At 43.5% G+C, this 144,179-nt stretch overlaps 6 protein-coding genes across 10 annotated transcripts in view; 2 read left to right on the forward strand and 4 right to left on the reverse strand.

Annotated features, from left to right (window-relative positions):
• The window catches only part of LOC109908562 (transmembrane protein 200A-like), a 19,824-nt gene extending 4,783 nt beyond the window's left edge, over positions 1-15,041 (reverse strand). The window contains exons 1-2 of one of the 2 annotated variants that reach the window (XM_031795061.1): positions 14,906-15,041; positions 14,576-14,696 (exon numbers count right to left, since the gene is read on the reverse strand). The gene's annotated coding sequence lies outside the window, so the exon portion shown is untranslated. The remainder of the gene's footprint in view (positions 1-14,575; positions 14,697-14,905) is intronic. The other variant, XM_031795062.1, reaches the window with a different exon arrangement.
• A 1,267-nt stretch (positions 15,042-16,308) lies between these two features.
• Positions 16,309-29,154, reverse strand: LOC109907141 (serine/arginine-rich splicing factor 4-like). The gene is made up of 6 exons (XM_031795063.1): positions 28,916-29,154; positions 21,929-22,137; positions 19,396-19,508; positions 18,328-18,539; positions 17,698-17,769; positions 16,309-17,278 (listed from the first exon to the last, which is right to left on the reverse strand). The coding sequence occupies exons 1-6, from the start codon at positions 29,020-29,022 to the stop codon at positions 16,768-16,770; spliced, it is 1,224 nt and encodes a 407-aa protein (XP_031650923.1). The 5' UTR covers positions 29,023-29,154; the 3' UTR covers positions 16,309-16,767.
• On the forward strand, positions 28,094-41,688 carry xkr8.3 (XK related 8, tandem duplicate 3). Of its 3 annotated transcripts, none has more exons than XM_020504921.2 (3): positions 28,094-28,472; positions 34,822-35,009; positions 38,611-41,688. In XM_020504921.2, exons 2-3 carry the CDS (start codon positions 34,913-34,915, stop codon positions 39,357-39,359), a joined length of 846 nt encoding a protein of 281 aa, XP_020360510.1. In that variant the 5' UTR covers positions 28,094-28,472; positions 34,822-34,912; the 3' UTR covers positions 39,360-41,688. The 3 variants fall into 3 exon arrangements, with proteins under 3 accessions (XP_020360510.1, XP_020360511.1, XP_020360509.1); XM_020504922.2 differs by lacking the exon at positions 28,094-28,472 and adding an exon at positions 29,058-29,157; XM_020504920.2 differs by lacking the exon at positions 28,094-28,472 and adding an exon at positions 32,789-33,491.
• A 6,066-nt stretch (positions 41,689-47,754) lies between these two features.
• LOC109907142 (XK-related protein 8) lies at positions 47,755-58,989 on the forward strand. Its single transcript, XM_020504925.2, has 3 exons — positions 47,755-48,206; positions 52,783-52,973; positions 54,858-58,989. Exons 1-3 carry the CDS (start codon positions 47,887-47,889, stop codon positions 55,586-55,588), a joined length of 1,242 nt encoding a protein of 413 aa, XP_020360514.1. The 5' UTR covers positions 47,755-47,886; the 3' UTR covers positions 55,589-58,989.
• Positions 56,959-89,426, reverse strand: LOC109908416 (eyes absent homolog 3-like). Its single transcript, XM_031794953.1, has 17 exons — positions 89,127-89,426; positions 82,821-82,918; positions 80,987-81,036; positions 77,709-77,803; positions 76,548-76,617; positions 75,351-75,547; positions 74,196-74,383; positions 72,840-73,182; positions 71,752-71,921; positions 71,469-71,552; positions 70,001-70,090; positions 69,473-69,531; positions 68,511-68,662; positions 65,920-66,034; positions 65,493-65,614; positions 64,875-64,975; positions 56,959-62,819 (listed from the first exon to the last, which is right to left on the reverse strand). Exons 2-17 carry the CDS (start codon positions 82,878-82,880, stop codon positions 62,739-62,741), a joined length of 1,977 nt encoding a protein of 658 aa, XP_031650813.1. The 5' UTR covers positions 82,881-82,918; positions 89,127-89,426; the 3' UTR covers positions 56,959-62,738.
• A 386-nt stretch (positions 89,427-89,812) lies between these two features.
• LOC109907143 (serine/threonine-protein kinase Sgk1-like) lies at positions 89,813-103,760 on the reverse strand. 2 transcript variants are annotated; one of them, XM_020504926.2, is made up of 10 exons: positions 103,534-103,760; positions 101,306-101,381; positions 99,319-99,462; positions 97,060-97,132; positions 96,621-96,806; positions 96,216-96,460; positions 93,604-93,823; positions 93,116-93,271; positions 92,670-92,759; positions 89,813-92,442 (listed from the first exon to the last, which is right to left on the reverse strand). In XM_020504926.2, exons 1-10 carry the CDS (start codon positions 103,601-103,603, stop codon positions 92,281-92,283), a joined length of 1,422 nt encoding a protein of 473 aa, XP_020360515.1. In that variant the 5' UTR covers positions 103,604-103,760; the 3' UTR covers positions 89,813-92,280. The 2 variants fall into 2 exon arrangements, with proteins under 2 accessions (XP_020360515.1, XP_020360516.1); XM_020504927.2 differs by lacking the exon at positions 99,319-99,462 and having other exon boundaries at positions 103,534-103,759.
• Between the last annotated feature and the right edge of the window lie 40,419 nt (positions 103,761-144,179).

Genomic DNA, 144,179 nt, shown 5'->3' on the forward strand with positions numbered 1-144,179 from the left:
GTCACTACAGACCTTAGTGGAGCTGCGGTCTAAGGTACTGCATCGCAGAGCTAGAGGAGTCACTACAGACCTTAGTTGGGCAGCGGTCTAAGGTACTGCATCGCAGAGCTAGAGGAGTCACTACAGACCTTAGTGGAGCAGTGGTCTAAGGTACTGCATCGCAGAGCTAGAGGAGTCACTACAGACCTTAGTGGAGCTGCGGTCTAAGGTACTGCATCGCAGAGCTAGAGGAGTCACTACAGACCTTAGTGGAGCTGTGGTCTAAGGTACTGCATCGCAGAGCTAGAGGAGTCACTACAGACCTTAGTGGAGCAGTGGTCTAAGGTACTGCATCGCAGAGCTAGAGGAGTCACTACAGACCTTAGTGGAGCTGCGGTCTAAGGTACTGCATCACAGAGCTAGAGGAGTCACTACAGACCTTAGTGGAGCTGTGGTCTAAGGTACTGCATCACAGAGCTAGAGGAGTCACTACAGACCTTAGTGGAGCAGTGGTCTAAGGTACTGCATCGCAGAGCTAGAGGAGTCACTACAGACCTTAGTGGGGCAGTGGTCTAAGGTAATGCATCACAGAGCTAGAGGAGTCACTACAGACCTTAGTGGGGCAGCGGTCTAAGGTACTGCATCGCAGAGCTAGAGGAGTCACTACAGACCTTAGTGGAGCTGCGGTCTAAGGTACTGCATCGCAGAGCTAGAGGAGTCACTACAGACCTTAGTGGAGCAGTGGTCTAAGGTACTGCATCGCAGAGCTAGAGGAGTCACTACAGACCTTAGTGGAGCAGTGGTCTAAGGTACTGCATCGCAGAGCTAGAGGAGTCACTACAGACCTTAGTGGGGCAGTGGTCTAAGGTACTGCATCACTGAGCTAGAGGAGTCACTACAGACCTTAGTGGGGCAGCGGTCTAAGGTACTGCATCGCAGAGCTAGAGGAGTCACTACAGACCTTAGTGGAGCTGCGGTCTAAGGTACTGCATCGCAGAGCTAGAGGAGTCACTACAGACCTTAGTGGAGCAGTGGTCTAAGGTACTGCATCGCAGAGCTAGAGGAGTCACTACAGACCTTAGTGGAGCAGTGGTCTAAGGTACTGCATCGCAGAGCTAGAGGAGTCACTACAGACCTTAGTGGGGCAGCGGTCTAAGGTACTGCATCGCAGAGCTAGAGGAGTCACTACAGACCTTAGTGGGGCAGTGGTCTAAGGTACTGCATCACAGAGCTAGAGGAGTCACTACAGACCTTAGTGGAGCAGTGGTCTAAGGTACTGCATCGCAGAGCTAGAGGAGTCACTACAGACCTTAGTGGGGCAGTGGTCTAAGGTACTGCATCACAGAGCTAGGAGTCACTACAGACCTTAGTGGAGCAGCGGTCTAAGGTACTGCATCGCAGAGCTAGAGGAGTCACTACAGACCTTAGTGGAGCAGTGGTCTAAGGTACTGCATCACAGAGCTAGAGGAGTCACTACAGACCTTAGTGGAGCAGTGGTCTAAGGTACTGCATCGCAGAGCTAGAGGAGTCACTACAGACCTTAGTGGGGCAGCGGTCTAAGGTACTGCATCGCAGAGCTAGAGGAGTCACTACAGACCTTAGTGGAGCTGCGGTCTAAGGTACTGCATCGCAGAGCTAGAGGAGTCACTACAGACCTTAGTGGGGCAGTGGTCTAAGGTACTGCATCGCAGAGCTAGAGGAGTCACTACAGACCTTAGTGGAGCAGTGGTCTAAGGTACTGCATCACAGAGCTAGAGGAGTCACTACAGACCTTAGTGGGGCAGCGGTCTAAGGTACTGCATCGCAGAGCTAGAGGAGTCACTACAGACCTTAGTGGAGCAGTGGTCTAAGGTACTGCATCACAGAGTTAGAGGAGTCACTACAGACCTTAGTGGGGCAGCGGTCTAAGGTACTGCATCGCAGAGCTAGAGGAGTCACTACAGACCTTAGTGGAGCAGTGGTCTAAGGTACTGCATCGCAGAGCTAGAGGAGTCACTACAGACCTTAGTGGAGCAGCGGTCTAAGGTACTGCATCGCAGAGCTAGAGGAGTCACTACAGACCTTAGTGGAGCTGCGGTCTAAGGTACTGCATCGCAGAGCTAGAGGAGTCACTACAGACCTTAGTGGGGCAGTGGTCTAAGGTACTGCATCGCAGAGCTAGAGGAGTCACTACAGACCTTAGTGGGGCAGCGGTCTAAGGTACTGCATCGCAGAGCTAGAGGAGTCACTACAGACCTTAGTGGAGCTGCGGTCTAAGGTACTGCATCGCAGAGCTAGAGGAGTCACTACAGACCTTAGTGGGGCAGCGGTCTAAGGTACTGCATCGCAGAGCTAGAGGAGTCACTACAGACCTTAGTGGGGCAGCGGTCTAAGGTACTGCATCGCAGAGCTAGAGGAGTCACTACAGACCTTAGTGGGGTAGCGGTCTAAGGTACTGCATCGCAGAGCTAGAGGAGTCACTACAGACCTTAGTGGGGCAGCGGTCTAAGGTACTGCATCACAGAGCTAGAGGAGTCACTACAGACCTTAGTGGAGCTGCGGTCTAAGGTACTGCATCGCAGAGCTAGAGGAGTCACTACAGACCTGGGTTCGATCCCGGGCTGTATGACAACCAGATGTGATTGGTAGTGCCATAGGGCGGCGCACAAGTGGCCCAGCGTTGTCCGGGTTAGGGGAGGGTTTGGCCCAGCGTTGTCCGGGTTAGGGGAGGGTTTGGCCGGGGGGGCTTTACTTGGCTCTTCGTGCTCTAGCGACTCCTTGTGGCGAGCCAGGCGCCTATAGGCTGACCTCAGTCCGTCGGTTGAACAGTGTTTCCTCCGACACATTGATGCGGCTGGCTTCCAGGTTAAGCGGGCGGGTGTTAAGAAGCATGATTTGGCAGATCATGTTTCGGAGAACGCATGACTCGACCTTCGCCTCCCGAGCCCATTGGGGAGTTGCAGCGATGAGACCAGATCGAAATTGTGGAGAAAAAAGGAGGTAAAATACCAACAAAAATAAGAAAAACGTTAATTCCTTTGTCACATAATCAACATGTCCTGTTAATTTAACAAAAAAATCTTCTGCATCCCAAATCTTACCGTATTCCATACAGTGTGTTTCTTTTGACCAGAGCCCTGTACAGTGAATAGAGAACAATAGTAAGGGCTCTTATTCTAGGCACCAACTCCTTATTGTAGGCACCAACTCCTTATTGTAGGCACCAACTCCTTATTGTAGGCACCAACTCCTTATTGTAGGCACCAACTCCTTTTTGTAGGCACCAACTCCTTTTTGTAGGCACCAACTCCTTTTTGTAGGCACCAACTCCTTTTTGTAGGCACCAACTCCTTTTTGTTGGCACCAACTCCTTTTTGTTGGCACCAACTCCTTTTTGTTGGCACCAACTCCTTCATGGTTCATTGGACAAAGCCTATGGGAAATGAAAATAGAGTCTTTGTGGGGGGTTTGGGATAAACGCCGAAAATGAGATCTTATACGTTTTGTTTTATGAGATCATCTTCATCAGCTAACGTCACTTTTTGAGGCATTTTTGTCATAAAAAAAACAACACAAAAAGACTTCATTGTCCATAAAAGTCATGTTATGTGACTGATATGGTCTCATAGAACAAAACGTATAAGATTTCCTAAGCCCGTGTTAAGCCCTCAGACCTTATTTTCTAAGTTTATCCCAAAAACCCCATTCCTTTTCCCCATAGGAATGGCTAAACAAACCAGAGGTAACTCCTTTCCATTTATTTTTTTAGGACCGCAAGCAAACGAGCTTTATAGGATATCGTTTGGACTCAGCCTCACTGTGGCCAGATAACACAGAGAAAAACAGCAACGATGGACTGAAATGGTGGAACTGGCACATGGTGAAGACATGTCTTTTCCACTGTTAGGTAAATATTCATACACAGAGACAGACGGGGGCCACGGGGCCACATCCTTTGGCTTGAGTTCATCAAAGCACTTTAGATATGGTTTAGAATGAATGATGAATCCCGGCACAACTTCATAGGCTCCGTACTGGTCTCCCAAAGGACTTCTTTAGTCATAAACTATATGTAAATGAAGAGGCAGAGTCTGGTAGCAGCAGTTGTGATGTGTGTGTGTGTGTGTAGCATGAATGTGTATGTGTGTGTGTAGCATGAATGTGTATGTGTGTGTGTAGCATGAATGTGTATGTGTGTAGCATGAATGTGTATGTGTGTGTGTAGCATGAATGTGTATGTGTGTGTGCAGCATGAATGTGTATGTGTGTGTGTCTGTGTATTTCCAGTTCAAGTGTTCAGCAGTCTGAAGGCTTGTAGATAGAAACTGTCTCTGAGCCTGTTGGTATGAGACATCATGCTCCGATACTGTCTGTCTGACGGTAATGGAGAGAACAGCTCGTGGCTGGGATGTGTGGGGTCCTTGATGATGCTGCGTGCTTTCCTCAGGCATCGTTATGATTAGATGTCCTGGGTGGGTGGGAGCACGGTCCCAGTGATGTCCTGGGTGGGTGGGAGCACGGTCCCAGTGATGTCCTGGGTGGGTGGGAGCACGGTCCCAGTGATGTCCTGGGTGGGTGGGAGCACGGTCCCAGTGATGTCCTGGGTGGGTGGGAGCACGGTCCCAGTGATGTCCTGGGTGGGTGGGAGCACGGTCCCAGTGATGTCCTGGGTGGGTGGGAGCACGGTCCCAGTGATGTCCTGGGTGGGTGGGAGCACGGTCCCAGTGATGTCCTGGGTGGGTGGGAGCACGGTCCCAGTGATGTCCTGGGTGGGTGGGAGCACGGTCCCAGTGATGTCCTGGGTGGGTGGGAGCACGGTCCCAGTGATGTCCTGGGTGGGTGGGAGCACGGTCCCAGTGATGTCCTGGGTGGGTGGGAGCACGGTCCCAGTGATGTCCTGGGTGGGTGGGAGCACGGTCCCAGTGATGTCCTGGGTGGGTGGGAGCACGGTCCCAGTGATGTCCTGGGCCATCTTCACCACCCACTGGAGGGCCTTGCGGTCGTGGAATGAATAATTCCCGTACCAGGCCGTGATGCAACCTGTCAGGAGACTCTCAATGGCGCAGTGGTAGTATTTGGAGAGGACCGGGGTGACATGCTGAATTTCTTCAGCCGCCTTAGGAAGTAGAGACGGTGTTGCGCCCTGTTGACAAGAGTGGTGGTATTGTCGGTACATGACAAGTCTTCTGTGATGTGGACACCGAGGAACTTAAAACTTGTGACTCTTTCTACTGCAGTCCCATTGATATGGAGTCTCAGAGCGAGGGTACTGGAGTCTCAGAGCGAGGGTACGGGGGTCTCAGAGCGAGGGTACGGGGGTCTCAGAGCGAGGGTACGGGAGTCTTCAGAGCGAGGGTAGTCCCTACTGTGGCATGTAATTTACAACACTACTTTGAATCCCATCCTCATTTAGTTTGGCTTATTTGACCTCAGTGGAGACGCAGGGCTGGTTTTGACAGCCACTACATCCTAAATGGCACTCTAATGCACTATAAATGGAATAGGGTGCAATTTGGGACACAACAAAACAGCAATTCAGTTCAGTCAGAGATGTGGATCAGAATTCAGTTTTCAATTATCAATTTAGGCCCTGTGCACACTCAGATTGTACAACTGATGCACAATACATTAAGGCCCTGTACACACTCAGGATGTGCAACACATTTGACACAATCATTGTGATGCAACAGAGAGTTTGGTATGAACCAAGATGTCTACAAAATCATTGTTTCCACAATGTTTGTGTAGGGCCTAATATTTTTTTGTGTAGAAAAACAACCATTGTGTAAAATGAGTTGAACTTGTGTCCAGACCAGAGAGTTACAGGTTCAAATGTCATCTGGGTGATCTGGATAGTTAAAGATGCACTATGCAGAAATCACTCCACCATTTCCTGGTTGTTAAAATTCTAATAGTTCACCTAATTTTAGTTTATGTGACAAAACAAGCAAGTATAGTTTAGAGCACCATTGTACCATCTAAAACTCTGTGAAATATATTTTCCATAAGCAAAAATATAGTATTTTCAGCTGTTTGAAGCTGGTGTACAAAACCCAAAGTAAAAGACGCAAAAACAAAACATTAGGACGGGAATTATAGAAATAGAGCACATAGAATTGCTCTACCGCTTCTTAGACGTGCGTTCAATGAGAACGACAGATCTATAACTAACATTTCTATGCGAGCTTGGTCTGGTTGCCCAAAAGTGTACATATAGCAGCTTTAAAATCATGTACGGCTGCTAATTCCACTCTCACTGAGAATAGTTCCCTGGCTACCTGGAGCAAGAACATTCCCTCTAGTTGCCTGGCTACCTGGAGCAAGAACATTCCCTCTAGTTCCCTGGCTACCTGGAGCAAGAACATTCCCTCTAGTTGCCTGGCTACCTGGAGCAAGAACATTCCCTCTAGTTGCCTGGCTACCTGGAGCAAGAACATTCCCTCTAGTTGCCTGGCTACCTGGAGCAAAAACATTCCCTCTAGTTGCCTGGCTACCTGGAGCAAAAACATTCCCTCTAGTTGCCTGGCTACCTGGAGCAAGAACATTCCCTCTAGTTGCCTGACTACCTGGAGCAAGAACATTCCCTCTAGTTCCCTGGCTACCTGGAGCAAGAACATTCCCTCTAGTTGCCTGGCTACCTGGAGCAAGAACATTCCCTCTAGTTCCCTGGCTACCTGGAGCAAGAACATTCCCTCTAGTTGCCTGGCTACCTGGAGCAAGAACATTCACTCTAGTTGCCTGGCTACCTGGAGCAAGAACATTCCCTCTAGTTCCCTGGCTACCTGGAGCAAGAACATTCCCTCTAGTTGCCTGGCTACCTGGAGCAAGAACATTCCCTCTAGTTGCCTGGCTACCTGGAGCAAGAACATTCACTCTAGTTGCCTGGCTACCTGGAGCAAGAACATTCACTCTAGTTGCCTGGCTACCTGGAGCAAGAACATTCCCTCTAGTTGCCTGGCTACCTGGAGCAAAAACATTCACTCTAGTTGCCTGGCTACCTGGAGCAAAAACATTCCCTCTAGTTGCCTGGCTACCTGGAGCAAGAACATTCACTCTAGTTGCCTGGCTACCTGGAGCAAGAACATTCCCTCTAGTTGCCTGGCTACCTGGAGCAAGAACATTCCCTCTAGTTGCCTGGCTACCTGGAGCAAAAACATTCCCTCTAGTTGCCTGGCTACCTGGAGCAAGAACATTCCCTCTAGTTGCCTGGCTACCTGGAGCAAGAACATTCCCTCTAGTTGCCTGGCTACCTGGAGCAAAAACATTCCCTCTAGTTGCCTGGCTACCTGGAGCAAGAACATTCCCTCTAGTTGCCTGGCTACCTGGAGCAAGAACATTCCCTCTAGTTGCCTGGCTACCTGGAGCAAAAACATTCCCTCTAGTTGCCTGGCTACCTGGAGCAAGAACATTCCCTCTAGTTGCCTGGCTACCTGGAGCAAGAACATTCCCTCTAGTTGCCTGGCTACCTGGAGCAAAAACATTCCCTCTAGTTGCCTGGCTACCTGGAGCAAAAACATTCCCTCTAGTTGCCTGGCTACCTGGAGCAAGAACATTCCCTCTAGTTGCCTGGCTACCTGGAGCAAAAACATTCCCTCTAGTTGCCTGGCTACCTGGAGCAAGAACATTCCCTCTAGTTCCCTGGCTACCTGGAGCAAGAACATTCCCTCTAGTTCCCTGGCTACCTGGAGCAAGAACATTCCCTCTAGTTGCCTGGCTACCTGGAGCAAAAACATTCCCTCTAGTTGCCTGGCTACCTGGAGCAAGAACATTCCCTCTAGTTCCCTGGCTACCTGGAGCAAGAACATTCCCTCTAGTTCCCTGGCTACCTGGAGCAAAAACATTCCCTCTAGTTCCCTGGCTACCTGGAGCAAGAACATTCCCTCTAGTTCCCTGGCTACCTGGAGCAAAAACATTCACTCTAGTTGCCTGGCTACCTGGAGCAAGAACATTCCCTCTAGTTGCCTGGCTACCTGGAGCAAAAACATTCCCTCTAGTTCCCTGGCTACCTGGAGCAAGAACATTCCCTCTAGTTCCCTGGCTACCTGGAGCAAAAACATTCACTCTAGTTGCCTGGCTACCTGGAGCAAGAACATTCCCTCTAGTTGCCTGGCTACCTGGAGCAAAAACATTCCCTCTAGTTCCCTGGCTACCTGGAGCAAAAACATTCCCTCTAGTTGCCTGGCTACCTGGAGCAAGAACATTCCCTCTAGTTGCCTGGCTACCTGGAGCAAAAACATTCCCTCTAGTTCCCTGGCTACCTGGAGCAAGAACATTCCCTCTAGTTGCCTGGCTACCTGGAGCAAGAACATTCCCTCTAGTTGCCTGGCTACCTGGAGCAAAAACATTCCCTCTAGTTGCCTGGCTACCTGGAGCAAGAACATTCCCTCTAGTTGCCTGGCTACCTGGAGCAAAAACATTCCCTCTAGTTGCCTGGCTACCTGGAGCAAAAACATTCCCTCTTGTTGCCTGGCTGCCTGGAGCAAAAACATTCCCTCTAGTTGCCTGGCTACCTGGAGCAAGAACATTCCCTCTAGTTGCCTGGCTACCTGGAGCAAAAACATTCCCTCTAGTTGCCTGGCTACCTGGAGCAAAAACATTCCCTCTTGTTGCCTGGCTGCCTGGAGCAAAAACATTCCCTCTAGTTGCCTGGCTACCTGGAGCAAGAACATTCCCTCTAGTTGCCTGGCTACCTGGAGCAAGAACATTCCCTCTTGTTGCCTGGCTACCTGGAGCAAAAACATTCACTCTAGTTGCCTGGCTACCTGGAGCAAGAACATTCCCTCTTGTTGCCTGGCTACCTGGAGCAAGAACATTCCCTCTAGTTACCTGGCTACCTGGAGCAAGAACATTCCCTCTAGTTGCCTGGCTACCTGGAGCAAAAACATTCACTCTAGTTGCCTGGCTACCTGGAGCAAAAACATTCCCTCTAGTTGCCTGGCTACCTGGAGCAAGAACATTCCCTCTAGTTGCCTGGCTACCTGGAGCAAAAACATTCCCTCTTGTTGCCTGGCTACCTGGAGCAAAAACATTCACTCTAGTTGCCTGGCTACCTGGAGCAAAAACATTCACTCTAGTTGCCTGGCTACCTGGAGCAAAAACATTCACTCTAGTTGCATGGCTACCTGGAGCAAAAACATTCCCTCTAGTTGCCTGGCTACCTGGAGCAAAAACATTCACTCTAGTTGCATGGCTACCTGGAGCAAGAACATTCCCTCTAGTTGCCTGGCTACCTGGAGCAAAAACATTCCCTCTAGTTGCCTGGCTACCTGGAGCAAAAACATTCACTCTAGTTGCCTGGCTACCTGGAGCAAAAACATTCACTCTAGTTGCATGGCTACCTGGAGCAAGAACATTCCCTCTAGTTGCATGGCTACCTGGAGCAAAAACATTCACTCTAGTTGCATGGCTACCTGGAGCAAAAACATTCCCTCTAGTTGCCTGGCTACCTGGAGCAAAAACATTCCCTCTAGTTGCCTGGCTACCTGGAGCAAAAACATTCACTCTAGTTGCCTGGCTACCTGGAGCAAAAACATTCACTCTAGTTGCATGGCTACCTGGAGCAAGAACATTCCCTCTAGTTGCCTGGCTACCTGGAGCAAAAACATTCCCTCTAGTTGCCTGGCTACCTGGAGCAAGAACATTCCCTCTAGTTCCCTGGCTACCTGGAGCAAGAACATTCCCTCTAGTTCCCTGGCTACCTGGAGCAAAAACATTCCCTCTAGTTCCCTGGCTACCTGGAGCAAGAACATTCCCTCTAGTTCCCTGGCTACCTGGAGCAAAAACATTCACTCTAGTTGCCTGGCTACCTGGAGCAAGAACATTCCCTCTAGTTGCCTGGCTACCTGGAGCAAAAACATTCCCTCTAGTTCCCTGGCTACCTGGAGCAAGAACATTCCCTCTAGTTCCCTGGCTACCTGGAGCAAAAACATTCACTCTAGTTGCCTGGCTACCTGGAGCAAGAACATTCCCTCTAGTTGCCTGGCTACCTGGAGCAAAAACATTCCCTCTAGTTCCCTGGCTACCTGGAGCAAAAACATTCCCTCTAGTTGCCTGGCTACCTGGAGCAAGAACATTCCCTCTAGTTGCCTGGCTACCTGGAGCAAAAACATTCCCTCTAGTTCCCTGGCTACCTGGAGCAAGAACATTCCCTCTAGTTGCCTGGCTACCTGGAGCAAGAACATTCCCTCTAGTTGCCTGGCTACCTGGAGCAAAAACATTCCCTCTAGTTGCCTGGCTACCTGGAGCAAGAACATTCCCTCTAGTTGCCTGGCTACCTGGAGCAAAAACATTCCCTCTAGTTGCCTGGCTACCTGGAGCAAAAACATTCCCTCTTGTTGCCTGGCTGCCTGGAGCAAAAACATTCCCTCTAGTTGCCTGGCTACCTGGAGCAAGAACATTCCCTCTAGTTGCCTGGCTACCTGGAGCAAAAACATTCCCTCTAGTTGCCTGGCTACCTGGAGCAAAAACATTCCCTCTTGTTGCCTGGCTACCTGGAGCAAAAACATTCCCTCTAGTTGCCTGGCTACCTGGAGCAAAAACATTCACTCTAGTTGCCTGGCTACCTGGAGCAAAAACATTCACTCTAGTTGCATGGCTACCTGGAGCAAGAACATTCCCTCTAGTTGCATGGCTACCTGGAGCAAAAACATTCACTCTAGTTGCATGGCTACCTGGAGCAAAAACATTCCCTCTAGTTGCCTGGCTACCTGGAGCAAAAACATTCCCTCTAGTTGCCTGGCTACCTGGAGCAAAAACATTCACTCTAGTTGCCTGGCTACCTGGAGCAAAAACATTCACTCTAGTTGCATGGCTACCTGGAGCAAGAACATTCCCTCTAGTTGCCTGGCTACCTGGAGCAAAACATTCCCTCTAGTTGCCTGGCTACCTGGAGCAAGAACATTCCCTCTAGTTCCCTGGCTACCTGGAGCAAGAACATTCCCTCTAGTTCCCTGGCTACCTGGAGCAAAAACATTCCCTCTAGTTCCCTGGCTACCTGGAGCAAGAACATTCCCTCTAGTTCCCTGGCTACCTGGAGCAAAAACATTCACTCTAGTTGCCTGGCTACCTGGAGCAAGAACATTCCCTCTAGTTGCCTGGCTACCTGGAGCAAAAACATTCCCTCTAGTTCCCTGGCTACCTGGAGCAAGAACATTCCCTCTAGTTCCCTGGCTACCTGGAGCAAAAACATTCACTCTAGTTGCCTGGCTACCTGGAGCAAGAACATTCCCTCTAGTTGCCTGGCTACCTGGAGCAAAAACATTCCCTCTAGTTCCCTGGCTACCTGGAGCAAAAACATTCCCTCTAGTTGCCTGGCTACCTGGAGCAAGAACATTCCCTCTAGTTGCCTGGCTACCTGGAGCAAAAACATTCCCTCTAGTTCCCTGGCTACCTGGAGCAAGAACATTCCCTCTAGTTGCCTGGCTACCTGGAGCAAGAACATTCCCTCTAGTTGCCTGGCTACCTGGAGCAAAAACATTCCCTCTAGTTGCCTGGCTACCTGGAGCAAGAACATTCCCTCTAGTTGCCTGGCTACCTGGAGCAAAAACATTCCCTCTAGTTGCCTGGCTACCTGGAGCAAAAACATTCCCTCTTGTTGCCTGGCTGCCTGGAGCAAAAACATTCCCTCTAGTTGCCTGGCTACCTGGAGCAAGAACATTCCCTCTAGTTGCCTGGCTACCTGGAGCAAAAACATTCCCTCTAGTTGCCTGGCTACCTGGAGCAAAAACATTCCCTCTTGTTGCCTGGCTGCCTGGAGCAAAAACATTCCCTCTAGTTGCCTGGCTACCTGGAGAAAGAACATTCCCTCTAGTTCCCTGGCTACCTGGAGCAAGAACATTCCCTCTAGTTCCCTGGCTACCTGGAGCAAGGACATTCCCTCTAGTTGCCTGGCTACCTGGAGCAAGAACATTCCCTCTTGTTGCCTGGCTACCTGGAGCAAGAACATTCCCTCTAGTTGCCTGGCTACCTGGAGCAAGAACATTCCCTCTAGTTGCCTGGCTACCTGGAGCAAAAACATTCACTCTAGTTGCCTGGCTACCTGGAGCAAGAACATTCCCTCTTGTTGCCTGGCTACCTGGAGCAAAAACATTCACTCTAGTTGCCTGGCTACCTGGAGCAAGAACATTCCCTCTTGTTGCCTGGCTACCTGGAGCAAGAACATTCCCTCTAGTTGCCTGGCTACCTGAAGCAAGAACATTCCCTCTAGTTGCCTGGCTACCTGGAGCAAAAACATTCACTCTAGTTGCCTGGCTACCTGGAGCAAAAACATTCCCTCTAGTTGCCTGGCTACCTGGAGCAAGAACATTCCCTCTAGTTGCCTGGCTACCTGGAGCAAAAACATTCCCTCTTGTTGCCTGGCTACCTGGAGCAAAAACATTCACTCTAGTTGCCTGGCTACCTGGAGCAAAAACATTCCCTCTAGTTGCCTGGCTACCTGGAGCAAAAACATTCACTCTAGTTGCCTGGCTACCTGGAGCAAAAACATTCACTCTAGTTGCATGGCTACCTGGAGCAAAAACATTCCCTCTAGTTGCCTGGCTACCTGGAGCAAAAACATTCACTCTAGTTGCATGGCTACCTGGAGCAAGAACATTCCCTCTAGTTGCCTGGCTACCTGGAGCAAAAACATTCCCTCTAGTTGCCTGGCTACCTGGAGCAAAAACATTCACTCTAGTTGCCTGGCTACCTGGAGCAAAAACATTCACTCTAGTTGCATGGCTACCTGGAGCAAGAACATTCCCTCTAGTTGCATGGCTACCTGGAGCAAAAACATTCCCTCTAGTTGCATGGCTACCTGGAGCAAAAACATTCCCTCTAGTTGCCTGGCTACCTGGAGCAAAAACATTCCCTCTAGTTGCCTGGCTACCTGGAGCAAAAACATTCACTCTAGTTGCATGGCTACCTGGAGCAAGAACATTCCCTCTAGTTGCCTGGCTACCTGGAGCAAAAACATTCCCTCTAGTTGCCTGGCTACCTGGAGCAAAAACATTCACTCTAGTTGCATGGCTACCTGGAGCAAGAACATTCCCTCTAGTTGCCTGGCTACCTGGAGCAAAAACATTCCCTCTAGTTGCCTGGCTACCTGGAGCAAAAACATTCCCTCTTGTTGCCTGGCTGCCTGGAGCAAAAACATTCCCTCTAGTTGCCTGGCTACCTGGAGCAAGAACATTCCCTCTAGTTGCCTGGCTACCTGGAGCAAGAACATTCCCTCTTGTTGCCTGGCTACCTGGAGCAAAAACATTCCCTCTAGTTGCCTGGCTACCTGGAGCAAAAACATTCCCTCTAGTTGCCTGGCTACCTGGAGCAAGAACATTCCCTCTAGTTGCCTGGCTACCTGGAGCAAAAACATTCCCTCTAGTTGCCTGGCTGCCTGGAGCAAGAACATTCCCTCTAGTTGCCTGGCTACCTGGAGCAAAAACATTCCCTCTAGTTGCCTGGCTGCCTGGAGCAAGAACATTCCCTCTAGTTGCCTGGCTACCTGGAGCAAAAACATTCCCTCTGCTCATATGGCCACTGATCATAAATGAGTGAGGCAAACCAGACCTCACCTTTCATTTGCTAGCTGTTTTTTCCACTCTCACTTTTAATGAGTCAGGAACAAGCAGTACTACATGACAGTGGAATAAACGTAATATTTTGTTTAAATTATATAAGAGATGTATTAAGTTATATAATTATCAGGTAAAGTGACTTTGGTCCCAAGACAGCCTCTTATAGCAGGGAGAGAATAAGAACGTACCTTTGACGGTCCACTCTTAAAATGTAAGTCACGTGACCGTTTCTGCGTTTTTACTGTTTCTCTTAATTCCCCTCTTGGTAATCGACAAAACACTCAGGGCAATATTCTTCTACTGAATCCTGTTCCTAGGCATGTATGACGCACGGTAAATAATTATTTTGATGATTGCCAAGCTCATTGACTATGCAAAAGAGGTCCACATACTATTTAGGAGTAGGTCCATGCGTCGTGCTTGCAATATCTTTCCGTTATTATATTATTTTTTTATCTGCACTGATTAGCTGACAAATATTGCGTGCAAAACGCTATTATGCGCACTCCAACTGAACTATATAATACTCGACTACTTTATCAATTAACTGTATAATAAATTGAGTACAATATACCTTGAAGACCCATATTGGGATCATGTTACAGATATCCAACCCCCCTTGCAAATGACGGTTTTATATCGGTCGCGTCATAGCTTGCTACGGGGAAAAAAACGATGGAGCGCTGCTACATTCCTTTAGTCCATTGCCCAGTCTCATTGTGCACTGGTCAGGGTTTGCGGGGAAAAATGTAATCTTGTTTTTATTTCCTCTAAATTACAGATCAAATCTCCCAAATATCATTCAGCTGAAATAGGCTAATAGGTGAGGGGAAACCAGACAGGGACAGCTTCACTGATTGTCTTGAACTTCAGTAGGTGCACGGTGTCAAAATATAATATTTTCCTTCTGACCTACCAGAAAAGTCTACATTTAACGTGAATTGTCTGAAGTTGGCGCTCTCCTCCAAAGATTCCGCAACACTGTAACAATCATCTTTCCACAACCAGTTGAGTGATGATAGCCTACTTTTGAATGTTTATACCGGGGAAAGTTATAGCCTACTTGCCTTTGACGCAGAATTCTTCGGTTATATTCATTGTCCCCCGACACATATCGATACAGTATCGTTTGGTTTGTTCTGTCATGTAGCCTTAGGATCTTGTCCGTGAAGAAGCAATTTAATTTGCCTATAATTTAAACCAAAACGGAAGGATCAAGGATGAGTGTGGTTCTGCTGCTCGCCGTCTCCTATAAACTCTATCTCTTATTCAATACGTTTTCTAGATATCCTTGTCGTTCGTTACTGGGGAGAAAAAAAATGAATTTTCAAAAGCATTAGCCAAAAATGACGCTACATGTGGCCGCCCTCCTCACAAGACAGACCGAACATTCCCACCTCTACTTTTCTTTGACGCTTCCATTCCTTCTCCAGCCGTGATGCTATGCGCACTGCACTTCCGTGGAAATGGAGCAGTGGAGCAGGCTGCTCTTGAAGGATTATTCCATATGCGCACTGTTGACTGACTGACCGACGATCTTAATCGTAGCCAACCATTAGAAGTGGTCTCAAAAATATTTAAATATGGAAGGCTAAACTCATTTATAATTGGTGGTCAAGTTGTTGTGCCTGGTAATTCGATCAGATAAATATGCCAATTTAGTATGGCCCTACAACTTTTTGTAATGAACTTTAATTGCTGCAATTGATGTGATAACTGAAACCAAAACATTGGAAGGGAATACATTTTATTCCCGTGGTTACTCATTGCTAATTACCATTGCTAGTGAGGGCATTTCTGTTAGCATGAATACAGGACTGTCAAATTACTACTGCCATCTTGTGGCTAAGCAGGGGCACATACCCCAAACCTTTATGGTCCACCATAGAGCCCCACCGTGGATATGTCATAATACCCATAAAACCTAGAGGTCAAACAGGGAAATGGTTCCAATCGTTTTCCCACCATTCCATAGAGGATTTTAGAAACACTTAAAATAAGGGCTGTGTTTCATGTAGGCTTACCCTGGCGTGATGTATTGATAACCATTTAAATCTCTCTCGGAGAAGGTGACTTTAATATATTAGTCTTTATTTACTCCGATTCAAAAATGCTAATTAGCATCAAAGTAGACCATGCAAAACTACAAATCCCTGCACATCAGTTCTGACAAATTTGCTAACAGGTATTTTGTCAATTTTAAACTTGTCACACACAGAATTGTCCACTTAAAGAAATTGAGCCTATTTATTCATTACTACATTTTAGATAGTTAATCCAGAGATTCTTACCTTTGACTTGAGTCGGCAGTGGCATCCAGATCTTGGCATTTATAATTTATTAATGATAGTCACATTAGCATTTCATTTTTTGGGGGGGGGGGGGGGGGGTGTAAATACAGGCAAATATGTTGAAGTCACCTCGTCCTAGAGAGATTTACAGTTATAAAAACCGCCACGCCAAGTTAAGCCTACATGAAACACAGCCCTTATTTAAAGTGTTTCTAAAATCCCCCATGGGAACAATGAATGGTGGAAAAACAGTTGGAACCATTTCCCTTAATGACCGCTAGGTGTTATGGTATTATGACTCCAACTGTGGTACTCTATAAACAGACATTCTTGTTGCCCCTATAGTGGTGTAGTTTCTCTGGTACCACGGTGTCATGTGCTGAGTGGAGGAACACGTACTCTGTCCTGGAGCAGAGGTTGCTTCCAACAGTACTAATCTCAGTATCCAGAACTGCACCAAGACATGTTCATGCAACCCAACTTATTTTAGAAACCAAAAGTCAACTCCATTTGAGATCAGGATTTTTATTTTATTTTTTAAAAGTGGTAAAAAGGATTTTCCACAAAATGAGAAGATACAACCGAACAAAACAACCCCCATCCTTGCACAACATTGACAGCTCGGTATGCTTAAGTATGTCATTAAGGTTAACACACTTACGACAGCACTTGTAACTTACAAAAAAATCTATCCAAGCAAATACCCTCCAACTTAGGTCGCACATTTTCATATTTTTTTTACAAACACCTCAATTAAGAGACAACACTACTGGGAAAAAGATGTAGAATGACCGACAAGCACTGTATATTTAAAATAATTGGGGAAGACACCTTGAGCGTGAGTGTCTGGGTTTTTCACACAACCATTTATCAAAAATACTAAAAGAAAAGTGACCAAAAAAGAAAGTGGGGGGGACAAGAAGAAACAGAGGGGGAAAACGATGGATGGGAGCTGTTGGTATCCTAGCTCAGGACTGTGAACGAGAACGGGAGCGAGAACGAGATGCGGAGCGAGATTTGGAGCGAGACTCTGAGCGGGAGACTGAGGGGGAACGGGAGCGGGCTTTGGCCGGGGAGGGAGATGGAGATTTGGACTTTGACTTGGATTTAGGTTTGGATTCAGTGGGCGTATGGGAGCGAGAGCGGGGAGCCCCCTTCTCGGCTGCAGCTGCCTCGTTGTCGCTCTTGGCCGGCTCACGGCTCTTGGAGCCTGACTTCCTGGAGCGATCCTTGGCTGCTGATCTAGAGCGAGAGCGGGAACGAGACCTGGACTCATCCTTCCTGCTCTTCTTCCCTTCTTTCTTGCTGCTCTTTTTGCTCTTACTGCGGCTCTTACTGCGGCTCTTACTGCGGCTCTTACTGCGACCCACATCCTTGGCCTTGTGTGCACCGTTGGTGCGCTCCTCCTCTCTGCGGCCCTTGGTCTTGTCCTTGTCCTTCTTGCTGTGGGAGCGACTACGTGAGCGGGAGGCAGCACCCCTGGGGAACAGGAAGGAGCAGACAGACAACCAGTCAACTAAAATGGAATTGAACTACGGCCATGTAAAAATGGCCAACACCCCTAGCAATAGCTGGTCATGACATCTGCTAGGACATCTGGGTAGCAAGACAAAAAAGGGGGAGCAAAGTCCACATTGGAGTCAAGAGCTCTGGGTAAGTGGACATTTACTACACAGTGATTTGAGATATGGGTGATGTCCCTCAGAAAATGACTAAGTACAGTCGCTGTAGAAGAGGGCAGAAGTAGAGAGTAATAAATGGCACCCTATTCCCTATATAGTGCACTAATTTTAACCTAAGCCCCAGTCAAAAGTAGTGCACTGCATAGGGAATATGGTTCTATTTGGGACACATTAAAGAGGCCATGAGTTAAACGTTGCCTGCGCTCTGGGACTCACCTGGAGCGGGAGCGACTGCTGCTGTCACTGCGGCTGCGGCTCTTACGGGACCTGCGGCTCCTGGAGCGGGACCTGGAGACAGAGGGAGGTGAACAGAAGTTAAAAAAGGTAAGCCATGTGCATGAAAGATGCTTGAGGGGTTAGGGTGAAGTGCAGTCAAATGGAAGTGTGAACCTTAAAATTGTGAACTGATGGGAAAAGCAGTGCATTGAGGGGGAGGGAACGCAACTGAAATAACTAGTCCTTTGTTTTAATGCATGCATTTTGCTCAGTCGCTGATTAAAGATGGTCCATTGAATAACTACTCGTTATGATGTGCAGCTCGGTCTCATATACAGTGGAAATCCCATCCTCTTCTAGAAGGCCTACTCCGTGTTGGACACGACCAATTAGGCTTTGTTTACACAGGCAGCCAATTCTGATATTTTGCCCAATTATGGGTAACAGATCCGATTGGTCAAACGACTAATTAGTGGCAATTTTTTTTAAAACAGAATTGTGAATTCAGCCTTAGCTTTAGTCCTTGCATCAAAAATAACTATGAGACTTGTAAATGATAATACTGATTTAGCTACCTGGAGCGGCTGCGAGAGTAAGAGCGCTTGTAAACAATAATACTGATTTAGCTACCTGGAGCGGCTGCGAGAGTAAGAGCGCTTGCTGCGCTTGGCCCCGGGGCGGTCCTCAATCAGCCGGATCTTCCTGCCGTTCACCTCTGTGCCGTCCAGCTTCTCCAGGGCTCTCTTCATGTCAGAGTACAGCCTGAACTCGATCACTCCCTCGTTCCTGCGTCCTTTATTGGTGTCAGCATACGTCACCTCACCCGCCTGCCTCATGTAGTCCTGGTGAAGGAAGGGAAAGGGTTGGGATTTGGCCAGCAAACCACAAAGATATTAATGAATTAATAAATATAGGTCATTTTATATTTATATATTTATATATATATTTATATTTATTTTATATACATTATATACACGTTTCATGTTAAATATGTATTTTGTGAACGTCTAGATATTTCTGATTTATGCGGCGACATCTAAAGTTACTTCAAGCATGACAATTATGGGCATTTAATTCAATGACGAAGGTGCACAAAGATGGCGGATTTCAGCTATGACGTCATTGTTTAAGCACTACCCACAGAGTAAAAAAAATAAGTCTCACGACATGGTAAAACGTCTACAATCAACTGTCGTTTCGTGTTTTCCAAATTGCCACCATCTTGGGTTCATGTATACCATGACAATGAACATACAAAAACAAGCGTCACGGAGAGCAGTGCGATAGGGAGAACACAGTAAACTAGGCATGTGTGGTAAGTGCATGGGGACCTCCATCTTTATACACCTCCGCTATTGTAAAACCATTGGGTCTTATGACTAAATGTACATGTAATAAGGCTTAGGCATGTTTCTCTCCAAAACATGACCATAGGATGCAGAAATCATAATGAAGAAGAGAGTTATTTAAAAAAAGAAACCTTTATTTAACCAGGCAAGTCAGTTAAGAACAAATTCTTATTTTCAATGACGGCCTAGGAACAGTGGGTTAACTGCCTGTTCAGGGGCAGAACGACAGATTTGTACCTTGTCAGCTCGGGGGTTTGAACTTGCAACCTTCCGGTTACTAGTCCAACGCTCTAATCACTAGGCTACCATTCCGCCCCCAACATTCCTGAATAACCCGTCGCCACCATACCTTCAGGTCCTGCCAGCTGCAGCGACTGGACAGGTTCTCAACGATCAGCCGATAGTCTGTCCTTGCTGGGGGGCCATATCTGTCTCTGCCACCACGCCCATACCCGCCCCCGCCTTCAAAAGTAACAAGGATAGAGCAACAGCAATTAGGGCAAGGGGGGGCACACCGAGAGGACAGCCTCAACACTAATCTCCAAGCTACATTATGTAAACAATGGCCACATAAACAAATCTGGGAGAAATTTTAATAGATTACAGATGGGGGGAAAGTAATGACAAAAACAAGCTAACCAAAAAAAAAGGAAATCAAATCCTGTGTGTAGGCTACATTAATGAACCTAGAAACCTGCACATTTCCATCAGGAACACTGACATAACCTATTCCTCATCTAAACTACTAAATCATTAACTGATGAGTCACGCTTGGGTAGAACTGAATACAAAACTCTACATAAAAACTTTAAAAAATGAAAAGCTACGATAAAAATAAAAACAACGACATAAAACCTGACTGAAAACAGTACTTACGATGACACTAATGTTTACGTTAACTAGCACATCTAAATATATAGACATTTCACATTTGTTTCAGGCACCTATAAAGAGCTCAACCCACATCTGTTCCTAACCCAATGGCATCCTCACCACCCGGCCTGGGACTAATGGGACAAGCGGTCTTCATTCACATTGGCTCCCTTTTTTGGTCTGCCCAGGGGCCCAGAATGGTCAAACCACACTCTTGGTTGGAAAGGGGACACCATGGCCAGGCCAGCAATAGGGGCAGGCAGTCAGCAAAGGACTCTTTTAATTAAAACATTGGAGGTTCTTTGTTAAATATTTACCTTTATTATTCAACATTCATTTAATTAAAACAAAATAAAAAAATAATCCTGAATAAAACAAGCAGATTACACGATTCTCAAATTACTCAAACAAATGAGCTAGTTCATTTATTCTAGTCAAAAAAAAAAAAATCACAGAATTTATCAGCAAATGTTCTAAAATGGTAGTGAATCTCAAGCTAGATTCCCCCTGACAATTTGAATGAATACGACTGCATTTGTTTCCCCTGTGATAGTTTCAAAATCAAGCACGCTGTTTCCCAAGATAACGGCATGTCATTTGGTGGTTGTGGTTCATGTAATTTTAATTCCAATCATCAACTCAAATATAAAAAATCTGTTCTCTACACCCATTATTCAAACAATTACTGTTAAGTACCATAAAAGGGTTTAATTCAGTAGTACGAGCTCGTCCGTGATGTGACACCGTCTGCAATACAATACTGGTGTTGTCTTTAAAAAAAAAAAAAAAAGAGAATGAGCCCTCCCGCGTGGCGCAGTGGTTAAGGGTGCTGTACTGCAGCGCCAGCTGTGCCACCAGAGACTCTGGGTTCGCGCCCAGGCTCTGTCGTAACCGGACACGACCGGGAGGTCCGTGGGGCGACGCACATTTGGCATAGCGTCACCCAGGTTAGGGAGGGTTTGGCCGGTAGGGAAATCCTTGTCTCATCGCTTACCAGCGACTCGGGCCGGGCGCAGTGGCGGGCGGGCCGGACGCAGTGCGTGCTAAGCAAAGTCGCCATGTTTCCTCCGACACATTGGTGCGGCTGGCTTCCAGGTTGGATGCGCGCTGTGTTAAGAAGCAGTGTGGCTTGGTTGGGTTGTGTATCGGAGGACGCATGACTTTCAACCTTCGTCTCTCCCGAGCCCGTACGGGAGTTGTAGCGATGCCACGGAATTGGGGAGAAATAGGATACTTTGAGTTTGTCAATGCCGCCCTTTTATCTAATTCCCCATCTCATGGATACCATTTTTCATGCCCGTGTCCAGCAAGCCAATGCTAACTAGTGTTAGCGCAATGCCTGGAAGTCTATGGTATCTGTGAGCGACGTGTACGCTAATTGATCCTAGGAGTGACCTAATAGGCCGGATTTAGAACAGAACCCTTGGCAGCCACTCATCCCAGAAACTACAACAAATAAGTTAAATATGTCCTCTTAAAAAGTCACAGAAAAACAACTTGAGGTGCAACTAATAAAATCATAAAAAGGGGATGGAATCAGTGCAGTGGGAGCATGGAGTGAACAGAGCCTACTGTAACCATGGATACCAATATGGTACAATTTCTACAAGTTACCATCTCTACTATCCCCAAGAAAGCAACAAGCATTTGAACAGAGGGTACTCCGATTAAACATAAAACCACCTGGTAAATTATGGTTAAAAAAAAGAAATCTGACATATCGTCACAGGAGCATTAACAAATAGTTGAAACACAAAGTAGTTGTTTTATTAACTAAGATATGTGGTCGTCTTACCCAACGACATTAAGTTGAATGCACTGACTAAGTCACTCTATGATAAGAGCGTCTGCGAATTTACCAAAATGTAACGAAACACAATTATATGAACTACAACCACCAAGGACAAACTTGAGATGTGCAGTGGTCTCCTATCCTACATGCACTGCCATGTTGGCCTCCTCAATCACATTTCAAATCATGTTAAAACACCGCTGCATTGTAAACTTACTTCTTCCACCACCTCCTCCTCCTCCTCCCCCTCCTCCTCCTCCGCCGCCTCCTCCTCCTCCTCCTCCTCCTCCTGAGCCGTAGCTGCCGTCCCGCCGCGGCCCCTTTGTGTGTTCCACAATAACCCTCTCCCCACACAGGTCTTTCCCATTCAGGTCATACACAGCATCATCTGCATCGCGGGGGTCATCAAATTCAACAAACCCATACCTTTACACAGAGGAGACAAAGCATGTTAGGCCAGAGACATGGTACAGATTTGGGATCCAATTATTTGACTAAATCTACTGCCAGACTCAAATGTATATGATACTTTTCATAAATCACAAAGTAACATTTGAATCGGTCCCACTCAGACACATTGATTTGATAAAAACAGAACATTTCCCCCAATTCCAACGTTCCGCCTGCAACTAGCGATGGGCGTTGAGAAGACTGGCAAGTTCCAAGTTGAGAATTAATCAGGGGTGAAGTGTAAAAAGTAGATTATATTTCTTCCCAGTACATGAGCTTTTTGCAAAATATTATTAAAATCATAGAATCCCATATAGAATCCCTATTCATTTTAACTTTTAAAAATGCATTACCTTTTATTAAGGTGGCATAAACTAGAGCTGACCCATTTAGTCGACAGGCTGTTGGTTGACCGAGATTTCTTTAGTCGAGCAGACAAATTCTCTCTCTTCTCTTTATCAAACTCTCATGGTGTACAAGACACCCGTCTGATTCACACTGAGTGGACTGATCCATTGTGGAGGCCGTGGGGGTGGCACAGTCCATCAGTCTAAGACATGTGCGCCTGAAATTGTATATGGTTATATTACATAAGAACAAAATGGTGCAACACTAATAAAAATAATTTATATCAAATGCACTTTCTCCCTCGATGAATAGTGGTCTCGCTCCACGGTTCTGAAACACTTCAGTGCACCTGTTGAATTGGCGCCTTTTCCTAGACCATATTCCTATGTGCATAATAGCAAAGTTAACCAAGATATTGGTGTTGAGAACAATACAGTGGAGGTAGCAGCAGAATGAGATGAGAAAACAGCCCTTGCCTTATTGTCTAAAGAAAAGTGAGAAGAGGGGAAACAAACTTAAGTGTATGAATCAATAGCCTAACTGTTAAAATGTGCCTGGCTTTATAAATCACTATACCTACAGAAAAAAGAAAGATCCTGCTTATGTGTGTTTGTTTAAAAGCCTACTGATTCCGTGAGCACTAAGCCTCACGCAACGACACGGCAAGTAAACAATTTCACAAATTCAACACTTCTTTGTGTTGGAACAGCCTCTGCGGTATTATTGATTTAGTGTTCTTTAACGCGGTTCCAAATTGCCCGGAAAATTCTATAATAATGCTACATTTTCTTGATCTCCTTCTTGCCATTATTATGATCATACGTAACAAACTGAAACGATTTGGCATGGGTCCTGAGATCCTCAAAAAAAGGTTCTACAGCTGCAACGTCGAGAGCATGGTTGCATCACTGCCTGGTACGGCAACTGCTCGGCCTCTGACCGCAAGGCACTAGAGGGTAGTGCGTACGGCCCAGTACCTCACTGGGGCAAAGCTGCCTGCCATCCAGGACCTCTACACCAGGCGGTGTCAGAGGAAGGCTCCCCCAAAAAGTTGTCAAAGACTCCAGCCACCCCAGTCTAAGACTGTTCTCTCTACTACCGCATGGCAAGCGGTACCAGAGTGCCAAGTCTAGGAGACAAAAAGGCTCCTCAACAGTTTTTTACCTTCAAGACATAAGACTCCTGAACAGGTAATCAAATGGCTACCCGGACTATTTGCATTGTGCATATTAGTTTGTAAATAAAGCGAGCCTTGAATAATTAGCTTATACAATAAATAAAAACGGTTCCATTTTAGAAATTGCATCCACGAATTAATGTTACTGTTAAGGTCTTTGCTGTAATAAACGCTTCAGAAAAATAAATTTTAAAAAGTGTTACAGACTCTGGTACATTTATACTTTAGTGTTGTTTATACAGCACCTGTTTGGCACAATATGTACGCAGAGCTGGCTCCTTACCTTCTTTTCCCCTTTACCTCCTGAGCAACCAGTAAACATACCCGTTTCAAGTTTGTAACGTCCTCTGCATCCATTTTGCTGTCACGTGTGTTACGGTGTTCAAAGTTTGTTTAAAACCAATTTATTGACGTGATTATGATGCTATAGGTCAGGGCCTATTCAGACGGGATTAGTTTTACAATGGGAGGTTGGGTAATGTAATTATGTGCACAAAACATAGGTAATTTTAGTCCCGTCCGAAAACTGCCACGTCAGTAATTTTTATATGGCAGGAGTGTAATAATCCCAGCCAGAATAACCTACAGTTTTTTTGGGGGCAAAATCCAATACTATCCCCGTGACAGTCAACATCCCTGTGTTTTAAGAGAAATGTCTGAGTATGACCGGTGTTGATCAAGGTTTTCGCAAGAAAACAATAACGGATTTGATAAATTGACACAAGTGCTGCGAATAAGCTATACACACACACACACACACACACGGAAGTCAGAAGTCTAAATACAGTTATGATAGAGTCAGTAAAACTCATTTTTCAACCACTCCATAAATTTCTTGGTAAACTATAGTTTTGGCAAGTCGGTTAGGACATCTACTTTGTGCATGACAAGTAATTTTCCCAACAATTGTTTACAGACAGATTATTTCACTGTATCACAATTCCAGTGGGCCAAGAAGTTTAATAAAACTAAGTTGACTGTGCCTTTAAACATCTTGGAAAATTCCAGAAAATGATGTCATGGCTTTAGAAGCTTCCAAATGACTCAAAGTATCTTAATTAGCCTATTGAAAGTGTAACTGTGGATGTATTTCAAGGCCTAACTTCAACACCAGTGCCTCTACTTGACATGGGAGAGAAACGTATACACACAATATATATATATATATATATATATATATATATATATATATATATATATACACACACACACACACACATTTAATTTTAGGGGGGAGTTCTGAAAAAATAAATAAAAATGAATCCCGTCTAAACTGTTCTCTGGAATAATGGACATTCTGGATTAATCAATACACAACCGTTCAAAAGTTTGGGGTCACTTTTAGAAATTCCCTTGTTTTCCATGAAAACATACATGAAGAGTATAGAAAATATAGTCAAAACGTTGACAATGTTATATATATTTTTTAATATGTGTTCAAACTTTGCTTTCGTCAAATAATCAATTTGCAGCAATTACAGGCTTGCAGACCTTTGGCATTCTAGTTGTCAATTTGTTGAGGTAAATCAAGAGATTTCACCCCATGCTTCCTGAAGCACCTCCCACAAGTTGGATTGGCTTTGATGGGCTTTTCTTACGTACCATACGGTCAAGCTCCTCCCACAACAGCTCAGTAGGGTTGAGATCCAGTGACTGTACTGGCCACTCCACTCCCTAAATAGTTCTTGCATAGTTTGGAGCATTGTCCTGTTGTAGGAAGATATTGGCTCCAATGAAGTGCCGTCCACAGGGTATGGCATGGCGTTGCAAAATGGAGTGAGCCTTCCTTGTTCAAGATCCCTTTTTACAAATCTCCCACTTTACCACCAACAAAGCACCCCCAGACCATCACAATGCCTCCATCATGTTTGACAGATGGTGTCAAGCACTCTTTCAGCATCTTTTCTGCCTCATACGAATATTCTTCTTTGTGATCCGAACACATCAAACTTAGATTTGTCTGTCCATAACACTTTTTTCCAATCTTCCTCTGTCCAGTGTCTGTTCTTTTAAGCCCATCTTAATATTTCTTTGGCCAGTCTTAGATATATTTTTTTCTTTGCAACTCTGCCTAGAAGGCCAGCATCCCGGAATCACCTCTTCACTGTTGACGTAGAGACTGATGTTTTGCGGGTACTATTTAATGAAGCTGCCAGTTGAGGACTTGTGAGGCGTCTGTTTCTCAAACTAGACACTAATGAACTTGTCCTCTTGCTCAGTTGTGCACCAGGGCCTCCCAATCCTTTTTCTATTCTGGTTAGGGCCAGTTTGCGCTGTTTGGTGAAGGGAGTAGTACACAGCGTTTTACGAGATCTTCAGTTTTTTTTGGCAATTTCTCGCATGGAATAGCCTTCATTTCTCAGAACAAGAATAGATTGACGAGTTTCAGAAGAAAGTTCTTTGTATCTGGTCATTTTGAACCTGTAATCGAACCCACAAATGCTGATGCTCCAGATACTCAACTAGTCTAAAGGCGGACAGTTTTATTGCTTCTTTAAAATCACCACAACAGTTTTCAACTGTGCTAACATAATTGCAAAAGGGTTTTCTAATGATCAATTAGCCTTCTAAATTATAAACTTCAATTAGCTAACACAAAGTGCCATTGGAACACAGGAGTGATAGTTGCTGATAAATGTCGATATTCCATTAAAAACAGCCGTTTCCAGCTACAATAGTAATTTACAACATTAACCATGTCTACACTGCATTTCTGATCAATTTGATGTTATTTTAATGGGGGATTCTTTTTTTTTTATATAAAAAAAAGGGGGTTTTCTTTCAAAAACAAGGAAATTTCGAAGTGACCCCAAACTTTTGAATAGTAGTGTAGATAACCAATGTAGTCTAGTAATACTAGTACCATGCGAATAGGTCTCAACTCTTGCTCGATTCACGTGACACATGTTTGTAATGCAATGTCACGTGAAGAGAGCAAGGGTTAAAAGGAATAGAGAATGTTTTTCCTAAACAAAGGAGGGATTTCGGAAACATTACTTTTCAGTCAGATAAGGCTATAATTATGTTGCAGCTTCAGCAACATGGACAAAGAGATACACACTGATTTTCTGTGGTCGCTGCAGCAGGGAGTCCAATTGCAGCGAGCTTTACACCACTCCAGCCGACGCTTGGCATTGCGTATGGTTATTTTAGGATTGTGTGCGGCTGGATACCCATTTCATGAAACTCCCGACGAACAGTTATTGCGCTGACATTGCTTCCAGATGCAATTTGGAACTCGGTAGTGAGTGTTCCAACCGAGGACAGACGATTTTTTACGCCCTTTAGCACTCAGCGATCCCGTTCTGTGAGCTTGTGTGGCCTACCACTTTGCGGGTGAGGCATTGTTGCTCCTAGACATTTCCACTTGACAATAACAGCAGTTGACCAACCGGTGAAGCTCTAACAGGGCAGAAATTTGACGAACTGACTTGTTGGAAAGGCGGCATCCTATGCCGGTTCCATGTTGAAAGTCACTGAGCTCTCCAGTAAGGCTATTCTACTGGCAATGGTATGTTATGGAGATTGCATGGCGTTTTTTTTTCTCCCTCCACCCGTCGGCAATGGGTGTGGCTAAAAAAAAAAAAAACATCGATCTACAAATTTGATGTTGTGTCCACAAACACTATGCATACAAAAGTATCTGCCGTGGCAAATTATTACTGTTATCATCGAACCACACCGGGTGTGGCTGTTATCGTCGAACCACACCGTATTTTGGAGGGTATTTCCACATGTTTAATTCCATTTGTACATTTTCCATGCAACTGACATGTGGCAATGATGTTTTAATTACTGTGATAAGCTAACATTTTACCAGTAGGTCATATCCCCAGTATTTATTTTGCCGGTATGGGCTTACTTTCCCCTCTGTAGTAATCAGCATGAAACGGTTAGTTGAAAAATTGCGGCCGTTGCTAAGGTGTACCGGCTGTATGGAAGCACGAACTTATCACCGTCACAATATATGGCTATGCTGCTGCTATAGTTGTGATACTTTGCGGTCCTGCCTATGTGTACTAGGGTTGAAGGGTGGGAACCCGGTTACTGAGATTTACCACCCAAAACCACTCCCTTTTCCCAGTATAAATAACGGTGAAATAATATAACTAGACTAGACAGTTAAGAACAAATTCTTATTTACAATGACGGCCTACCCTGGCCAAACCCGGACGACACTGGGCCAATGGTGCACCGCCCTATGGGACTCCCAATCACAGCCAGATGTGATACATTTCATTTAACAGTTGAAAGTGAGGAAGGAAGCAACCATAGAGAAAGAGAGTAGAGAAAGAGGTAGGCTATAAGCGGCAGCCTACTAATTACACCAATAGGCCCTATTATATTTAACTAGGTATGTCAGTTAACAAATTCTTATTTACAATGACGACCTACCCCGGCCAAACACAAACGATGCTGGGCCAATTGTGCGCATCCCTAGGAGACTCACAATCACGGCCGGATGTGATTCAGCCTGGATTCGTACCAGGGACTGCAGTGCCTTAGACCGCTGCGCCACTCGGGGGCCCGAGTCTGCAATCAATGCAGGGTGCTACCTAAATTCCATCTGCAAGCATGGTGCAGTTTTGAGTACAGTTAACGTTAGACTGACTAGCCATGTCGAAATAGTGAGCATTTTGTTTTTATAAACCCATGTAATATTAGTAACTGGCTTTGCAAATGGGGTCTCATCTGATCCACCAGACACCAAATATCACCATTATGTTGGCTGTACAGCAAACTAAGTTACAGAAGAGAGAAAGTGTACACGTTGCCAGCTATGGGGGTAAGTTAACTAGCGTAACGTCGTTAGCAGATAGCTAGCATGCCAAACGTATTTCAAGGTGCCTGCTAACGTTACCTAATTAAGATTTTGGCTATAAAACATGTAACTACCTTTTATTATTTTAAATAGGAAGCGTCTAGTACTCAAAACAATTAGACACTAACGTTAGCTAGGTGCTAACGACAGCTAACGTTAACTAAAACTCGTTAACCGAAATTGGTTAACAAACTTTGGTTGTCTAGCAAATATCTTATCAATTACAACCCATACAAATAAATAATACGTCAATCGGGTTGGCCAAACTCAATGTACGAGAATTGTCAATAAACGGCGCTTCAACAGGCCTAGCAACTAGGCCACGAACTCAACGCGGTAAGCTAGCGGTTAGTTAGCGGTTAGCTAGCACAGAACAACGACACGGAGAGCGGCGTTCATTTTGTTACCCGTTTTTCAGGTCAACTTCAAGTATCTTCCCATAGCCTTTGAAGAACTTCTCCACGTCCTTTTCCCTTGCTCGATAGCTCAATCTTCCGATGTAAACTCTCGACATTTCCCCTGTGCTGATTTTGTGTAACAGTCACAGGAACAAAGACACAGTTGCGCGGTAGTGGGAAAAGGCACATATATTATACACGCTTTTCTGAACACTGTAGGATCAAGCGCAGAAGTGGGCGTACCATCAATAGTAGGTCCAAGGATCTTTATACTGCTGTTTAAATGTAGCAAGTTTGCAATTACAATTGGTTATGTCTTGTGTGCGCCCTGTTAGTTCATTCACTTTCCAATGTTCAGTCCATATATATAACAACATTCCATTTTTATTTATTTATTTTTAGGCCAGATTGATTGCCATTGGGTCTTTTGTATGTCAATGGTGTCAACATGAATCCCAGTTTAATTCCAGAATGACCTTAACATGTAAATGCGATAACTGTGTGAAGGTGAAGTTGACTTGTCTACCTAGTAGTGTCAATGATTATTATTATAGATGATTATACAGTGGCTTGCGCAAGTATTCATCCTCTTGGCAGTTTTCCTATTTTGTTGGGGGGGGGGGGTTGTATCATTTCATTTACAAAACATGCCTACCACTTTGAAGATGCTAAATATTTTTGGTGAAACAAACAAGAAATAAGACCAAAAAAAATCTACTTGAGCGTGCAAAACTATTCACCCCCCCCAACGTCAATACTTTGTAGAGCCACCTTTTGCAGCAATTGCAGCTGTAAGTCTCTTGGGGTATGTCTCTATAAACTTGGCACACCTAGCCACTGGGATTTTTGCCCATTCTTCAAGGCAAAACTGCTCCAGCTCCTTCAAGTTGGTTGGGTTCCGCTGGTGAACAGCAATCTTTAAGTCACCCCACATATTCTCAATTGGATTCAGTTCTGGGCTATGACTAGGCCTGTAGAAAAGGCCCATGGAGTTGGTGGAATAATCCTTGAATTCATTGCCACTTACTCAGCTGGGCCAGGGGCGCTTTAATTAGGTCAGGTGGAAATGTCAGACAGATCTCAACTCCATAAAAGGAGGAAATTGCCATCGCCTGATCTCACTGCTTTCTCTTCCTTAACTCCGTCTGATCCAGAAGCTCTGTGCGTCCATGAATCCACGTAAATCCACCGACTCTGTTACCTTTCATCTGAACTATCTGTGGTGATCGGGGGAGTGGGCCATCAGTTATTGCTTATAGTTATTACCGCGGAGCGCGGCTTGGAGCGCACGCTTCAAACATATTGTGTAATGTGATTTGTCAATGATCACGGATCCTCATAGGCCAATTATGCAATCGATATGGTTAATATGTAATGAAATGAATTATATGTACACATGAAGACAATGAAAGGGTGAAATGAGAAACGTCATTGTTTGCTAACTGATCGACTTTGATACCAAACTAATGGGGATTATAGATTGAATAACCATTCACTGTTGTTTTTTTCCCATGATTTATGATAAATAGTTACGAGCCTAAATGACTCATGGATGATTACTATAGACTTCTTAATGAACTGGATTGTTGACTTCCCTAATTATGTTAATCATGAATGATTGTTATGATATGATCTTTGTGATTATGAATTTGATTAGATACATGTTATTTGTTTCCTTTGTGATGTTGCACAGACTACTCAGTAAATCTACCACTTTATGGTTAAAGGAATTCTTGCCTCAGTCTCATCCATTCCTCTGTCACCTGACACGTGACCACCTGTTCACCTTCACTGTCAGTCATCCTACCTGTCCAGCTACCCACACAGATTCTACTAATCTTTCAAGGCCATCCCAAGACATTTAAATATTTCCCCCTTAAACCACTCAATTGTTGCTTTAGCAGTATGCTTAGGGTCATTGTCCTGCTGGAAGGCGAACCTCCGTCCCAGTCTCAAATATCTGGAAGACTGAATTTCCCTGTATTTAGTGCCATCCATCATTCCTTCAATTTTGACCAGTTCCCCTGTCCCTGCAGATGAAAAACATCCCCACAGCATGATGCTGCCACCCATGCTTCACTGTGGTGTTCTCAGGATGATGAGAGGTGTTGTGTTTGCACCAGACATAAAGTTTTCCTTGATGGCCAAAAAGCAAAATTTTAGTCTCATCTGACCAGAGGACCTTCTTCCATATGTTTGGGGAGTCTCCCACATGCCTTTTGGCGAACACCAAACGTGGTTGCTTATTTTTTTCTTTAAGCAATGGCTTTTATCTGGCCTCTCTTCCATGAAGCCCAGCTCTGTGGAGTGTAAGGCTTAATGTGGTTCTATGGACAGATACTCCAATCTCTGCTGTGGAGCTTTGCAGCTCCTTCAGAGTTATCTTTGGTCTCTTTGTTTGCCTCTCTGATTAATGCCCTCCTTGCCTGGTCCGTGAGTTTTGGTGGGCGGCCCTCTCTTGGCAGGTTTGTTGTGGTGCCATATTCTTTCCATTTTTTTTTTTTAAATAATGGATTTAATGGTGCTCTGTGGGATGTTCAAAGTTTCTGATATTTTTTTTTATAACCCAACCCTGATCTGTACTTCTCCACAACTTTGTCCCTGATTGGTTTGGAGAGCTCCTTGGTTTTCGTGGTGCCACTTTGTCCCTGATTGGTTTGGAGAGCTCCTTGGTTTTCGTGGTGCCACTTTGTCCCTGATTGGTTTGGAGAGCTCCTTGGTTTTCGTGGTGCCACTTTGTCCCTGATTGGTTTGGAGAGCTCCTTGGTTTTCGTGGTGCCACTTTGTCCCTGATTGGTTTGGAGAGCTCCTTGGTTTTCGTGGTGCCACTTTGTCCCTGATTGGTTTGGAGAGCTCCTTGGTTTTCGTGGTGCCACTTTGTCCCTGATTGGTTTGGAGAGCTCCTTGGTTTTCGTGGTGCCACTTTGTCCCTGATTGGTTTGGAGAGCTCCTTGGTTTTCGTGGTGCCACTTTGTCCCTGATTGGTTTGGAGAGCTCCTTGGTTTTCGTGGTGCCACTTTGTCCCTGATTGGTTTGGAGAGCTCCTTGGTTTTCGTGGTGCCACTTTGTCCCTGATTGGTTTGGAGAGCTCCTTGGTTTTCGTGGTGCCACTTTGTCCCTGATTGGTTTGGAGAGCTCCTTGGTTTTCGTGGTGCCACTTTGTCCCTGATTGGTTTGGAGAGCTCCTTGGTTTTCGTGGTGCCACTTTGTCCCTGATTGGTTTGGAGAGCTCCTTGGTTTTCGTGGTGCCACTTTGCTTGGTGGTGTTTTACATGTATTTTAATAGTCCAATTTGGACTATTTTGTCCATTACATGAAATCCAAATAAAAATCCATTTAAATTACAGATTGTAATGCAACAAAATAGTAAAAACGCCAAGGGGGATGAATACTTTTGCAAGGCACTGTATATGTTTGCTTAATGCATAGTTGTTCACACATGTGTATTTGTTCATAGCACATGGGAATAATCTGATATGGGATGGTCAATGCAAAGATAGTTTTCTTTCATTTGTACCCCTATAAAGTCATCCATCTTCTCTGGCCACCAGATTAGACTACAATCACCATTGTTGTCTAATCGGGTTGCACAGGCACTCCAGATGATTCCTACATGTTGTTGTGGGAGGGGCTTCTATACATTTGGATGCTGATCGTTGTGTGGGACACACGACACTGGCGTCAATTCAAACTGGGCTGCGTTCAGTACGAAGAAACGTACTGCAACATTCAATTCAACGGAAACGGTGCTGTTCAGAACGAACATTTCAAAAACGGGGAATGGCTGAATTGTGGGTTGGGGAACACTGTCAGCATGGCCGCTGCCCTTAAAATACGTCACGCTTTGCTTCAAGCCACACCCACCAACCGGAGCAAACGTACCTCCAAGTCTGTTCAAGAACTTTGAACCTTTTGGGGAAACTTGTCGTTCAGTATAAACCGTTAAGCTACGTAGCAAACGTTCAATCCAACTGAACTCACCTCTTGAGATCAACTTTACAATGGAGATGTGATCGTTAGCTACAATGCCTGTCCTCGCTTCATTGTTGCATTCAAATGTAACTACAAGTTGTGTTCCATGTTTACTTTTCCTAACGGATGCATTGGACAACATGCGGGAGCTGTCATTATTCTTTAGACTTGTAAAATTCGACAGCTCATGATAGCGGATAGCTTTCGCTAAAGATGGTACAACAAATGCATGAAGCAAGACAAGCTAACGGGAAAACTTTAGAGAGCGGCGGGACAGGGGGTATTTAGCTATGGATAGCCCAATGTTTTCGAAGTACTCATGGCTCGATTTTCTTTTTTCGGTAGTCGGTGTGTGTACCTTCTTGTTTGACGTGGGATCCGACATTTGGGTCGCTACGGAGTTCTACTCGCGTGGGGATTTCTTCTGGTTCGGGGTGTTGATCGGCCTTATGGTCCTGTCTTCGGTAGTGGTCCAGATGTTTAGCTGGTTCTGGTTCAAATACGACCGCGAACTGGAGGGCTTCGATGAGCAAACTGCCAAGAATGTCCTCTTTGGAGGCTGCGTCAAACTTTCATTCCTGCTACATGTACTTCAGCTCGGATTCTTTTGCAGGTACTGTAGATAGCTTTTTAGTTTGACACTTGATCGCATGCACGTCATTCTCACGTGGACCATCTTTGTTAACTACACCTTGTTTATCACAGTGTACTAGACACAGTCGTCTAAAAATACAATCTACATTGATTGAGAAATACATAGTAATTTATTTGTTCTATGGCTACAGTGTAGTGCATAATTTTTTCGTGCTCCATGAAACTATGCATTGTATAATCTTTTTATTATTTGGTCAAATAATAATTTGGTCATATTATTATAATAATAATAATAATAATAATAATAATAATATATAATTTACTCAGAAGTTTAAAAAAAATGGAGCCTATGAAATTGATTTCCTAAAATGTATAATTTCCTTAGTCTCGTTAATACTGAGAGGCTAGCTGAGCAGCTCATGTACAGCTAATAACATTAGACTTATGTAGAAAACATCAAGTTACCCAACTCACAGGTGTGTCAGCGAGAAGAGCCAGTCATTTGGGATGGACATACAATGTAATAAGTGCACAGTAACACACATGATAGTTCATCGGGAATTCAAACTATTTGGGCGAAGTACAGGAATGATCCTACAGCTCACGATGCACATATTTGTATACTTTTCTCATTGTGGTGTGAATACTGAAGCTCACAGAGCAGCTCATGCACCACTAATAACATTTGACTTGTGTAGAAACCAATCAAGTTACCACTCCGGTGTGTCAGGTATGTAACCATACCCAGTAGGCTCTGTCTTGACAACCTCACTCCCCACCTACACAGATGTTAAGTTGTTGTTTTGAATGACATAAATAGGCCTATGTCTGCGTCCTGTTCTCTGACAATGATCGGTGTCTTCTGGATTATTGCCGCTTAGTAACACACAAGATGGCAATTCAAACAATTTAAGTGGTATAAGGACCCTACAGCTCATGATGGTGCTTTGTTTCGTCAACTTACTCCCCACCTATGTAACAGTATAACTTTAAACCGTCCCCTCGCCCATACCCGGGCTCGAACAAGGGACCCTCTGCACACATCAACAACAGTCACCCACGAAGCATCGTTACCTATCGCTCCACAAAAGCCGCAGTCCTTGCAGAGCAAGGGGAACCACTACTTCAAGGTCTCAGAGCAAGTGACGTCACCGATTGAAACGCTATTTAGCGCGCACCACCGCTAACTAAACTAGCCGTTTCACATCCGTTACACCTACACAGAAGATAAGTTAGCTAAGTGGAAGACATTTTTTAGAATGATGCCCATGTGTGTCTGTTCTATTGTCCCTGACAGGTGTTTCTGTTGGTTATTGCTGCTCATACTAACAGACAGTGTTTGTTCACAGACACATCTCAGCCATATGGCAGGGCTTCCGTGTGTGGTGGCGACAGGAGCAGGGCTCGGGGTACGCCGTGTACCTGACCCACGACCTGAGCATGCTGCGCCTCATCGAGACCTTCTGTGAGAGCGCCCCGCAGCTCACCCTCATGACCCACATCATGCTGCACACCAACAAGGCCAGGACGGTACAGTGTGAGTCACCTCTACACACACCTCTACACACACCAACAAGGCCAGGACAGTACAGTGTGAGTCACCTCTACACACACCTCTACACACACCAACAAGGCCAGGACGGTACAGTGTGAGTCGCTGTCACCACTACACAGTACACACACCTTTACACCTGGGGTTCGTTCCAATTGGCACCCTTCACTTTAATAAAAACCTTAAAGGGTTCTTCGGCTGTCCCCATAGGAGAAACCTTGGAGGTAGAACCCTTTTGGGTAACATGTAGAACCCCTTCTACAGATAGTTCTACATGGAACCCAAAAGGATTCTCCTATGGAGACAACCAAAGAACCCTTTTTTCTAAGAGTGTATTCCATTATTGTGCACTACATTTGAGCAGGGACCATAGAGCTCTGGTGGAAAGTAGTGGACTAAATAGGGAAGAGTGCCATTAGGGAGACATCCCTGTTATTCTGGACACCAGACTGCAGTAGAAATCACCACTGATGCTGTAGGTCAGGGGTCCCCAGTTACATTCAGAGGATGGTTGAGGGTCAGAAAATAGTTGTAATTCATTTGTGCACAGCATATTGACGACAAGAAGCCTAAACAGATAGGGAAATACAATCGGACGGAATGTCATAATCACATACTATGCCTCTCTATGTATATGTGTGGGAATACTTGGGAACATATTTCCTAAATTAAAATAATTTTAGATAATCACCCCCCCCCAAAAAATAAATAAATAAATAAATAAATAATAATAATAATAACATATTTGCTCAGAATGTTTTTTGCGGAGGGGATGGGGATTCGGCAAATAAAATCACCCGTGAGCCGAATTAGGCCCGCAGGTCACCTTTTGGCAAACACTGCTGTAGGCTATTGAGAATAGAGGTCGACCGGTTAATCGGAATGGCCGATTAATTAGGGCTGATTTCAAGTTTTCATAACAATCGGAAATCGGTATTTTTGGACACTGATTTGGCAGATTTAAATATTTTATTTACACCTTTATTTAATCTTTATTTAACTAGGCAAGTCCGCGCGCACCGCCACATTCTTATTTTCAATGACGGCCTAGGAACGGTGGGTTAACTGCCTGGTTCAGGGGCAGAACGACAGATTTTCACCTTGTCAGCTCGGGGGATTCAATCTTCCAACCTTACAGTTAACTAGTCCAACGCTCTAACCACCTGATTACATTGCACTCCACGAGGAGCCTGCCTGTTACGCGAATGCAGTAAGCCAAGGTAAGTTGCTAGCTAGCATTAAACTTATCTTATAAAAAACAATCAATCATAATCACTAGTTAACTACACATGGTTGATGATATTCCTAGTTTATCTAGCGTGTCCTGCGTTGCATATAATCGATGCGGTGCGTATTGTTGCTCCAATGTGTACCTAACCATAAACATCAATGCCTTTCTTAAAATCAATACACAGAAGTATATATTTTTAACCCTGCATATTTAGCTAAAATAAATCCAGGTTAGCAGGCAATATTAACCAGGTGAAATTGTGTCACTTCTCTTGCGTTCATTGCACGCAGAGTCAGTGTATATGCAACAGTTTGGGCCGCCTAATTTGCCAGCATTTTACGTAATTATGACATAACATTGAAGGTTGTGCAATGTAACAGGAATATTTAGACTTATGGATGCCACCCGTTAGATAAAATACGGAACGGTTCCGTATTTCACTGAAAGAATAAACGTCTTGTTTTCAAGATGATAGCCTTATTTACTTTGAAGATCTATTAAAATAGTGATTTTTGTCAGGCAACAGATGAGATGAGATGACTTGGAATGAAATAATAGTCATCAAATTAAGCAAATATTGTATTAAAGTAAAGTTTATTTAATTTGTTTCATTTAACCTTTATTTAACTAGGCAAGTCAGTTAAGAACAAATTCTTATTTACAATGACGGCCTAGGAACAGTGGGTTAACTGACTTGTTCAGGGGCAGAAGGACAGATTTTTACCTTGTCACCAAAAGGCCTCCTGCGGAGACAAAGTATTGTGATTAACTGTAATGCTCCGGGTGTCGTGGGTGTGGAGTCAAACGCAGGAGACAGAGAGAGTACAATGCTGTGCTCTTTAATTGCAACAACGCACCACAGGGTGCTCACAGTAATAACGGCCCCAAACACGGGGGACGAAAATAGTACAACCGAAAAATGCACCACCAGGAACAAACACGTTCCTCTACTACAGAGCCGAAGGTTACAATGATTAATCCCGCACAACAAACAGGCGGGCCGGCTGTCTAATAAAGACAAACTAATCATACACAAACAGGTGCTACCAATAAACATACAAGGAGGGGGAGGAAAGACCATCAGTGGCAGTGGCCGGTGACGACGACCGCCGAGCGCCACCCGACCGGGAAGGGAAACCACCCTCGGTCGGACTCGTGACATTAACTGATGGTTGATAAGCGATAAGTACGAACGGGCAGTGGGACTTATTTTGATTTATTTTATTTATTTCATGAGGTAGGTAGATAGATGGGCTGTTTACAGATGGGCTATGCACAGGTGCAGTGATATGTGAGCTGCTCTGACAGCTGGTGCTTAAAGCTAGTGAGGGAGATATGGGTCTCCAGCTTCAGAGATTTTTGCAGTTCGTTCCAGTCATTGGCAGCAGAGAACTGGAAGGAAAGACGACCAAAGGAGAAATTCGCTTTGGGGGTGACCAGTGAGATATACCTGCTGGAGCACGTGCTACGAGTGGGTGCTGCTATGGTGACCAGTGAGCTGAGATAAGGTGGGACTTTACCTAGCAGAGACTTGTAGATAACCTGTAGCCAGTGGGTTTGGCGACGAGTATGAAGCGAGGGCCAACCAACGAGAGCGTACAGGTCGCAATGGTGGGTAGTGTATGGGGCTTTGGTGACAAAACAGATGGCACTGTGATAGATTGCATCCAGTTTGTTGAGTAGAGTGTTAGAGCCAATTTTATAGATGGCATCACCGAAGTCGAGGATCGGTAGGATGGTCAGTTTTACGAGGGTATGTTTGGCAGCATGAATGAAGGATGCTTTGTTGCTATATAGGAAGCCAATTCTAGATTTCATTTTGGATTGGAGATGCTTAATGTGAGTCTGGAAGGAGAGTTTACAGTCTAACCAGACACCTAGGTATTTGTAGTTGTCCACGTATTCTAAGTCAGAGCCATCCAGAGTAGTGATGTTGGACAGGCGAGCAGGTGCGGGCAGTGATCAGTTGAATTGCATGCATTTAGTTTTACTTGCGTTTAAGAGCAGTTGGAGGCCACCGCAGGAGAGTGGTATGGCATTGAAGCTCGTCTGGAGGTTAGTTAACACAGTGTCCAAAGAGGGGCCAGAAGTATACAGACTGGTGTCGTCTGCGTAGAGGTGTATCAGAGAATCACCAATTGTTTTATTCTGTGTTAGTGTTCAACCCACATAATGCATAGTGCATTTAAAAAAAATCTAAACCAAAATCGCATAGCCATGATTATTTTTGAATATTCAAATCAGTACCAAACCGAACTCGAAAAGCATCGCCCAGCACTACTATGTGCTCAACTGTCTTTGGCCTATAAACTTCCTCTTTGTCATTTCTCTGATAGTTTTACATCTCTTTTGTAGGTGTGAGTGTTGTGGCGTCAACTACTTCCATAGCCTGGATGGTGGTGGATTATCACCGCTCCCTGCGTTCCTTCCTCCCAGACAAGGCCAAGCAGGGCTGGGGCTCCGCCTTGGTCTACTTCCTGTGGAACCTGCTCCTCATCGCGCCGCGCGTGGCAGCAGTCGCCCTCTTCGCCACAATTCAGCCCTCCTACCTGGCTGCCCACTTCCTGCTTATCTGGCCAGTGCTGGTGTTCTGGGTGTGGCGGCAGGAGACAGACTTCATGGACAGCGCCGGCGGAGAATGGCTCTACCGGGCCACCGTAGGTCTCATCTGGTACTTCAGCTGGTTCAACGTGGCGGAGGGAGGGACCAGAAGGAGGAGCATCATCTATCACTCCTTCATGGCTACGGACGGAGGGATTCTGCTTGTCACATGGTGGTTCTACAGAGACCCGGTCCTGACACAGTCCTACGCCCCCATCCTGCTGGCCACTCTGCCCCTCACCTACCTGATGGGAGTCCTGTTTAAAACACTCTACTACTACTGTTTCCACCCCACGCTGTGGATGCCCTCCGTCAGGGAGGCAGGGCTAGAAGAGGAGCTGCCTGATGGTCAGGAGATGGTGTTCAGATCCATCGCCCTACAAACTGGTACTCCCCGGTTCCGTAACAAGAGGATGGCAAGCCATGCCACTCACTTCTACTCCGAGGAGGAGGCCAGGAAGCCCAGTAAGATAAACAGGCGCGAGGCCAACGCTGTTGTCTGACTGGATGTGCTTGAACGAGACTCTTATTTACATGCAATGATGGAGTGATGGAATGTCTGGTGTCTCTTTCTACACCATCCTGTTTTTCCATGCTGCATTTTTGTATAAATAAGGTGCTGCACAACTTATTGTAAATCATATTCTGTGAAACAGTGATAAGGTCACTGAAGTTTTGTCCCAAATGGCACCATATTCCCTATATAGTGCACTACTTGTGGCCAGGACCCATAGGGATATGGTCAAAAGTAGTGTACGATGTAGAGACTAGGGTGCCATTTGGGATACAAGTCTGAGCAGGTTCCATTGATCAATATTGGAGTTGTCATGAAACGGCTATTGGGTTATTCAACGAAATGAGTCCTTTTTGGGTTCTGTAACTTAGTGGGAGAAAAACACTGTTTCATTTCACCTAATTGGTAACATTCTGTCACAAAGAGCACATGTTCAACTTAATAAAAAACGTATTTTCCCATCTCAAGAGGTTAAATAACATTTAAAAAACTATATCAAGTGGCAAATAAAGTAACCGGATTGATGACTTTATATTAAATCAGCGATAGTTCCCCTTGTGACCGGGGGAATAGAAGCTTGTGTGCAAACAGGGAGAGGCAATTGAATGCAAGCTTCACAAAACCATAGAAATTGTAAAACATTTCTAGCCTGTCTATCCATGGGTAACAGGGTTGACGTCTTATCCTCGAACCGCTCAGTTTTCCACCACAAAACACCAGAAAATGGCCAAAACAAGTAGATTCAGCTCACCTGCTCTTACACTATTAATGTTGAATGTAAAAAATACAAAATAAAACATGTTTTCATCATATTAAAACGAGAGTTCAGATCAAATAACAGTATTGACCTTAAAATGAGGGAAAGAAAAGTAAAAAATCTTCCTAGATGTCACAAAACGCTTTTGTACTTTCGCAAGTCTTCATTTAGAATTAAAGCTCAGAGTTGATAGAATTTTCTATTTGGTCAATATTAAAGGGATACTTTGGGATTTTGGCAATGAGGCCCTTTATCTACTCCCCCCACACTTAGATGTGGATACCATTTTTTTATGTCTCCATGTCCAGTATGAAGGAAGTTAGATGTAGTGTCGCCAGCCAATGCTAACTAGCGTTTGTGCAATGAATGGAAGTCTATGGGTATCTTAAGTTAGCATTTGCACTAGAGCTAGTTAGCAACTTCCTTTAAACTGCACACAGAGACATCAAAATGGTATCCCACGAGTTCATCCGACTCTGGGGAAGGCGATAAAGGGCCTCATTGCCAAAATCTTGAAGTATCCCTTTAAAGGACACTTAATTTAATATAACAGGCTTGTAAAATTCAATATTGGTGCACAGTTTCTACTTAAAATCTCAAAATACCTAATTGCGTGTGAAACAACCCTGCTACCGTTCATGATGCCAAAGGTAATTAGAAGAATAACTAATAGTACATTTGTATCCGTTATTATCATTGTGTGAAAAGTTCGTATTTTTATTTGGGAAATTGTTTACCCATCTACAGGGTTCTGAAAGTTATTTGACATTGTTGTTTGCTATTTTTGAATGTACGATGAACTATCACGTTCCTCGCTTTCCTGTTACAAACTGTTGTGTTATTTTTGAAGTCTTTGTATCTCTGCCGACAGTGCATCCACTAATGTCTGTGACGGTCACTCGTCCACCAGCTTCATTCGTCTTTTTTTCTATACACAGCATCAAATCTATGTAGGCCACACTGTATGTACACATGGATGGAACGTCAGTACAGTTTGATTAGAGTCCCAAATGACACCCTATTCCTGCACTACTTTTGACATTATGTTGTGGACAATGTTGTGGATGTTCCGGCTCCCGAGTGGCGCAGCGGTCTAAAGGCACTGCATCTCAGTGCTAGAGGCGTCACTACAGACCCTGGTTCGATTCCAGGCTGTATCACAACCCGGCCGTGATTGGGAATCCCATAGGGCGGCAAACAATTGGCCCAGCGTCGTCCGGGGTTAGGGTTTGGCCCAATGAAGGCCGTCATTGTAAATAAGAATTTGTTCTTAACTGACATGCCTAGTTAAATAAATAAAAATTATAGCCATACCTGTGGCCTTGTGAAGTTATGTTCCTAGAATGTTAAGATTTCTGTGTGAAACATTATTGGATACTGCAGAATGGAACCAAATATTCCATATTTGAACTGTCATCTCATTTGTTCTGCACATGATTGTTATTACACAGTGTGTTGTGGGAACCTATTCCCCTGAAGGTCAACAATTCAGCCTTTCTCTTATCTCATCATTTAAAGGGCATGTAATGCTGGTCTATTAAAATCAGAAGACCATCACAAAGTTATGTAGTTTCATGACTTATCTTTTGTGTTGTTTATGTCTGTGGTTTCAATGTTATTTTCTTAGAAGTTCCCCAAGTGCTCTTCTGGGGCTTCACCTATTGACATCGTCAATACATGAGTATAATATAATCTCCTATGAGTAATGCTCACACATATCTGTCTTCAAACAGGATGTAAGTTGAAGGGTACTAGATAGTATTGCATTGTTGTACTTTAACTTTTTATACCTGAGGACCCATAGTGATGTCAGTAATGTTATCTACCTGAGGACCCATAGTGATGTCAGTAATGTTATCTACCTGAGGACCCGTAGTGATGTCAGTCACGTTATCTACCTGAGGACCCGTAGTGATGTCAGTAATGTTATCTACCTGAGGACCCGTAGTGATGTCAGTCACGTTATCTACCTGAGGACCCGTAGTGATGTCAGTCACGTTATCTACCTGAGGACCCGTAGTGATGTCAGTCACGTTATCTACCTGAGGACCCGTAGTGATGTCAGTAACGTTATCTACCTGAGGACCCGTAGTGATGTCAGTAATGTTATCTACCTGAGGACCCGTAGTGACTTCAGTAACTTTATCTACCTGAGGACCCATAGTGACTTCAGTAACTTTATCTACCTGAGGACCCATAGTGACTTCAGTAACTTTATCTACCTGAGGACCCATAGTGACTTCAGTAACTTTATCTACCTGAGGACCCATAGTGACTTCAGTAACTTTATCTACCTGAGGACCCGTAGTGATGTCAGTAACGTTATCTACCTGAGGACCCGTAGTGATGTCAGTAACGTTATCTACCTGAGGACCCGTAGTGACTTCAGTAACTTTATCTACCTGAGGACCCATAGCGATCAAATTGTATTTATCACACCCAGTGAAATACTTACTTTACAAGCCCTTAGCCAACAATGTATTTATCACACCCAGTGAAATACTTACTTTACAAGCCCTTAGCCAACAATGTATTTATCACACCCAGTGAAATACTTACTTTACAAGCCCTTAGCCAACAATGTATTTATCACACCCAGTGAAATACTTACTTTACAAGCCCTTAGCCAACAATGTATTTATCACACCCAGTGAAATACTTACTTTACAAGCCCTTAGCCAACAATGTATTTATCACACCCAGTGAAATACTTACTTTACAAGCCCTTAGCCAACAATGTATTTATCACACCCAGTGAAATACTTACTTTACAAGCCCTTAGCCAACAATGTATTTATCACACCCAGTGAAATACTTACTTTACAAGCCCTTAGCCAACAATGTATTTATCACACCCAGTGAAATACTTACTTTACAAGCCCTTAGCCAACAATGTATTTATCACACCCAGTGAAATACTTACTTTACAAGCCCTTAGCCAACAATGTATTTATCACACCCAGTGAAATACTTACTTTACAAGCCCTTAGCCAACAATGTATTTATCACACCCAGTGAAATACTTACTTTACAAGCCCTTAGCCAACAATGTATTTATCACACCCAGTGAAATACTTACTTTACAAGCCCTTAGCCAACAATGTATTTATCACACCCAGTGAAATACTTACTTTACAAGCCCTTAGCCAACAATGTATTTATCACACCCAGTGAAATACTTACTTTACAAGCCCTTAGCCAACAATGTATTTATCACACCCAGTGAAATACTTACTTTACAAGCCCTTAGCCAACAATGTATTTATCACACCCAGTGAAATACTTACTTTACAAGCCCTTAGCCAACAATGTATTTATCACACCCAGTGAAATACTTACTTTACAAGCCCTTAGCCAACAATGCAGCTTTAAGAAAAATACATATTTTTTATTTGTTTAACACTTTGTTGGTTACTACATGACTCCATATGTGTTATTTCATTGTTTTGATGTCTTCACTGTTATTCTACAAAAATAAATACATAAAACACTTGAATGAGTAGGTATTCTAAAACATTTGACCGGTAGTGTGTGTGTGTGTCTGTGTGTGTGTGTGTCTGTGTGTGTGTGTATTTCCTTCCTTTATAATTTTCTCGAGTTTTGCATATTTGTGATTCGTACTGTTATCAGATCTTCAACCAAAACCTTTTATTTGAAAAAGGGAACTTGAATGAACAAATAACACAACAATGACATACTTATTTCCTTTATTTCATAAACTACGTTATGCAACACCCACAATGCCCCTGTGTGAAAAGTAATTGCCCCCTTACAAATCAGTAACTGGTTGTGCCACCTTTAGCTGCTTCGACTCAGTGACATTTATGGTTTTTCAAGCATGAACTGCTCATTTCAAGTCCTGCCACAACATCTCAATTGGGATTAGGTCTGGATTTTGACTAGGCCATTACAAAACTTCATATGTGTTGCTTTTTAACCATTTTCATGTAGACTTGATTGTGTGTTTTGGATCATTGTCTTGCTGCGTGACCCAGCTGCACTTCAGCTTCCTCTCCCTGACTGATGACCTGACATTCTCCCGTAGAATTCTCTGATACAGAGCAGAAATTATGGTTCCTTCTATTGAGGCATGTTGTCCAGGTCCTGAGGCAGCAAAGCATCCCCAAACCATCACACTACCACCACCATGCTTGACCGTTGGTATAAGGTTCTTACTGTGGAATGCAGTGTTTGGTTTTAGCATAATGTGTCCCATGTCACGCCAAAAAAGTTACACTTTCGAATCATCTGTCCATAGAACATTCTTTCAAGAGTCTTGATGATCATCCAGGTGCTTTTTGGAAAACTTGAGTACATTTTTTGGATGACATTTGTCCCATTAAAGCCCAATTTTACTCCAATGCTTCCCAAAGTTGTATCACGTTGGCTGGATGTCCTTTGGATGGTGGACCATTCTTGAGACACACGGGAAACTGTTGAGCGTGAAAAACCCAGCAGTGTTGCAGTTCGTGACACAAACCGGTGCGCCTGGAAACTACTACCCTACCCTGTTCAAAGGCACTTAAATCTGTTGTATTGTCTTATTCACGCTCTGAATGGCACACATACACAATCCATGTCCACATTGTCTCAAGGCTTAAAAAAATCTTATTTAACCCGTCTCCTCCCCTTCATCTACACTGATTTAAGTGGATTTAACAAGTGACATCAGTAAGGGATCATGGCTTTCACATGATTTCACCTGGTCAGTTTATGTCATGGAAAGAGCAGGTGTACTTAATGTTTTGTATACTCAGTTTAAAATGGTGTGTGTAGACATTGACAGTTTATGACTAGAAAAGGTGTGGACAGCAGTATAGAATCATATAGAATGAGCCATGACTAGAATACTGTATAATGTATACTACACATACAAAGTGTGTAAAACAGTATGTTAAAATTATTTTACTATCTCATCAAATCAAATCAAATCAAATTTTCTTTGTCACATACACATGGTTAGCAGATGTTAATGCGAGTGTAGCGAAATGCTTGTGCTTCTAGTTCCGACAATGCAGTAATAACGAACAAGTAATCTAACTAACAATTCCAAAAAAACTACTGTCTTATACACAGTGTAAGGGGATAAGGAATATGTACATAAGGATATATGAATGAGTGATGGTACAAAGCAGCATAGGCAAGATACAGTAGATGATATCGAGTACAGTATAACATATGAGATGAGTATGTAAACAAAGTGGCATAGTTAAAGTGGCTAGTGATACATGTATTACATAAGGATGCAGTCGATGATATAGAGTACAGTATATACATATGCATATGAGATGAATAATGTAGGGTAAGTAACATTATATAAGGTAGCATTGTTTAAAGTGGCTAGTGATATATTTACATAATTTCCCATCAATTCCCATTATTAAAGTGGCTGGAGTTGAGTCAGTGTCATTGACAGTGTGTTGGCAGCAGCCACTCAATGTTAGTGGTGGCTGTTTAACAGTCTGATGGCCTTGAGATAGAAGCTGTTTTTCAGTCTCTCGGTCCCAGCTTTGATGCACCTGTACTGACCTCGCCTTCTGGATGACAGCGGGGTGAACAGGCAGTGGCTCGGGTGGTTGATGTCCTTGATGATCTTTATGGCCTTCCTGTAGCATCGGGTGGTGTAGGTGTCCTGGAGGGCAGGTAGTTTGCCCCCGGTGATGCGTTGTGCAGACCTCACTACCCTCTGGATAGCCTTACGGTTGAGGGCGGTGCAGTTGCCATACCAGGCGGTGATACACCCCGCCAGGATGCTCTCGATTGTGCATCTGTAGAAGTTTGTGAGTGCTTTTGGTGACAAGCCGAATTTCTTCAGCCTCCTGAGGTTGAAGAGGCGCTGCTGTGCCTTCTTCACGATGCTGTCTGTGTGAGTGGACCAATTCAGTTTGTCTGTGATGTGTATGCCAAGGAACTTAAAACTTGCTACCCTCTCCACTACTGTTCCATCGATGTGGATAGAGGGGTGTTCCCTCTGCTGTTTCCTGAAGTCCACAATCATCTCCTTAGTTTTGTTGACGTTGAGTGTGAGGTTATTTTCCTGACACCACACTCCGAGGGCCCTCACCTCCTCCCTGTAGGCCGTCTCGTCGTTGTTGGTAATCAAGCCTACCACTGTTGTGTCGTCCGCAAACTTGATGATTGAGTTGGAGGCGTGCGTGGCCACGCAGTCGTGGGTAAACAGGGAGTACAGGAGAGGGCTCAGAACGCACCCTTGTGGGGCCCCAGTGTTGAGGATCAGAGGGGTGGAGATGTTGTTGCCTACCCTCACCACCTGGGGGTGGCCCGTCAGGAAGTCCAGTACCCAGTTGCACAGGGCGGGGTCGAGACCCAGGGTCTCGAGCTTGATGACGAGCTTGGAGGGTACTATGGTGTTGAATGCCGAGCTGTAGTCGATGAACAGCATTCTCACATAGGTATTCCTCTTGTCCAGATGGGTTAGGGCAGTGTGCAGTGTGGTTGAGATTGCATCGTCTGTGGACCTATTTGGGCGGTAAGCAAATTGGAGTGGGTCTAGGGTGTCAGGTAGGGTGGAGGTGATATGGTCCTTGACTAGTCTCTCAAAGCACTTCATGATGACGGATGTGAGTGCTACGGGGCGGTAGTCGTTTAGCTCAGTTACCTTAGCTTTCTTGGGAACAGGAACAATGGTGGCCCTCTTGAAGCATGTGGGAACAGCAGACTGGTATAGGGATTGATTGAATATGTCCGTAAACACACCGGCCAGCTGGTCTGCGCATGCTCTGAGAGCGCGGCTGGGGATGCCGTCTGGGCCTGCAGCCTTGCGAGGGTTAACACGTTTAAATGTCTTACTCACCTCGGCTGCAGTGAAGGAGAGACCGCATGTTTTCGTTGCAGGCCGTGTCAGTGGCACATTATTGTCCTCAAAGCGGGCAAAAAAGTTATTTAGTCTGCCTGGGAGCAAGACATCCTGGTCCGTGACTGGGCTGGATTTCTTCCTGTAGTCCGTGATTGACTGTAGACCCTGCCACATGCCTCTTGTGTCTGAGCCGTTGAATTGAGATTCTACTTTGTCTCTGTACTGGCGCTTAGCTTGTTTGATAGCCTTGCGGAGGGAATAGCTGCACTGTTTGTATTCGGTCATGTTACCAGACACCTTGCCCTGATTAAAAGCAGTGGTTCGCGCTTTCAGTTTCACACGAATGCTGCCATCAATCCACGGTTTCTGGTTAGGGAATGTTTTAATCGTTGCTATGGGAACGACATCTTCAACGCACGTTCTAATGAACTCGCACACCGAATCAGCGTATTCGTCAATGTTGTTATCTGACGCAATACGAAACATCTCCCAGTCCACGTGATGGAAGCAGTCTTGGAGTGTGGAGTCAGCTTGGTCGGACCAGCGTTGGACAGACCTCAGCGTGGGAGCCTCTTGTTTTAGTTTCTGTCTGTAGGCAGGAATCAACAAAATGGAGTCGTGGTCAGCTTTTCCGAAAGGGGGGCGGGGCAGGGCCTTATATGCGTCGCGGAAGTTAGAGTAACAATGTTGCCCTCAACTTGAAATACTCTGTTATATGCAAAATTTCTCTTGTCCCTCCCCCAAAAGCATTTGGGAGGTGGGAGGAATGAAAACCTGCTGTACTTCTGCCGTTTGCTTACTTTCAGTTTCACAGTGCAAGCCTTCCTCCAGAGTGAGGAGACGTCAGAAGTAATGCATTCTTTCTCTTTCTCTCTCTTTCATTGGGTTGATAAGTACTAGAGCCAACGCAAACCTGTGAATTTTCAGTTTTACACATCCACCATGGAGGAGGACGCGGGACAATCTATCCCATTCAAGTACCCCGCCTCTGACTTCTTGTTGACTGTCGGAGGTATGTTGTTTTTTCTCCTGGATGTGGTACTAGACGTGTGGGCGGTGGTGACTTTCTATCAACAAGAGGCCTACGTGTTCATGGGACTGCTGATGTTTCTACTACTAGGCTCCTCAGCCCTGGTCCAGGCTTTCAGCTGGCTGTGGTACCACTATGACAAGGACAGCACTGAGACCAGGACAGAGAGCCTTGTGAAGAGCCTTCACTCACTCAAGATCCTTCATGTGTTCCAGATGGGAGTCTACCTCAGGTTCAGTTAAACTTTTGTTGACTTAACTTGTTGAACTGGGAAAAGAAACAGCCACGGACTGTGTTGATATCCTAAGGAACTTGTATCACCAGTGGTGGAAAAGATACCCAATTGTCATACTTGAGTAAAAGTAAAGATTCCTATACTAATACTACTTGAGTAAAAGTATTTGGTTTTTATAGATACTTAAGTATCAAAAGTAAATGTAATTGATAAAATATACTTAAATATCAAAAGTAAAAGTATAAGGGCCATTCTGAATCGGTGTCTTTTCTGTCCCCAGGACATTACGTGCATGAATATGAATGAAAAGTGTCTGTATAATACATTATATTATCAAGCAAAGTGTCTGGCACTTTGTCCTAATTGCAATTTAAAGATACATCATGTAAAACGCTAAATAGCGTTTCAATCGGTGACGTCACTTGCTCTGAGACCTTGAAGTAGTAGTTCCCCTTGCAGAGGCTTTTGTGGAGCGATGGCTAACGATGCTTCGAGGATGACTGTTGTTGATGTGTGCCTGGTTCGCGCCCGGGTATGGGCGAGGGGATATATATATAATTAATATACGCCTACTGTATGATAGCTAGCTGGAACTTCTGAAGAATATATATTTTTTTTCTTCTACAATTTCCAAAAGATAACCAAACAAAATATTTACTTTTTATGATACGTGTTTGTGCAGTCATGTGCATTAGTAGTACAATGTCTAACTTATTTGCATTCGTTTCTACTTACACTTATATTTTGACTTCTCCATTAATGTTGTTTTCGAGTTTTCACCTACTTTTCTTAGTGGACCTACAATCGTCGTTTTTTGAATTGTGGGGAGTTTCAGACCTCGGAGTGAACATAATTGTACACTCTCAAAGCAGAATAAAAACGAGGGCTGAGGGGCTTACGTTGCAAGCTTCCCTTGTTTGGCTAATAATTTGGACCGCCCTCCAAGATTGGCAACAGGGATTCCCCCAAGGGCATAAAGTGAGGGAAAGTGGACGAGGGTGTCTTTTAAGTGTTTGAACCGCAAACCAAAAGTAAGTTATCACTCTTTTCTGTATGACTGAGAATGTCAATCTTATTTCTTGGATGTTATTCTAGTTTTTTTATATAGATTTGATAAACCACTTGAAGGTGCTATTAGCGTTGATGGCATGTGGCTACATTTAATGTATTTGCAAATGATATGCTAAAAAAAACTCAGTCCTGTTACTCATATGAAGGGTAACAGGTGTGAATAAGAATAACAGGAGTGAGAAGTTTGAATGAAATAGCCATTTTTAAATGTGTATGTAACCGGTTCTGTACCGGTACCTTTCTGCGTTATGTTCTGGTAAGGTGTAGGTGGAAGATGAGGCTCTGGACACAATTCAGCCGGTTGTCTCTCTTTTAATGACTGCATGGAATGGATACAAATACAAGGCAAACGTTACTGCTGCCGCCTGGACTCCATACAAGTATATGTGCCTCTCCTCATAACGCGCTGAGCAAACTCAGTAGTAAAAACATCAACAATAAAATCCATTGTACATGTTCATATTTTCAAAAGACTCATTTCGTTTCTATAAATGTTGTACACTAATAATTTGCTAATAACTGCTAAATATTTCTTAAGAGTGTACTATTGTATCGGAGGCATAGTAATGAAGCAACAACGCCGTTTTTGACATGCCTGGGCAAGTAGCAAAATCAACGACCGCTAACTTGGCACATCAAATACAAAATCGTCACATTTCACAACATACCTGCATGGAATGGATACAAACACAAGGCATACATTATTGCTGCCGTCTGGCCTCCATACAAGTATATTTGCCTGATTAAAGACAGTGCAGAAAATAATTTAGAAAACTCACTATGTCTCACTGTAAATGCAGAGGGTATTTTACTCAGTTATAAGGAATTCTTATCACTTTACAAGGTCCTAAAGATTTTGCAGTTGTTTCAGATGCCATTCCCTCAGGTGTTGCTTTATTATTCAGGAACGTGTCAAGACCCCCAGAGCCTACCTTCCGTTGACCCTGTTGACTCATCAGTAGGAAAGATTTGTTTATCTTTTGGTCCATCCAACAACAGAGCGATACGAACCTTGTTTCAGCAGGATGTTGTATCTATCTATACCTTATGTCATGCCTTATTGGAATGGATTTATTGATAATATCTGTTGGGAAAAAGTTTGGATATTGCCACACACATACCTACTTGTTAACAAAATTAAGGAATTAAGAAAATGTAGAAAATAAATACAATAAAATAATTCACTCTTGAAAGTAATGTAATACATATTTAAAATAACCTTAATAATAAATATGAGGGATTTTTGGTGAAATACATAAAGTATATTTTAACACTGTTACATGTATATACATCGATTCATTATAATACTATTCTCTTCATTTTAAGTTTTGCAGTTGGAATTACTGGGGTTTTCAGTTGACCTTTTTGGATGACATGGGACCCACTATGCCTGGCTTGCATAGTAGTGACGGGCGGTGTGTGGCTACCACAGAATTCTGCAGCGATACAACATCCCATCTGGTTTGCACTTAGTGGGACTATCATTTGCTTTTCAACCGGATAATGACCCAAAACACAACTCCAGGCTGTGTAAGGGTTATTTGACCAAGAAGGGGAGTGGTGGAATGCTGCATCAGATGACCTGGCCTCCACAGGCCTCCTCAACCCAGTTGAGATAGTTTGGGATGAGTTGGACCGCAGCCAACAAGTGTTCAGCATATGTGGGAACTCCTTCAAGACTGTTGGAAAAGCATTCCTCATGACGATGGTTGAGAGAATGCCAAGTGTACAGAGATGTCATCAAGGCAAAGGGTGGCTACTCTGAAGAATCTAAAATATATTTTGATTTGTTTAAAAAAAAATGTTGGTTACTACATGATTCCATATGTGTTACTTCACTACAATGTCTTCACTATTATTCACTACAATGTCTTCACTATTATTCACTACAATGTAGAAAATAGTCAAAAATAAAGAATAACCCTTGAGTAGGTGCATCCAAACTTTTGACTGCTACTCTATGTGTACATTTATTTTGCCACGCTGCACATGCAACGCTAGCAGTGTGATCAGAAGTAAAATAACAACCCAATGTTTATATCCCAGGACAAATTAGCTAGCAACAGCAAGCTAGATAGCTAATTTGCCATAAATATTTAATGCTTTTTGACCTGTCCCCAAATTAATATAGTTGGTTCAGAGTTCGTTTTGATCATGTCAGGTGTGGGTGGACAAAATCAGCAAGCACGCGAGTGGTCTGGTCAGCATGTTAGGCACTGCATCGCAGTGCTAGAGGTGTCACTACAGATCCGGGTTGTGTCGCAGCCGGCCTCGACCGGGAGACCCATGAGGCGGCGCATTATTGGCCCAGCGTCGTCCTGGTTAGGGGAGGGTTTGGGATGGCCTTGTCCCATCTCGCTGTGGCGGGCCTGGCGCAATGCACGCTGACACGTTCGCCAGTTGGACGGTGTTTCTTCCGACACATTGGTGCGGCTGGCTTCCGGGTTATGCGGTCAGTGTGTCAAGAAGCAATGCAGCTTGGCAGGGTCGTGTTTTTGAGGACGCATGGCTCTCGAGCTTTGCCTCTCCTGAGTCCGTACGGGAGTTGCAGCGATGGGACAAGACTGTAACTACCAATTGGATATCACAAAAAAGGGCTAAAAAATAAATAATTTACAATTGAAGCATTTGTGTTTATTGAATCTCCTAGATCAGAGTCAGTAGAGATGACCAGGGATGGGAAAGGGGGATACCTAGTCAGTTGTCCAACTGAAATGTGTCTTCCGCATTTAACCCAACCCCTCTGAATCAGAAAGGTGCAGGGGGCTGCCTTAATCGACACCACGTCTTTGGCGCCCGGGGAACTGCCTTGCTCAGGGGCAGAATGATTGTTTTTTTACCTTATCAGCTCGGGGATTTGATCCAGCAACCTTCTGGTTACTGGCCCAACGCACTAACCACTAGATAAGTGCGTGAATTGGACCACTTTTCTGTCTGGCTAACAAGTAGTTTTGGGTGTCAGGGAAAATGTGTGGAGTAAAAAGTACTTTTATTTTCTTTAGTAATGTAGTGGAGTAAAAGTAGTCCAAAATATAATTGGTAAACTACAGATACCCCAAAAACCTACTTAAGTAGTACTTTTACTTAGGGACTTTACACCACGGGAACATTAGCAGGGTAGCCTGGTGGTTAGAGTATAGAGGCGGCAGGGTAGCCTAGTGGTTAGAGGCGGCAGGGTAGCCTAGTGGTTAGAGCGTTGGACTAGTAACCGGAAGGTTCCAAGTTCAAACCCCTGAGCTGATAAGGTACAAATCTGTCGTTCTGCCCCTGAACAGGCAGTTAACCCACTGTTCCTAGGCCGTCATTGAAAATAAGAATTTGTTCTTAACTGACTTGCCTGGTTAAATAAAGGTAAAAATAACAATTGTCAGAGTAGCACGTTCTTGGAGTAGTACATTCTCTGAATGTTTCCCCTCTCATCTCAAGGCAGAAACAAACTCTAACCAAACTCTTTTTTATAGAATAAAAATGAAAATAATAATGTATGTGGCTGTCATTTTAGATATGCTGGTCTTGTGAGGATCTCGATATGTGGCTTCTGCTGTAGAAAGCGTTACATGGAGGGCAACGCCGTGTATCTGACCCATGACCTTAGCCTGCTGCGCCTCATCGAGACCTTCTCTGAGAGCGCGCCACAGCTTGTCCTCATGATTACCATCATCATCCAGAGGGGAGAGGTGGAGCCCATTACAAGTACGTAAAAGCAAACACAGAATTACTTAGAACACAAAGACCTTGAGGTACAGTTGAAGTTGGAAATTTACATACACTTATGTTGGAGTCATTAAAACTCGTTTTTCAACCACTCCACATATTTCTTGTTAACAAACTATAGTTTTGGCAAGTCGGTTAGGACATCTACCTTGTGCATGACACAAGTAATTTTTCCAACCATTGTTTACAGACCAATTATTTCACTTATAATTCACTGTATCACAATTCTAGTGGGTCAGAAGTTTACATACACTATGTTGACTGTGTCTTTAAACAGCTTGGAAAACTCCAGAAAATTATGTCATGGCTTTAGAAGATTCTGATAGGCTAATTGACATAATTTGAGTCAATTGGGGGTGTACCTGTGGATGTATTTCAAGGCCTACCTTCAAATTCAGTGCCTCTTTGCTTGACATCATGTGAAAATCAAAAGAAATCAGCCAAGACCTCAGAAAAAACATTGTAGACCTCCACAAGTCTGGTTCATCCTTGGGAGCAATTTCTAAACGCCTGAAGGTACCACGTTCATCTGTACAAACAATAGTATGCAAGTATAAACACCATGGGACCACGCAGTTGTCATACTGCTCAGGTCTCTTAGAGATGAACGTACTTTGGTGCGAAAAGTGCAAATCAATCCCAGAACAACAGCAAAGGACCTTGTGAAGATGCTGGAGGAAACAGGTACAAAAGTATCTATATCCACAGTAAAACGAGTCCTATATCGAGATAATCTGAAAGGCCGCTCAGCAAGGAAGAAGCCAATGCTCCAAAACCACCATAAAAAAGCCAGACTACGGTTTGCAACTGCACATGGTGACAAAGATCATACTTTTTGGAGAAATGTTCTCTGGTCTGATGAAACAAAAATAGAACTGTTTGGCCGTAATGACCATCGTTATGTTTGGAGGAAAAAGGGGAGGCTTGCAAGCCGAAGAACACCATCCCAACCGTGAAGCACGGAGGTGGCAGCATCATATTTGGGGGTGCTTTGCTGCAGGAGGGACTGGTGCATTTCACAAAATAGATGGCATCATGAGGATTTAAAATGTTGTGGATATATTGAATCAACATCTCAAGACAACAGTCAGGACGTTAGAGCTTAGTCGCAAATGGGTCTTCCAAATGGACAATGACCCCAAGAATATTTCCAAAGTTGTGGCAAAATGGCTTAGGGACAATAAAGTCAAGGTATTGGAGTGGCCATCACAAAGCCCTGACCTCAATCCCATAGAAAATGTGTGGGCAGAACTGAGAAAGCTTGTGCGTGCAAGGAGGCCTTACAAACCTTACTCAGTTACACCAGCTCTGTCAGGAGGAATGGGCCAAAATTCACCCAACTTATTGTGGGAAGCTTGTGGAAGGCTACCCAAAATGTTTGACCCAAGTTAAACAATTTAAAGACACTCAGTATTTGGTAGCATTGCATGTTAACTTCTGACCCACTGGGAATGTGATGAAAGAAATAAAAGCTGAAATAAATCACTCTCTACTATTATTCTGACATTTCACATTCTTAAAATAAAGTGGTGCTCTTAACTGACATGACAGGGAATTTTTACTAGGATTAAATGTCAGGAATTGTGAAACGGAGTTTAAATGTATTTGGCTACGGTGTATGTAAACTTCTGACTTCAACTGGATATCTGGATATAAGTCATATAGCTTGTAACTATGCCCCAGAATTTTCAATGGTCTGACCCTACTCATAATTTAAGAGGTGACTGACTCCAGACCTGATGATACATTTTTATAATTCCTTTCATTGACAGATAACTTGATTGTCTGTTATTTAACATGCCGAGTTCATTGACAGTTTTACCTGATATAATATCCTGAATTTGTTTTTTTTCTCTCCCTCAGTCTTGAAGGCACTTGGTTCAGTGTCTGCCATCGCCGTCAGCGTGACCATGTATCACCGCTCCCTGCGTTCCTTCCTCCCAGACAAGGCCAAGCAGGGCTGGGGCTCCTCAGTGGTCTACTTCATGTGGAACCTGCTCCTGATTGGTCCACGTGTGGCAGCAGTCGCCCTCTTTGCTTCGGTCTTCCCCTGCTTCATCGCTGCCCACTTCCTGTCTTCCTGGATGGTTCTATTTTTTGTCGCCTGGCAACTGAAGACAAACTTCATGGACAGCGGCGGTGGAGAATGGCTCTACCGGGCCACCGTAGGTCTCATCTGGTACTTTAGCTGGTTCAGCATAGTGGAGGGGCACACCAGGGAGCGGAGCACCATCTACCACACCTGGATAGGAGTGGATATTGGGATGCTTTGTGGTTTGTGGGTGTGGCAGATGATGAAGAACCCTCCATATTCTGAACTGCCACTAGATCCCTATGTCATCTTTGTCATTATGATCTCACTCTACATAGCTGGACTCTGTCTCAAGGTGACATACTACAAGTTCTGTCACCCAAAGATTACAAAGCAGGGAGAAGTTGAGTGTCATCTCGAGCTGATGTCGGTGTCGGTGGGGGTCCCCCCAAATGGGGAAGATGTGGTTGACTTTAGGGTTATGGGTCATACAGAGCATCCAGAACTGTCCGTCAGGGTCAATAAAAGGATGAGGAATTTAGCTGGTAATTTTTACTCTTAATCCAGATTATCAGATGGCTCCTACACATTGAGAAGACTGTATGGGCTTGTTCAACATTGCAGCCGATAACCCAGCCAGGCAACTGCCAACTGACTGATCTACAAATGACCTTGGCTCGTAAATAACTACTCATTATTTGTTGATCAGTCACAATTTAAACACACAATGAGTGAAAGTTCTGTCTGTTTTCGATCTATCCTTGTACTTGATTGATGAATTAAGGTCAGTAATTAGTAGGGAACTCCCCTCACCTGGTTGTCTAGGTCTTAAGGGAAAAATCAAAAACCCACACTCAGCTCTCCGTGGAATGAGTTTTACACCCCTGCCCTACTTAAACGAACCAGCTCTACAGCTTGAAACACTGAGAAATGTTGACGCATTCATTAAAATTACTGGAATGATTTGTTCTATGAAGACGAGGATGGCGATACGAGACAGTTCTGTTTGGCACTGTGCATTTCTAATATGAAGGTAAACATTACAGTAATGTTTATCGTGGTCATGAACTTCTTATGATTATGACCTCGTGAGTACAGCTAATCAGGGTTACTTATTGACAGTAGTGGAACAAAATACTTTAGACTTTAATAAACGTAAAGATACTTGAGTCATTTTCTATTAAAGGTGAGTCACCCAGTAAAATACTACTTCAGTAACTCTAGAAGTATTTGGTTAGAAATATACCTAAGTGTCCAAAGTAAATGGAATTGCTTAAATTAAATGTCAAAAGTATAAATAATTTCAAATTCAGTATTAAGCAAACCAAACAATGTTTGTATTTATTTATAGATAGCCAATGGCACACCAACATTGTTTAGTGAGTCCGCCAGATCAGGTAGTAGGGATGACCAGGGATGTTCTCTTGATGAGTGCGTGAATTGGACCATTTTCCAGTCAAAATGTAACGAGTACTTTTGGGTGTTAGGGAAAATGTATGGAATAAAAAAAGGCAAAAAGATACCACAAAAAAAAAAAACTTAAGTAGTACTTTAAAGTATTTTTTTAACTTAAGTACTTTCACCACTGCTTCCTGAAATGTTAGCAGGGCGTGGACTCTGTCAGGACTAGATGGTAAAAACCTAGAGGGGATGTGAGAATGTAATTTTAACAGTGCAGATGGGGTGGCCAGTTCTGAGTGAATGTGCCAATGTCCTCCGTCTTTTGTGTGCTGGACTGTCTGGTTTCATGTGTGTGATGTGAATGTGATCCTTTTTGTACAGTGATGCCAAAGGCAAAAATAAATAAATAAAAATGTCCATACAGGTGATGGCGAGGTTCTGAAGCACTTTGAGATGATGTATAGTATTTGTCTTATTGTTAATTTACAGCAGAGTGTATAACAATTGCAAAACACTGACAATGAAACCAGGCACTTTCAAGGTACTTTAATTTGTATTTACACTACCATCAGTGTTAATGTACACAGGACAACCTTATTGGGCCTTCAACAGTGTTTCCGGTCCCATTTAAAAAAATGTGGTTATACACTACATGACCAAAAGTATGTGGACACCTGCTCGTTGAACATCTCATTCCGGACATCATGGTAATTTAAAATGGAGTTGGTTCCCCCCCCCCTTTGCTGCTATAACAGCCTCCACTCTTCTGGGAAGGCTTTCCACTAGATGTTGGAACATTGCTGCTATAACAGCCTCCACTCTTCTGGGAAGGCTTTCCACTAGATGTTGGAACATTGCTGCGGGGACTTGCTTCCATTCAGCCACAAGAGTATTAGTGAGGTTGGGCGATTAGGCCTGGCTCGCAGTCGACGTTCCAATTCATCCCAAAGGTGTTCGATGGTGGTTGAGGTCAGGGCTCTGTGCAAGGCAGTCAAATTCTGCCACACCGATCTCGACAAACCATTTCTGTATGGGTCTCGCTTTGTGCACAGGGGCAATGTCATGCTGAAACAGGAAAGGGTCTTCCCCAAACTGTTGCCACAAAGTTCGAAGCACAGAATCATCTAGAATGTCATTGTATACTGTAGTGTTAAGACTTCCCTTCACTGGAACTAAGGGGCCCGAACCACGAAAAACAGCCCCATTATTCCTCCACCAAACTTTACAGTTGGCACTAATCATCCGGGCAGGTAGCGTTCTCCTGGCATCTGCCAAACTCAGATTCGTCTGTTGGACTGCCAGATGATGAAGCGTGATTCATCACTCCAGAGAACGCGTTTCCACTGCTCCAGAGGACAATGGCAGCCGAGCTCTACAGCACTCCAGCAGACGCTTGGCATTGCGCATGGTGATCTTAGGCTTGTGTGCGGCCATGGAAAACTAACTCATGAAGCTCCCGACAAACAGTTATTGTACTAACATTGCTTCCAGAGGCAGTTTGGAACTCGGTGGTGAGTATTAAACCGAGGACAGACGATTACTGTCTGTCCTCGGTTTAATATTACTGTCACTGAGCTCTTCAGTAAGGCCATTTTACTGCCAATGTTTGTCTATGGAGATTGCATGGCCGTGTGCTCGCAACAGGTGTAGCTGAAATAGCCAAATCCGCTAATTTGAAGGGGAGTCAACACATACTTTTGTGTATATATATATAGTGTGTTTCATCGTCTTGAGTAGAGCCAGATATATCCCTACAAAGCATGAACAAGTTGAGCCAGATATATCCCTACAAAACTATGTACATTCATAGCTCATTGCATTCGACAGTTGAAATAGTACAACAAAATGCACTTTAACAAAAGGTTTGTTAAGAGTATATAAAATGGTACATAGTTCCTGGTCTTTAATACAAATTGAAGGGATACATTAAAACAGTCCCCCTGACTAAGTAAAATGTAAAAAAATCAAATTAAAAAAATTAAACATACAGAATCACACTTTGTTAGTAACATAGTACTTAAAAAATCAAATTTAAAAAAAACATCACTGATACAAATATTGTAAACACATTCCAGGACTACAAAAAAAACTAAAACAATCATACCAACCAAAAGGTGTGAAGCAACACTAGAGACATGATCAGCATGACAATCAGCCATAACAGATCAAATGTTTTTGGCTGGGGTTGATTGATTTCCATGATGTTAGATATTGAAGATGTGCATCAGAGGATCAAGCTTGTCTGATCTTATATATATTTTTTTACTTGTGGAAACAGATTGTAATATGAATGTGCAGTCAGTCAATTAAAGACACCGGTCTGTCTTGTCAACTTTACAAAATTCCATGTCCAAGATACCCCTTCTATTCCAAATAATCTAATTCATAATTTTACAATGCTTACTATTTCTCTCATGTCCCATAGTGGTGCTGTTACAGACTACTTTATATGTTTCACCAGGGGAATGGTGGATCTGGACCCCAAGTGATTGAGATGTGATTGTCTAAGCAGTGAATCCAAGACACAGCGATTCAAAAAAAATAAAAAATAAAAAAAATAAACTAAAAAGGTGAAGTCAGGTTTCAACATGGAAAAGGATGCTCTGACTTAGTGGACAAGGATGTGACTTGCCTTGAGAGCAGAGCATTTCGGCTGTGACTCGTCTTGAGAGCAGAGCATTTCGGCTGTGACTCGTCTTGAGAGCAGAGCATTTCGGCTGTGACTCGTCTTGAGAGCAGAGCATTTCGCCTGTGACTCGTCTTGAGAGCAGAGCATTTCGCCTGTGACTTGCCTTGAGAGCAGAGCATTTCGGCTGTGACTCGTCTTGAGAGCAGAGCATTTCGGCTGTGACTCGTCTTGAGAGCAGAGCATTTCGGCTGTGACTCGTCTTGAGAGCAGAGCATTTCGCCTGTGACTCGTCTTGAGAGCAGAGCATTTCGCCTGTGACTCGTCTTGAGAGCAGAGCATTTCGCCTGTGACTCGTCTTGAGAGCAGAGCATTTCGCCTGTGACTCGTCTTGAGAGCAGAGCATTTCGCCTGTGACTCGTCTTGAGAGCAGAGCATTTCGCCTGTGACTCGTCTTGAGAGCAGAGCATTTCGCCTGTGACTCGTCTTGAGAGCAGAGCATTTCGCCTGTGACTCGTCTTGAGAGCAGAGCATTTCGGCTGTGACTCGTCTTGAGAGCAGAGCATTTCGGCTGTGACTCGTCTTGAGAGCAGAGCATTTCGGCTGTGACTCGTCTTGAGAGCAGAGCATTTCGGCTGTGACTCGTCTTGAGAGCAGAGCATTTCAGCATGTATGTATCGACAGGACAATCAAATCAAAACAAGAAATAAAAACTGAACTGTAAGGGAGAGAAAATATATATTTTTAAATCACATAGCAACACGGAAATGGTTACTGATGGTTAAAGAAAAGGTTTCAGCAGATGAATAACGGTATAAAAAAAAAGTAGGTGTCGGAAAATTAAACACTTCAACTCAAGTGTGTAACAACCATGTTTGATCATGTGTTTAACACATCTGAAGTATTTCCTGTAGAGATGACGCATGTATATACACACACACACACACACACACACGCATGTATATATATATAATAATAGAGAATGTTGAGAAAAAAGGCACAGTATGCATATATACAGACACACAAAGACATACACAAGAAAAACATTCTTACTGGTCAAGCCGTAAGTGTCAAAATGATCGGCATCGTCGGGCTCAGTATTGTTCAATTGTAATCTCACATGGACCAGGGATTCATAACATCAACCCTCTAACCACCTCTTGACCAGCTACATGCTGCTGCCCCCCCCTCCCCCCAGTCTACCCTAATGACAAGGGTAGACTGACTGGCTACACAGTGGCAGTAGGCCAATATTTTTTGGGCAGCCGGTCCTGTACAATCAATGGCACATTTAGAGGTCCCAATACACCCCCACTATGAAATAATGGAGTTTTGTGTGACCCTCACGATTCAAATGGAGGAAAATCAACTAGAGATCGATTCTACAACAGAGACACAGAAACATTTCCATTTATCAATGACAACACGTGATCTTTGTGATGCTAATTATCTGTCATGTTGTGAGGAAATCTTGGCCAGACAAATCTCCCGTGACTTCTTGGTCTTAACATCATTTCCAGTATTGACCAATAACAGATAACAATTCCACTGTATTTAATATAATATTTAATATAACGTGTGTGATTGTGCCATCCCTTCCAGCCAACTGCTTTTAAGTCTCTTTTGCAGGAATTCAAAGACATGTAGGGTTGTGCTCTGAGGAACAGTTACTCCAAGGGGAGGGTTGTGCTCTGAGGAACAGCTACTCCAAGGGGAGGGTTGTGCTCTGAGGAACAGCTACTCCAAGGGGAGGGTTGTGCTCTGAGGAACAGCTACTCCAAGGGGAGGGTTGTGCTCTGAGGAACAGCTACTCCAAGGGGAGGGTTGTGCTCTGAGGAACAGCTACTCCAAGGGGAGGGTTGTGCTCTGAGGAACAGCTACTCCAAGGGGAGGGTTGTGCTCTGAGGAACAGCTACTCCAAGGGGAGGGTTGTGCTCTGAGGAACAGCTACTCCAAGGGGAGGGTTGTGCTCTGAGGAACAGCTACTCCAAGGGGAGGGTTGTGCTCTGAGGAACAGTTACTCCAAGGGGAGGGTTGTGCTCTGAGGAACAGCTACTCCAAGGGGAGGGTTGTGCTCTGAGGAACAGTTACTCCAAGGGGAGGGTTGTGCTCTGAGGAACAGCTACTCCAAGGGGAGGGTTGTGCTCTGAGGAACAGCTACTCCAAGGGGAGGGTTGTGCTCAGAGGAACAGCTACTCCAAGGGGAGGGTTGTGCTCTGAGGAACAGCTACTCCAAGGGGAGGGTTTCTTCCACAGGTTATGATGACATGTGTGAACATCAGCGTCACGCGGATGAAGATGCACATTGTTTCGAAGGCCCATCCTTGGTTTCTTAGATGTAAATGTATAGAAAAGGCCTGGTTCGGCTGTTTCTCACAGAGAGGCCTTGTTCGGATGTTTCTCACAGAAAAGGCCTGGTTCGGCTGTTTCTCACAGAAAAGGCCTGGTTTGGCTGTTTCTCACAGAAAACGCCTGGATTGGCTGTTTCTCACAGAAAACGCCTGGATTGGCTGTTTCTCACAGAAAACGCCTGGATTGGCTGTTCTTATGATTAACTACATAGTAACCTGGCGTCCTTGATACCATGCAGTGGAATACAGGTTTGTTAGGGTCTTCATTGAGTCATTCTGACCACACATCAGTTTATGTAAAAAAGAGCACAGAAGTCGGTTAGGCTGTTGAAGCCCGTGACACAGTGGAGAGGTCAGGACAGCGGAGGTGTCTATGGAGAACATGTCAGTACTGTTAGTGAACTAGTGGAAAGGTTACATCCAGAAGGTCAATTGAAGGTCATTCTTAAGTAGTCATCCAATCATATGCTTTGAAAAGACTAAAATTATTACCAACCCTAATCAATGATACCTCAAGTCATTTGGAATGCAAAACAACCTTTTAAAACTACAAATTATAAAAAACATTCGAAGTGACATTGTACTTTCATGAATAGCTACCCTACAGAAAGAGAATTTGGAAAAATAGTAAAAGTGTAAGGTCTAAACAACCAGAAGGGTCCGTCCGGGATGCCAGACAGGGCTGCAGACCTTTTGCTTTAGTCGATCCACTAACAAGAGGCCCAAATGGAACCCTTTTCCCTATGTAGTGCACCAATTTTTGATGAGAGCACTAGGCCCTATCAAATGTAGTGCACTACATAGGGAATAGGGTGCCATTTGGGATGCAAGTCAGAGAGAGAACAGAGGAAAACAGCCTGTGGGTTGTGGAGCCAGAGACTACAGACACTTCAGAGAGGGATATGGGAACGGTCTTCATTTTTAGTCATGTCCTGCCTGTCGGCGTCGGTCGGTCGCTGCTGCTATGCCCCAGTGATCAGGCTCAGTCTTTGGAGGATAGCTGCCATATGGAGAGTGTTGCTTGAGAGGAGCTCTACATCAGAGAGTAGGTCTGTCTGTCCAGTCTGCTTCCCAGCCACTGCCACCCCAAAGTCCACCACAGATCAGTCCACGGCCATCACACAGGGAAAAGAGCGACAGACTACAGCCAGCAGGTGTGTAAAGGGTGTGTGAGTTTGAGGGCTGGTGTGGAGCTGAGGACACTCAGCTTATAATGTCACTCCACAAGCGAACAGAAGGGTTGGACACACACACACACACACACACACACACACACACACACACACACACACACACACGTTTCCCTTTGTGTCTTAACCTCCATTCCTTCCGTTCTACAGGAAGTCTAGTTCCAGGGCTTGATGGAGGGATACCAGGTCCCCGTGGGTGGTGATACGCCAGAAAGGCATGTTGTGCTGCAAAGAGAGCAGGGAGACGGCATGAAGAACCACCAGTCAAATCAATACTCCCAAGTCTTATTTACTGCAGTGCTGAGTGTAATTGGTGAATAGCAGAAGTACATGTGCCCTGATTCCGAGCCTGAATTTAAGTGCATAAAATGGAACATAATTCTTTTTTAATTTGATTTAAATGCACATTCTGACCTTGAATTTAAGATTGAGACTAGCATGCTATTCACCCGCTATTCGTTCAGGGTCGGAGATCTAAGAAATGAAAAGGTATGGCGGGAGTTGTGTCTACAGATATACTCTATTCTGACCTTGACTTCATTTCATTATAAAATTCCACCGGCTTCATGCGCGAGGAAACCATGAATCAGGTTGAGCGAACCTACCGGCTCCAAGTGGAAAAAGGCATCCTCTACTTTATGTTTTTGCGATACAAATAACAGCATTCTCCATGCGCGGTAATGTATAATAGATAAGAGTTATTGATAAGACCTAGGTAAATGAGTAAATCGATTTGGAGAAGGGGATTGTAAATCCACAAAGCAATTGTTTTAGATGATTTGTACTGATGATTCCCCGGAGATGAATGTGAAACCATAATTTTTTTTATTTTACCTTTATTTAACCAGGCAAGTCAGTTAAGAACAAATTCTTATTTTCAATGACGGCCTAGGAACAGTGGGTTAAGTGCCTGTTCAGGGGCAGAACGACAGATTTTGTACCTTGTCAGCTCGGGGATTTGAACTTGCAACCTTTCGGTTACTAGTCCAACGCTCTAACCACTAGGCTACGCTGTATTGCAGATCCTTTTCCACCGTGAAATAGGCTATAAAATAGCTGTGCTGTTACTCAGAATTGTAATTGTGTGCCCTCGTAATTTGAGTGGATTAAATTTGGACACCCAAGCTATAGGCTTCTGTAGGGATGAACCTGCTGAGTTGATGTAAACTCATTACAATGTTTTAATTATGCCCAGGTTTTTCTTTGTTTTATTTTCCAATTTGTATCATGTTAAATATTAGCCACTATCGGGAGCCACCATCAGTAATGCCCACATACATTTATAACGGTTTTAAATTTGTAGCTTACATTTAGCATCATTCCATTCCGTTTACCTTCCCTTCCTCTGTGTAGTTGTTCCTGAGGGTCGCTAGCATGAGTGGATCATATTATAGATCATGTTGTGCAATAATGTGGGACATGTAGCCTATCGGAATCATTATGGAACTGAGACCACATGTAACAGTTTAAACCTGGAATCAGGGCCTTGGTGAACAGCAGAAGTATTTGGTGAACAGCAGAAGTATTTGGTGAACAGCAGAAGTATTTGGTGAACAGCAGAAGTATTTGGTAAACAGCGGAAGTATTTGGTAAACAGCGGAAGTATTTGGTAAACAGCGGAAGTATTTGGTAAACAGCAGAAGTATTTGGTGAACAGCAGAAGTATTTGGTAAACAGCAGAAGTATTTGGTAAACAGCAGAAGTATTTGGTGAACAGCAGAAGTATTTGGTGAACAGCAGAAGTATTTGGTGAACAGCAGAAGTATTTGGTGAACAGCAGAAGTATTTGGTGAATAACAGAAGTATTTGGTGAACAACATAAGTATTTGGTGAACAGCAGAAGTATTTGGTGTAGAGCAGAAGTATTTGGTTAATAACTGAAGTACTTGGTAAATAACAGAAGTATATGGTGAGTAACAGAAGTACTTCATAAATAACAGAAGTATTTGGTGAACAGCAGAAGTATTTGGTGAACAGCAGAAGTATTTGGTGAACAGCAGAAGTATTTGGTAAATAACAGAAGTATTTGGTGAATAACAGAAGTATTTGGTGAACAGCAGAAGTACTTGGTGAACAGCAGAAGTATTTGGTGAATAACTGAAGTACTTGGTAAATAACAGAAGTATTTGGTGAACAGCAGAAGTATTTGACATACTGTATGCAACAAAGAATAAAATATTCCTAGCTGTTTGTTCCGTTTTAATAAGTTGCCAACATGCTTTGATCGTACCCCTAAGAATATGCAGTCCTAAAAGCGATTCCCTAAGGCACTAAGCATACCTGTTTTGCCGCGAATTCCTCATCACGGCCGTCTCCAATAACCACATAGGTCACATTCTTCCCAAAACGAGAGACGATGCGCTCAAAGCAGCCCTCTTTCCCTACGGAAGGAAAGACCACAGGAAGAGCAACTGGAGTTAATATAGTTCATCCAATTTGGGATCAAATACAAATATTTCTAAGGTATACCTGGGAATTTTTGGCAACGGGGCCCTGTATAGACTTCTCCAGAGTCAGATTAACTTTTGGATGACATTTTAGAGGTAGTTTCGCAAGCCAATGCTAACTAGTGTTAGCACAATGTCTAGAGGCCTATGGTATCTGCTAGCATAGCTAGTAGATAAAGGGCCACATTGTGATTTTGGCAAAGTATCCATTTAAACCCAACAGCTAAGTTAAACATCTGTTAAGGTCAGTGTGTGTGTGCTGTGTGTGTGTGTGTGCTGTGTGTGCTGTGTTTGCTCTGTGTGTGCTGTGTGTGTGTGCTGTGTGTGTGTGTGCTGTGTGTGTTGTGTGTGTGCTGTGTTTGCTCTGTGTGTGTGTGTGTGCTCTGTTTGTGTGTGCTCCATGTGTGTGCTGTGTGTGTGCTGTGTGTGTGTGTGTGTGTGCTCTGTTTACCTATCTTGGTAGCGCTGTAGATGTTCTCTATGAGGAAGACATCCCCAAGACCATAGAGCAACACTTTGGCCAGAGCAGGCACCAGCTGGGTGGTCGTCACCAGGACATTCATACACTTACCCCTGTGGACACACACACGGACACGTGAGAGAAGAGGAAGGACACACACACGTGAGAGAAGAGGAAGGACACACACACGGACACGCGATAGAAGAGGAAGGACACACACACGGACACGCAAGAGAAGAGGAAGGACACACAAACACACGCGAGAGAAGAGGAAGGACACACAAACACACGCGAGAGAAGAGGAAGGACACACAAAAAAAATAACTATATACAGTCTGACCTAAATAAAAAATATCAAGTAAAAAAAAAACTGGAAGATGAGAATAAACTCTCTAAATGTCAAACTCACTGTGCTGACCTGGACTGGATAAGCAGCAAGGATTTGAGTGCTGTGCTGAGCCAGGCGTCCGTCATATTCTCCATCTCAGACTGGAGCCGGAGGAGCAGCTCCCTCTTCATGGGACTCAGCAGGCCTGGAGGAGAGAGGTTAGAGGCGTTTCTACCACAGCAGGCCTGGAGGAGAGAGGTTAGAGGCGTTTCTACCACAACAGGCCTGGAGGAGAGAGGTTAGAGGCGTTTCTACCACAACAGGCCTGTAGGAGTGAAGGTTAGAGGCGTTTCTACCACAACAGGCCTGTAGGAGAGAGGTTAGAGGCGTTTCTACCACAACAGGCCTGTAGGAGAGAGGTTAGAGGCGTTTCTACCACAGCATGCCTGGAGGAGAGAGGTTAGAGGCGTTTCTACCACAACAGGCCTGTAGGAGAGAGGTTAGAGGCGTTTCTACCACAACAGGCCTGTAGGAGAGAGGTGAGCACGACGCGAAGTGCCTGGATACAGCCCTTAGCCATAGTACACTATATTTACAAAAGTATGTGGACACCCCTTCAAATGAGTGGATTCTTCTATTTCAGCCACACCCTTTGCTGACAGGTGTATAAAATCGAGCACACGGCCATGCAATCTCAATAGACAAGCATTGGCAGTAAAATGGCCTTATGAAGAGCTCAGTGATTTTCAATATGGCACCGTCATAGGATGCCACCTTTCCAACAAGTCAGTTTGTCAAATGTCTTCCCTGCTAGAGCTGCACCGGTCAACTGTAAGTGCTGTTATTGTGAAGTGGAAACATTTAGGAGCAACAAGAGCTCAGTCCCAAAGTGGTAGGCCACAAGTTCACAAGAACGGGATCGCCGAGCGCTGAAGGGCGTAAAAATAGTCTGTCCTCGGTTGCAACACTCACTACATAGTTCCAAACTGCATCTGGAAGCAATGTCAGCACAAGAACTGTTTGTCTGGAGCTTCATGAAATGGGTTTCCAGCCGCACACAATCCTAAAATAACCATACGCAATGCCAAGCGTTGGCTAGAGTGGTGTAAAGCTTGCTGCCATTGGACTCTGGAGCAGTGGAAACACGTTCTCTGGAGTGATGAATCACGCTTCACCATCTGGCAGTTCGACGGACAAATCTGGGTTCAGAACACCTGCTCGAATGCATAGTGCCAGCTATAAAGTTTGGTGGAGGAGGAATAATGGTCTGGGCCTGTTTTTAATGGTTTGGGCTAGGCCCCTTAGTTCCTGTAAAGGGGGAATCCTAATGTTCCTAGGCCGTCATTGAAAATAAGAATTTGTTCTTAACTGACTTGCCTAGTTAAATAAAGGTAAAATTCAAAATTTTAAATGCTACAACATTCTTGAACAATTCTGTGCTTCCAACTTTGTGGGAAGGCCCTTTCCTATTTCAGCATGACAATGCCGCCTTGCACACAGCATGGTCCATATAGAAATGGCTTGTTGAGATCGTTGTGGAAGAACTTGACTGGCCTGCACAGAGCCCTGACCTCAACCCCATCGAACACCTTTGGGATGAATTGGAACGCCGACTGCGAGCCAGGCCTAATCGCCCAACATCAGTGCCCAACCTCACGAATGCTCTTGTGGCTGAATGGAAGCCAGTCCTCGCAGAAACGTTCCAACATCTAGTGGAAAGCCTTCCCAGAAGAGTGGAGGCTGTTATAGCAGCAAAGGGGGGGGACCAACTCCATATTAAATGCCCATGATTTTAGAATGAGATGTTCGATGAGCAGGTGTCCACATACTTTTGGCCATATACCACAAACCCCAGAGGTGCCTTATTATATTTATAAACTGGTTACCAACATAATTAGAACAATACCCTTTCAGCCAATCAGAATTCAGGGCCCGAAACACTCCGTTTATAATTGTTTTTACCACATCTGGATGGGAAACCAGACGCTTCTGGAAGTGGTGTTGACGGGCGACATATATAAATCCCAATGCCCCAGGGCAATGATTGGGGACATTGTCCTGTGTAGGTTGCCGTCTTTCGGATTGGACATTAAACAGTTGTCCTGACTCTCTGTGGTCACTAAAGATCCCATGATACTTATCGTAAGAGTAGTGGGTGTTAACCCCTGGTGTCCTGGCTAAATTCCCAATCTGGCCTTTAAAACCATCATGGCCAGCTAATCATCCCCAGCTTCCAATAGCCTCTTTCATCCCCCCTCCTCTCCCCTGTAACTATTCCCCAGGTCGTTGCTGTAAATGAGTATTCAGTCAATTTACCGGGTTAAATAAAAATTTTTAAAAAATCAGGATTTGATAGATTACTAGATAAATGTCTGGATAGATTCTAGATTCCAGTAAGCAACTAATACAAGTATGTTATTCCTTCAATGAACATGAATACTCTTCCAGGAAATATGGTAACAGACGAAAGCACACAGAGGCACATGTTTTTATTTTATTTGAACACATAATTTGCTAACTAACATCTCAAATAGTCACAAAATAGATAAATATTGTAGCAACTATTTAAAATGTAACTCGTGAGGACTGTGTACATCATGCCATAAGGGTTTTCCCAGCAAGTCCCAGTCAGGTGATTATTTAGAAGTTGAACACAAATACAGAGTTGACACGGATCTCACCTCCCACGTTCCCTTTGTATCCGTTGTAGATCTCCTTCAGGCGACGATAACGGAAGGCCAGTTTCCTCATCCACTCCACCCCGCCCTGGACTCCTGTGGCGGCGCCTACACCACTGGGGTTGTGGAAGCCATCCGCTAGGAAGTTGTAGGCGCTGATAGGAGGAATGAGAGAGAGAGAGATGTGGCTAGTTAGGAGAGATAGATATTTTATATGTTGCTAGTTAGGAGAGATAGATATTTTATATGTTGCTAGTTAGGAGAGATAGATGTTTTGTATGTTGCTAGTTAGGAGAGATAGATGTTTTGTATGTTGCTAATTAGGAGAGATAGATGTTTTGTATGTTGCTAGTTAGGAGAGATAGATATTTTATATGTGGCTAGTTAGGAGAGATAGATGTTTTGTATGTGGCTAGTTAGGAGAGATAGATGTTTTGTATGTTGCTAGTTAGGAGAGATAGATGTTTTGTATGTGGCTAGTTAGGAGAGATAGATGTTTTGTATGTGGCTAGTTAGGAGAGATAGATGTTTTGTATGTGGCTAGTTAGGAGAGATAGATGTTTTGTATGTTGCTAGTTAGGAGAGATAGATGTTTTGTATGTGGCTAGTTAGGAGAGATAGATGTTTTGTATGTTGCTAGTTAGGAGAGATAAGATGTTTTGTATGTGGCTAGTTAGGAGAGATAGATGTTTTGTATGTGGCTAGTTAGGAGAGATAGATGTTTTGTATGTGGCTAGTTAGGAGAGATAGATGTTTTGTATGTGGCTAGTTAGGAGAGATAAGATGTTTTGTATGTTGCTAGTTAGGAAAGTAGGGACTCTGTTGGTGGACATAAAAGCATTATTACATTGGACTATCATCATCATCATCATCATCATCATCATACAGAGAGGTTTGTATGTGACCTCCGAACAAAGGAGGGTATCTGAACGTCTTGGTTGTTGACAGTAGCGTCACAGACACACCTCAGATCCTGTCCGTTGTCATCAGAGGCTACGTCTTCAACATGAACCTGATCACACTCCTAAGAAGAGAAAAGGAAAAGTGTGGGGGGGGGGGGGGGGGTGTCAACCATTTAGTCGAAAATCGTCCCCATTCAATCCAACATTCTGTCAGGGGCGGCAGGGTAGCCTAGTGGTTAGAGTGTTGGACTAGTAACCGAAAGGTTGCAAGTTCTAATCCCCGAGCTGACAAGGTACAAATCTGTCGTTCTGCCCCTGAACAGGCAGTTAACCCACTGTTCCTAGGCCGTCATTGAAAATAAGAATTTGTTCTTAACTGACTTGCCTAGTTAAATAAAGGGAAAATAAATAAAAAATACAATTCTGTGACACTATCACTAGCTCACACCAACGACAGCTAACTGCAACAGCGTTAGAACTTAATTCAACACATAAAGTTGCTAGCTGCCACATGCCTAGCCTCTTCTGACTGTTAAGCTCTTCGAGACAGACAGTGAGTCGTCAGAGAAGACTATCACTGCAGGTAGCTACCTCCAGGTCATTGAAGAAGAGGTGTGTGTCTGCCAGGTCAAAGATCAGCTCCTCCATCTGAAGGCCCAGGTTCAGCACAGTGTCGGAGTCCTACACAACCCCAACATTTATATGAATAGAAATCGGATCACCCATCAATAGATTAATGTATCTCTATTAATCATCCCCCAAATACAGAGGAGGGACAAAGGTTAGCAAGAAGGAAAGCCATCTGATCATATTTAAACTACAAATTAATCTTAAGCCTTTCGGGAATTATTCAGACCTATTGACTTGTTCCACATTTTGTTACGTTTACAGACTTATTCTAAAAAATGTCCCTCATCAATGACAAAGCGGAAACGGGTTTTTAGATTTGGGAGAAGGGTAACAAAAAAACATTTCTGCAGCATTGAAGGTCCCCAAGAACACAATGGCCTCCATTATTCTTAAATTGAAGAAGTTTGGAACCAGCAAGACTCTTCCTAGAGCTGGTAGCCGGTCCAAACTGAGCAATCGGGGGAGAAGGGCCTTGGTCAGGGAGGTGACCAAGAACCTGATGGCCACTCTAACCGAGCCCCAGAGTTCCCCGGTGGAGATGGGAGAACCTTCCAGAAGGATAACCATCTCTGCAGCACTCCACCAATCAGGTCTTTATGGTAGAGTGGCCAGACGGAAGCCACTCCTCAGTAAAAGGCACATCACAGCCCACATGGAGTTTGCCAAAAGGAAACAAAAGGACTCTCAGACCATGAGAATCAAGATTTTCTGGTCTGATGAAACCAAGATTCAACTCTATGGCCTGAATGCCAAGCATCACGTTGGGAGAAAACCTGGCACCATCCCTAAGGTGAAGCATTGTGGTGGCAGCATCATGCTGTGGGGATGTTTTTCAGTGGCAGGGACTAGGAGACTAGTCAGGATTGAGGGTAAGATGAACGGAGCAAAGTACAGAGAGATCCTTGATGAAAACCTGCTCCAGAGAGCACAGGACCTCAGACTGGAGTGAAGGTTCACCTTCCAACAGGACAACGACTCTAAGCACACAGCCAAGGCAATGCAGGAGTGTCTTCGGGACAAGTCTCTGAATGTCCTTGAGTGGCACAGCCAGAGCCCGGACATGAACCCGATCGAACATCTCTGGAGAGACCTGAATGTTGCTGTGCAGCAAAGCTCCCCATCCAACCTGACAGAGCTTGAGAGGATCTGCAGAGAAGAATGGGAGAAACTCCCCAAATACAGGTGTGCCAAGCTTGTGGCGTCATACCCAAGAAGGTGCAGGAGTAAAGGAGTAAAAATACTTACGTAAATCTGATATTTCAGTTTTTGTGTGTCGATTGATGAGGGGAAAAAAACAACTATTGAATCCATTTTACATTAAGGCTGTAACGTAACAAAATGTGGAAAAGGTCAGAATACCTTCCGAATGCACTGTACTGCCTTGAATAACACGATGGCTCAAAATATGACACAGATGATTTGGATATACCTTGCCAAACTTCTGAGAGAAGGACCCAGTGAGCAGAGAGTGGAAAATTATGATCGTTTCATCCAGATCCCACAGAAAGATTCGCTGAAAGAGAGGGGAAGACGACAAATGGGGTCAGTAACTAAGGCATTAATCAGAAAAACATTTTCATGATTCCAGGATCTTATAAAATAACATGAATATATTAAACAAGAACACATTTTAGTAGAGCGGAGACCTAAAGAGAATCACCGGAGTATGAAGGAATGGTGTATATCTGTGTTCATGTGGGCCTTATCGTTACCTCCAGGTCAGCGTCAGTAGGCTGGTTGCTGTCTGATTTCTTGGCCTTCCCCTTGGCCTTCCCAGCAGGGTTCCTCCTCCCCGCCTCGTCCTGGTCCAGGGCCCCCGTGGGGAGGGCCACACCTGTAGGCAGGGCTACGCCGGTCGGGAGGTTCTCACGTGGGCATGTATCTGAGGTAGAGGGCACAGACATGTTGAAGACTGACAGTTGAAAAACTGCACACATAAAGATGTTAAACTCTCCATATTTCTGAAAGTTGAACACAGGCTATATATGGCCTAACAAGCCCATAATCAAGGCAATGTAGAGAATCTAAAACTATTTTAACTTCCTACTTGATCCCACAGTGCTATCCATCCAGGTATATGTACACATGCAATGAATATGGAACTGGCATTCATACAGTAAGACAGAGTGAATCCTATAACGGGAGGTATCAGAAGTACCTGGATGGTCCTAAGGTAAGACGATACTAGTACCACAGGTAACGAGTAGCTATGGTAAATGGTACCATGGGTAGCTAGTAGCTATGGTAACTGGTACCACAGGTATCAAGTAGCTATGGTAATTGATACCAACGGTAACCAGTAGCTATGCTAACTGGTACCAACAGTAACCAGTAGCTATGCTAACTGGTACCAACAGTAAGTAGTAGCTATGGTAATTGGTACCAACGGTAACTAGTAGCTATGGTAACTGGTACAGTAGCTATGCTAACTGGTACCACCAGTAACCAGTAGCTATGGTAACTGGTACCACCGGTAACCAGTAGCTATGGTAACGGGTACCACCGGCAACTAGTAGCTATGGTAACAGGTACCACCGGTAACTAGTAGCTATGGTAACTGGTACCAACGGTAACTAGTAGCTATGGTAACTGGTACCAACGGTAACTAGTAGCTATGGTAACTGGTACCAACGGTAACTAGTAGCTATGGTAACTGGTACCAACGGTAACTAGTAGCTATGGTAACTGGTACCAACGGTAACTAGCAGCTATGGTAACTGGTACCAACGGTAACTAGTAGCTATGGTGACTGGTACCAACGGTAACTAGTAGCTATTGTTATGAGGAACGGCTGAAGTACCTGTAGTGCTGGGCAGTCCAGCCAAGGCACTGCCCTCTGTCTTTATAGCTGGATACCCGGCCACACCCATACTGGATCCATTCTCTTCGCCATTGGGCAGCCCGGCAGGGAGGTAGCTAAGGGGCGGGGCGTAGTACTGAGGGAACTGGGTCTGGCCCAGAGAGTTGATGTTATAGCTGCTGAACTCCTGCAGCAGGACAAACACACAGAGACGAGACATGAAGATCAGTGTGAAACAACAAGGGTGCATCCCAAATGAGATCCCTTTTCCACAATTCCCTCTACACGGAGTGGACAAAATATCAAGAACACCTGCTCTTTCCATGACAGACTGACCAGGTGAAAGCTATGATCCCTTATTTATGTCACTTGTTAAATCCACTTCAATCCATGTAGATGAAGGGGAGGAGATGTAGGATGATTTTTAAGCCTTGAGACATGGATTGTGTATGTGTGCCATTCAGAGGGTGATTGGGCAAGACAAGATTTAAGTGCCTTTGAACGGGGTATGATAGTATGTGCCAGGCGCACCAGTTTGTGTCAAGAACTGCAACGCTGCTGAGTTTATCACCCTCAACAGTTTCCTGTGTGTATCAAGAATGGTGCACCACCCAAAGGACATCAAGCCAACTTGACACAACTGTGGGAAGCATTGGAGTCAAAATGGGCCAGCATCCCTGTGGAACGCTTTCAACACCTTGTAGAGTCCATGCCCTGACGAATTGATGCTGTTCTGAGGGCAAAAGAGGGTGGCGGTGGGGGGGGGGCTACTACAGGGCTCTGGTCAAAAGTAGTGCACTATGTAGGGAACAGGGTGCCATTTGTGACGCAGGCCCGCTCCACTAGATTAGGCCCGCTCCACTAGATTAGGCCCGCTCCACTAGATTAGGCCCGCTCCACTAGATTAGGTCCGCTCCACTAGATTATGTCCGCTCCACTAGATTAGACCCGCTCCACTAGATTAGGCCCGCTCCACTAGATTAGGCCCGCTCCACTAGATTAGGCCCGCTCCACTAGATTAGGCCCGCTCCACTAGACTAGACACCGCTGCTCCCTTAGGCAACGCTGCTCCCTTAGACACGTAACAGCATAGTGACGTCACCACGCACAGCACGGGAAGGCTCTGTATAGAGAGACACGTCAAAACACAGACACGTCAAAACACTGGAGAACAAAAACAACAACAAAAAGACTGGAATCAACACTGACTATTCAAGATCCTTCCCTCAAGGGTTCGCAGTAGCATCAGTAGTGAAAAGTACAAGAACACATCTGTTTAAATTCTAGCCCCCTGATAGTTGTGTCCAGTAAACTGCCTGGTTCACACTATGGGACCGATCAGGAATGTGCTGGCACCGATAAGTCTTTTCCAGCACTGAGTGAGATAGATTGCTTGCCTTGGCTGGGGTATGAGCAGTGCACATGGCCTGGGTCTGGCTGGGTTGAGGTATATGCTGACCTGAAGCTGAGGAACCCAGGCTGGCCAACAGAGGGTGCTGCATCAGGCAGCCCAGTCTCTGACTTAATACCTGGCCACATAGCACCTGAGGGAGGGAGCGAGCGAAAGGAGGTAGAACGGGAAAGAAGAAGAGAGATGTAGAGAAGGAAACAAGTTAGAAATAAATACTTTTCAGTCAAAAAGTTGAAACGTATTTGTTGCAAGACGTAGATCTAGGATCAGCTCCCCCTAGGTACAGATCTAGGATCAGCTCCCCCTAGGTACAGATCTAGGATCAGCTCCCCCTAGGTACAGATCTAGGATCAGCTCCCCCTAGGTACAGATCTAGGATCAGCTCCCCCTAGGTACAGATCTAGGATCAGCTCCCCCTAGGTACAGATCTAGGATCAGTTTCCCCTAGGTACAGAACTAGGATCAGCTTCCCCTAGGTACAGATCTAGGATCAGTTTCCCCAAGGTACAGATCTAGGATCAGCTTCTCCAATCCCAACCTTAACCATTAGTGGTGAAAATGCAACAAGAGTCTAGCATCTTTGATTGGGGGGGGGGCGGCACAATTTGAACTGTGAGCAACACATTTTAGCAGCCTCCCCCCTTGACAGCAGGGAGAAAATGAATATACATTTTAGGGTTCATCTCCTGCAATTCTACACATTTTGCCATGGGGCGGAGAGAAGATTTTGCGATTTTATAACGAATTTTCTGCAATTCTACACATTTTACTATAAAAAGGTGGAGAGAAATGTTTACAGTTTTTAAATACGATATCTGAGTGAGAGCGACTAACTCGCTAGACTAACTTAGCAGTCAAAAATGTTTTAGCTGACATGGGCTAATTGAGTGTGTCAGTGACGAACATAAGATGCACAACCATGTTTCCATATTGCACCATGTCTATTCTACTATTCTAACCCCCGACTCTGCTCCTAAATCTGCAGGCCTATAAAAACGAAAAGGGGGGGCAGGCCTATAAAAACGAAAAGGGGGGGCCCCCCCATTGCCCATTCCTGCTTTACACTATATTAGAAGACTTAGAGCAGCGGAGGGACTGACCAAATGGTGGGAGGCCGTAGGTCTGTCCTGCTTGGGGGAAGGCAGTGTAGACTGTAGCCTGGGTCTGTCCTGCTTGGGGGAAGGCAGTGTAGACTGTAGCCTGGGTCTGTCCTGCCTGAGGGAAGGCAGTGTAGACTGTAGCCTGGGCCAGAGGAGGAAAGGCACCCTGGCTGGTGGTGTAGGATGTGACTGTTGGTCTGTGGGATAGACGAGGAGAGATGCACAGACATACTGTAGTAAGGTTGCAAAATTCTGGAACCTTCCCCAAATATTTTAGTTATTTCTCCTGCTTATTCCTTCCTGAATCTTCCAACCGGGATTTTTTTTGGGGGGGGGGAACTTGGACATTTTGGGAAAGTTATCAGAATTTTGCAATAAAGTTCTACCTAATAGCATGCAACGGAGAACTAGGCCCGCATTTATCAAGAGTCTCAAATTAGGAGCCCTGATTTAAGATCAGTTTTGCCTTGTTGATCACATGGAATCATATCATTACGCAGGTTGGACCTGATTCTAGATCAGCAAACCTCACTCTGAAACACTTGATACATATGCTACCCTACCAAGCAAAAAGGCAATAACTGCTAATTTGGTCAAAAAAAAAAAAAAAAGTTCAATGTCATTATTTTGCTACATTAAATACATGCTTAATCATGTGGACAAGTATCCTGCATCTATTGTGTTCTGGAGAAAATGGGGGTCATGTTAGCAGTAACTGTATAAAGTTACTGTGAAAACCAAGGTAAATAAATTTCTCAGTTCCACGCTATGAACAGTTACTGCTTTTTTGCTTGGTAGGGCAACATGGGTCCTGAACAGCTATGCTCAATAAAAAGGTCTCTACAGACTTTCCACAGATACAGTCCTACATTAGCATTTATACAGTAGAACTAGAATCATCATAACACCGATTACATCTGGCTGCACCATGCATTTCCCTGCGGGAACAATAAAGTTTTAATTGAACAGGCATGCAAGTCCCAACATACAAGGTGTTTCCCAATCCTGGTCCCGGGGACCTAAAGGGGGGCACATTTTGTTTTTTGTCTTAGCACTATCACACTTGATTCAACAAAACAACTCATCATCACGCCTTAGATTTTCAGGCGTGTTAGTGATATTACAAAACTTGTGCACCCATTTGGCTCCGCAGGACCAGGAAACACTGAATAACCAATCACAACAGAGGATATTTACCTGCTTCCTTGGTAGATGTGGGAGTTATATTCAGAGGCTGTTGTTGTGGTGAGCGCTCTGCTGGCCACCGCTGGGGAAAAAAAGAACAACAGTAGCTAAGCTTAATTGAATGTTTTTTTTTACAAAACATGCTCTCATTATGACAAATGAAAAGGGAGTGTAGACCCAAGGAGTGTGTTGCTCGTATCGATGTGTGTGTGTGTGTAGGGTGTGTTGCTCGTACCGGTGTGTGTGTGTGTGTGTGTGTGTGTGTGTTGCTCGTACCGGTGTGTGTGTGTGTGTGTGTGTGTGTGTGTGTGTGTGTGTGTAGGGTGTGGTGTTCGTACGTGTGTAGGGTGTGTTGCTCGTACTGGTGTGTGTAGTGTGTGTTGCTCGTACCGGTGTGTGTGTGTGTGTGTAGGGTGTGTTGCTCGTACCGGTGTGTGTGTGTAGGGTGTGGTGTTCGTACGTGTGTAGGGTGTGTTGCTCGTACTGGTGTGTGTAGTGTGTGTTGCTCGTACCGGTGTGTGTGTGTGTGTGTAGGGTGTGTTGCTCGTACCGGTGTGTGTGTGTGTGTGTGTAGGGTGTGGTGTTCGTACGTGTGTAGGGTGTGTTGCTCGTACTGGTGTGTGTAGTGTGTGTTGCTCGTACCGGTGTGTGTGTGTGTGTAGGGTGTGTTGCTCGTACCAGTGTGTGTGTGTAGGGTGTGTTGCTCATACCGGTGTGTGTGTGTGTGTGTAGGGTGTGTTGCTCATACCGGTGTGTGTGTGTGTAGGGTGTGTTGCTCATACCGGTGTGTGTGTGTGTGTGTAGGGTGTGTTGCTCATACCGGTGTGTGTGTGTGTAGGGTGTGTTGCTCATACCGGTGTGTGTGTGTGTAGGGTGTGTTGCTCGTACCGGTGTGTGTGTTTGTGTGTAGGGTGTGTTGCTCGTACCGGTGTGTGTTTGTGTGTAGGGTGTGTTGCTCGTACCTGTGTGTGTGTTTGTGTGTGTGTGTGTGTGAGAGAGAGTTATGAACTCGTCACAAGCCCAAGGCCTCACTCCTCTGTCTGAACCAGACTGAACCAACAGTCAACCATCTGTACCAATGAACCACCAGATGTTGTCTATTCAACAGACAGTATGATTCCATCTGATCTTCACACCCCAATAGATAGACATCTTCTCTTAGAAGCCACTCACCTCCATCAAGCTGGGCATTAGACAACGTAGAGTATGAATTGTCCTGATCTCCTGAGCCGAAGAGAGTAGGAGGGATCTGGTCATCACGTAGTCCCCTAAAAAAAAAAAACACACATCGACATCCATGTACCAAATATCACAGCCTATTTCCTACCCACAGCACAGTCAGCACCAGAATATATGAGCGTCCTTTTCAACTGCTCCGCTAAAAAAAAGTCAACAGGGGAAAAAATACAAATAAATAAATAAATAGAAACTGTAAGAAGCTCACAATCAAAAAAAAAATTAAACTGTAAGAAGCTCACTTTTAAAAATATCTAAATAGGTCAGGAGACAGACAGGGAGACTAAGAAGGTCAACAGGGAAAAATATAAAATAAATAAATAAAAACTGACGCTCCAAATTCACTCCATTCATTATAAAAATCACTATTTAACCAACAATCCATCTATTATTGTGACTACTTGGACCTACCATTTCGTATTGAAAACAAACCATATGATTTGAATGAAAATTATTTGAATAAACATGAAAAAGGTGAATGTAAGAAGCTCACCATTTTAAAATAGGTAGCCTATAAACACTGTAAATAGGTCAGGAGACAAACAGACAGGGAGACTAAGAAGGAACTACACTGTATTATTTAGGCTGTAATTTCATGGCAATAGCCTACAAAGTAATACATTGTGAAGCATTTGTGAGTGCAACACAATAGGCTGGTAGGGACATAAAGCTCTCAGCACTTAAAACATTTAATTTTAGTTTATATAAGTTTGGACACCTACGCTTTTCAGAGTTTTTCTTTATTTTTGACTTTGTTCTACATTGTAGAATAATAGTGAAGACATCAAAACAATGAAATAACACATATGGAATCATGTAGTAACCAAAAAAAGTGTTAAACAAATAAAAAATATATTTTATATTTGAGATTCTTCAAAGTAGCCACACTTTGCCTTGATGACAGCTTTGCACACTCCTGGCATTCTCTCAACCAGCTTCAAGAGGTAGTCACCTGGAATGCATATCAATTAACAGGTGTGCCTTGTTAAAAGTTCATTTGTCAAATTTCTTTCCTTCTTAATGCATTTGAGCCAATCATTTGTGTTGTGAAAAGTTAGGGCTGGTACAGAGAAGATGGTCTTTTACCAAATAGGGCTAAGTCCATATTTATGGCAAGAACAGATAAAATAAGCAAAGACAAACAACAGTCCATCATTACTTTAAGACATGAAGAAAAAGTCAATGCAGAAAAATGTGGGTACTCTGAAAGTTTCTTTAAGTGCAGTCGCAAAAACCATCAAGCGCTATGATGAAACTGGCTCTCATGAGGACCACCACAGGAAAGGAAAACCCAGAGTTAACTCTGCTGCAGAGGATAAGTTCATTACAGTTACCAGCCTCGGAAATTGCAGCCCAAATAAAAGTAACAGACACATCTCAACATCAACTGAGACTGCATGAATCAGGCCTTCGTGGTTGAATTGCTGCAAAGAAACCAAAAAATATGTCCTTTGATTGGATGAGTCCAAATTAGAGATTTTTGGTTCCAACCGCCGTGTCTTTGAGAAATGCAGAGTAGGTGAACGGATGATCGCTGCATGTGTGGTCCCCACCGTGAAGCATGGAGGAGGAGGTGTGATGGTGCTTTGCTGGTGACACGGTCAGTGATTTATTTACAATTCAAAGCACACTTTTAACCAGCATGGATACCACAGCATTCTGCAGCGATACACCATCCCATCTTAGTGGGAATATAAATTGTTTTTCAACAGGACAATGACCCAACACACACCTCCAGGCTGTGTAAGGGCTATTTGACCAAGGACAGGGATGGAGTGCTGCATTAGATGACCTGGCCTCCACAATCACCTGACCTTAACCCAACTGAGATGGTTTGGGATGAGCTGGACCACAGGGTGAAGGAAAAGCAGCCAACAAGTGCTCAGCATATGTGGGAACTCCTTCAAGACCATTGAGATGGTTTGGGATGAGTTGGATCGCAGAGTGAAGGAAAAGTATATTATGATTTGTTAAACACTTTGTTGGTTACTACATGATTCCATATGTGTTATTTCATAGTTTTGATGTCTTCATTATTATTCTACAATGTATAAAATAGTACAAATAAAGAAAAACCCATGAATGAGTCGGTGTCCAAACTTTTGACTGGTAGTGTAGGCTGAATTAAATACAAATTACATGGGAAAAAAACCCATCTTATTTGGCTCAGTCTACAGTGCCTTTGAATTAAATGTCTAGAAACACGAGTTTGTCCAGTCTGTGGCTTCAGGCTCATGCGATTGTGCCTGGAGTCAAGACAGCAGTGGAGAATGTCCTCCGCGCTAGCAGTCACTGGGGATGCTCAACACACTTTTGGCCACTCTTGCCAGGCTGGGCAGAAATGCAGAGGTTTTCACGCAAAATAATCCTATTATAACAGAAAGCACTTTAAAAGTTGGAATATGCCAGGCCTATTGGGCCAAAATTAATTATGGCCTATTGTATATAGATAGTAAAACAAAAATTCTGAGATCTGATTTTTTTGTTTATAAATACTTTGCTACAATGACATAATTATCTACAAACTGAATTCCTTTCTTTTAGCATGTGCACGTAGTAAGTACACCATCATGCTTTGGGGATATGTGTCTTTTCAGATGCCACAATGATTCTTTAGTTGTGGATAATACATCACTGCACTCCTTCTCTTGGTTCTCATCTTTGTAAGTCACCTTGTTTTAGCACCTGTGTGTTTTATCAATTTCTTGATGAAAATATTTAGCGAACTCCAAGACTGTAGCTAAAGCAAGGGGCTATAGCAGCACACAAGTAGACTACAGATGCATGCTGGGCCGGGCATGCCCTGAGCTCGTGAGGTGAGCGCTACTGGAGCAGGCGAGAAGGCTGATGCTCCAGCCTTTGGATATTTCACTCTGCACTCCAGTCAAATTGGTCTCGCTGCGCTCCAGTACCGCTCACATACTCTGGTCAGCATTACCTGTGGTACTGAGAGTCCAATCTAAACGGACCATCAAACTATTCAACAATCCGCACTTATCGGTCTAGCCCTCAACGGGAGAATCTTTGAAAGACCACTAACAGCCACAATACGAGAAAAAAAACTATCACTCAAGAATATTCTAGTGTGTGAGTGACAAAGCTGACTGACCCTGTCAAACATCTCCTCCTTTGGTCATGCATCTTATTCATTCTGAGTGACTTTCCATTTAAAAAAAAAACATTGAATGTTAGAAAATAAACAATTAAAAACTGACCTTGGCTCTTGGTTCAGTCCAACGTCCAGCTCATGTCTGGCCTTCTTGGTCTGTAAAAGTCCAACACATAGGTTTACATCAATGACATCAGCTCTTCTTTTAGTCTCCAAACACTTACAAGTATCATTCCACCAATTAGGTGCCTTTTGAGCAGTCAATTTAGTGAATTTTTATTTCACCTCATTTTAATATTCTGTCAAAGAGCACATTCAACTTAATAAAAAATGTTTTCCCATTCCAAGAGGTTAAATACATTTTTGTTGTTGAAATACTATAATAACTGCCTATTAAGTGCTAAATAAACACAGAAGACCGTAACAGGGTTGACGACTTCATCTTAAATCATCCATTAAGCCCCTTGTGATAGGGGGAAATAGAAGCTTGTTGTGTCCATCAGGGAGGGGCAATTGAATGCATGCTTTACAACAACAAAAATGTTAATAGTAAAAACATTTCTAGCCGGTCTATGGGTAACTGAGTTGACATGTGGTGCTCGACCAGCTCAATTTCCCACCGCAAACGCCACAAATAAAAGAGAGTAAAACCAGCTCTTTATCTGATCTTTATCTTACTATTAGTTGTATTGTGTTTCTGTTCAAAGACCATATTAGATGTGTCATGCTTCTTTATAGTATTTTCAAGTGACATTTTCACCATATATACATATATTTATTTTTTCTCTACGTGACAATGAATCAATCACTAACCACATTAAATAAACAATACATTTCAGAAATTACTGTCAAAGCAAAAAATTAACTAGGGTTTTACAAGGATTTGTGAAAACATGGAGAAATGGTGCGTTTAGGTGGGTCAAGATCATCAAAGACAAACAGAATTTTAATTTAATAACGCGTTAGTTCTAGTAGCTATGTTGACTATGACGTTAGTTGATGTGGTGATAACGATGTAAGCTGTGTGTAGCGGTTAGTGGTTATGATATAAAGGTATGCCTTGGAAAGTTGGTTTTCGCCTGGTCACACACAGCTAATGTGTTGTGCACTGAAGTCCACAAGCGAAGGGAAAAGGTGAGAGGAGGAGAGTGTGTAGCTGCGAGAAGGAATTACACAACGAGCAAAATTAATGTGGCTGCTATGAAAGTTGTATCACAGGCTGTATCATAACCGGCCGTGATTGAGAGTACCCTAAGGCGGCGCACAATTGGGCCCAGCGTCGTCCGGGTTTGGCAGGTGTAGGTCGTCATTGTAAATAAGAATTTGTTCTTAACTGACTTGCCAAGTTTAAATAAAGGTTACATTTTAAAAATATAAACAATAAAGTGAACTGTGATTGCGTGTGATCAGGGATGTAGTCATTCCGCCTATTCTGTTGAAAAACTATTCTTAAACTGAAGCAAATGAAACGGGGATAAACATACCTGAATATGTCCGGTAGAAACTAATTTTGCAACTGTTGGACTAATGATTACACCCTAGATCAGTTATATGCAGGCAAGAGTGTGCAAGGCGGTAATGAATGTGTCACTGTCTATCACCTTGATTACACTATAATTTCTGTCAATCTGTGTGCACCTACGTTGCAAACTCTCATTCATACGCTAGGTTGTAGCATCCTCATGATGGGTATAGGGATAATTAGAGTATCATGCAGTAATCTAAACCTATCGCTGTTACATTGAACTGGGTGAATGGAATATAAATAACAGTCATCCAATACGCTGTAATAGATAAGGTCATGCTCATCAAAAAAATAACAAAATAATTGCATCCTCCCGCATCTTAAAACGTCACCAACCGCCACTGGTGTAAACATTAGTGTATGTTAAGGTGTGAGGTGATAGTAAGGTAAATGTCAGGGTGAAGTGTGAACTCACCGGCAAGTCAGGCAGGTCCTGCGAGTCGTCCATATGCGCTGAGCCACTTCCTCCTGACATGTCTCTACTCTCTACTTCTTGGGGAGGCCGTCTGGACACTGCTTCACACAAACGCATACAGACAGACAAAAAAACAGTATGTACAGAGTGAGTGGACAGGACCAGTGCTTTAAGTAGCCTCCCTTTTGACCAGCCGTGATCCCTTCCCCCTCCATCCTCCCCTGACACATCTCCGGTTCAACCCCCGCCCTCCTTACTATCGTAGGATTTGATCAACAGAGGCGCGATATCTCCCCACCGGGGGGGGGGGGCACAGTTTGTCTAATCACCCGCACGGGAGGGCAGGTGAGACAGGTGAGACACGTGCAGCACTGACGTTGCACCGTGACCCCCCACCACTCCAATGTTTACAGTTAAGTGGATTAAGGTGAGTGTGCCTCCTTACATGTGACCTAGCCTACATTGAGGGAAATGTATTGTCTGTGGATTATATCAGAGGCATTAGGTGTTCAGGTGCAAGCTGTCGTATCAATAGGTGGTCTGCTGGATAAGATCTAACCTCATTTTCAGCCACCAACCCGTATGTTTACAGTGCATTCAGGAAAGTATTCAGACACCTTGACTTTCCCCCCCACACATTATTAAACTACAGTCTTATTCTAATATGTATTAAATAATTGTTTTCCCTCAATCTACATACAATACCCCATTATGACAAAGCGAAAACAGGTTAAAAGATGTTAGCAAATGTAATAAAAATCAGAAATACCTTATTTTACATAAGTATTCAGAACCTATGAGACTCGAAATTGAGCTCAGGTGCATCCTGTTTCCATTGATCATCCTTGAGATGTTTCTACAACTTGATTGGGAGTCCACCTGTGGTAAATTCAATTGATTGGATATGATTTGGAAAGGCACACACCTGTCTATATAAGGTCCCACAGTTGATAAGGCATATCAGAGCAAAAAAAACAAGCCATGAGGTCAAAGGAATTGTCCATAGAGCTCAGAGACAGGATAGTGCCGAGGCACAGATCTGGGGAAGGGTACCAAAACATTTCAGCAGCGTTGAAGGTCCCCATCATTCTTAAATGGGAAGAGCTTGGAACCATCAAGACTCTTTAATTTACAAATATATATATATATATATATAATATTTCACCTTCATTTAACCAGGTAGGCCAGTTGAGAATAAGTTCTCATTTACAACTGCGACCTGGCCAAGATAAAGCAAAGCAGTGCGACAAAAACAACAGAGTTACACATGGAATAAACAAATGTACAGTCAATAACACAATAGAAAAATCTATGTACAGTGTGTGTAAATGTAGTAAGATTATGGCCTATTTATTTCCTTACCTCCCTAGAGGCAAAATAATTACAATTTAGCATTAACGCTAGAGTGCTAGATGTGCAGATGATGTGCATCTAGCGATACTGGGGTGCAAAATAAAAAAATATAATGATAATAACAATATGGGGATGAGGTAGTTGGGTGTGCTATTTACAGATGGGCTGTGTACAGGTACAGTGATCGGTAAGCTGCTCTGACAGCTTATGCTTCAAGTTAGCGAGGGAGATAAAAGTCTCCAGCTTCAGTGATTTTTGCAATTCGTTCCAGTCATTGGCAGCAGGTAACTGGAAGGAAAGGCGGTCAAGGGAGGTGTTGGCTTTGGGAATGACCAGTGAGATATACCTGCTGGATGGAGCATGTGCTACGGGTGGGTGATGCTATGGTGACCAGTGAGCTGAAATAAGGCAAGGCTTTACCTAGAAAAAACGTATAGATGACTTGGAGCCAGCGGGTTTGGCGACGAATATGTAGCGAGGGCCAGCCAACGAGAGCGTACAGTGGTGGGTAGAATATGGGGCTTTGGTGACAAAACGGATGGCACTGTAATAGGCTGAGTAGAGTGTTGGAGGCTAGGTCAAGGATCTGTAGGATAGTCAGTTTTATGAGGGTATGTTTGGCAGCATGAGTGAAGGAGTGTTGGAAAATAGGAAGCCGATTCTAGATTTTATTTTGGATTGGAGATGCTTAATGTGAGGTGCTCTTCCTAGATTTGGCCTCACGGCCAAACTGAGCATAATAAAATATATTTTGATTTGATTTGTTTTTGGTTACTACATGATTCCATGTGTTAATTCATAGTTTTGATGTCTTCACTATTTTCTCTCTCTCTCTAAAGAAATGAGTAGGTGTTCTAAAACTTTTGACTGGTACTATATACAGTGGGGCAAAAAAGTATTTAGTCAGCCACCAATTGTGCAAGTTCTCCAACTTAAAAAGATGAGAGAGGCCTGTAATTTTCATCATAGGTACACTTCAACTATGACAGACAAAATGAGGGGACAAAAAAAAAATCCAGAAAATCACATTGTAGGATTTTTAATGAATTTATTTGCAAATTATGGTGGAAAATAAGTATTTAGTCAATAACAAAAGTTTATCTCAATACTTTGTTATATACCTTTTGTTGGCAATGACAGAGGTCAAATGTTTTCTGTAAGTCTTCACAAGGTTCACACACACTGTTGCTGGTATTTTGGCCCATTCCTCCTCTGTAAGAAGTTATAGGTCTGTGAGAGCCAGAAATCTTGCTTGTTTGTAGGTGACCAAATACTTATTTTCCACCATAATTTGCAAATAAATTCATAAAAAGTCCTACAATGTGATTTTCTGGATTTATTTTCCTAATTTTGTCTGTCATAGTTGAAGTGTACCTATGATGACAATTACAGGCCTCACTCATCTTTTTAAGTGGGAGAACTTGCACAATTGGTGGCTGACTAAATACTTTTTTTGCCCCACTGTATTTGGGTATTGATTTTAAGAAAGGCGCTTTTTTCGCAAATGCGCTTGTTAAATCACCCGTTTGGCAAAGTAGGCTGTGATTCAATGATAAATTAACAGGCACCGCATCAATTATATGCAACGCAGGACAAGCTAGATAAACTAGTAATATCATCAACCATGTGTAGTTAACTAGTGATTATGTTAAGATTGATTGTTTTTTTATAAGATAAGTTTAATGCTAGCTAGCACCTTATCTTGGCTCCTTGCTGCACTCGCATAACAGGTAGTCAGCCTGCCACGCAGTCTCCTCGTGGAGTGCAATGTAATCGGCCGTGATCGGTGTTCAAAAATGCAGATCATCGATTGTTATAAAAACTTGAAATCGGTGCACTTCGCAAAATAGATGGCATCATGAGGTAGGATAATTATATGGATATATTGAAGCAACATCTCAAGACATCAATCAGGAAGTTGAAGCTTGGTCGCAAATGGGTCTTCCAAATGGACAATGACCCCAAGCATACTTCCAAAGTTGTGGCAAAAGGGCTTAAGGACAACAAAGTCAAGGTATTGGAGTGGCCATCACAAAGCCCTGACCTCAATCCCATAGAACATTTGTGGGCAGAACTGAAAGAGTGTGTACGAGCAAGGAGGCCTACAAACCTGACTCAGTTACACCAGCTCTGTCAGGAGGAATGGGACAAAATTCACCCAACTTATTGTGGGAAGCTTGTGGAAGGCTACCCGAAACATTTGACCCAAGTTAAACAATTTAAAGGCTAAGCTACCAAATACTAATTGAGTGTATGTAAACTTCTGACTTACTGGGAATGTGATGAAAGAAATAAAAGCTGAAATAAATAATTATCTCTACTATTATTCTGACATTTCACATTCTTACCTTAAAGTGGTGACTAACTGACCTAAAACAGGGAATCTTAACCAGGATTAAATGTCAGAAATTGTGAACAACTTTGTTCAAATGTATTTGGTTAAGTGACATATATATACACACACATATATATATATACATATATATACATACATACATACATACATACATATATATATAAGGAAACACCCTATTAGATACTATGCCTTCTGCAAACGTTTTAAAAACATTCCAAATGACAACAAAAGTGTTGATGTAACATCCATAAGGCCTCCTATGTCTCCAACATGCCAATATTTAGAAGCCCCCCCCCCAGAAAAGGCGGTACTATATACAGATTAAAAGATGAATTCTCGGAAAAAGGTCCATTCTCTGAGACATTCAAAGTTGTGATTTGTGCCTGCACATTCCCGTCATCTGCAGTGCAGTGTAACACTGATATATATATATATTATTTTTTTTACATAGGAATTTAAAATAAGATGGTTTAAAGGTTTGCAAATGGACCGGACCTGGGTATTTTCTATTGAATTTAGGCCTATTGTGAATCTGGCCTCTAGCCTAATACGCCGTTAAGATCTGGCTCGTGAGACTATTGTGAATCCAATACCATCTCTGTCTTGAAAACCATACGTAAGCTCCACCTAATCCCAGCACCTGCTGTTATGAAGGTAACCTGGAACTTGCTATGCTCAGTGATTCCCTGATATTACGCTATGATGTAGCCAGTTCTCTGAACCTTCACTAGAGAAATTCCTAATGTAAAAAAAAAACATAAAAATAGCCTGTCACTTTGTGGACAACAGGGGGAGAAGATACTATTTCATACCATTTAATTGTTTTACTATTTTCTACATTGTAAAATAATATTGAAGACAAAAAAACTATGATAACACACATGTGGAATCATGCAGTAACCAAAGAAGTGTTAAACAAATCAAAAATATGTTTGATATATTTTAGATTATTCAAATAGCCACCCTTTGCCTTGATGACAGCTTTGCACACTCTTGGCATTCTCTCAACCAGCTTCACCTGGAATATTTTTTTCCAACAGTCTTGAAGGAGTTCCCACACATGCTGAGCACTTGTTCACTCTGCTTGTTTGAGCTGTTCTTGCCCTAATATGGACTTGGTCTTTTACCAAATAGGGTTGTGTCTGTATACCATCCCTACCTTGTCACAATACAACTGATTGGCTCAAACGCATTAATGAAAGAAAGAAATTCCACAAATCAACTTAACAAGGCACACCTGTTAATTGAAATGCATTCCAGGTGACTACCTCATGAAGCTGGTTGAGAGAATGCCAGGTGTGTGCAAAGCTGTCATCAAGGCAGAGGGTGGCTACTTTGAAGAATCTCATATAAAATATTTTTATTTAACCCTTTTGGGGTTACTACATGATTCCATATGTGTTATTTCATAGTTTTCATGTCTTCACTATTCTACAATGTAGAAAATAGTAAAAATAAAGAAACCCTGGAATGAGTAGGTGTGTCCAAACTTTTGACTGGTACACACACACGCATACATACACACATATATAAGGATAGGCGAATGAGTGATAATGTATGTTTCATTAAGGTTGGCTTCTTAGCATTCGTAGCAATGGTTATCAACTGTACCGCAGAGATGGAACATAAGTCACAGAAATAGATGTGGGGGTACGAGATTTAACTTCAGAATAGTTACAGGGTGTGTTAAGTGGTAGTGTCCCGTCTCAGGTAGGGTTGCCCATTTGTGGGTACTAACCCTAAACACATTGGCCTATCCTTCTATTCACGGGGATCCTCTCAAAATCCTTCACTCTTGATCCACCCTATGCCTCAGCATCCTGTACATATTCTGCACTACTCTGACCCTGGCCACCTCAACCTGCCTCTCTCGCACCGGACACCTCCGATTCCCAACTAAATGGCAACCCTACAGTTGACTACTTTTCCCACCGTAACTACACATTGCTTTGTCCCATGTCCTCCTGCATACTTGGAATCTCTCTTCCTACACACTGCTACGACATGCCTATAAAAGTGACACAGAACACAGCAAATCCAAGTTCCATTCTATAATAATTAGCCGGGGGTCTTTGACATAGATCATTTAGCACGCATGGCCAAAACAGAAGTGTGTGTGTGCCAAGTTAGCTAACGTTACACACATTAGCAACAACACTGATTGAAAAATGTAAAAATGATCCGGTTCCACATAGCTAAAAAAGTTATTTTCATGAAATAAAAGGTGCTAGCGATGTCACGCTAGCTTCCCGAAAGTGAGGTCCAGTTAGCAAATAAGAGACAAATGACTATTTAGCTACGTTAGGTGGCTTCTCGTTTAGCTAAATGAAAACAAAGAGGCATTGAAACGTTATAAATATAATTGGAGATATTTAAATCTATATTTAATTGCAATAACCCAGGTAAGTTTCCGGGGCTATAGCTAGGAGTTGGTTAGAAAGTGTTATCTAGTTCGCGTATTGTTTTTAGCTACGTTAGCTGGCTAGCTAGCCAACTGAGTGTTGGAACTTCACTTCCAAAGTTTCAAAAAGATTCACCAACATAGATGTAGACTATATAGCTAGGTATATGATTAGAGTTAGTCAAATGTACCTTACCATTGGGGTAATGTGTTTTTTTGTTGTTGTTGTTGAATGGCTTCGTATTGATTCCACACCGCTTTGTCTGTTGTTAGGGACCACTATTTGGCAGGAAGTGTTTACTGTTTATGGCACGCCGTACGCACGCGTGTGGTTCACCCTGAGGATTCAATCTGGACCGGGGCCCGGGTTCCCAAAATGAACTTGCCTGGCCTTATTAAGATGCTTTTGGGAGAACCGGGCTCAGAGCTATACATTTTTGAGTTTTGTCCATTTTTTTTACACTTCTCTGGTCTAGACTACACTCTAAAATGTAACAGAAATTTGAGGGTCGTGTAAAGGAAAGTTTGGGAACCCCTTTGAAGTAGAGGCTCTGTTGTGATCTCTATTTGATGCGGTTGTCCTGGTTTTACCACTGAACTTGTTTCTACATTAAAACATGTTTATGAAATTATATGGAATATAATAATTGAATGTAGCCTATTTTTCCAAAAGAGCAGCACCAATAATCAAAATGTAACGGAACATTTAAAAAAAAATTTTTTCCTAAGAATGGTACTTAGTCAGGTCAAATGGACTACTATTTTAGCCTACTACTTACCAAGGCTCATCATTTCACACATTTTCTAAATATATATCTTCTTGTAACTCCTTGATTCAATATCAAACTGGCCTCCAGAAAAACACTTGGTTAATACATTCCATTTGAATTGTCAATACATTTTATTTACCATTGTGAAAAGAGATTACAATTCATTATTTAATTGATCAATTCTAGGAATTTGTCCTCTGGTCTTTAAACATACGGTACACTATGTGTCATGACATATACATAGAGAAAGCCTGTGATTTTTATTACACTATTCATGGCCATCAGTAAATGAATGGCTGTAGCACTATCTACGAAGAGTCATTTCAGTCTAAGCTCTCAACATTGCAGCAGCACAACTTTTCAGGTTGTTGTCTTGTCCAGGGTTCCCCCAAACCCAACCAGGTTTTTGCCCTAGCGCTACACAGCGGATTCTAATCATCAAAGCTTGATGAGTTGGTTATTTTAAATCAGCTGTGTAGTTCTAGAGCAAAAACCAAAACGTGCACCTGGGGTGGGGTGGGGGGGGGCCCAGGACTGAGTTTGGAAAACACTGATCTAGACCAGGACTTCCTATCCTAACACGACTGAGACAGACAGGCACACTTTACAAAATGACAGACATTCAACAGTTCCTTTCTATCAGTCTAGCTGGAGTTCTGTACACGATGCAAATGGTTATACATAACAATCTAATGGATTCTCTAGTGTTTTGCCAGCAAAACAGCAATCACTTTCACTCACAAGAATAACAATGATTGATATGTGCTCTTACAGCAGAAGACCTAATATTGTTTAACCCCATCTTCTGTATTTATGACACAAATATATTACGTCTACAAACAGCTTGTCAACACAGTCTTAGGAGCGTAAATGTGTAAAAGTGCAGGCATGAGAAGAACAAAGGTTAGAACATAATACATTTTTCCCCACTTAGGGAGTACATTTCTTTTTAGATGTATAAATAAGTTTTACATATTTAGAGCTTGGTAATATATTTATATTTTCTTTCTGTTAAGGAGTCGAGTGGGAAAAAAGTGTTTTTAAAAGACTACTTTATGATTACTCTGACTGAAATATAGTCGTAAAATGAACAGTACCTGGAAATGGAAAACCAATGGACTTTTTGGTCAGATACAGATAATATAACATGAAATAATATTGCAGATTTCTTGTAAAATACAATATTTTGTGTCTGCTTTCTATACATTGTAATTTTTTGGCTTCCAACATTGTCTGCATGTGGAGAAAAAGTGGTGACCAGCAGAATTAAGGTCAGATGGTACAATGATACCTTATTTGATCCAAAACAAACTTATTTCACGTTGATCATTTCTGGTGTTTTCCTACTTGTTTAGCTAATATATTTTGATGTTGAACAGATGTTACTATTGTGATTTTGAGGGTGAACAGATCAATAGTATGATTGAGGGTGAACAGATCAATAGTATGATTTTGAGGGTGAACAGATCAATAGTATGATTTTGAGGGTGAACAGATCAATAGTGTGATTTTGAGGGTGAACAGATCAATAGTATGATTTTGAGGGTGAAAATATCAATAGTATGATTTTGAGGGTGAACAGATCAATAGTATGATTTTGAGGGTGAACAGATCAATAGTATGATTTTGAGGGTGAACAGATCAATAGTATGATTTTGAGGGTGAACAGATCAATAGTATGATTTTGAGGGTGAACAGATCAATAGTATGATTTTGAGGGTGAACAGATCAATAGTATGATTTTGAGGGTGAACAGATCAATAGAATGATTTTGAGGGTGAACAGATCAATAGAATGATTTTGAGGGTGAACAGATCAATAGAATGATTTTGAGGGTGAACAGATCAATAGTATGATTTTGAGGGTGAACAGACCAATAGTATGATTTTGAGGGTGAACAGATCAATAGAATGATTTTGAGGGTGAACAGATCAATAGAATGATTTTGAGGGTGAACAGATCAATAGAATGATTTTGAGGGTGAACAGATCAATAGAATGATTTTGAGGGTGAACAGATCAATAGTATGATTTTGAGGGTGAACAGATCAATAGAATGATTGAGGGTGAACAGATATGCAGCTGAACATGAGACAGAGTGGATGCTTAAACAATGCAATCACCATTAATGCCTCAAGTGCAATCCAGCATTCACACAACAAACGACAACAAATGCCTTGTGACATGTAAGTCTTCAGTATATATACAGAATGATCGGTAGCAGTACTGCCACTTCACTCTTCTTTCCGACAGTGGTCGTGGTCCACAGCGATTAGAGAGAAACAGCCTTTCTCCCTGTAGTACGAAACAACGTCCCACCTTGGCACACTTTGCATCAGGTAAGTAGGGTCATTGGTATTGAAGATTGGAGTCCCATGTGATGCACACCTCTCATGCAACAATCCCAGGAGATCTGGAGTTCTAGACCCCCCCTCCCCCCTTTTCCTCTCAGGCAGGTTCAAGGGGTTTATTAACAGACCATGAACACCTCCCACACCACTCATACAGTACATGGTGCCTGTCTCTTGCCTGTGTCTCTATTTGTTCCCATCAATAGAGGTGATGAAGATAGAGGAGTCCCTCACATGAAGCCGTCAGCGGGTCCATAGGAGAAGCCTGGGAAGGCTCCAGCTGCCTCCTTGATGCTGCTGGTCACCAGCAGGCCGTCCGTGTTGCACAGCGACGAGGTCACAGGGAGGTGGGTGAACTCTGGGTCAAAGTGCCTGAGGTCCGTGGGCCCGCTCTGCGAAAGCCAACCAATCAGAGGAGTGTATTAGAGACGGGCTCCGGAACACAAATCATCAAATTCACATTTCACACATTATAAACGTAAGTGTCAATGTCTCCTTTCTCCTGAAGTGTGCACTTGTTCACTACTTCCCACAAACTAAAAGCATTGGATTGGTGGAGGTGTGGACTAAAGTGAGTTTCCCCATCTACAGTATACAGTATTCTGATAAATGTACGTACCACAGAGGGAATGTAGGGTGGTGTGATCTTCCTGGCCATCAGGTCATCCCAGTTGATGGGTGAGAAGAAGGTGTGGCACTTCAGCTCCATCTACAGGTGAATAGGAACCCACTTGTACAGTACAGTAGCACTAGTACAGAACAACCTTACTGACACCTTGTTAGTGTTGTTTTATGTCTTGTATAGTACATTGATTCTATGTTAGGCTGCTGGGGGGCAGCCTAACATAGGCTGCCCCCCAGCAGCCTATGTTAGGCTGCGTAGGGAGCGGAGCAAATGGAATGTCATCAAACACCTGGAAACCATGGAAACCATGTGTTTGATGTATTTGATACCATTCCACCCATTCCACCTACTATTCCACCTCCAGCCATTACAGCCATTACCACGAGCCGGTCCTCCCCAATTAAGATGGCACCAACCTCCTGTGAGATATATATACTTACAAAATCATCTTTCACTCCCAGCCTCTTGGTGCGGTCCTTTTGCAGGAGCCCCTCCAACAGTTCCCTGCCTGAGTTGGACACGTTGGGCTTCAGTATCAGAGGCTTGTTCAGGATATTGTTGTACATCTCAGCTGTGTTACGACTGTAGAAGGGTGGCTATGGAGGGAGACCAAGAGCAAACATGTGTACATGCTAACTTAGTCAAACTCCTAACACACCAGGCACCATGATTGTTAGTGTACTTGTGATTTATAAATTACATTCTCTATATTGAACTGACATAGTGAAAAGGGATGTATCCCAAATGGCACCCTATTCCCTTTATAGTGCCCTACTTTTGACCAGGGTCCATATAGCTCTAGTCAAAAGAAGTGCACTACATAGGGTGCCATTTGGGATGTGTCCATATTGAATAACACATTAAGATGCATTGTGAAAACTGAAAGATGATGAAAAAAATCTGTAAAAAAAGCATATGGATGACTCACCAGTCCGTAGAGCATCTCGTACAGCACCGATCCCAGGCACCACCAGTCCACTGTGCGGTCGTACGCCTGCTTCTGCAGCACCTCGGGAGCCAGGTACTCTGGCGTTCCACAGAAGGTTGTGGTGGTTCCAGTGGGCGCCAGGCCCTCTTTGCAGAGGCCAAAGTCTGTCAGGACGATGTGTCCCGTTGAGGCTAGCAGGATATTCTCAGGCTTCAGATCTCTGTGAGGGGGAAGAGAAGAGGGTTATGAAACAGGCACCCAGATAAATACAATATTTACATTTTTCTTGACACATTAATTTCCTAGTATCCCTTAGCATTCAGTCGTTTTATCACTAGCTAGGTTTCCATCCAATTGTATGGACAGATTTTCATGTGAATATTCTAAAATCTGCATAAAGACAACATGCGCATTCTCCCACCAGCGGTGTTCCCGAACAGCGGTGTTCCCACCAAACAGACTTGATGCAGATAAAAATCATGTACTTTTTCAATTAAGTTTTCATGTACGGAATAGAAATCTAAAGTTCAATGTATCGTTAAATAGCAAATGTGTCTACTGTTGGCACGTATGCTCTAGCCAACAGCTGGCAGAGATACAGTTCGGGTAGACGAGTCTACATGATTATTATGGATAAGAGCATTGCTTCATTTTAGCCAGATCCTACCGGAACAGAATCCAGCACCTCTCCGTTTTGGACTGTTTCCTTCCGGAACCTATTTGACCAGATGCGGTACCTCTCGTTGGATGAAAAATCCAATGTAAATTTTTTGCAACGTAAAAGTTATAATAAACACAATCAATGTTCATTCGAGTTCTTCGTTAATTGTCCACACGCTTCATAATGTATTTTCTTATATAGCCGCGCAAGGTTCTGGACGAGCTACAACACACCGGATAAATTGAAATATATTTAAGTGCCAAAATTACTGCTGTCTGTTCAGAAAGAAATGGAATAATTCAGAATATCCTACAACACCACAAGAAAGCCAAACATGTTACCACAGAGGATAAATAGCTTGTTTTAAAAAAAAATTGCCTAGCTGTGGAGTGTAGTCGAATAACAAGGCCTATCCTACAGTCGGGAAAACGCGGCAGATCTGTCAGCTGTAGGATACCAAAATACTTCATCAACATCCAAATATTGTGTTACAAATTAAAAAGAGAGAGAGGCTTTGGCACGAGCGCACAACGCCATCACCAGCGAGCTGCATGCTCAACATTGGGTGTGTCAGTAAAACTGGAAAGCATTTTTAGAACTATAATTTCCTCATACTGTAGCATAAAATACGTCTGCACACTCCTAGGCTATTGATGGATTCAATACAAGGTAGTTTTCGTTGATCTCAGTTTGTCAGTGTCAAAGTATCCACTCAATTCGACCAAGTGTGCTGTATTATGGGGCTTTCAAGACAACAGGGAACTCGAAAAAAATACCGTGTTGAATCATGACGTCAGTGATCTTCAGGTCGGAGCTCTAGAAAGAGGCCAGTTCCCCACTAGGAATTCAGAGTTGGATGACAGTTCAAAACCAATTTCCCAAGTCAGAGCATTTTTCTTCCCTTCAGATTACCCAGTTGTCTGGAACGCTCGGAAGTAGGCTATTTCCCAGCTCCGAGTTCCCAGTTTTGAATGCGGCATTAAAAAAGATCACTCCTAAATCTCCAGTCATATAAAATGACGTAGAATTTCATTAAATGCCTTATTATAAAGGTGATTTTTTTTCTTCTCATGTGTTCCGGTACTTCAGTTTCCCAGGTCACCCTTCTCTCCCGCTCCCTTTTTGTTCCGGATCTTCCCGATTTGACAAATTAAGCACGGGATAAGACTGAAAATATTTGTCGAACAGCAGTAAAGCATCGATCATCATGTCACCAGAATAATCCCCTCGATATGCATTGGAAAGGAGCATCATCAAGATCACCGTGCACTTCTCACCACGTGAAGTTCATCTCAATGTATTTCATCTGTAGCCTACTAAACAGCATGGTTTCCCGGACGTAGTAGACTAGGACCAACAAACCATATCGATATGATGCATGTTATATCAATATTTGCGCATTAAGGCGTTTACACATCCATTTCTCACATAATTAATTTTACAGATACAAAAAGATCGCACCACGTCGAAATGATCTTTCGGCATTTGTTAAACTGTACCGAAACTTCTTGTTTCCATCACAGCTGCTGTCCTGATAAAAAAAAACGTTTTTATTTCTTTCATTTTTTCTACAGAAGGACTTTACTCACATACAAACTGTGGATGGGAAACGTGGTTAGTGATGTAATGGTAAAGAAAAAGAAAAAAGTGGGTAAACGATGATCGCCGTTTGTGGTGAGTAAAGTAACGCTTTCTATACCTTCGATGCATTTTTGCACAAAAGGTTTAGGTGGGTAAATGGTGTTTACGTGCGTTTACCTTCCACTACACCACGGGTCCTTATTCACTAGACCTAGAGCATGGTTTCCCAAACTCGGTCCTGGGAACCCCCTTGGGTGCACGTTTTAGGGCAAAAACCAGACTACACACTATGAGTGTTATTTTTCCGGGCATGTGCTATTACATATGGCCACCACCAGGGGGTGGTGTAGGATAGCAGCTTAGTTTGTACCTGTAAACAATATGCAGGGAGTGGAGGTATCCCAGAGCACTGGCGATCTCTGCAGCGTAGAACCTGGCTCTGGGTTCTAGGAACACCCTCTCTCTCTGTAGATGGTAGAACAACTCTCCTCCATTCACGTAGTCGAGGACAAAGTAGAGTTTGTCAGTAGTCTGGAAGGAAAAGTGCAGCCCCACCAGGAAAGGATGTTTGATATTCTTCATCAGGACACTTCGCTCCGCCATGATATGCTTTTGCTGAATGAGGGAGGAAGAGGAAGAGAGCATACCATTTACGATGACAGTAGTCCAAAAGAAACCTCGGGGCAGCTGAGTGGTTGTATGTATTTGTGGCTATTTGCAGTTTGCTCAGAGTATTGATTGTGTGTTTTAATAGCAAATACCAGTTAAGACTCACCTCTTTCTTCTTCAAGATGATTTTCTTCTGTAGAACCTTGACAGCGTAATACTCGTTGCTGTCCCGGTGGCGAGCCAGCAGCACCTTCCCAAAGCTCCCTTTGCCAATGATTTTCAGGTAGTCAAAATCACTTGGTTTGATCGCCAACTCTTCCGCTAGAGAGCTTCTGGGGAACGCCAGGCACATCTGGAAAAAAGGAGCGGAGAGGAGAAAGGTAAGAACAACCATCTTGGCTCTGGATTAAATTATCTATTCACACCCATGTGAATCTTACATTATATGTCCTAAATGGCACCCTATTCCCTATATAGTGCACTACTTTTGACCTGAACCCTATGAGCTGTGGTCAAAAAGCAGTGCACTATGGGGGGCATATGGTGCCATTTGGGTTGACCTCTTTCTGTCTGCCCCAAGGGGCCATGCCAAGTGTTGTGCTCACCGGATTCAGAAGTTCATCATCGTCCAGCTCTTCATTCTGGTTCTCATTGATCTTGAGGAAGTCAACTTCAGAGCTGAGGAAGGACCAGATAGAATGTTAACTTTAAGACGTTAAAATGGAATCCTCCACCACTGATGATTCTATGACGTAATTTTGACTGATACATTAATTTGCCACTTTGTGATTTTAGGGATGACATGGTATTTTCTAGAGTGTATAAATTATAATATTAATACTTGGCTTGGCATTGAAAGACAGTATTGCAATTACTATGATTGGGACCCACTTTAGAAGTTGGGACATTGCGATGCCTGTGACTGTTGGTATTTCAGGTGAACAAGGCTGAGTTTTACAGTGATTACATTTAGCAAATAGATGGAGAAGGTTCCATCTGTCATTTAAGTTAATCTGACCAATGAGGACAAGCAGGCTAAGCCTTTCAATAAGGGTCTCTACTAACTCCTCATAGACAATAAGGGTCTCTACTAACTCCTCGGAGACAATAAGGGTCTCTACTAACTCCTCATAGACAATAAGGGTCTCTACTAACTCCTCAGAAACAATAAGGGTCTCTACTAACTCCTCATAGACAATAAGGGTATCTACTAACTCCTGATAGACAATAAGGGTCTCTACTAACTCCTGATAGACAATAAGGGTCTCTTCTAACTCCTCATAGACAATAAGGGTCTCTACTAACTCCTCGGAGACAATAAGGGTCTCTACTAACTCCTCATAGACAATAAGGGTCTCTACTAACTCCTCAGAGACAATAAGGGTCTCTACAAACTCCTCATAGACAATAAGGGTCTCTACTAACTCCTCATAGACAATAAGGGTATCTACTAACTCCTGATAGACAATAGGGGTCTCTACTAACTCCTGATAGACAATAAGGGTCTCTACTAACTCCTGATAGACAATAAGGGTCTCTACTAACTCATGATAGACAATAAGGGTCTCTACTAACTCCTGATAGACAATAAGGGTCTCTACTAACTCCTCATAGACAATAAGGGTCTCTACTAACTCCCGATAGACAATAAGGGTCTCTTCTAACTCCTGATAGACAATAAGGGTCTCTACTAACTCCTGATAGACAATAAGGGTCTCTACTAACTCCCGATAGACAATAAGGGTCTCTACTAACTCCTCATAGACAACAAGGGTCTCTACTAACTCCTGATAGACAATAAGGGTCTCTACTAACTCCTCATAGACAATAAGGGTCTCTACTAACTCCTGATAGACAAGGGTCTCTTCTAACTACTCATATACAATAGGGATATCTTTTCTAACTGAGAGATAAGGAAGTTGTTGTTGACCCACTAAATACAGCAAGCCAATTTGAGTAATTTAGCAGATGCTCTTATCCAGAGCGATTACAGAAGCAATTAGGGTTAAGTGCCTTGCTCAAAGGTACATCAGCAGATTGTTTACCAAGTCGACTCTGGGATTCGAACCAGTGACCGTTTGGTTACTGGCCCAATGCTCTTTACAGCTAGGCTACCTGCAGCACCATCTGAATAGTCGTTTTAAGCAGGCCTATCAACTTCCATTGCAACATGACAATAATATGACGAAAAAACATTAGTGAAAGTATAAATATCTATCAAAGTTTGCAAACATTAAGCCTCTCTGTGTGTCAGTCTGCTTCCTATGTATCAGACTTGTCTATAGCATGAACAGCCCCGATTCAGACTGCTGTAAGCATCTAGCATCTGGAGAGGGTAACCCATTCAAATAGATGGTAACAGACTTCATGTTATATTATCTATTCACAAAGCTGTCTGCTACCAGAGGGGATTTCACAGACACTCTGACACAGTCCTAATGCTTTGTCTAAATGAAAATATGCCACGCACGCGAATGTAACTTTCATATAGGCGAGAACACATTTTTCTAATACAAAAAATATAGACTTACTGCACGCAGTTTAAGAAAATTGCACCCGGCTGTATTTTGAGAAACACAGGAAATGTGGACTAGAATGGTCCAATGGAATTCCGAGTGCAAGGTGAGAGAATGTGTTGTAGCCGAGGAAACGGGTGTAAACAGCCGGGTGCCACTTTGCTTAACTGCACACAGTAAATGTACCTTTTCTATTTGAAAGATTATTTTTTGCTTTATATAAAAGTTCATTTACAAATGTTTCCAAAACCGTATCGCAATTGAGGCTTATTTGTGTTTCCACAGAGCGACGGGATTAAACAGAACATCGGCATTGTAGTTCATGAGGGAGACGGCTGTTAGCAGTACCATCGGCTGAGAATCCTAGGAGGGGGTCGGCTGTAAAGCTGGGTATACCCCCACTTGGGTTCTTGAGAGCTTCTGAAGAGGGTAGACAAGGTGCTTGGGAATTTTCCACTGAGCCAGACCCCCACCTGGCCGCTTGCCAGGCTGCTGAGAACAAACCATATTATGTGGTGAGTGCTTAATTGTATTAGCCAGCATCCCCGTCTAGGGGACACTGGGGATTTGCAGAAAAGGTGCTTAGGCAGCGGAGAGGCCATGGCAGGAACACACTTGACATGAAATAACTATTCTTACGCTGGCTTTGCCTCTGCTTGTCCCCAGATTACTGCTTTGATTTAGAATGCATGGACAGAACACTCAATGATAGTTATGTCACGTGAGGCTTATTGGATTGGAAATGGACAGTACAGTGACTAACCTGTGGGTAAACCTATACAATTATAAATAAACACATTGGCCTAATGTAATGGTGTGGGAAGTGGATGAACTGACGCACACAGAGGCCTAATGTAATGGTGTGGGAAGTGGATGAACTGACGCACACAGAGGCCTAATGTAATGGTGTGGGAAGTGGATGAACTGACGCACACAGAGGCCTAATGTAATGGTGTGGGAAGTGGATGAACTGACGCACACAGAGGCCTAATGTAATGGTGTGGGAAGTGGATGAACTGACGCACACAGAGGCCTAATGTAATGGTGTGGGAAGTGGATGAACTGACGCACACAGAGGCCTAATGTAATGGTGTGGGAAGTGGATGAACTGACGCACACAGAGGCCTAATGTAATGGTGTGGGAAGTGGATGAACTGACGCACACAGAGGCCTAATGTAATGGTGTGGGAAGTGGATGAACTGACGCACACAGAGGCCTAATGTAATGGTGTGGGAAGTGGATGAACTGACGCACACAGAGGCCTAATGTAATGGTGTGGGAAGTGGATGAACTGACGCACACAGAGGCCTAATGTAATGGTGTGGGAAGTGGATGAACTGACGCACACAGAGGCCTAATGTAATGGTGTGGGAAGTGGATGAACTGACGCACACAGAGGCCTAATGTAATGGTGTGGGAAGTGGATGAACTGACGCACACAGAGGCCTAATGTAATGGTGTGGGAAGTGGATGAACTGACGCACACAGAGGCCTAATGTAATGGTGTGGGAAGTGGATGAACTGACGCACACAGAGGCCTAATGTAATGGTGTGGGAAGTGGATGAACTGACGCACACAGAGGCCTAATGTAATGGTGTGGGAAGTGGATGAACTGACGCACACAGAGGCCTAATGTAATGGTGTGGGAAGTGGATGAACTGACGCACACATTGGCCTAATGTAATGGTGTGGGAAGTGGATGAACTGACGCACACAGAGGCCTAATGTAATGGTGTGGGAAGTGGATGAACTGACGCACACAGAGGCCTAATGTAATGGTGTGGGAAGTGGATGAACTGACGCACACAGAGGCCTAATGTAATGGTGTGGGAAGTGGATGAACTGACGCACACAGAGGCCTAATGTAATGGTGTGGGAAGTGGATGAACTGACGCACACAGAGGCCTAATGTAATGGTGTGGGAAGTGGATGAACTGACGCACACAGAGGCCTAATGTAATGGTGTGGGAAGTGGATGAACTGACGCACACAGAGGCCTAATGTAATGGTGTGGGAAGTGGATGAACTGACGCACACATTGGCCTAATGTAATGGTGTGGGAAGTGGATGAACTGACGAACACAGAGGCCTAATGTAATGGTGTGGGAAGTGGATGAACTGACGCACACAGAGGCCTAATGTAATGGTGTGGGAAGTGGATGAACTGACGCACACAGAGGCCTAATGTAATGCATATATTGACTATTTGATAAATATTTCTACTTTCCCAAAAAGTGATTAGTTCTATTATTGTCATGTTGCGATGGAAGTTGGCGTATATAATATCCAAACATCTCCTTTTTGGACACACAAGTGTTTCATATAATACTTACTGATGACAGATATGTGGGTTTGACACCAGCTTCGAGATTAAGTCATTCAGACCCATTTTCCTCTCCTTGATAAAAGCTGCAATACAAAAAGAGGCATTTCCGTCAGCTGGGTGCCTGGAGAATACATCGTCACTGATCAGATTGAACATTGCATTTCAATATACACTACATGACCAAAGGTATGTGGACACCTGCTTGTTGAACATCTCATACCGAAATCATGAGCATTAATATACATGACCAAAGGTATGTGGACACCTGCTTGTTGAACATCTCATACCGAAATCATGAGCATTAATATGGAGTTGGTCCCTCCTTTGCTGCTATAACAGCCTCCACTCTTCTGAGAAGGCTTTCTACTAGATGTTGGAACATTGCTGCGGGGACTTGCTTCCATTCAGCCATGAGCATTAGTGAGGTCGGGCACTGATGTTGGGCGATTATGCTTGGCTCGCAGTCGGTGTTCCAATTCATCCCAAAGGTGGGGTTGAGGTCAGGGCTTTGTGCAGGCCAGTCAAGTTCCTCCACACCAATCTCAACAAACCATTACTGTATGGACCTCACTTTGTACACAGGGGCAATGTCATGCTGAAACAGGAAAGGTCCTTCCCCAAACTGTTGCCACAAAGTTGGAAGTACAGAATCGTCTATATCGTCTATATGATCGTCTATATGATGTAGCGTTAAGATTTCCCTTCACTGGAACTAAGGGGCCTGAACCATGAAAAACAGCCCCAGACCATTATCCCTCCTCCACCTAACTTTACAGTTGGCACTTTGCATCGGGGCAGGTAGTGTTCTCCTGGTATCCGCCAAACCCAGATTCGTCTGTCGGACTGCCAGATGGTGAAGCATGATTCATCACTCCAGAGAACGCATTTCCACCGCTCCAGAGTCCAATGTCGGCAAGCTTTACACCACTCCAGCTTACGCTTGGCATTGCACATGGTGATCTTAGGCATGTGTGTGGCTGCTCGACCAAGGAAACCCATTTCATTAAGCTCCCAACAAACAGTTATTGTGCTGACGTTGCTTCCAGAGGCAGTTTGGAACTCGGTAGTGAGTGTCGCAAACCGAGGACAGACAGTTTTTACACAATACGCACTTCAGCAATCTGCGGTCCTGTTCTGTGAGCTTGTTTGGCCTACCACTTCGCGGCTGAGCTGTTTCCACTTCACAATAACAGCACTTACAGTTGACTGGGCAGCTTTAGCAATGCAGAAATTTGATGAACTGACTTGTTGGAATGGTGGCATCCTATGACAGTGTCACGTTGAAAGTCACCACCGTGGGGCAGCAGGGTAGCCTAGTGGTTAGAGTGTTGGACTAGTAACCGGAAGGTTGCAAGTTCAAATCCCCAAGCTGACAAGGTACAAATCTGTCGTTCTGCCCCTGAACAGGCAGTTAACCCACTGTTCCTAGGCCGTCATTGAAAATAAGAATTTGTTCTTAACTGACTTGCCTAGTAAAATAAAGGTAAAAAAAAAAAAAAAAAAGTCTACTGGCAATGTTTGGCTATGGAGATTGCATGGCTGTGTGCTCGATTTCCTACACCTGTTAACAACGGTGAAATAGCCAAATCCACTCATTTGAAAAGGTGTCCACATACTTTTGTATATCTAGTGTACCTATAGGCTATACCATTGCAAAACTGGGACAATGATACCTGGGAAACCATAGCCTACATTTCGTCACACATGTCAACATAAATATCTAGCCATGCTAAAACTGTGCAAAATTATCATGTATTTTTTCGGAGCTGCAAAATGATGCTGGAAAAGATTCCGTTATAACGCATTAGCTGCATAATCTTATCGTTACGCAACACAATGTTACTGTGTATAGCCTTACCCCTTTAGGTGACCCTCCGCGTCGCATAGTGAAATATATCGCTTAAAATCCTATATCACATAGGCCTAAATAGTGCGACAAGTGAACCATATATAAGGGCAGCTCATTATCAATTGAGATATGTGCGCAATCCAATGTTTAATTTAGTGCATGTACTCCCATTGCCAGTTAAGCAAGTTTTAGATTGAAGGCATTGTCTCGTGTATGCGGTAGACTACAATAACAACCCACGAAAGAATATACACCAATAGACTATCCATCAAAAACTCACGATCCAAAGCATACCGATGCATAATTCCATTCAACAGCACAATGCAAGCCCAGAACCTAAATCAAAACATTGAACTCAGAATAACAGTAACAAAAAAAATGCCTACCAGTGAGAACTGACACGATTCCCCTCATCTTGCAATAAGACAAGTCGCATGGAGCCTCGGTAACAGCCATAGTGAACAAGAAGATAAATCCACTTGGGAAAAGCAGCTGAAATAGAGACCTCCGTTATGGAGAAGACACGCTGGTTGCCCTAGAACCAATTGCTCCACTTCATGCGTACAGAGAGAGAGTCGTGCCCGCGGAAACGATCCGTCTTAAACACCCACCCAGTGCGCTGAGCAGCCAGTTATTATGTACGGAACACGTGGTTTGAGGAGGAGAGGCACACTGACATCACTTGGTTACCAAGCAACTGTCAGCTTCAGTGATGTAACTGGATCCCGCAGCTCCGTATCGTGCCTGCAGGAGGCGAGGGATGACGAGAGGTGTGTTGCGCTCCATGGGTGGTGAGCAATGACTGTACCGTGGAGCGCCAGATTGAACACCCCACTGCTAAACCCTATCTTTTATTTAATCAATGGAAAAATACTGCTGGCCATAATCTCCCCAGAACCTATAGGATTACTGGCATTCCGGATCGGTTTATAATGACAATGGATATAATCACAAGTAGCCTGCTTTGACACACGAGTGCTGAGTAATTAACCGAAATTTCGGTTTAGTTTTAGTTTTTAGTTTTTTTACTCATTGACCGACGTCGGTTCAATAATTTGAATAATTGAATTCCATTTCGGTCGTTTTTTTTCGGTCAGCTGGATGTGCGGTTTCTGTAGATATTCATCAGATGAAGCCTGAACTGGGCGATGTAGGGGCGCAAGGTAGCCTAGTGGTTAGAGCGTTGGACGGTTGCTGGCCCATTATAAATCTCCGAGATGACAAGGTAAAAATCTGTCGTTCTGCCCCTGAACAAGGCAGTTAACCCACTGTTCCTAGGCCGTCATTGTACATAAGAATTTGTTCTTAACTGACTTGCCTAGTTAAATAAAGGTTAAATGTTTTTTTTAAAATTGTAAGTTCCAACAGGCCAATATTCTACATAGTTTAGCGCAGAAAACATGGTAATTAACTACAATGCCCATAATCCATTGCGCACCTGCTTAAACCTGTCGGGTCTAGGAACAAGCGATTGAGCGGGATAGAAAGTAATCGCTTCGCGATCCTGAAAATACGTTATCTAAGTGTTGGTGTGTTATTGATTTATTGAAGTCATAAAATAACTACTAAAATAGAGATTTTGTCAGACAGCATAGGCAGCAACTCTACAGAGATGATGACTTGGAATGAAATAATAAGTCAACAAATAAAACAAATATTTTATTAAAGTAAAGTAATGTGAGAACTGATGGTTAGTGATAGTGATAAATGAGTGATAAACAGTAATGGGCAGTCACTACCATCGTGGGACTTGTATTAATTGTTTTATTCAGTGTTGTTACAGCATCCAACCCACATAATGCATATTGCATTTAATGTCAAAATAAATTAATAGAAAACCGTGATTATTTATTAATAATCGAACCGAATTGAAAAATGTAAAAAAGTTCTCATCGCTTAGCTCTACCCATTTTTTATTTTTTTTACCTTTATTTAACTAGGCAAGTCAGTTAAGAACAAATTCTTATTTTCAATGACGGCCTAGGAACAGTGGGTTAACTGCCTGTTCAGGGGCAGAACGACAGATTTGTACCTTGTCAGCTCAGGGATTCGAAATTGCAACCTTTCGGTTACTAGTCCAACGCTCCAACCACTAGGCGACCCTGCCACCCATCACTGACTTCTGCTACCAGCTTCATACAACAATGAGCTCAATACAGGCTACTTTCACCAATGCACAGTATTCCTTTATACTGTATTAGGATAGAGAAATGCATTTCATGATTAAAACATTTCAGTTTCTGCAGCCAAAATTCCCTGTTAGCATCATCAGCAAATATCCAATATGTGGGATGGAAGCAAGTCAACGTAGGAAAAATTAAAATGCAGGTACAACAATAAAAGTTATTTTCTATTACATTCTGCAAGCAATATCCCACTGGGCACAGATGTCAATTCAACATCTACTCCCAAGTTGGTTTAACGTAATTTCATTTAAATGATGTGGAAACAACGTTGATTCAACCAGTGGATCATTTTTTCTTGCATTATATTCTATAATACACCAACACATCTGAAAAAAGATGTCAACAAAATGCCCTTAACCCCTATCCTGACATAAGGCCCAGTTGTGGACCTGTGCTTAAAGTGACTGTGCTGGTCAAGGTTGTGAGGTGACTTGCCCCAATGTATATTACATAAACTATAAATTATAAAGGACATGATCATCTTTAAGCCCAGGGATCTGTCCAGCAGCAGCAATAGATGTGGTCCACTAACCCTGTATGTTATATAAGTGTGTCATAACACTGCCACTAACTCGCCTCTGCTCTGGTATGCTAGCTAAAGCCTGGGACAGATAGTTGTCTTTATGGTGGAGCGACCCCTGCTAGCTAAAGCCTGGGACAGATAGTTGTCTTTATGGTGGAGCAAGCCCTGCTAGCTAAAGCCTGGGACAGACAGATAGTTGTCTTTATGGTGGAGCGACCCCTGCTAGCTAAAGCCTGGGACAGATAGTTGCCTTTATGGTGGAGCGACCCCTGCTAGCTAAAGCCTGGGACAGATAGTTGCCTTTATGGTGGAGCGACCCCTGCTAGCTAAAGCCTGGGACAGATAGTTGTCTTTATGGTGGAGCGAGCCCTGCTAGCTAAAGCCTGGGACAGATGTCTTTATGGTGGAGCAAGCCCTGCTAGCTAAAGCCTGGGACAGACAGATAGTTGTCTTTATGGTGGAGCAAGCCCTGCTAGCTAAAGCCTGGGACAGATAGTTGTCTTTATGGTGGAGCAAGCCCTGTTAGCTAATGCCTGGGACAGATAGTTGTCTTTGTGGTGGAGCGACCCCTACTAGCTAATGTCTGGGACAGACAGTTGTCTCTTGTGGAGCGACCCCTGCTAGCTAATGCCTGCGACAGACCAGACCGTTCGCTCTGTGGTGGAGTGACCCCTGCAAACAAAAGCCTGGGACAGATAGTTGGCTCTGTGGTGGAGCAACCCATGCTAGCTAATGCCTGGGAAAGGGAGTTAGATCAATGGTGGAACGACGATGGCTAGCTAATGCCTGGTACAGACACTTAGCTCTATGGTGGAGCAACTCCTGCTACCTATTGCCTGGGACAGACAGTTGGCTCTATGGTGGAGCGTCCCCTGTTAGCTAAAGCCTGCGACAGACCAGACCGTTGGCTCTATGGCGGAGCGATATCTGCTAGCTAATGCTGGGACAGACAGTTGGCTCTATGGCGGAGCGATATCTGCTAGCTAAAGCCTGGGACAGACAGTTGGCTCTATGGTGGAGCGACCCCTGTTAGCTAAAGCCTGGGACAGACAGTTGGCTCTATGGTGGAGCGACCCCTGCTAGCTAATGCCTGCGACAGACAGTTGGCTCTATGGTGGAGCGACCCCTGCTAGCTAATGCCTGGGACAGACACTTGTCTCTATGGTGGAGCGATGTCTGCTATCTAGTGTCTGGGACAGACAGTTGGCTCTATGGTGGAGCAACCCCTGCTAGTTAATGTCTGGGATTGACCGTTGGCTCTATGGTGGAGTGATGTCTGCTAGTTAATGCCTGGGATTGACCGTTGGCTCTATGGTGGAGTGATGTCTGCTAGCTAATGCTTTGGACAGATAGTTTGCTCCATGGTTGAGCAACCCCTGGTAGCTAGTGTCCGGGACAGATAGTTGGCTCTATAGTGGAGTAACCCCTGCTAGCTAATGCCTGGGACAGGCAGTTGCCTCTAAGGTGGAGCTCTATGCTTCAGTGCAGATGTACAGATTTGAACCACTGATAATATACACTGAGTAGACATCATATTTAGAATACCTACTCTTTCCATGACATAGACTGACCAGGAGAATCCAGGTGAAAGCTATGATCCCTTATAGATACCACTTGTTAAATCCACTTCAATTAATGTAAATGAAGGGAAATAGACAGGTTAAAGAAGGATTTTGAAGCTTTGAGACATAGATTGTGTATGTGTGCCATTTAGAGGGTGAATTGGCGAGACACAAAAATGTAAGTGCCTTTGAACGGGGTATGGTGGTAGGTGCCAGGAGCACCGGTTGTGGGAAGCATTAGAGTGGAAAGCATTGGAGTCAACATGGGCCAGCATCCGTGTGGAACTCTTTCGACCACTCCGCCAAAATCTAGGCTGTTCTGATTGCCAAAGGGGGGTGTACCGGTACAGGGTTCAGAACAACCACTCAGAGTTTAACAGGTAAATATACTAGACCTGTCACCACATCACATTCTTTACCTGCTGCTATATCATTACTACTACTGCTAGCTACATAGCTAGCTACCGCTAGTAATATATCCTAGCTCTCTCATCTGAAGTTACCATACAACTCATGTTTGCAAGCATTACTGAATGAATCAATATGGTGTGTTTTGACTCAACTTTTTACAAGGCGCTGCTTCCCTTTCTGCATCTCTCTAATCTAATCCATACATGGGATGGGTCATGATGAATGGAGTACTCTGTAAAACCCAGAGATGTATTTGCTCTTTGGCCATAATGTCAGACATTGTTTAGTGATTGCTGGCTGCTGCCCACTCAGGAGAAAGAGAAAAAGAAAGAGACAGACAGACAGACAGATCTAAAAAATGTTGAGTCCATAAGAAGTAAGTCACATGGGAGAGGAGCTGGAGAGATAATCTGAAAGAGAGCGACGAAACAGAATGAAAGATAAAAACAAAACAGACAAACAGTTGTATAAAGACAATAACCAGGAAAAATGTACCAAATTTAAACTCCACTTGTTCAACAACACCCCAGGTCACCCCTGGGTTCTGTTTACCAAGATAATCTGGTTATTCTCTCACACACACACAGGAAATGAATTACATTTCTACCTATGAAGGTTTTCTTGCCGGTCTCCATGTCCTGTCTTTTATACAGTAACAATGTGTACATCAGTATGTGTTGTTTCTATATGTATGTCTTGAAGCAGCAATTTCACAGTGTCTCTCTGTGTATGTATCATGTAATCTTGTATCATGTAATCTTGTCTCCAGCTCGTCACCCTCCGAAGTGTCCTTTTCTCTCTCTCTCTCTCTCTCTCTCTCTCTCTCTCTCTCTCTCTCTCTCTCTCTCTCTCTCTCTCTCTCTCTCTCTCTCTCTCTCTCTCTCTCTCTCTCTCTCTCTCTCTCTCTCTCTCTCTCTCTCTCTCTCTCTCTCTCTCTCTGCAGCACCGTTTGAATCAATTCAACTCTATAATATCACAAACCTGGCAAATCATTTTCCTCATGTCCCCTACTCACCCCCCCACCAGTCCCCTACTCACCCCCCCACCAGTCCCCTATTCACCCCCCCACCAGTCCCCTACTCAACCCCCCCACCAGTCCCCTACTCACCCCCCCACCAGTCCCCTACTCACCCCCCCACCAGTCCAACTCAACCCCCCACCAGTCCCCTACTCACCCCCCCACCTGTCCCCAACTCAACCCCCCCACCAGTCCCCTATTCACCCCCCACCTCTCCCCTACTCACCCCCCACCTCTCCCCTACTCACCTGTCCCCTACTCACCCCCCCACCAGTCCCCTACTCACCCCCCCCACCTGTCCCCTACTCAACCCCCCCACCTGTCCCCTACTCAACCCCCCCACCTGTCCCTACTCAACCCCCACCTCTCCCCAACTCAACCCCCCACCTCTCCCCAACTCAACCCCCCATCTCTCCCCTACTCACCCCCCACCTCTCCCCTACTCACCAGTCCCCTACTCACCCCCCCATCTCTCCCCTACTCACCCCCCCACCAGTCCCCTACTCAACCCCCCACCTGTCCCCTACTCAACCCCCCACCAGTCCCCTACTCAACCCCCCACCAGTCCCCTATTCACCCCCCACCAGTCCCCTATTCACCCCCACCAGTCCCCTACTCACCCCCCCACCTGTACCCTATTCACCCCCCCACCAGTCCCCTATTCACCCCCCCACCAGTCCCCTACTCACCCCCCACCTGTCCCCTATTCACCCCCCCACCCCCCCACCTGTCCCCTATTCACCCCCCCACCAGTCCCCTACTCACCCCCCCACCAGTCCCCTACTCAACCCCCCACCAGTCCCCTACTCAACCCCCCACCAGTCCCCTACTCAACCCCCCACCAGTCCCCTATTCACCCCCCACCAGTCCCCTACTCACCCCCCCACCTGTCCCCTATTCACCCCCCACCAGTCCCCTACTCAACCCCCCACTAGTCCCCTACTCACCCCCCCACCTGTCCCCTATTCACCCCCCCACCAGTCCCCTACTCAACCCCCCACCAGTCCCCAACTCAACCCCCCACCAGTCCCCTACTCAACCCCCCACCAGTCCCCTACTCAACCCCCCACCAGTCCCCTACTCAACCCCCACCAGTCCCCTACTCAACCCCCCACCAGTCCCCAACTCAACCCCCCACCAGTCCCCTATTCACCACCCCACCAGTCCCCTACTCAACCCCCCACCAGTCCCCTATTCACCCCCCCACCAGTCCCCTACTCAACCCCCCACCAGTCCCCTACTCAACCCCCCACCAGTCCCCTACTCAACCCCCCACCAGTCCCCTACTCAACCCCCCACCAGTCCCCTATTCACCCCCCCACCAGTCCCCTACTCAACCCCCCACCAGTCCCCTACTCACCCCCCACCTCTCCCCTACTCACCAGTCCCCTACTCACCCCCCCATCTCTCCCCTACTCACCCCCCCCACCAGTCCCCTACTCAACCCCCCACCAGTCCCCTACTCAACCCCCCACCAGTCCCCTATTCACCCCCCACCAGTCCCCTACTCACCCCCCCACCAGTCCCCTACTCACCCCCCCCACATGTCCCCTATTCACCCCCCCACCAGTCCCCTACTCAACCCCCCACTAGTCCCCTACTCACCCCCCCACCTGTCCCCTATTCACCCCCCCACCAGTCCCCTACTCAACCCCCCACCAGTCCCCAACTCAACCCCCCACCAGTCCCCTACTCAACCCCCCACCAGTCCCCTACTCAACCCCCCACCAGTCCCCTACTCAACCCCCCACCAGTCCCCTATTCACCACCCCACCAGTCCCCTACTCAACCCCCCACCAGTCCCCTACTCAACCCCCCACCAGTCCCCTACTCAACCCCCCACCAGTCCCCAACTCAACCCCCACCAGTCCCCTATTCACCACCCCACCAGTCCCCTACTCAACCCCCCACCAGTCCCCTATTCAACCCCCCACCTCTCCCCTACTCACCCCCCCACCAGTCCCCTATTCACCCCCCCACCAGTCCCCTACTCAACCCCCCACCAGTCCCCTACTCAACCCACACCTCTCCCCTACTCACCAGTCCCCTACTCACCCCCCCATCTCTCCCCTACTCACCCCCCCCCACCAGTCCCCTACTCAACCTCCCACCTGTCCCCTACTCAACCCCCCACCAGTCCCCTATTCACCCCCCACCAGTCCCCTATTCACCCCCACCAGTCCCCTACTCACCCCCCCACCTGTACCCTATTCACCCCCCACCAGTCCCCTATTCACCCCCCCACCTGTCCCCTACTCACCCCCCCACCTGTCCCCTATTCACCCCCCACCTGTCCCCTATTCACCCCCCCACCTGTCCCCTATTCACCCCCCCACCAGTCCCCTACTCACCCCCCCCCCACCAGTCCCCTACTCAACCCCCCACCAGTCCCCTACTCAACCCCCCACCAGTCCCCTACTCAACCCCCCACCAGTCCCCTACTCACCCCCCCACCAGTCCCCTACTCACCCCCCCACCAGTCCCCTACTCACCCCCCCACCTGTCCCCTATTCACCCCCCCCCACCAGTCCCCTACTCAACCCCCCACCAGTCCCCAACTCAACCCCCCACCAGTCCCCTACTCAACCCCCACCAGTCCCCTACTCAACCCCCCACCAGTCCCCTACTCAACCCCCCACCAGTCCCCAACTCAACCCCCCACCAGTCCCCTATTCACCACCCCACCAGTCCCCTACTCAACCCCCCACCAGTCCCCTATTCAACCCCCCACCTCTCCCCTACTCACCCCCCCACCAGTCCCCTATTCACCCCCCCACCAGTCCCCTACTCAACCCCCCACCAGTCCCCTACTCAACCCCCCACCAGTCCCCTATTCACCCAAAAACCAGTCCCCTACTCACCCCCCCACCAGTCCCCTACTCAACCCCCACCAGTCCCCTATTCACCCCCCCACCAGTCCCCTACTCAACCCCCACCAGTCCCCTATTCACCCCCCCACCAGTCCCCTATTCACCCCCCCACCTGTCCCCTACTCACCCCCCCACCAGTCCCCTATTCACCCCCCCACCTGTCCCCTACTCACCCCCCCACCTGTCCCCAACTCAACCCCCCACCAGTCCCCTACTCACCCCCCCACCAGTCCCCTACTCAACCCCCACCTCTCCCCAACTCTCCCCAACCCACCAGTCCCCTATTCACCCCCCCACCAGTCCCCTATTCACCCCCCCACCAGTCCCCTATTCACCCCCCCACCAGTCCCCTATTCACCCCCCCACCAGTCCCCTACTCACCCCCCCACCAGTCCCCTACTCACCCCCCCACCAGTCCCCTATTCACCCCCCCACCAGTCCCCTACTCACCCCCCCACCTGTCCCCTACTCACCCCCCCACCTGTCCCCTACTCACCCCCCCACCAGTCCCCTACTCACCCCCCCACCAGTCCCCTATTCACCCCCCCACCAGTCCCCTACTCACCCCCCCACCAGTCCCCTATTCACCCCCCCACCTGTCCCCTACTCAACCCCCCACCTGTCCCCTACTCACCCCCCCACCAGTCCCTTACTCACCCCCCCACCTGTCCCCAACTCAACCCCCCACCAGTCCCCAACTCACCCCCCCACCAGTCCCCTATTCACCCCCCCACCAGTCCCCTATTCACCCCCCCACCAGTCCCCTACTCACCCCCCCCACCAGTCCCCTATTCAACCCCCCACCTGTCCCCTACTCACCCCCCCACCTGTCCCCTACTCACCCCCCACCTGTCCCCAACTCAACCCCCCTTACCTGTTCCTTTATCTAGCTGAGTGCCACAAACAAAACACTAGCAGGTGTCAGGTTCCGGTGAGTATGGGAGTTTCGCCCGAGGGAACCTAGTTTGCATATGAAATGGCGCCCTATTTATTACATAGTGCACTATTTTATACCAGATCCCTATGGGCCCTGGTCAAAAGTAGTGCAATATGTAGGGAATAGGGTGTCATTTGGGACACAATCCTAGTCTCTATGACACCAGAGCACACCTGAGTCAACTGAGAAGCACAACACCAGAGCACTAGGTTTTTAAATACATTGTTAATTGGTGGATATTGCTGTAATGATGTCGACGATGCTGTTTCCATTCCCCTGTAGTACAGTATCTCTATTTAAAGTCTCTGAAGAAACCCAGGAAGTAAAGTGATCTAGTTAGGAACTTAACACTAACGGGTCTGGTAGCTTTTACGTCTTGGGGTCGTAGGTGAAAATCTACAGATACAACAGATACAGTAGGACAATGATGTTTTTCAGGAAACGAGGTCTGCATCGCCAAACTATAAAGGGAATTGGGAGCCATTTGGGGACTGGACCCAGGTCTGTGGGCACACCTGTCTGCCATTCACTGTTCGATGGAGAGTTCTATGCAACTAGGTCATTGCTGTGGCAAGGCCTTATTCCTATGCAATGATGAAAACCCAACATGTTTCTAAGACACTGCCTCAGGTTCATGACTGAAGTGAAGTGGTTGTAAACACGATGTCAAACGTTACGTACAGATCTTAGAATTATTATTTATTTAACTGACTTGCCTAGTTAAATAAAAAAGTAAAACATGTAGTGTACTGTAGTATTTCACCAAGGTGGACAGCTTTGTTTAATGGGCTCTTGTTGTAACAGAACATACCCCTACCACTCAAAAGGTCTGGTCTACACCTCAGACAGAATAATAAATAAAAACTAAATAACACACATGTATGTTGCTGACTTTAAAAGTCTCTGTTCACCAGGTCATCTGTTAAACCAGTGTCTCTGTTCACCAGGTTGTCTGTTAAACCAGTGTCTCTGTTCACCAGGTCATCTGTTAAACCAGTGTCTCTGTTCACCAGGTCATCTGTTAAACCAGTGTCTCTCTGTTCACCAGGTCATCTGTTAAACCAGTGTCTCTCTGTTCACCAGGTCATCTGTTAAATCAGTGTTTGTTTGGGACTTGTGCACTATTGATTTGCCTTCCACTTCGCAAATGAGAGTTAAAGCTTCCTGACCATTGATAAGGTATAGATTTCTCATCCACTTTGTGAACTATAATCTAAATGCAAACTACTACTATAACCCTGGGAAAACAAAGCATCTGTATCCCAAGGACAGACATGTTTTTGTTTTAATTTCCTTTCTGTAAAAGATACCTATTATTACATCCCAAATGGCACCCTATTCCAATAGGGCTCTGGTTAAAAGTAGTGCACTATATAGGGAATAGCGTTCCATAGGGCTCTGGTCAAAAGTAGTGCACTATATAGGGAATAGGGCTCTGGTCAAAAGTAGTGCACAACATAGGGAATAGTGTTCCATAGGGCTCTGGTCAAAAGTAGTGCACTATATAGTGAATAGGGTGCCATTTGGGATGCATACTCATTCTTAGTCTACAGGCTCCTGATGTCCCGCCCTGGCCATAGAGAGGCTTTTATTCACTATTGTGGTTAGGCCAGGGTGTGACTAGGGTGGGCATTCTATGTTCATTTTCTATGTTTTGTATTTCTTTGTTGTTTGGCCTGGTGTGGTTCTCAATCAGAGGCAGCTGTCTACCGTTGTCTCTGATTGAGAATCAGACTTAGGTAGCCTTTTTCCCACTGGGTTTTTATGGGTAGTTATTTTCTGTTTTGTGTGTTTCGCACCTGACAGAGCTGTTTCGGTTGTTCCTTTGTTGTTTTGAGTGTTCAGTTAAATAAATAATTTGAACACGTACCACGCTGCACCTTGGTCCTCACCTTCTTCCTCTGAATGCCGTTACACTGGAAATGAGATGTGCTATTCAATGCAGAAAAACATCCTGGCTTCCTCTGCTAGCTCTGTGATAAAACAGTGCTTAATGACTCAGAGTAAAACGGTGGACTTGCTGTGGCTGTTAGATCCACACGTTCTAATGCTTCTGTCCAAAGCCACTTCACACCTTCGGGCAGCCCATATTTTTTTTCATCCTACTACTGTGTTAATATTGAGGCAAAAGTAGGATGTGTCCCAAATGGCACCCTATTCCCTATTTAGTGCACTACTTTTGACCAGGGGCCCATAGGGTAGTAGTGCACTACATAGGGAATAGTGGCGCTATTGAGGGAACAGGGTGCCATTTGGGACGAAGCCCAGTATAACATTGCAGTGGATGCGGTATAGCTTATTTGCACTGGCGTTGAACCCAGGAATTTGAACAAAAAGCCAACGTTCACACACTGTTTGAGATTGTATTTATGGAAGAATTGCAGATCTTTGGAGGTTCGTATGACTTGTTACATTTGTGTATATTTTACCACAGTATCACTCATTTCATGGAAATTGTATTGAAACACGAAATGTGCTTTTTCTTGAAAGTTTTCAGTGTTTTGTTGAGTGAGTCATCTGATATCTTGAGCATGATGTCCTTTTCATGTTTTTCCCATTACACCGAACAGTCTAAGGTAAACATGTCACAGGGAAAGCAAACAGAGATTCCATGGAACTTGATAACTGGGCCTATATTCACGAAAGCTGCTCTACGATCAGGTTCTCCTTGTCTATACAGTCGTATTCCATCTGATTTAGGAGGCTAAACTGATCGTAGAGTGAATCAGCATTCTGACTCTGGATGGATGGATGGATCCTGATGAGTGTAATGAGAATAGGGGTGGAACACAACATAGAAATTAATCACAACGTGTCAAGCTCCATCTTTCAAAGGTTTTGACTAAGCAGATTTGATTGGAGTGTTATGTACACCGCAAAGGGGGAAAGTGTGTCACGGACCATCTTTGTAAGGTTTTGACTAAGCAGATTTGAATGTTATGTATGACACGAGGAGAAAGTGTGTCAAGCATCATCTTTGAATGGATTTGAACAGATTTGCAGAGAAGGAGAGAGGAGTAGGGAAAGGGTTTGTCTCATTCTCATCACTATTCTTCGACAGTCATCACCAGGCATTGGGAAAACGTGAAGATGAGTTAACATGTTGACACTTGTACCACGCATTGAATGATCTCATATGTCATGGTGTTAGTCTCTCAGCTGGTCTCATCTGTCATGATGTTAGTCCCTCAGCTGGTCTCATCTGTCATGATGTTAGTCCCTCAGCTGGTCTCATCTGTCATGGAGTTAGTCCCTCAGCTGGTCTCATCTGTCATGGTATTCGTCTCAGCTGGTCTCATCTGTCATGGTGTTAGTCCCTCAGCTGGTCTCATCTGTCATGATGTTAGTCCCTCAGCTGGTCTCATCTGTCATGGTATTCGTCTCTCAGCTGGTCTCATCTGTCATGATGTTAGTCCCTCAGCTGGTCTCATCTGTCATGATGTTAGTCTCTCAGCTGGTCACAACTGGTCTCATCTGTCATGATGTCAGTCCCTCAGCTGGTCTCATCTGTCATGATGTTAGTCCTCCAGCTGGTCTCATCTGTCATGATGTCAGTCTCAGCTGGTCACAACTGGTCTCATCTGTCATGATGTCAGTCCCTCAGCTGGTCTCATCTGTCATGATGTTAGTCCTCCAGCTGGTCTCATCTGTCATGATGTCAGTCTCAGCTGGTCACAACTGGTCTCATCTGTCATGATGTCAGTCCCTCAGCTGGTCTCATCTGTCATGATGTTAGTCCTCCAGCTGGTCTCATCTGTCATGATGTCAGTCTCAGCTGGTCACAACTGGTCTCATCTGTCATGATGTCAGTCCCTCAGCTGGTCTCATCTGTCATGATGTTAGTCCTCCAGCTGGTCTCATCTGTCATGATGTCAGTCTCAGCTGGTCACAACTGGTCTCATCTGTCATGATGTCAGTCCCTCAGCTGGTCTCATCTGTCATGATGTTAGTCCCTCAGCTGGTCTCATCTGTCATGATGTTAGTCTCTCAGCTGGTCACACCTGGTCTCATATGTCATGCTGTCAGTCCCTCAGCTGGTCTCATCTGTCATGATGTTAGTCCCTCAGCTGGTCACAACTGGTCTCATCTGTCATGATGTTAGTCCCTCAGCTGGTCTCATCTGTCATGTTAGTCCCTCAGCTGGTCACAACTGGTCTCATCTGTCATGCTGTCAGTCCCTCACCTGGTCTCATCCGTCATGACGTTAGTCTCTCAGCTGGTCACAGCTGGTCTCATCCATCATGGTGTTAGTCCCTCAGATGGTCTCATCCGTCAAGGTGTTAGTCCCTCAGCTGGTCTCATCCGTCATGGGCTAAGTCCCTCAGCTGGTCTCATCCGTCATGGGCTAAGTCCCTCAGCTGGTCTCATCCGTCATGGGCTAAGTCCCTCAGCTGGTCTCATCCGTCATGGGCTAAGTCCCTCAGCTGGTCTCATCCGTCATGGGCTAAGTCCCTCAGCTGGTCTCATCCGTCATCAAGTTAAGGTTTCTCTCAGATAATAGTAGAGAGATAACAATGATAACCACAATGGAGAAGAACTATTCAAAAGACAAAGTTCTGAATAGTTGGTATGTTATTGCTACTAATATACTGCTACTAATATACTGTCTACTAATATACTGCTACTAATATACTGCTACTAATATACTGCTACTAATATACTGCTACTAATATACTGCTACTAATATACTGCTACTAATATACTGTCTACTAATATACTGTCTACTAATATACTGCTACTAATATACTGCTACTAATATACTGCTACTAATATACTGCTACTAATATACTGCTACTAATATACTGTCTACTAATATACTGCTACTAATATACTGCTACTAATATACTGCTACTAATATACTGCTACTAATATACTGCTACTAATATACTGCTACTAATATACTGTCTACTAATATACTGCTACTAATATACTGCTACTAATATACTGCTACTAATATACTGCTACTAATATACTGCTACTAATATACTGCTACTAATATACTGCTACTAATATACTGTTACTAATATACTGCTACTAATATACTGTTACTATATACTGCTACTAATATACTGCTACTAATATACTGTTACTAATATACTGCTACTAATATACTGCTACTAATATACTGCTACTAATATACTAATATACTGCTACTAATATACTGCTACTAATATACTGCTACTAATATACTGCTACTAATATACTAATATACTGCTACTAATATACTGCTACTAATATACTGCTACTAATATACTGTTACTAATATACTGCTACTAATATACTAATATACTGCTACTAATATACTGCTACTAATATACTGCTACTAATATACTGCTACTAATATACTGCTACTAATATACTGCTACTAATATACTGTTACTAATATACTGCTACTAATATACTGCTACTAATATACTGCTACTAATATACTGTCTACTAATATACTGCTACTAATATACTGCTACTAATATACTGCTACTAATATACTGCTACTAATATACTGCTACTAATATACTGTCTACTAATATACTGCTACTAATATACTGCTACTAATATACTGCTACTAATATACTGCTACTAATATACTGCTACTAATATACTGCTACTAATATACTGTTACTAATATACTGCTACTAATATACTGCTACTAATATACTGCTACTAATATACTGCTACTAATATACTGTCTACTAATATACTGTTACTAATATACTGCTACTAATATACTGCTACTAATATACTGCTACTAATATACTGCTACTAATATACTGCTACTAATATACTGCTACTAATATACTGTCTACTAATATACTGTCTACTAATATACTGCTACTAATATACTAATATACTGCTACTAATATACTGCTACTAATATACTAATATACTGCTACTAATATACTAATATACTGCTACTAATATACTGCTACTAATATACTGCTACTAATATACTGCTACTAATATACTAATATACTGCTACTAATATACTGCTACTAATATACTGCTACTAATATACTAATATACTGCTACTAATATACTGCTAATATACTGCTACTAATATACTGCTACTAATATACTAATATACTGCTACTAATATACTGCTACTAATATACTGCTACTAATATACTAATATACTGCTACTAATATACTGCTACTAATATACTAATATACTGCTACTAATATACTGCTACTAATATACTGCTACTAATATACTAATATACTGCTACTAATATACTAATATACTGCTACTAATATACTAATATACTGCTACTAATATACTGCTACTAATATACTAATATACTGCTACTAATATACTGCTACTAATATACTGCTACTAATATACTGCTACTAATATACTGCTACTAATATACTGCTACTAATATACTGCTACTAATATACTGTCTACTAATATACTGTCTACTAATATACTGTCTACTAATATACTGCTACTAATATACTGCTACTAATATACTGTTACTAATATACTGCTACTAATATACTGTCTATTTTATGGTTCATAACAAGTCACATATATCATTTCCCTTGACCATAATGTGTTATGTCCAGGTACTTTGAAAAGAGCACCACAATCATGCATCTTTCTTAAAACATATTTTTTGTTTGTTACGAAATGTCTTTCAGTTTTCAATGGGCACCCACCTGATAGTCTTACACTGGTTTCTAATAAACAACAGTTCAACCGTTTCTATGGGGCCATGAACCTTATCTCTTTTGTTTTCTGTCTAACTGAGCACAGACCAATAGATACAAGTAAATGTCAATGCTGTACTGGGTATCCCATAATCTCAAGTGTGCACTTGATAAGCAGGCCAGATCACAGTGTGAAGTGGAAAGTGATCGTAAATAGTAAAAGGCCAGAACTGTCCTCCGTAACCCATGACTACTGGTAAAACTAAATTAGTCATACACCCGAGAAATCATGGCACCTGACCAAGTAAATGGCTTAGGGATGTTGTAATTGTTTTATTCGTGGAGGTATAGGTTACGTTTCCAAATGGCATCCTAATCCCTACATAGTGCCCTACATTTGACCAGAGCCCTATGGGACTATGTGCACTACATTGGAAATAGTGTGCGATTTAGGATGTAACCATAGTCTCTCGTGACAGCCTTTAAGTTAAAATGTTAAACATTAATGCAATAGCTCTGATTTGTTTCTGGGTGCCAAGATTAGATTGAACTCTTTATGTAAAAAGAAAAACATTTAGACGAAAATGTATGACGAAGGGAAACACGAAACTGCAAATTCATTCCCCTCTTATCTTGACGTTGTAGAGAATGAATTAGGAAGGGGAACTCTGGGCGGCCGACTCAGGGAAGGAAGGAGTGGGAGGACAGGTGACGGATTGAGTTTACGGATGCTGTCAGTACGGTAAGACACCCTCTAAATATCCCTGCCTGTTACCAACTATAGACTGATTAGCTGGTCACATGGGGGAGGATGGTGAGATCTATTTAAATCAGGACCTGTGGGCTGACTCACTATCTGGACTGCTGCTAACCTTGGACCTAGACGTCTACAAGGCTGTTTCCATCTGTGGAGAGTCTCCTCTGTCTCTTTTTGATGGTGTGTGACGTTCCAATTGACAGCAAATTCATCATCCTAATACTTGGGGCGGCAGGGTAGCCTAGTGGTTAGAGCGTTGGACTAGTAACCCGGAAGGTTGCAAGTTCAAACCCCCGAGCTGACAAGGTAAAAATCTGTCGTTCTGCCCCAGTTAACCCACTGTTCCTAGGCCGTCATTGAAAATAAGAATGTGTTCTTAACTGACTTGCCTAGTTAAATAAAGGTGAATTTTTTTTTTTACTTGACTTTGTATTGCCGATATTGTTAATAAGTAATTTACAGGTAATTAGCTGCAGCAGTGGGCTGTGCCCAAAGTGTTAGCGACTTAAATCGATCCCTGGCTTTCAATAGTGACTCAACACTTCACCTTAGGATAACAGGTTCTAAACACCTCAGTAGGACTGATATGTATACCTTCTGTCAATAGCTGAGGTCACCAATGTCTAGAGTGCAGAGACACTCATCAGCACACTCCTCTCAGTCCATCTCAACTACTTAGCGACCCAATGTCCTAGAGCCACCAGCTCCTCAATTTATAGAGTGCAAATATAGACACCAGTCAGCACCTATCCTCTCACTACTTAGTCACTGGCCCAGCGGGGATCTAACAGGGATGGGATGTTGACTTAGTCACTGGCCCTGCAGGGATCTAACAGGGATGGGATGTCTTGGTGAGAGAGAACACAAGACAGGTATGTCAGCTCACAGGGTTATGTTCAGGCTAGCACAGCTAGGGTTGAGAAAGCAAAATTCTCCAATGTCTAAGCTGTAGAGTGCAAAGACTCAGCCTGCACCTCTCCCCTTTCAATCCAACTGAACTGCTCAGTGACCCAATGTCTTGATGGTACCAAGTGGCTAAATGCACCGCAGCCTATAGGGAAGGGATCATCAACTAGATTCAGCCGTGGGCCGATTTGTTTCTTAAGCGGATGGTCAGGGGGTCGGAACATAATTACTAATCATTTGTAGACTGCAAACTGACCTACAAGCCCAAAAAGATATAACATTTCACTGAAACGTAATCATTTCAAACCTTGCTTCCATTTGTATATGTTTTGGGGTTTTTCTTTTTATCAGAAAACTGGGCCTGTTAGGGAACCCTCCTTTCAGGGCCTGTCTGCTCAGAAAACACAAGACCAGGTCAGCACAGCCAAGGTTGAAAAAGATACATTCTCTAATGTCTAGAGTGTAAAGACACGGACTAGTGTAAAGACACTGACTTCTCAATCTAGCTGAACTGCTCAGTGACCCAATGTCTTGAGTGGTCACATGCACTGCACTTAGAATACACAGTACAGGTATGTCAGCAGCGTTGTTGTCAGAGGAGCACAGTCAAGAGTTCACAAGGCTAAGTCTCCAGACTCGACATAAAGTATGGAAGGAAGCAGTGGAGGACATACTGTATACAAACTATTGTACAGATCACTATCATCAAATGGTTGTCTCTGTGTATTCTTTTAAAACAGTAGTTATTAATAGTTGCATAGTAGTTTAATTTCTTTAAGAATTATTGATGCAAAGCATCACTATGGAGCCTTATAATGCAATTACAATCCATGCATCATATTGGTTTTGGTCCACTATATGACACACACATATCGATACAAAGTCCGATTTCAGGAAGTCAACACATTCTCCGGTACTGCCTGTGCTGGTCTGTGACGTTGAGAACCATGTCCCATGCATTTCATACACGAGTGTCACACATGTGTGCTGACATAAATTGATGCTATGATGAATGCCTTTTAACAGGAAATATAGAAACACTCTTCATCTTTGTTTTGAAATTCCTGTCATGTAAATTCCTGACCTCCAACACACACACACACACACACACACACTCACTCACTCTAACACAGAAACACCAAGTGGGACCCGACCGAGATAAGTCCGATCTCAAATCCCTTAGTCATTAGTGTTGTGTAAGAGCCTTCCTTATGGGACAAACACCTGACACTCAGTGTATGTCCTAAATGGCACCCTATCCTCTATATAGTGCACTACTTTTGACCAGGGCCCATAGGCTGCCATTTTGGAATGAAGCCTCAGAGAAGAGATCATTTTGAGGAGATGGGAAACTCCATTGGAATTGTATTAACACCCATTGTGTACATTTGCCCATGCGTCGACAATGGGCCATGCGGTGCATTCTGGGTGATTTTGAGATAAGGAGAGCTCTCTTGACTGGGAGTCTATTGGGCGCTAGCTCAAAAACCCAACATTAGCATGAATTTCGTCACCAAAAAAGTACAACATTGCAAATCTTTTCTGAGATGTGAGATAATCAACTTGTTCTCTGTGATATTGTGTAGCTTTGGAATCGTGACGTTGCGTACTTTTGAGGAAAATAGGACGTTTTCTCGAGTTATACCCTGACTTTGAAAAGGGATTGCATGACGATTAGCTTAGGAAGTGCGTCATGTGAACACAGCATGACAACGTGAACCCGATTGGTCAATAGTCTGATGGCCGAGGCATTACAAGTTGTCCAATGGGATCCCTATCTCCTCCTTCTTTCTTTAATATCTCTGCTCAGAGTCAGGGGAGTTCTATCCTCATCTCCAGGTTAATTGCTATGTAGACAGGTTTGACAGAGGAAGAACCAGCTGGTAGACAATCCCATAATCTCACTTCATTTGCACACACTGTATATAGACTTTTCTACTGTATTATTGACTGTATGTTTGTTTATTCCATGTGTAACTCTGTGTTGTTGTTTGTGTCGCACTGCTTTGCTTTATCTTGGGCCACGTCGCACTTGCAAATGAGAACTTGTTCTCAACTGGCCTACCTGGTTAAATAAAGGTGTTCTCAACTGGCCTACCTGGTTAAATAAAGGTGTTCTCAACTGGCCTACCTGGTTAAATAAAGGTGTTCTCAACTGGCCTACCTGGTTAAATAAAGGTGTTCTCAACTGGCCCACCTGGTTAAATAAAGGTGTTCTCAACTGGCCTACCTGGTTAAATAAAGGTGTTCTCAACTAGCCTACCTGGTTAAATAAAGCATGTACTAAAAAAACAAGATTAGGTCAATTCCAAATGAAGAATGCTTTGGGTCAACTGACCGTATGAGTATTGAGATGGACCTTTACAGTATTCTGGATGTAAGAAGAGTCCACAGGCAAGCTACAGTTTCTACCTCCCTCTGCTTAGCAATCAGGCCCAACAGCAGCCCTGATCTGTGTGTTATTCACAATAGACCATATAACTTTCCCACCATATTACACCTCCTGCAGCTTTACTGTCGGTATCAAGGACACTGGGTTGAGTAGTGAGTAGAGTAGAGGAGTAGGGTATCTGGCTAAAGGACATAACAGAGCTGCATGGAAAATATGGATTTAAAAATAGACACCCTAAAGCATCTCTGTCAAAACCTGTGTCAGCAATTCTCCGATAACTTGTTCTTAGATAATGGAATAATACAATCCAATAACAGCATGAACCTTACATGGAGAACGATGGCCATGACGATGATGTCATTGGCCTAGCAATAGTTAGATAATTCAGATGATAGTGTAATTTGTCAGATATAATCCATCATTGACGTTTAATCTATCGCTACTTTTAGGAGAGGGTGTGTGTGTCAATGGTCGGTGTATGTCCGACACTGTGTGTGTGCCAGTGCATCAATGCAGACCAGTTGGCAGCATGAGTGTTAATGTGGATAATGTGGACTTTGAGGAATACAAGGTTACACTATAGTCCTCTCCTCTCCTCTCCTCTCCTCTCCTCTCCTCTCCTCTCCTCTCCTCTCCTCTCCTCTCCTCTCCTCTCCTCTCCTCTCCTCTCCTCTCCTCTCCTCTCCTCTCCTCTCCTCTCCTCTCCTCTCCTCTCCTCCTCTCCTCTCCTCTCTACAAAACATTAGGAACACCGGCTCTTTCCATGACAGACTGACCAGGTGAATCCAGGTGAAAGCAATGATCCCTTATTTATGTCACTTGTTAAATCCACTTCAATAAGTGTAAATTAAGGGGAGGAGACAGGTTAAAGGAGGATTGTTAAGCCTTGAGACAATTGAGACATGGATTGTGTATGTGTGTCGTTCAGAGGGTGAATGGGCAAGACAAAATATTTAAGGCGCTCCGGTTTGAGTGTGTCAAGAACTGCAACGTGCTGGATTGTTCACGCTCAACATTTTCCCGTGTGTATCAAGAATGGTCCACCACCCGAAGGACATCCAGACAACTTTTTATTTTTTACTAATCCAATCTGTAAGGGGAATGGATGCATTGCAACCGTTACTGAGATGAATGTTCCAGTTTAGGAGGTCTTGTTGGTCAAGTCCTTCACCATAGCAGTCATTATGAATGCAGGTCGTGGGTGCTAAAATATTCAAATAATTTGATATCCGCCCTCTTGCTGGATTCCGACATAGGAATTACTAATCACTTCACAAACTCAGCGTATTGTGACTTGCAGGTCTCACAATGTTGAGGACTGAAAATGAATGAATGCAACAACCATGTCTCTGTCACCCACCCATGACTATTTGTTAGTATCTCTCACATTCACTCAAAAGGAATGCTGGGAAATATGCAAATAAGGCTGTACACCCTACAGTGTTAAAATAACACCCCACAACACTGTAACACTACATGTGTTATTCTCTAACACTGAGAAAGTGTAACGGCCTCATCTCTATAAAGTTTCATTTAAATCAGAATTTGCAACAACATATTAGGGACCCAACACTCTGCTGGTGTTAGTTTGTCTACACTTTGAAATGTGTTCGTTTAACACTATTTTAGTGGGTCAAATATACAGTGCTTTCGGAAAGTATCCAGACCCCTTGACTTTTTCCACATTTTGTTATGTTACAGGTTACTCCCATTCTTCTCTGCAGATCCTCTCAAGCTCTGTGAGGTTGGATGGGGAGCGTCGCTGCACAGCTATTTTTAGGTCTCTCCAGAGATGTTTGATCGGGTTCAAGTCCGGGCTCTTGCTGGGCTACTCAAGGATATTCAGAGACTTGTCCCGAAGCCACTCCTGCATTGTCTTGGCTGTGTGCTTAGGGTCGTTGTCCTGGAAGGTGAACCTTCGCCCCAGTCTGAGGTCCCGAGTGTTCTGGGGCGACCACCACAATGTTTCACCGTAGGGATGGTGCCAGGTTTCCTCCAGACGTGACTCGTGGCATTCAGGCCAAATAATTCAATCTTGGTTTCATCAGACCGGAGAATCTTGTTTCTCATGGTCTGAGCGTCCTTTAGGTGCCACCCAAAGGGTTTTGGTTTAAGTGATTTGGGAGTTTGACCACCCAAAGGGTTTTGGTTTAAGTGATGTGGGAGTTTGACCACCCAAAGAGTTTTGGTAGATTCATAATCAAAGTAGTAGGGAATTAAGAAGCAATGCATCATCATACAGAACTCTCTAAGTAAAGAGATAGAGTTCATCCCAAACGGCTCCCTATGCCCTACATAGTACACTACATAGGGAACCGGGTGACATTTTTGGGACACAGACATATTGTACATGGCAACCGGGCAGCAAGGGGGGTTAGATGACATCATTATCACAGAAATAAACATTATCATCCTAATCTGTTTGAATGAGAGTTGATCAAGTAGATTACATTACTGCTGTAATCCTCTTATTGATGTTCTGGTGGAGGGATATGGAGGAATGACCCAATGATGTGATGACCTTATTGGGCTGAAAAATAGAGTCCATCTTTGGGATCAAATTTGAGTCTGTGGAGAATACCAGGTGTTGGTCGCAGGTACAGGGCCAGGGCTAGTACATGTGCTATTGTAACAGTATAGTTTCCGTCCCTCTCCTCGCCCCTACCTGGGCTCGAACCAGGGACCCTCTGCACATAGACAACAGTCACCCTCGAAGCGTCGTTACCCATCGCACCACAAAAGCCACTGGCCTTGCAGAGCAAGGGGAAACAACTAATTCAAGGTCTCAGAGCGAGTGACGTCACCGATTGAAACGCTATTAGCGCGCACCACCGCTAACTAGCTAGCCATTTCACATCGGTTACACTATAAACAATAGATTGTTTCATATCTCCCCAAAACATGAGTATATTTGTATGTTACTTGGCCTGTGTACATGAAAGAGAGAGACCAAGGGGATACCTAGTCAGTTGAATGCATTCAACCGAAATGTGTCTTCAGCATTTATCCCAACCCCTCTTAATCAGATGGGTGAGCGGCCTTAATCGACGTCATTGGCACCCGAGGAGCAGTTGTTGTTAGGGGTTAACTGCCCTGCTCAAGTGGGGCGGTTCTTAACTGACTTGCCTGGTTAAATAAAGGTTTTTAAAAATATATTTTAAAAAGTGCAGAACGGCAGATTTTTCCACCTTGCCAGCAGGGAATTCAAACCAGCAACCTTTCGGTTACCAGCCCAACACTCTTAATCTCCAGGCTCCCTGCCGCCCCAGAAGAAGAGAGGGGAAGTGAGAAAGAGAGAGGAAGTGAGAGAGGGGAAGTGAGAAAGAGAGGGGAAGTGAGAAAGAGAGGGGAAGTGAGAAAGAGAGGAAGTGAGAAAGAGAGGAAGTGAGAAAGAGAGAAAGAGAGAAAGAGAGAAAGATGGAGGAAGTGAGAAAGAGGGAGGAAGTGAGAAAGAGGGAGGAAGTGAGAAAGAGGGAGGAAGTGAGAAAGAGCGAGGAAGTGAGAAAGAACGAGGAAGTGAGAGAGCGAGGAAGTGAGAAAGAGCGAGGAAGTGAGAGAGCGAGGAAGTGAGAAAGAGCGAGGAAGTGAGAAAGAGGGAGGAAGTAGGATGTTTAATGACTTTATAATTAAAGAGAAGAAAGAAAGGAAGAGGAAGAGGCCTCTTGTAAACAGCTTTTCATCAAACTGACTAACAGAAAATCTGGGCCTCTTTAAAAGTAGACTAGCTTTTCTGTTAGTCAGTTTGATGATGATCCTCTTTTAAAGTAGACTAGCTTTTCTGTTAGTCAGTTTGATGATGATCCTTTTTAAAAGTAGACTAGCTTTTCTGTTAGTCAGTTTGATGATGATCCTCTTTTAAAGTAGACTAGCTTTTCTGTTAGTCAGTTTGATGATGATCCTTTTTAAAAGTAGACTAGCTTTTCTGTTAGTCAGTTTGATGATGATCCTTTTTAAAAGTAGACTAGCTTTTCTGTTAGTCAGTTTGATGATGATCCTTTTTAAAAGTAGACTAGCTTTTCTGTTAGTCAGTTTGATGATGATCCTTTTTAAAAGTAGACTAGCTTTTCTGTTAGTCAGTTTGATGATGATCCTTTTTTAAAGTAGACTAGCTTTTCTGTTAGTCAGTTTGATGATGATCCTTTTTAAAAGTAGACTAGCTTTTCTGTTAGTCAGTTTGATGATGATCCTTTTTAAAAGTAGACTAGCTTTTCTGTTAGTCAGTTTGATGATGATCCTCTTTTAAAGTAGACTAGCTTTTCTGTTAGTCAGTTTGATGATGATCCTTTTTAAAAGTAGACTAGCTTTTCTGTTAGTCAGTTTGATGATGATCCTTTTTAAAAGTAGACTAGCTTTTCTGTTAGTCAGTTTGATGATGATCCTTTTTAAAAGTAGACTAGCTTTTCTGTTAGTCAGTTTGATGATGATCCTTTTTAAAAGTAGACTAGCTTTTCTGTTAGTCAGTTTGATGAAGAGCCCATTAAAAGTAGACTAGCTTTTCTGTTAGTCAGTTTGATGATGATCCTTTTTAAAAGTAGACTAGCTTTTCTGTTAGTCAGTTTGATGAAGAGCCCATTAAAAGTAGACTAGCTTTTCTGTTAGTCAGTTTGATGAAGAGCCCATTAAAAGAGGACTAGATTTTCTGTTAGTCAGTTTGATGATGATCCTTTTTAAAAGTAGACTAGCTTTTCTGTTAGTCAGTTTGATGATGATCCTTTTTAAAAGTAGACTAGCTTTTCTGTTAGTCAGTTTGATGATGATCCTTTTTAAAAGAGGACTAGATTTTCTGTTAGTCAGTTTGATGATGATCCTTTTTAAAAGTAGACTAGCTTTTCTGTTAGTCAGTTTGATGAAGAGCCCATTAAAAGAGGACTAGATTTTCTGTTAGTCAGTTTGATGATGATCCTTTTTAAAAGTAGACTAGCTTTTCTGTTAGTCAGTTTGATGATGATCCTTTTTAAAAGTAGACTAGCTTTTCTGTTAGTCAGTTTGATGATGATCCTTTTTAAAAGTAGACTAGCTTTTCTGTTAGTCAGTTTGATGAAGAGCCCATTAAAAGAGGACTAGATTTTCTGTTAGTCAGTTTGATGATGATCCTTTTTAAAAGTAGACTAGCTTTTCTGTTAGTCAGTTTGATGATGATCCTTTTTAAAAGTAGACTAGCTTTTCTGTTAGTCAGTTTGATGATGATCCTTTTTAAAAGTAGACTAGCTTTTCTGTTAGTCAGTTTGATGAAGAGCCCATTAAAAGAGGACTAGATTTTCTGTTAGTCAGTTTGATGATGATCCTTTTTAAAAGTAGACTAGCTTTTCTGTTAGTCAGTTTGATGATGATCCTTTTTAAAAGTAGACTAGCTTTTCTGTTAGTCAGTTTGATGATGATCCTTTTTAAAAGTAGACTAGCTTTTCTGTTAGTCAGTTTGATGAAGAGCCCATTAAAAGAGGACTAGATTTTCTGTTAGTCAGTTTGATGATGATCCTTTTTAAAAGTAGACTAGCTTTTCTGTTAGTCAGTTTGATGAAGAGCCCATTAAAAGAGGACTAGATTTTCTGTTAGTCAGTTTGATGATGATCCTTTTTAAAAGTAGACTAGCTTTTCTGTTAGTCAGTTTGATGATGATCCTTTTTAAAAGTAGACTAGCTTTTCTGTTAGTCAGTTTGATGATGATCCTTTTTAAAAGTAGACTAGCTTTTCTGTTAGTCAGTTTGATGAAGAGCCCATTAAAAGAGGACTAGATTTTCTGTTAGTCAGTTTGATGATGATCCTTTTTAAAAGTAGACTAGCTTTTCTGTTAGTCAGTTTGATGATGATCCTTTTTAAAAGTAGACTAGCTTTTCTGTTAGTCAGTTTGATGATGATCCTTTTTAAAAGTAGACTAGCTTTTCTGTTAGTCAGTTTGATGAAGAGCCCATTAAAAGAGGACTAGATTTTCTGTTAGTCAGTTTGATGATGATCCTTTTTAAAAGTAGACTAGCTTTTCTGTTAGTCAGTTTGATGAAGAGCCCATTAAAAGAGGACTAGATTTTCTGTTAGTCAGTTTGATGATGATCCTTTTTAAAAGTAGACTAGCTTTTCTGTTAGTCAGTTTGATGAAGAGCCCATTAAAAGAGGACTAGATTTTCTGTTAGTCAGTTTGATGATGATCCTTTTTAAAAGTAGACTAGCTTTTCTGTTAGTCAGTTTGATGAAGAGCCCATTAAAAGAGGACTAGATTTTCTGTTAGTCAGTTTGATGATGATCCTTTTTAAAAGTAGACTAGCTTTTCTGTTAGTCAGTTTGATGAAGAGCCCATTAAAAGAGGACTAGATTTTCTGTTAGTCAGTTTGATGATGATCCTTTTTAAAAGTAGACTAGCTTTTCTGTTAGTCAGTTTGATGATGATCCTTTTTAAAAGTAGACTAGCTTTTCTGTTAGTCAGTTTGATGATGATCCTTTTTAAAAGTAGACTAGCTTTTCTGTTAGTCAGTTTGATGAAGAGCCCATTAAAAGAGGACTAGATTTTCTGTTAGTCAGTTTGATGATGATCCTTTTTAAAAGTAGACTAGCTTTTCTGTTAGTCAGTTTGATGATGATCCTTTTTAAAAGTAGACTAGCTTTTCTGTTAGTCAGTTTGATGATGATCCTTTTTAAAAGTAGACTAGCTTTTCTGTTAGTCAGTTTGATGAAGAGCCCATTAAAAGAGGACTAGATTTTCTGTTAGTCCGTTTGATGATGATCCTTTTTAAAAGTAGACTAGCTTTTCTGTTAGTCAGTTTGATGATGATCCTTTTTAAAAGTAGACTAGCTTTTCTGTTAGTCAGTTTGATGATGATCCTTTTTAAAAGTAGACTAGCTTTTCTGTTAGTCAGTTTGATGAAGAGCCCATTAAAAGAGGACTAGATTTTCTGTTAGTCAGTTTGATGATGATCCTTTTTAAAAGTAGACTAGCTTTTCTGTTAGTCAGTTTGATGAAGAGCCCATTAAAAGAGGACTAGATTTTCTGTTAGTCAGTTTGATGATGATCCTTTTTAAAAGTAGACTAGCTTTTCTGTTAGTCAGTTTGATGAAGAGCCCATTAAAAGAGGACTAGATTTTCTGTTAGTCAGTTTGATGATGATCCTTTTTAAAAGTAGACTAGCTTTTCTGTTAGTCAGTTTGATGAAGAGCCCATTAAAAGAGGACTAGATTTTCTGTTAGTCAGTTTGATGATGATCCTTTTTAAAAGTAGACTAGCTTTTCTGTTAGTCAGTTTGATGAAGAGCCCATTAAAAGAGGACTAGATTTTCTGTTAGTCAGTTTGATGATGATCCTTTTTAAAAGTAGACTAGCTTTTCTGTTAGTCAGTTTGATGATGATCCTTTTTAAAAGTAGACTAGCTTTTCTGTTAGTCAGTTTGATGATGATCCTTTTTAAAAGTAGACTAGCTTTTCTGTTAGTCAGTTTGATGAAGAGCCCATTAAAAGAGGACTAGATTTTCTGTTAGTCAGTTTGATGATGATCCTTTTTAAAAGTAGACTAGCTTTTCTGTTAGTCAGTTTGATGATGATCCTTTTTAAAAGTAGACTAGCTTTTCTGTTAGTCAGTTTGATGATGATCCTTTTTAAAAGTAGACTAGCTTTTCTGTTAGTCAGTTTGATGAAGAGCCCATTAAAAGAGGACTAGATTTTCTGTTAGTCCGTTTGATGATGATCCTTTTTAAAAGTAGACTAGCTTTTCTGTTAGTCAGTTTGATGATGATCCTTTTTAAAAGTAGACTAGCTTTTCTGTTAGTCAGTTTGATGATGATCCTTTTTAAAAGTAGACTAGCTTTTCTGTTAGTCAGTTTGATGAAGAGCCCATTAAAAGAGGACTAGATTTTCTGTTAGTCAGTTTGATGATGATCCTTTTTAAAAGTAGACTAGCTTTTCTGTTAGTCAGTTTGATGAAGAGCCCATTAAAAGAGGACTAGATTTTCTGTTAGTCAGTTTGATGATGATCCTTTTTAAAAGTAGACTAGCTTTTCTGTTAGTCAGTTTGATGATGATCCTTTTTAAAAGTAGACTAGCTTTTCTGTTAGTCAGTTTGATGATGATCCTTTTTAAAAGTAGACTAGCTTTTCTGTTAGTCAGTTTGATGAAGAGCCCATTAAAAGAGGACTAGATTTTCTGTTAGTCAGTTTGATGATGATCCTTTTTAAAAGTAGACTAGCTTTTCTGTTAGTCAGTTTGGTGATGATCCTTTTTAAAAGTAGACTAGCTTTTCTGTTAGTCAGTTTGATGATGATCCTTTTTAAAAGTAGACTAGCTTTTCTGTTAGTCAGTTTGATGAAGAGCCCATTAAAAGAGGACTAGATTTTCTGTTAGTCAGTTTGATGATGATCCTTTTTAAAAGTAGACTAGCTTTTCTGTTAGTCAGTTTGATGAAGAGCCCATTAAAAGAGGACTAGATTTTCTGTTAGTCAGTTTGATGATGATCCTTTTTAAAAGTAGACTAGCTTTTCTGTTAGTCAGTTTGATGAAGAGCCCATTAAAAGAGGACTAGATTTTCTGTTAGTCAGTTTGATGATGATCCTTTTTAAAAGTAGACTAGCTTTTCTGTTAGTCAGTTTGATGAAGAGCCCATTAAAAGAGGACTAGATTTTCTGTTAGTCAGTTTGATGATGATCCTTTTTAAAAGTAGACTAGCTTTTCTGTTAGTCAGTTTGATGAAGAGCCCATTAAAAGAGGACTAGCTTTTCTGTTAGTCAGTTTGATGATGATCCTTTTTAAAGTAGACTAGCTTTTCTGTTAGTCAGTTTGATGAAGAGCCCATTAAAAGAGGACTAGATTTTCTGTTAGTCAGTTTGATGATGATCCTTTTTAAAAGTAGACTAGCTTTTCTGTTAGTCAGTTTGATGAAGAGCCCATTAAAAGAGGACTAGATTTTCTATTAGTCAGTTTGATGATGATCCTTTTTAAAAGTAGACTAGCTTTTCTGTTAGTCAGTTTGATGAAGAGCCCATTAAAAGAGGACTAGATTTTCTGTTAGTCAGTTTGATGATGATCCTTTTTAAAAGTAGACTAGCTTTTCTGTTAGTCAGTTTGATGAAGAGCCCATTAAAAGAGGACTAGATTTTCTGTTAGTCAGTTTGATGATGATCCTTTTTAAAAGTAGACTAGCTTTTCTGTTAGTCAGTTTGATGAAGAGCCCATTAAAAGAGGCCTATCTAGGAAATAAACAATTCAACCAATTTGTGTAGTACTGAATAATGAGCTAGGCTGGGGTTTCTGCAGATCCAAGAAGGTTACTACTGTTCAGAACGATGATATGATACGAGGTAATGGTTAATAAAATGACTGTTTATCGATGTAATAGATATGTACCTTATAGAGTTTAATTCAGGAGATGGTAACTCTTTAAACAACCTCTTCCGTGGTGCCCCAATCTCCTGATGAGTTTATTGTTACATGATTCATTTAACAATTAAACATAGTTAGTTGATTAAATAAATAACAGTCATCAGAAAGTAAAGTCACGACACTCCACTACTGTCTCCTGGGATTATCCGCCACTACTGTCTCCTGGGATTATCTTCCTCTGCTGTCTCCTGGGATTATCTTCCTCTGCTGTCTCCTGGGATTATCTTCCTCTGCTGTCTCCTGGGATAATCCTCCTCTATTGTCTCCTGGGATTATCCGTACTTTACTGTCTCCTGGGACACATCTGAAACCTCACACTCAATTTCAATTCAATTTTAAATGTTTAATTTAAGGGCTTTTCCTCTCACATGGTGTAAAGCTTGGGTTTGGTGAATTAGTGTCATCTGAGATTCCCAAAGATTGGAAAGCAGCTGTGGTCATCCCCCTCTTCAAAGGGGGGGACACTCTTGACCCAAACTGCTACAGACCTATATCTATCCTACCGTGCCTTTTTTAAGGTCTTCGAAAGCCAAGTCAACAAACAGATTACAGACCATTTAGAATCCCACCATACCTTCTCTGCTATGCAATCTGGTTTCAGAGCTGGTCATGGGTGCACCTCAGCCACGCTCAAGGTCCTAAACGATATCTTAACCGCCATCGATAAGAAACAATACTGTGCAGCCATATTCATTGACCTGGTCAAGGCTTTCGACTCTGTCAATCACCACATCCTCATTTGCAGACTCGACAGCCTTGGTTTCTCAAACGATTGCCTCGCCTGGTTCATCAACTACTTCTCTGATAGAGTTCAGTGTGTCAAATCGGAGGGTCTGTTGTCCAGGCCTCTGGCAGTCTCTATGGGGGTCCCACAGTTGCTGCCAAACATACCCTTGTAAAACTGACCATCCTACCAATCCTCGACTTTGGCGATGTCATTTACAAAATAGCCTCCAATACCCTACTCAATAAATTGGATGCAGTCTATCACAGTGCCATCCATTTTGTCACCAAAGCCCCATATACTACCCACCACTGCGACCTGTACGCTCTCGTTGGCTGGCCCTCGCTTCATACTCGTCGCCAAACCCACTGACTCCAGGTCATCTACAAGACCCTGCTAGGTAAAGTCCCCCCTTATCTCAGCTCGCTGGTCACCATAGCAGCACCCACCTGTAGCACGTGCTCCAGCAGGTATATCTCTCTAGTCACCCCCTAAACCAATTCTTCCTTTGGCCGCCTCTCCTTCCAGTTCTCTGCTGCCAATGACTGGAACGAACTACAAAAATCTCTGAAACTGGAAACACTTATCTCCCTCACTAGCTTTAAGCACCAGCTGTCAGAGCAGCTCACAGATTACTGCACCTGTACATAGCCCATCTATAATTTAGCCCAAACAACTACCTCTTTCCCTACTGTATTTATTTATTTTGCTCCTTTGCACCCCATTATTTATATCTCTACTTTGCACATTCTTCCACTGCAAAACTACCATTCCAGTGTTTTACTTGCTATATTGTATTTACTTCGCCACCATGGCCTTTTTTTTTGCCTTTACCTCCCTTATCTCGCCTCACTTGCTCACATTGTATATATACTTATTTTTCTACTGTATTATTGACTGTATGTTTGTTTTACTCCATGTGTAACTCTGTGTTGTTGTTTGTGTCGAACTGCTTTGCTTTATCTGTCACACCCTGACCATAGTTTGCTTTGTATGTTTCTATGTTTTGGTTGGTCAGGGTGTGATCGAATTGGGCATTCTATGTTGGATGTATTTCTATGTTCTATATTATTTCTATGTCTGGGCTGATATGGTTCTCAATCAGAGGCAGGTGTTAGTCATTGTCTCTGATTGGGAACCATATTTAGGTAGCCTGGGTTTCACTGTGTGTTGGTGGGTGATTGTTCCTGTCTTTGTGTTTTGCACCAGATGGGACTGTTTTAGGTTCTCTCACGTTTGTTGTTTTTGTTAGTTATCTCATGTGTAGTGTCTTTATAAATTAAAGAACATGAATAACCACCACGCTGCATTTTGGTCCGCCTAAAGAAAACTGTTACATTATCTTGGCCTGGTCGCAATTGTTGAGAACTTGTACTTGTTTAAATAAAGGTGAAATAAATCAAAATAAAATGTGCTGTGTGAGGAAAGAGTTGTACAGTACATATGTTCTACTTTGCACGCGCTCCTAAACCAGTCAGGAAAATGAGCCTTTTGTTTGCATCCTATCATCATTTGAATCCCATGACACGATACAGTAGTCAGGGTTTGACAACGTACAAGATGCCTCTCTCTCTCCTCTCAGGTCATACAGAAAGGGTAATCGTTCCCTGAAGAACTGAAAGACATGGAAGGGCACTTGAAGGATAACAAAGGGGACGTTTGTTTCCAAGAGGTTCCATCGCCATCTGCTGAAGGTTGAAGTATCCCTTCTCAGGAGAGAGAGAGAGCACTTTTCACAAATGAAGGAACAATGGAATCAGTCTGATTCCTGGTATTGCTATAGTTTCACACCTTGGGTTCTGGTCAAAAGTAGTATCCATATATAGGGGAAAGGCTACCATTTGGGACGCAGAGGGTAAATAGAGATTGGCCACATGTTAATCATGAACCAACTCAGAAAAAAAATCATCAGATTAACTTTCAAAACATACCCTCTACCCATATCCCCTTACTTATGATGTAATACCCATGTAGTGCTGCTAAACTAGTCCTGTAAGTCCACTCGTTTAAAACTGAAGGGCACATGGTCTGTCCCAATGGAAGAAGAGCCTTTCTGCTGATCTGAGTGAAGTCCACATGTTAATCATGAACATACTAAGAAAAAAACATTCACTTGCAAAACATACCAACTGCCACCATCCCTCTTAATAGCCATTTACTGCTCCACTGCAGCCCATGACTTTAACAGGATATTAGCAAACACATCAGGTTCAGCATGCAAAACAGGTAGGTAGTAATAGATCATGACTCACCACCGAGGGAAGGGACACATAACCTTGAAATACACACAGAGACATTTGAATACATAAAAATTTGCTCCGTGGAGAAAGGCACAGTAGAGAATATTAACCGACATGAGGTTCAATACCGATATGACAGCACAACATGACAGCAATGTCACTGGGCGCTACACCTCGCCTGACCCTCCTGGCCAGTCTGTCTGTCTGTCTGTCTGCTCCCCCCCACCACCGTATTCTGCCAGGGGAACAGGACAGAAGTGGGCAACTGTAGCAGGTGGCTTTGTAAGCCTGGAGGACCATGGATTAACAATGCTGTATACATCAAGTAGAGCTGAGAACAGAGTAGAGCTCAGCGCTGGGAAATAGAGAAAGATATCTAGAGGAGTAGAGGAGGGAACACGGTTAACCTAAGATTAGTTCTATTCCCCCAAATAGGCCTTGATGGATGGCTGGATGGAGGGATGGAGGGAGGGATGGAGGGGGAGAGGGAGGGATGGAGGTAGGGATGGAAGGGGAGAGGGAGGGATGGAGGGGGAGAGGGAGGGATGGAGGGAGGGAGGGAGGGAGGGGGAGAGGGAGGGATGGAGGTAGGGATGGAAGGGGAGAGGGAGGGATGGAGGGGGAGAGGGAGGGATGGCAAAGAGGGAATAGTGAGAATAGAGAGAGGAGCAAAGGGAAGGGTATCGCTGCCGGTGCCTCGCTCTCCAACCAAGGTACATGAATTAAGGAGCAAACTGAAGAAGACAAAAGAGTCAGCAACTCTTGGGGGACAACGGAAGTGAATAAAAAGTTATTTATTGTTAAAAGTGAATAGAAAGAGAGGGAGGGAACAGGGATAAACTATGATGAGTTACTTATTCTGTCCCAAACCAGTCCATAATAGGTGTCAGGATCACGTTGCACTTTTATGGGTGGAGAATACAGAATGACACAGGATAACAGAGTTTAAATGAAACCAGTCCTCTGTCCAGTAGTCTATATCCATCCCTAGAAACCAGTCCTCTGTCCAGTAGTCTATCCGTCCCTAGAAACCAGTCCTCTGTCCAGTAGTCTATCCGTCCCTAGAAACCAGTCCTCTGTCCAGTAGTCTATATCCGTCCCTAGATACCAGTCCTCTGTCCAGTAGTCTACATCCGTCCCTAGAAACCAGTCCTCTGTCCAGTAGTCTATATCCGTCCCTAGAAACCAGTCCTCTGTCCAGTAGTCTATATCCGTCCCTAGATAACAGTCCTCTGTCCAGTAGTCTATATCCATCCCTAGATACCAGTCCTTTGTCCAGTAGTCTATATCCATCCCTAGATACCAGTCCTCTGTCCAGTAGTCTATATCTGTCCCTAGATAACAGTCCTCTGTCCAGTAGTCTATATCCATCCCTAGATACCAGTCCTCTGTCCAGTAGTCTATATCCGTCCCTAGATACCAGTCCTCTGTCCAGTAGTCTATATCTGTCCCTAGATAACAGTCCTCTGTCCAGTAGTCTATATCCGTCCCTAGATACCAGTCCTCTGTCCAGTAGTCTATATCCGTCCCTAGATACCAGTCCTCTGTCCAGTAGTCTATATCCGTCCCTAGATAACAGTCCTCTGTCCAGTAGTCTATATCCGTCCCTAGATAACAGTCCTCTGTCCAGTAGTCTATATCCGTCCCTAGATAACAGTCCTCTGTACATATCCGGCCCTAGTGGCTTGCGCTGCAGTCATCTGTCAACTTCCTGTAAATAGACAGTGGTAACATCCCAAATGACACCCTATCCCCTTTTTTTGTGAAAACTACTTTTGGCCAGAGCCCTTTGGACCCTGGTAAAAACTAGTGCACTATATATATGGAAAAGAGTGCCATTTGGGACCCAGACAGTAAATAGAGATTGGCCACATGTTAATCATGAACGGACTCAGAAAATAATCATCAGATTAACTTTCAAAACATACCCTCTACCCATATCCCCTTACTTATGATGTAATACCCATTTAGTGCTTTACTGCTAAACCAGTCAATCCACTGGTGTAAAAAGGAAATGCATGGTCTGTCCCAACAGAAGAAGAGCATTTCTGCTGATCTGAGTAAAGTCGCAGCTGATTGCTGTGGATGCAGCTTACATGGAAAAATCTTACGTAAATTCCTGGAATTCGTTAATCTATTCCAATTGAAGAAGAAAAAAAGCGTCTGTGTGTAAAGTGAATGGCCACACACAGCTGGATTCACAGTAAACCACAGGCTTTGTAATCACACGGTGTCATATTGTGAGCAGTGGAATGATCGGAACCATGGCAGATTCAACGATCAGAAGCCTATTGTGTTCTTCAGATCAGATTACATCACCTTTGACCTCTTGACATCCCACACTGCCGATGAATGCAAATCAAATATTGTGTTATTGACTGGTGCATTTTCAACTAATCGATTTTAATCTAGCAGATTTTTTTTTGTATATATTTTTTTAAATGTAATGGGACCACTGAGATTGGAAGTGAAGAGGTTCAATTGTCTCCTTCAACTAATTTGCAGTAATAATAGTAGTTTTATTCTGTTGTAGTTTTTTGGTTTTTCTGATCCATTGAATTCTGTAATAATTAAACCCCTCTACTCTAACCAGGCTGTACGAATACCGTACTAATTAAACCCTCTAACCAGGCTGTACTAATACCGTACTAATTAAACCCTCTAACCAGGCTGTACTAATACTGTACTAATTAAACCCCTCTACTCTAACCAGGCTGTACGAATACTGTACTAATTAAACCCTCTAACCAGGCTGTACTAATACCGTACTAATTAAACCCTCTAACCAGGCTGTACTAATACTGTACTAATTAAACCCTCTAACCAGGCTGTACTAATACCGTACTAATTAAACCCTCTAACCAGGCTGTACTAATACTGTACTAATTAAACCCCTCTACTCTAACCAGGCTGTACTAATACTGTACTAATTAAACCCCTCTACTCTAACCAGGCTGTACTAATACCGTACTAATTAAATCCCTCTACTCTAGCCAGGCTGTACTAATACTGTACTAATTAAACTCTCTAACCAGGCTGTACTACTGCTGGCTGTTCTTTGAATCATCCAGATTAATAGTCCTACCTTAATCGCTCTCTCTCCCTGTCTCTCTCGGTCTCTCTCTATCTCTCCCGGTCTCTCTCCCTCTCGGTCTCTCTCTCTCTCTCGGTCTCTCTCTCCCTCTCGGTCTCTCTCTCTCTCTCGGTCTCTCTCTCTCTCTCTCCCCCTGTCTCTCTCGGTCTCCCTCTCGGTCTCTCTCTGTCTCTCTCTCTCTCTCCCCCTGTCTCTCTCGGTCTCTCTCTCGGTCTCTGCCTGTCTCTCCCGGTCTCTCTCCCTCTCGGTCTCTCATTCTCTCTCTCTCCATCTCTCTCTCTCTCCCTGTCTCTCTCTGTCCTATTCCCGATCTCTCTCTCTCTCTCTCTCTCCCGATCTCTCTCTCTCTCTCTGTCTCTCTCTCTCTGTCTCTCTCTCTCGGTCTCTCTCTCTCTCTCGGTCTCTCTCTCGGTCTCTGCCTGTCTCTCTCAGTCTCTGTTTCAATTCAATTCAAGTGGCTTTTTTGGGAAATATATGTTAACATGGACAAAGCGAAAAGTGAAATGGATAAACACAATAAACAATCAAATGTGAACAGTAAATATTACAATTTCCAAAATAATAGAGACATTTCAAATGTCATTATGTCTATATAAGTGTTGTAACAATGTGCAAATAGTTAAAGTACAAAAGAGAAAATAAATAAATAAATATGGGTTGTATTTACAATGATGTTTGTTCTTCACTGGTTTCCCTTTTCTTGTGGCAACAGGTCACAAATCTTGCTGCTGTGATGGCACACTGGTTTTTCACCCAGTAGATATGGGAGTTTATCAAAATTGGGTTTGTTTTATCGAATTCTTTGTGGATCTGTGTACTCTCTCTCTCTCTCTCTCTCTCTCTCGCTCAATTTAATTGTCTTCATTGGCATGACATAACAGTGTACATATTGCCAAAGCTTACTTTGGAGATTTCCAATATTAACACAATTAAAATAATAATAATCTTCATTATTGTCAACGGGACAAGAGTAACAACAACCAAGGGTCAAAATAACCATACATTTAACAATAAGCATACAGTAGAGGACATGTGCAGGTTGGTTGCTCTGTCAGACACTGTCCCTCATCTTATGGCAGGCAGCAATGTAGTGCGCTGGATGGGTAGCCTACCCTCATCAGAGAGGTCTTTGAAACCTTGAATTGTCACGATCGTGTGTTGAATAAACGGACAAAGGCACAGCGTGCGTAGAGTTCCACATGTTAAATAAAGTAAACTCACCAAAACACTACAGACCTAAAACGACCGTGAAGCGATGCAGTGCTCATCTATACACAAACAAGATCCCACAAAAACACAGTGGGGAAAAAGCTGCCTAAATATGATCCCCAATCAGAGACAACGATAGACAGCTGCCTCTGATTGGGAACCATACCAAGCCAACCTAGAAATAAAGAAACTAGAATGCCCACCCTAGTCACACCCCGACCTAACCCAAAATAGAGAATAAAGGATCTCTAAGGTCAGGGCGTGACATGAATAAGGGTTTCAAATTTGGGGAAATGACACTCTAATATTTTTGGGGTTTTGAAAGGAAGTTTAAGCTCTGTCTCGGGTTCTGCTGTGGTGCAGTGGTTACACAGCTATTTCCATTACAGGGATTCAGGTTTTCCTGTGTCTACCCTTCTCAATAGCAAGGCTGTGTTCACTGAGCCTGCACTTTGTCAAAGTTTTTCCAAGGTTTTGATCAGTAACCATGATGAAATAGTTTGCCACTGTGTACTGTCGATTTAGGACCAGATAGCATGGAACTTTCCTTTGTGCTTGTGCTCGTGTTTCCCAATATGTAATGTAGTTTTGTTTTGGCTGTGATGTAATGTGGTTTATTTTGATTGATTTGATGTTCTGGTTCTGAGGCTTCAGTCTAGAACAGGTTTGTGAACTCCCCTGAACCAGCTAGACTTTTCTTTGCTCAGCTCTTGGCATTGCAGGCCTTGGTAATGATATGAGAGGGCGGTCACTGTATTTTAAATGTTTCCAAAACTGAATTTTGTTTTGTTTTTATTATTAGTGGATATTGGCCTAATTCTGCCCTGTATGCATTGTTTGTTTATTATAAAATATAAAATACATTCACATTTTCCCTCATTAATCAACACACAGTATCCAATAAGGACAAAGCAAAAAACTGTTTATTTTTTATTTTAACAAAAACGCTATGAGACTCTTTTGAGCCCAGGCGCATCCTCTTTTCATTGATCATCCTTGAGCTGTTTCTACAACTTGATTGGAGTCCACCTGTGGTAAATTCAAATTATTGGACAGGATTTGGAAAGGCACACACCTGTCTGTATAAGGTCCCACAGTTGACAGTGCATGTCAGAGCAAAAACCAAGCCAAGAGGTCGAAGGAATTGTCCGTAGAGCTCAGAGACAGGATTGTGTCGAGGAACAGATTTGGGGAAGGGTACCAAAACATTTATGCAGCATTAAAGATCCCCAAGAACACTGTGGCCTCCATCATTCTGAAATGGAAGAAGTTTGGAACCACGAAGACTCTTCCCAGAGCTTGCCGCCCAGCCAAACTGAGCAATTGGGGGATAAGGGCGATGGTCACTCTGACAAAGCTCCGGAGTTCCTCTGTGGAGATGGGAGAACCTTCCAGAAGGACAACAATCTCTGCAGCACTCCCAACAATCTCTGCAGCACTCCAACAATCAGGCCTTTATGATAGGGTGGCCAGACGGAAGCCACTCCTCAGTAAAAGGCACATGACAGCCCGCTTGGAGTTTAACAAATGGCACCTTAAGGACTCAGAACATGAGAAACAAGATTCTCTGGTCTGATGTAACCAAGATTCAACTCTTTGGCCTGAATGCCAAGCATCATGTCAGGAGAAAACCAGGCACCATCCCTACAGTGAAGCATGGTGGTGGCAGCATCATGCTGTGGAGATGTTTTTCAGCTGCAGACTAGTCAGGATCTAGGAAAAGATGAACCGAGTAAAGTACAGAGAGATCCTTGATGAAAACCTGCTCCAGAGCGCTCGGGACCTCAGACTGGGGTGAAGGTTCACTTTCCAACAGGACAACGACCCTAAGCACACAACCAAGACAAAGCAGATGTGGCTTCTGGACAAGTCTCTAAATGTCCTTGAGTGGCCTAGTCAGAACCCGGACTTGAACCCAATCGAACATCTCTGGAGAATAGCTGTGCAGCGACGCTCCCCATCCAACCTGACAGAGCTTGAGAGGATCTGCAGAGAAGAATGGGAGTAACTCCCCAAATACAGGTGTGCAAAGCTTGTGGCGTCATACCCAAGAAGACTTGAGGCTGTAATTGCTGCCAAAGGTGCTTCAACAAAGTACTGAGTAAAGGGTCTGAATATTTATATAAATGAGTTATTTAATTAAGTAATTTTTTTGCAATTTGCAAAAATGTCTAAAAACCTTTTTTTGCTTTGTCATCATCGGGGGTAAAAAACCTCGTACCCCTGCACATCGACTCGGTACTGCTGCTCCCTGTGTTTATTTGATGTGAAATGGGACCCTATCCCCTACAATAGTGCACTACTTTTCCCATTTGGGACGCACGCTCTTGTTTAATAACCTTCTAATCCTCCTGTCCCGTCGCTGACCTCATTTTGACTGATTGCAACTCCTGCTATTACATAAACCTCGGGGCGGACGTGGAAAAACACAAGACATAATGAAAGGAAAAAAACATTTTAGCCTCTTTCGATGCCACTCAAGTATGGGTGCTTGCTTGAAACTGTGAGACGTTGGGGTGCACTGGCCGTGAACTCAGTATCGACCAATGAAAAGCCTCCGCTCTTAGTTCTTTCTTCCTATGTTATTTTTCGTCTTCTTTCCTTTTCTTCTTCTCTCCTTTCCTTCTCCTTTCCTTCTTCTCTCCTTTCCTTCTTCTCTCCTTTCCTTCTTCTCTCCTTTCCTTCTTCTCTCCTTTCCTTCTTCTTTCCTTTCCTTCTTCTCTCCTTTCCTTCTTCTCTCCTTTCCTTCTTCTCTCCTTTCCTTCTTCTTTCCTTTCCTTCTTCTCTCCTTTCCTTCTTCTCTCTCTCTCTCTCTCTCTCTCTCTCCCTTCCTTCTTATTTATTTTTTCTTCTTCTCTCCTTTTCTTCTTCTCTCCTTTTCTTCTTCTCTCCTATTGTCCTTCATTGGCCATTTAGTCTCTGATTACCTCTCTCTCTCTCTCTGGCCCTTGCAGGATGGGCTCCAGGGGCCTGTGGTGATCCTAGCTTTAACATGAAATTGACCCTGGTCTGCTGTACTCTGTCTATGTTTTGTGCTGTGGCTTGGCAGACGGTTTAAAACAGCATAGTGGGCACAGTTGAGCCCAAATCCCAAATGTTACCCTATTCCCTATATAGTGCACTAATTTTGACCAGGACCCGAATAGGGGGCCATTTGGGACACAGAAGGATGTTATACAGTAATCAAAGTAATCAATAAAGGCTGGGGAGGCAAATCAACACTGTGGCTTTGTCCCAAATGGCAACCTATTCCCTATATGGACCCTGGTCAAAAGTAGTGCACTACATAGGGAATATGGTGCCATTTGGGATGCAAGCACTGGTCATCAATCAGATAGGGGGTCAGGTCCTCACTGTGTACCCTATCACCACTCTCTTACCGCTATTGGAAAATAGCCCAATATAGATCAGAGGATGTTCATTTATACGTGACACTGTCCTGTTGGCACAGTTACTACAGAGTGGAGCCAGCCAGGGGGGCTTGGTGTACCAACCCTCCCTCTCTCTGTCAAGGTCGACCACATGGCACAGACCCACTCAATCAACAACAGAAACTATCTAGCGGCAAGGCAATGGAAAATAGAACTGGACCCATCAATGGGTAATGGCATTGTTGTCCGAGCTAATGATAGATCACATCGATTGACTGTCATATAGCAGTTGAGTTGAGATTATGTTTGATTTACTTGTACTGTTTATTTTTTAATCTTTATTCAACTAGGCAAGTCAGTTAAGAACAAATTCTTATTTACAATGACGGCCCACCAAAAGGCAAAAGGCCTCCTGCGGGGACGGGGGCTGGGATTAAAAATAAATATATAACACAAAACACACATTACCACAAGAGAGACCTAAGACAACAACAAGGTTGCTCCACAACATGGTAGCAGCACAAAACATGGTCCAAACATTATTGGGCCCAGACAACAGCACAAAGGTAGAGACAACAATACATCACACGAAGCATCCACAAGTGTCAGTAAGAGTGTCCATAATTGTGTTTTGTCCTATATTTATATATATATATATTTTTTATTTTTAATCCCAGACCCCGTCCCCACAGGAGGCTCTTGGTAGGCCGTAATACTAAGTAAGAATTTGTTCTTAACTGACTTGCCTAGTTAAATAAAGGTAAAACCCTTTTTAAATCACTCCTTTCACTCCAGAATGCACCGCGTGGCGCATTGACGTAGCATGGGGAA

Source organism: Oncorhynchus kisutch, linkage group LG17, assembly GCF_002021735.2.
Source record: "Oncorhynchus kisutch isolate 150728-3 linkage group LG17, Okis_V2, whole genome shotgun sequence".
NCBI classification, from domain to species: Eukaryota; Metazoa; Chordata; class Actinopteri; order Salmoniformes; family Salmonidae; genus Oncorhynchus; species Oncorhynchus kisutch.

Coding starts and splice junctions, on each gene's coding strand:
- LOC109907141 (XM_031795063.1), bottom strand. CDS start 29,022: ATGTCGAGAGTTTACATCGGAAGATTGAGCTATCGAGCAAGGGAAAAG. Junction 19,509..21,928: donor AGGAGGAGGTGGTGGAAGAA/GTAAGTTTACAA, acceptor TTACTTTTGAAG/GCGGGGGCGGGTATGGGCGT. Junction 18,540..19,395: donor GCAGCTGGCAGGACCTGAAG/GTATGGTGGCGA, acceptor TTCCTTCACCAG/GACTACATGAGGCAGGCGGG.
- xkr8.3 (XM_020504920.2), top strand. CDS start 33,169: ATGGATAGCCCAATGTTTTCGAAGTACTCATGGCTCGATTTTCTTTTT. Junction 33,492..34,821: donor CAGCTCGGATTCTTTTGCAG/GTACTGTAGATA, acceptor GTTTGTTCACAG/ACACATCTCAGCCATATGGC. Junction 35,010..38,610: donor CAAGGCCAGGACGGTACAGT/GTGAGTCACCTC, acceptor TCTCTTTTGTAG/GTGTGAGTGTTGTGGCGTCA.
- LOC109907142 (XM_020504925.2), top strand. CDS start 47,887: ATGGAGGAGGACGCGGGACAATCTATCCCATTCAAGTACCCCGCCTCT. Junction 48,207..52,782: donor CAGATGGGAGTCTACCTCAG/GTTCAGTTAAAC, acceptor CTGTCATTTTAG/ATATGCTGGTCTTGTGAGGA. Junction 52,974..54,857: donor AGAGGTGGAGCCCATTACAA/GTACGTAAAAGC, acceptor TCTCTCCCTCAG/TCTTGAAGGCACTTGGTTCA.
- LOC109908416 (XM_031794953.1), bottom strand. CDS start 82,880: ATGTCAGGAGGAAGTGGCTCAGCGCATATGGACGACTCGCAGGACCTG. Junction 81,037..82,820: donor AGGACCTGCCTGACTTGCCG/GTGAGTTCACAC, acceptor GGACTTTTACAG/ACCAAGAAGGCCAGACATGA. Junction 66,035..68,510: donor ATACAAAGGGAACGTGGGAG/GTGAGATCCGTG, acceptor TCTCTCCTCCAG/GCCTGCTGAGTCCCATGAAG.
- LOC109907143 (XM_020504926.2), bottom strand. CDS start 103,603: ATGGCTGTTACCGAGGCTCCATGCGACTTGTCTTATTGCAAGATGAGG. Junction 92,760..93,115: donor TGGGAGTGAAAGATGATTTT/GTAAGTATATAT, acceptor ATTCACCTGTAG/ATGGAGCTGAAGTGCCACAC. Junction 92,443..92,669: donor CACCCTACATTCCCTCTGTG/GTACGTACATTT, acceptor TGGCTTTCGCAG/AGCGGGCCCACGGACCTCAG.